The sequence below is a fragment of the Vipera ursinii genome (genome assembly GCF_947247035.1).
Source record: "Vipera ursinii genome assembly, chromosome: 13".
Lineage (NCBI taxonomy): Eukaryota > Metazoa > Chordata > Lepidosauria > Squamata > Viperidae > Vipera > Vipera ursinii.
In genome coordinates this window covers 3,523,713-3,667,891 of record NC_139526.1, presented here as the reverse complement: position 1 = coordinate 3,667,891, position 144,179 = coordinate 3,523,713, and the positions used below count along the sequence as shown (strand labels likewise).

The window sequence follows — 144,179 nt, the reverse complement described above, 5'->3', positions numbered from 1 at the left end:
GCCTTCAGAAGTTGTAGGTGCTTCATCCCTGGAGGTTTTTAAGAAAAGACTGGACAATCACCCATCTGAAATGGTACAGGGTCTCCTGCTTGAGCATGGGGTTGGACTAGACGACCTCCACAATCCCTTCCAGCTCTATTCTGACCTACTATATGGGCATTACAGGAGGTGGATGGTAAGAAAGAAGTACCTGTAACTGAAGGAGGGTCTCCACTATTGAAAGCACCATATAGGATATACGCTGTGTAAAAATACAGGGTTTTTTTCTCCATGGAAGGGCAAATGGGAGGGTGAAAGACATGTAAAAGCTCATATATGGGGTGGTGGTGGTGATGCAATAAGATAACGCCTGCATCTCTGTGATCGGAGAGCTTAAGCAAAGTTGCACCACATGGGCCACTGTGATAGCATTCCCCCACCCACCCACCTTTTAATTAATTTTTAACATCACTTGTCTCTTTTTAAATTTTAAATAGTTTTTTATTTTAATATTTTACTTGTATGCTGCCCAGAGTCCCTCTGTGAAACAGATGGGCAATTTTAAAATGTGATATAAATAAAAGTGAACACTTGACTTCAGTGTGATGAAGCTGTTCAACAGGCAAATGGAGTGTTAGGCTGCATTAATAGAAGCATCCTTCCCAATACATTCAGCTTCACTCAGATTGGAGAAACTGGAACAGCTGCCGAAAAGGAGAATCAAAAGATAAGATTCTTACAAGGGGTGTCTGAGGAGAGAAATGAGAAGGTTTTAACCTCAAGAAAAGACAATTGAGGAAGGAAATTATAGCATTTGTCCAGAACGATGGGGTTACATAGAACACCAAGGTATCATCTGGGATGTCCCCCCCAAGTGGGGATCTAATGAGAGAGGAAGACAAATTCTGGTTCAGTTTGAGGACAAACTTCCAGGTGTAAGTTTAGCACTTGTTCAGGCAAAGGCTGAAATGCCTCAGTTCAAGTATTTTATTTTGGATTTTTCTCCACTTATTGACTGTATTTCCACTTCCAGCCATGACATTTTCTTTTCTCTTTTTTTGTGATTTCATTACTATCGAGTAAAACAGTAATGAAAAGGAGGACTAGGAGTGACATGATAACGGTGTTCCATTATTTCAGGGTCTGCCACAAAGAAAGGGGGGGACTTATTTTCCAAAGCACCAAAAGGCAAGATAAGAAACAATGGATGGAAAATAACCAAGGAGAGAAGCAACCTAGAACTAAGGAGAAATTTCCTAATGGTTGAGAGCAATTAACCAGTGGAACGACTTGCCTTCTGAAGTTGTGGGTGCTCCATCATTGGAGGTTTTAAAGAAGAGATTGGACAACCACTTGTTTGTAATGGTATAGGGTCTCCTGCTTGAGCAGGGGGTTGGACTAGAAGACCTCCAAGGTCCCTTCCAACTCTGTTATACTGTCTGTTATTCAGATGGTTGGTAAATGATCATTTGTAAATTGAGGACTATGTTTATCATGAATTTGCCATCATTCTGATTCCCAAGGATGTCTCTGCACCCACCGGAAGCCATGAAGTATTCTTAGGAAATAAAATGGCACATGACTACACCCTAAACCATGTCATCTTTGTTTTTGTTTTTTACACCCCTGCCCCTCTAAAGCATAAAATCTGCCTCAAAAGAAGATCAAGTATGAGGGTGAAGGTTTGTTCTTTGAGCTTGTGGGTTGATTTCTGAATGTTTTGTTACCAGGCTAGGTAACATCTTCAGCAGAGTTTGGGGGATGTCAGTGTTCTTCTGTTCATAAGGGCTGCAGGTGTGGGGGTGCCAAGTGAGGGTCTATGATGGGTCTTGTGATGGGTCATTCTACACTTGAGTTACAGATATTTGCCATTATTGCAAGATCAAGTATGCTGAGAAGTGATGGATGGAGTCCTTGAAGCTATAAGGGTAGTGATCAGCCTTACTAATTTACCTTCTGATCTTTTGTAACTGATCTTGGCCATGGGGGAAATGTTCAAATTCTCATCCCTCGCAGCCATTTTGCAAGAACTACACAGCAGGATCCCAAAGACCTGGGATTGTGTCTCTATTGCAATGCTGGAAATAGTTGTGAGCCTAGTAGCACCTATTTATAAGTTCACCCCGCTGAGGATTGCAGAGTGGGATAACTCACCACAGTCAACTCTGCACAGCCAATTCACCATGGCCAGCTCACCACGGGCCAACTCGCCACGGGACAATTTGCTGCAAGACAATTCAACAATTCAATTTAATTATTTTAAATTATATTAAGAATTTAATTATTATTTTATTCCACTATTTCTTTGATATTAGTGTAACTCTTGTCCTGCAGTGGGTTTTCCCACAGCTAGTTGGCCATGCGGAGTTGATTTGGTGAGTTGGTTGTGGCAAGTTGGTTGTGGCGAGTTGTCATAGACCTCCCACCCCCCAAGCAGCTCTGTGGCTGCAGTCCATGGAAAAGCACCATTTAAAGAGCCAATGGGCCACCTCTCCTACTTTAGCCTTGGGCCGGAGTTCCTTCTATGGCTGGCTTAATTAGGTGGCCATTGAAGATAATATAGATGTCTGATTCCTCACTGTAGATGGCGTTCTCCCGCTCCCGCTTGAACATTCGTACCCAAACCTCGTCTCCTTCCAGGAGGTCCAGCATGAGACTTTGGCTCTGCATGATGCTCCGCTCGCTGGGCTGAGAATAGAGGATCGCCACTTGGTCTTCATTCTTCATGATGTGCAGGTAAGTCTCCTTGTAGTTCCAGGTGTGGACGTTCAGGTTGAAGAAGTAGATCCCGGGGACATAGCAGAAGAAGCTGCCAGTAAACATGTTGAAATGCTTGTAGAGGTTGACAAACTCCCTGTCAAAAGTCACCCGCTGGTAGTAATCCAAACTGTGGAGAGGTTTGCTGCGGCCGATTGAAAAGGCAGCATAATGCTGCTTGCAGGAGTGGCCAGGGGGTCCCACTTGACCCTTTTGTCCTTTCTGGCCACTAGATCCCTGCAGGCCTGGCTCACCTGATTTGCCTTCCATCCCTGCAAGTCCTTGTTCCCCCATCTCACCTTTTTCTCCTATGAAGACAAGAAAGAATAAGGGGTCACAAATTTAGATGGTGTGAGATGGCCTTTTCCAGTTCTCTTTTCCTGCAAAAGAGGGCACCGTGGGAGTAGGGATTTTGATTTTATTTGCTGGATTATTTTGGGCTGAGTGAAGAGCTGGACATAATAGAGGAGAAGGTTCCCATAGATCTAGAGGGCTGGAAAGGTGCTCAGTGGTCTTGTGGTCTCAACGCCCTGCTGAGAAAAAGCCCCACTGGAGGACTTTCTCCCTGGTATCTTTCCTGAATGAAAGGATGCGAAGTTAGGGAGACTACAGACTGTCAAGAGATGTTCAAACAGGTAGTCCTTGACTTACAACCATAATGGAGCCTACACATTATGGGTGTGACAGTTGTAAAGCAGGACATCATGTAACTGACCCAGCTTAGAAACTAGGAAGCGCCAAAGAGAACATATTCACAAAAGTAAGAAAATGAGAGAATTGTGATATTCACCTAATCTCATTAGTAGGGATTTTTAAAAATTATTGATCTGTGCATACTTCATTGCAATCCGTAATGCTATTGAGAATGGCCTTGGGAGACCAGGTGAAGAGACACTGCTCAGAGAATGTTCAGATAAGAAATGGGAGAATGGGTGGGGCAAGAGAAAGGACTGTTAATGGGCTCTAAAAGTGGGTGGGTGGGAGAATTGTACTTTCAGACTGGCATGATTCTGTAATGTAACTTTACCATAAAGTGGACGTAGTATCAGACCCTCATTTATTATATGCTTTTTCTTTCTCACTTCGGGTCTGCCATTCTGTTGGGAGAGGGGAAGGGGATGCTGTGCTATTCTGCTGGGAGGGGGTAGCTTGGTATGTGCTTTGATGCATCGGGGGTGTAAATGGAATAAGGAATATGCTTTGGGCCATCTGCCTTATCTCCGTGCCAAGAGGAAACTGAAACCCTGAGAATGGTGCCTGGGAACTGCGCTTATCAGTTTGGTTCCTATAACAACTTCACACCTGAGGATTGGGTGAAATCAAACTGGACATTTGGCCATTGGGGAGGGGGTCTGTAAGGGATGCTTTAATGTAACGTTTTGTGTGGGAAAATACTAGAACTTGCTTAATGAAAGGTCTTGCATTACATGTAGCTTGTATGGCTGTGTGTAGGAGATGATGAAGCTGAGGGAGTGGTCAAACGTGTCATTAGTCATGAGTCCCTTCGTGCCCAGAAGTGAGATATGTCCAGCCCACCTTGAATTCCATTGACTCTTATCTGCCACCAATTTGCTTTGACAGTAGTTCAGATTCTTGCAGAGAGCTTAAGCTTGCAGTAAATTCTTATATACATTTGAACTGTCTGGTTTCCTGTTTCCCATGCTTGACACTGTGTTTCCTATCCAATCTACCTGATAAGGCTGACACAAAAGGACATACTGATCCAACCCTTGCAGAAAGGGGGAAAATATCAGAAGAGATTGCTTGCCTTTTAAGATGTGGATATCAATGCTGGGCTGAATCTTAGGGAGCGCATAAAGGGAGTCGCTGGTCATCCGTGTGAATCGGGAAGCAGTAATGGAGACGGGCTGCTGGTCCTGCCTGCAACATCGTACACATGATGGAGCCCTCCTCCTCTTTGGGGGCGCCTTTTCACCCGGAAGACCGCTGGCATGTAGAAAATACACCAAGAGCAGGAGAAAGGTGGGATGCATCTTTAACTGGCCAAAGAAAAAAGGGTAAGTGATTTTAAAAAGGAAAGGTTAATAAAGCAAAGGAGATCACTGTTGATTTTAGAAAGAGCCGGCATAGTCATACTCCACTTTGTATCACCAGGCTTTCCCAAATTCTTTAGAAAGGGCTAAATCTGGCTCCATTGCTAGGAGGTACTCATGAGTGGACCTGGTAGCAAAGAATAGTCCCTATTGTGTCTCGATTGCAAAAAGAGGGAATTTTTACTTGCTTTCTGTCATTTCTGCATCAGCCCAGAAGCCAACCTGCTTCTCTCAACTCTCCTACCTCAACTAAGAATTCTGGGGGGGGAGAAAGTGTTCAGAATGTTATCATTTCTGTCATTTAATTCTCACTGGCTTGTCTTTTGTCTACTCACCATAGACTTTTTTTTCCTTTGTTGTTGAAGTTTTCAGGAATTTTTCTACTCAGGATTTTTTTTTAATTGAAAACCTCTGTTTCTTAATTTCATTTCCCTTCTCCTGAGTTCCGTCAGTCATCCCACTGCTGACACCACTGCAAGAGCAGCAGCCGTTTTGAAGAAATGAAGAGAAGAGGCAGCCCCTCCTTCAGTGTCTTCCTGACACACACAGACCCAGAAGCTAAATGTGCAACCCACAATATCCTGTTTTATCTCATCTGAGCAAGGGTCACAATTATTCTAGGAAGCATTTGGCTTTTGGGAAGGTTTCTTAATTAACCACCACAATGGGGCTTGTCCACACAAAAATCAAATCACAAAACATTATAACAAACAAAGTGGTGAGATTGCTTATTTCTAAGATGCCTTTGTTTAAAGCAGATATTTAAAAAACTAAGCCGAACTCTAGACATTTATTTATGCGTTCTTGTGATGTGATTTGTCAAAACTCTCGGCATGCATTTCTCTTCTAAGTAGACCCTCAAGATGAAGGTTTTATTTTTTCTTTGCTGAATATTTAAAGATGATGTCTGATATTGTGTTATCAATTCAAATTCTAGGCCTTGTTTCTGCACAGTTTGGTTTGGCCTCTTGTTTTCCTTTCTGCGGTCCAAGGTTGTTGCCGCACATTCTTGCGCAACCAGAACAAATGTTATTTAATTTCCATAACATTTAAACCTACTTAATTCCTGTGTGCTGCTATTATAATCAAAACACAGATTGTTCAGAGGTGAAGGGAGAAGCTCTACTCATCCCATATAATCTGATTCAAATAGGTTTTGTTTTTAATAAACTTTATAAAATTGTATTATGGTATGATTTATATTATATTGCTAAACAGAACTGAGATGTTTGATTCTTTTTGCCATTTCTTAAAATGAATTCATAAAAAAGAAAGAAAGAAAATGCATATTTATACAGGTAAAATCTCTTATTCAATAGCTTTGCTTTGTTCTGCGTCAATTTATTAATTTCTTATGCAGTCATTTTCTATCAGCCTGAAAAAATGGGGCGGGGAGAGGAGAGAATTAGATGTTAGAAAAATTCTTCTGTATGTTTCTCCTACTTGTTTTCACTCAGCTTAATGGAATAGAACAGGAAGTTTACTTTGATTTCCGAAGATATTTTTTTTAATTGTCCTGGGCAGAATAGGGTGCTCTTATTTAGGGACAACCCTATACCATTTCAGACAAATGATTGTCCAATCTCTTCTTGAAAGCCTTCAGTGATGGAGCACCCACAACTTCTGTCAGCAAGCTGTTCCACTGTTTGATTGTTCTAACTGTCAGGAAATTTCTCCTTAATTCCAGGTTGCTTCTCTCCTTGATTAATTTCCATCCATTGTTTCTTGTCTTGCCTTCAGGTGCTTTGGAGAATAAGTTGACCAACCTCTTCTTTATATATTTATATTTATTAAATTTTTATACCGCCCTTCTCCCGAAGGACTCAGGGCGGTGTACAGGGCAATAAATATTAAAAACGAAGTACAAAAGTTTAAAAACAATTAAATATTATGCCCAATATAAATAGTAATTAAAACCATGTTAAAACCCAGCCCTTAACCCATCAAACCAGGCCGGATTGCTCAAATAAATGAGTTTTTAGATCCCGCCGGAAGGAACGAAGGTCGGGGGCCATCCGGAGCTCGACCGGCAAGCGGTTCCACAGGTCTGGCACACCCACAGAGAACGCCCTCCCCCCTAGGGGCCACCAATCGACATTCTCTGATCGGAGGCACCCTGAGGAGGCCCTCTCTGTGGGAGCACACTGGACGGAGGGAGGTTGACACCGGCCGCAGGTGTTGCCGTAGGTAATCCGGACCCATGCCATGTAGGGCTTTGTAAGTCATTACCAACACCTTGAATCTCACTCGGAGGACAACCGGCAGCCAATGCAGCTCGCGGAGCAAAGGTGTAACATGGGAGTATCGGGAAACTCCCAACACAACTCGCGCGGCTGCATTCTGCACCAGTTGGAGCCTCCGAGTGGTCTTCAAGGGCATCCCCATGTAGAGAGCATTACAGTAGTCCAGACCAGAGGTCACGAGGTGCTATCCTGTCACCCCTAGTCCTTCTTTTTCCTAGATTTTTCTACCCAGTTCCTGCAACTCTTCTTCATGTTTTAGTCTCCAGGTCTTTAACCATCTTAGTTGCTCTTCTTTGTACTTTTTCAAGTCTCAACATCTTTTTTGTAATGTGGTGACCAAAACTGGATGCAGTATTCCAGATGTGGCCTTACTAAATATCTTTATAAATACCACTGTTAACTTTGAATAGTCACTAAACAAATGGCTATAAGTCAAGGACAACCCATAAACATGTAATAGGTTCAAATGGACTCAAGTTTAGACTTAAAAGCAAGAGTTTGGGGACAGATGAGTTTTGTAAGGCAGATGTGGGTTTGACAGTACACACAGTACTGTACTGACAGCATCAAGGACCACAAAACTGGCTGGCAAGGATAATAATAATAATAATAATAATAATAATAATAATAATAATAATAATAATAATAATAATAATAATAATAATAATAATAATAATAATAAGAAGAAGAAGAAGAAGAAGAAGAAGAAGAAGAAGAAGAAGAAGAAGAAGAAGAAAATGAAAATGCCTTGGCATTGGTCTCCCAGCCACAAAATAGCCCCAGGCAATTTCACTTGTAGAGGAAGACTCTTAGAAGCTTGAAATCATTTTAGATTTTGTTTACTATATTGGATTTTTGATCAATGACTGCAATTAGATTGAAGTCATTCTCGGTAGTAGCGGAGGTAAAAAAAAAAAGGTAATTCAAGATGATCACAGCAACATAATAAATGACTTTTAGAAGTTTCTCCTTTTCGTGGCCCTTGCAAAAAAAGGCCAGTTTGACCATGCTGATCCCAGAGATAGACAGGGGTACGTTTGCAATTCAGTTCAGAGGGCGAAGTCAATTTTGAAGGACCAAACCTAGGGGCAGGTGACCTTTCTAGAAGAAAAGAGCACATCCAGCTTTGGAATATTAACCAAGGACAGAAGAATTAGTAACCAAGGACAGTAGCAACCTAGAACTAAAGAGAAATTTCCTGTGACAGGGAGAGCAATTAACCAGTGGAACAGCTTGCCTTCAGAAGTTGTGGGTGCTCCATCACTGGAGGTTTTTAAGAAGAGACTGGACAATCACCTGTCTGAGATGGTATAGGTTTTCCTGCTTGAGCAGGGGGTTGGACTAGAAGATCTCCAAGGTCCCTTCCAACTCTGTTAGTCTGAATAAACTGAGGGCTGCATTGGGGGAAAAACAAAAAAATACAGATAGTCCTCAACTAACACCAGTCTTTTAATGGCCATTCAAACTTACCATGGACTTCAAAAAGGCTTCTTGCAATTGGTATCCAACGTTATTACTGGAAAAAATAGGAGCATTGAACACTGACCCCCATCAAAGGTCAAAGTGTCTGTTTTATTTTGCCTAAAGATTGGGCCAGCCCTGACCCAATCGTGAAATTCCCTCCTGCTTGACTTTTCCTGCTTGATTCATTTCAGCTCTTTGAAAGCAGATCTTTAAAAGGTCTTCCTGCCTTTCCTATATCGATGCTCTCCTTTCAAATTGTATATGGACTAATAGTGGTTACTGTGGGTTGCTAATGCATAGAACATAAAAGCTGAAAGCAAAGCAGAAATATCTTTCTCTGCGTTCTTTCTAAGCCAGTCCTCATTCAGTTTTCTTTCTTTCTTTCTTTTCAAAGGAAAAGACATTTTCAGGGAAATTACTCTGGGGACAGTATGATGTATTGGCTCTGAGTGAATTGCTCACCGGCCAAGGGAAGCCGACAGATGTCCTGCCCTTAACCAGAGAAACATTTATCCGGTGATATGGAGTCCCTGGCTGCCCACGGTTTCACAGGAAGAAGTTAGTTAGTTGTTTGTTTGGTTAGTCAGTCAGTCAGTTAACTAAGATATGTAGGAAGCAAATCACAATAGTAAGGGGGGGCTTTAATTACCCCGACATCAACTGGGAGAGAAACTCTGCAGCAAGTGGAAGATAAACAGACTCTATTCTATTCTAGTTAGTGTTAACTTAAACTCTAAAGTTTTTCTGCTACTCAGAATAATAGAAAAATGTGCTACTAGAAATATTAACAGCAGCATAGGTAGTCCTCGATTAACAGTTGACCCCAAAATTTATGTAGCTAAGTGAAACATTTTTTAAGTGAGTTTTGCCCCGTTTTACAACTTTTCTTGCCACAGTTATTAAGTGAATTACTGCATTTGTTAAGTTAGTAACACAGCTGTTACCTAGTGAATCTGCCCTCCCCCGCCCCCGACTGACTTTGCTTGTCAGGAGGTCTCACAAGGGGATTGCATGACCCCAGGATGCTGCGACCGTCATAAATACGAGTCAGTTGTGAAGCGTCTGAATTTTGATCATGTGGCCATGGGGATGCTGCCATGGTCAGGAGTGTGAAAAATGGTCATAAGTCAATGCCATTGTAACTTTGAACATTCATTAAATGAACTGTGGTAAGTCGAGGACTTACCTTTAGTCCCATAGGTGCTTTTATCAAGAGGCAACTGGATTTTGAAGAGGTTTCCTTTCTTATCCAAGAAGCTTCTTCAGCTCTGACTGAATGGTGGGGAATAGAAGGATTTATACTTCTTGCAGAAAGTCGATCGTTTGAATTCTTTTAGTGAGTCATTAAAGCTACCTGGAGGCTTATCTGTGTCCTCAGGTAGCTTTAACGACTCACTAAAAGAATGCAAATGAACAGCTGCCTGCAGGAGTATAAATGGATGGCCGAGAATCTCCATAGATAATTCAGTTCCAGTAGTTTTGTAAGTGATTTAAGTGTCTATGGAGATTCTCATTTCTGAAGAAGCTTCTTGGATGAGAAGCGAAATGTCTTCAAAGAGAAAACAAGAGAATCCAGCTGCCTTTTGAAAAAGCACCTTTTGGGACAACCACATCCTGGATGACTGAGAATCTCCATAGGCATTAACAGCAATAGATCTCTCCACCACCTGTACTATGAAACAAGTCTAAAAGTCCAACCTAAGAGGAATCTGAAAGAAATTCTCGACCAGCCTGAGAATAAAGTAGAAAAGCAGAAGCCATTTCAGAGCGGAAGAAAAAGTCTGAGGCAGATTTTAAAACAACATTAAACATTAATGTTTAAACAAATGCGCCACTGTTACCTGGCTTTGATGGATGTTCAGGAAGACCTTTTGATGGATGGATGGAAGGAGGACATTGAGCCCCACAAGAGGAATGCTTGTTTGCCTCAGTCTGTCTTTTGGGCAGCTTTTTTCATGGGCCACAACAGACACCCAGGAAAAAAAATCTCAGGACACTCTGAGTTTTAATGAAAGCTTGAAAGCTCTTCTGTCTAGGAAAAGACAGAGATTTCTCCAAAGAAGCCCAGAGGCTGGAGAGGAGGAGGAGAGAAGGAGGAGGAACAGCTGCAAAAACAGCCACGTCACAGAGAGCAATTTCTTTGACTCTCTTTCTGGACCAGTCTGTTGTTGCTCTGTCCTTCTCCTCTATCTTCAGGAGATTTCCATTGCAGCCAAAACAGAAGGTGGTTCAAGGATGTTGAGTCTGAGGGCCAAGCTGGAAATCAGCCATAGATTTGTGAGGAGGGGGGCAAACTGGTGAGACACGACATCTCTCACAATCCTCCGTTCCTTTGAGAAATCAAAATATACACAGAGCCCTGCACCCATTTATTTGGGAAAAGTGCATCCAGAAACATAAAACATGCTTCCAAAAATCGAATGGAAAAATGCTTGCATTTGGTGTGTTTATATTTTTTTAGAAGGCATTTTTAAAAGGAACTTTGCAGAAATTTATGCTCATTTTTTTTAAAAAAAGAGTATCTTAAGGAAATATAGAAGAGGAACTATTTATGTGTTTAGGAAAGAGTTCTGCCAGTTAGGGAATATCCAGAAATAACAAACCTGCCTTTTTTTTCCAGTAGATTGAAAGAATAAATGATTTTACAACATTAAAGGTAAAGGTAAAGGTTCCCCCACACATGCGTGCTAGTCGTTTCCGACTCTAGGGGCTGGTGCTCATCTCCGTTTCAAAGCTGAAGAGCCAGCGCTTGTCCGAGGACGTCTCCGTGGTCATGTGGCTGGCATGACTACACGCCAAAGCACGGAACGCTGTTACTTTCCCACCGTAGTGGTCCCTATTTTTCTACTTGCATGTTTACATGCTTTTGAACTGCTAGGTTGGCAGAAGCTGGGACGAGTAACAGGTGCTCACTCTGCTACGCGGCACTCGGGATTCGACCTGCCAAACTGCCGACCTTCTGATCGACAAGCTCAGTGTCCTAACCCACTGAGCCACCACATCCCTTTTTTTTTACATTACAATCACTGAAAACCTGAAACACCAGCACAATTCCGGTTTATACAAGTTGCACAGCTGGTTATTTATTGCTCAATGTGTTATCAACGATTCTCTGTAAAATTAGTGCTGCCCAGGGAGGCCACAAAAAGGGAAGGGAGGAATGTAAGTATTAGTCCTGTAAAAAGGATCAGCTTGCTCATTCTTCACTGTCAGTCCAAAGCTGAGGCTGACGTTTCATCTTCCTTGGCTTTTGACTCTTCAGTTGTAGTTGTGGAAAGAAAGGTCCGAAGACAAAAAAAATCCAGGTTAGAAAAACTAAATGCATACAAATATAATAGAAATAGAAACTTAAAATAGATAGAAATGCACAGGTATAGAATAGGTGGTTTAATAGTAGTAACTGTGAGAGGGATCTTGGAGTCCTAGTGGACAATCCCTTAAATAGGAGCCGGCAGTGTGTTGCAGCAGCCAAAAAAGCCAATGCACTCCTAGGCTGCATTAACAGAGGGATAGAATCAAGATCTCGTGAAGAGCTAATACTGCTTTATAATGCCTTGGTATGATCACAGTTGGAATCTTGCATCCAATGCTGGTCGCCACAGTATAAAAAAGATGTTGAGACTCTAGATAGAGTGCAAAGAAGAGCAACAAAGATGATCAGGGGACTGGAGACTAAAACATATGAAGAACAGTTGCAGGAATTCAGTATCTCTAGTCGAGTGAAAAGAAGAACTAGCGGGTGACATAATAGCTATGTTTCAATATTTGAGGGGCTACCACAAAGAAGAGGGGGGGGGTTCAACCTATTTTCCAAAGCATCTAAAGGCAAGACAAAAAACATTGGATGGAAACTAATCAAGGAGAGAAGCAGCCTAGAACTAAGGAGAAATTTCCTAATGGTGAGAGCAATCAAGCAATGGAATAACTTGCCACCAGAAGTTGTGGGTGCTCCAACGCTGGAAGTTTTTAAGAAGAGATTGGACAACCATTTGTCTGAAATGGTATAGGCTGTCCTATTTAAGCAGGGGGTTGGTCTAGAAGACCTCCAAGGTTCTTTCCAACTTCTATTATTCTGGAACCAAGGAGGATGGATCCTCTGGCACTCGTGTTAGCTCACCCCAGGAGCCCTGAGCCCCTGCCTGCAAATGTCACTTCTGAACATAGTTGCTAATGGACCAGAAAGAAGCCTATGTTTGTGACGGGTATGCTTTGATTACAGAAACTGGACTGCTAGCCTTTTTAGAGAGCTGCTCCTGAGGTAACACCACTTAACATCCCACAAAGAGAAACTAATGTCTAAATCATGTTTCTCAACCATGGCAAAATTAAGATATATGGACTGCAACTCCCAGAATTCCCCAGCCAGCAGGGGGTGCTGGGGCGGGCTGGCTGGGGAATTCTGGGAGTTGCAGGTTTCTCAACCCTGGCAAAATTAAGATATCTGGACTGCAACTCCCAAAATTCCCCAGCCAGCAGGGGGTGCTGGGGCGGGCTGGCTGGGGAATTCTGGGAGTTGCAGACCACATATCTTAATTTTGCCAGGGTTGAGAAACCCCGGGGTGGAGAAAGAAAAACAATCTCTCTTGCTAAAGATTTAGCTTTTCACACCATTGCCTCAGAGGAAAGAATGAATTATAATGAAAAGGAGGAGAAAGCTTTTCTTTTCACTTCTGGAGAAAAGCTTCATCCACTGAATTTCTGCCTCTTGCTGGAGAAGTAGGGCCTCTGCCAAAGGACAGGCTGGCAAATCCCAAAGTTGACTTGGGCTATGAAAGAGGGTTGAATCATAATTTGGATGTGATCACAGCTCTTTCTGTGGCAGCTGTATTGGCAAGAGGAATCGCCGGCTTGACTGCCTAGTTCAGGACAAATATTTCCCTACAACTGGATCTTTCTCTGTAAGTGGGTCAGATGCAAAGGAGGAGATTTCTTTGTATCTGCTGGAGGAAGCTGCGAGTTGAGCAAGAAGAATAAAAGTTTCCTCATGGCCAAAGCAGCTCTTGGTTTGGATTCTTTCCTCAGAAACCCCAAAACCAGGAGTGCATCTAGAGGAGAGGTCTTCAAACTTGGCCCTTTTATGACTTGTGGACTTCAACTCCCAGAATTCCTTAGCCAGGCACACCAGGGCCAAGTTTGAAGATCCCTGATCTACAGGAAGTTTTTCTGGTGTGCATGCAATCTCCTCTCTCACACTCTTTTATGCAGTGCCCCTAAGCCCTCCAAAATGACTCTGCCAAAGTTTGCTTCACATAATACCCAACGTTGCAGTTTTGCACAAGGAAATTTTACATCCTTGTCACCTTTTTGCCAGCAGTGGTTTGCTGCGGCCTTATTCCAGAGTTACTTTGTTTGTGTGTTTTGTACTTCCCGGTCCAGGCTACTGTCTTGGGAGTTCAGTTTCCCAAAACGATTGGTTTCCCACCCAGTAATTATACAGTTCTAACCCTGTATTTTTTTCCCAAGAGTAAAATTCCACAAAGTAAATTTTGAAGGGAAAAAATAATAAAAGCATGCATTAAGTTTCTATTTAAAAAGCCCCTCCAGGCTACAAATTCTGGTCCTGCCCTTAGCAAAGTAGCATCACTGCATGGAAGGAAGGAAGGAAGGAAGGAAGGAAGGAAGGAAGGAAGGAAGGAAGGAAGGAAGGAAGGAAGGAAGGAAGGAAGGAAGGAAAGGAGGAGAAGAAACAGCAGAAGCAGCAGCAGCAGCAGCAGAAGAAGAAGAAGAAGAAGAAGAAGAAGAAGAAGAAGAAGAAGAAGAAGAAGAAGAAGAAGAAGAAGAAGAAGAAGAAGAAGAAGAAGAAGAAGAAGAAGAAGAAAATGCCTTGGCATTGGTCTCCCAGCCACAAAATAGCCCCAGGCAATTTCACTTGTAGAGGAAGACTCTTAGAAGCTTGAAATCATTTTAGATTTTGTTTACTATATTGGATTTTTGATCAATGACTGCAATTAGATTGAAGTCATTCTCGGTAGTAGCGGAGGTTAAAAAAAGGTAATTCAAGATGATCACAGCAACATAATAAATGACTTTTAGAAGTTTCTCCTTTTTGTGGAAGAAAAGGAGGAGGAGGAGGAGGTGGTGGTGGAGGAGGAGATATTACTCAAATCCATGTCTCAGTTTTGCAAATCCATTAGATTCAGTTCTTTAGTTTGGCAGGCTGAATTGCTTTCTGAAGCACCATACTAACATTTCTTTGCTGTTTGCTGTACCTTTGTGCAACTATATGCAACTTTTCCCAACATGCTATTTTTGCCAACCATTTCCCTTGATAAGACATAATGGACTGTTTTTTTATCTACAGAGCCAGGCTTTTTCCTAATAATAAGCTTCACTGTGGTCAATGATGCTGCTACTCTAGTTTCTATAACTGTTATGGCTATTAGTGAACTATTGCTAAATTCAAAAAAAAGGCAAAGTTAGAATAACAAGAATTTCAGTACAAGTAGTGATTCTACAGTATGAAGCTTGTGCTCAAATGCAAAGTAAACAAATTTCTCTGCACTCTTATCACCCCAAAAGCATCTTTTTCAAGAAGTCAGACAAGGCAACTGTAATGTATTGGGCTTTGTCTTGTTAAGGGAACATCACGTGGGTTAATTGCTGGTAGGTTGTTTAAGCAGGGAAGCTGGCTAATGGCTCCCAGCTCCTCAGACAACCCATCTCCAGCGCCGCCATTGGCTGCCTCTAGGGCAGCAATAAGTTACTTTAAACCTATAGGCCGCCGCCTAGAGGCCAGGGTATAAATTGCTGCATTCACAGCCCTGTTTCTCAGTTCAGTTCCTGCAAGCAATAAACAATGATCTTTGCTGAACTCACTCGCCTTGTCTCGTCATTGAAGTCACAAACCCAGTATCTAACTCTGGTGACGAAGGTGGGATCCTGCTCCACCAACTGAGCTGAAGAATCACTAGGGGAGAGGCTGAGCACGCCTGGCTGGAAAAGCAATTCCCCCGCCCTACGGTTGGCCTAGCACAGCCATGCTAGCGACCACGCGCCCAGAGGAACAGTCCCTGGGCAACGGAGGAGCAGGCTGTGAAGACATCGAGCCCCAGCCGCGAAGACCAGCAGAAATGGCCAAAGTCGGAAAGCTGGAAGAATTCGACATAACTCACCCAGAAGATGGTCCTCGTATCTATCCAGGGTCAAGAACTATCTTTGCGCAAATCAAGTTGCCGAGGACGGCCTGAAGGCCGCCACGCTCCTGTGTGTGTGCGGCCCAGCCACGTTCGACATTGCGGAGAACCTGTTCATGCCAACGCCATTGGAGTCCGTAAAGTTCACGGACTTAAAGAAGAAGCTTGGAGACCACTTTCAACCCAAGCTGTCAGTAATCGCTTGGCGCCATACATTCGAGCAGAGAATTCAGCAGCCAGGTGAAACAGCGTCCAAATTCATCACAGCCTTGAGGCAGGCCACACGCCTGTGCCAGTTCTCCGACATCGAGGAGAGGCTATGAGACCGGCTTGTCTGCGGTCTCTGGAATCAAGAGTTACAGCAAAAACTCTTCGCTAAAGAGACTCTGTCATTCCCAGACGTGCTGAAAGAAATCATGGCAGACGAAGCCACTGGCAGGGCCGTACGAGCCATGCGGCCCACCAAAACAGCTCAACTCACAGAAGCCATCCACCACGAGGACGCCAAACACACAGAAGCCCCCGATGATGACACAGAAGTCGACAAACTACAAAGACACAAAGACAAACAGCGTCACAGCTAGAAGCAACAAGGGGCAACTTACAAGGCAGATCCCTTCCTTAGGTGTCCAGGGTGTGGCGGCTACCACCAACGCTTGGACTGTAGGTTCCGGACAGCCACGTGCTGGGCCTGCAGAAAGACTGGCCACATCGCATCTGTCTGCAGAGATCGCCAGAGGGACCAGCCATCAAATCGCCAGTCGTACATCCTGACCAGGAGAGGTACCGGGGCCCTGGGACAGTATAGCATGGGGTTTTGCTCCAGCCACAGAAGCATTTGCTGTACAGGAGCTCACTGCCCCATTAAGCTGAAGTTTAGACTTCATGTGGAGTTGCAAGTGGTCCCCTGCAAGATGGAGCTGGACACGGGCTCCGCCGTAACTATTATTTCACTATAGACATTTAATTTCATCTGTAATCGCAGTAAGAGATGGGCCAAGCTGAGGCCTTCTGACATTATACTAAATGCCAGAGTCACAGTCAAGGGTAAGGCCACACTAGCCATTAAATTTAAGGGGTTTTCTGGGCACCTGGACATTGTCATAGTAGGGGGTCAGCGAAGGAGCCTGATCGGGCTCGATTGGTTTGATGCATTAGGCATCCAAGTAACCAGAATCAACCAGATGCAAGTCACGAGTCTAGTGACAATATGCGAGGAATTCGCAGATGTGTTTGATTCAGTTCTGGGGACATACACAGGCCCGCCAATAACATTTAAACCACGACCACTCATTTCAAGGAATCAATGCCAGTATGCCTAGCATGTGACATGTCTCCATATGGGGTGGGGGCAGTCCTAAGTCACTTAGAGAGAGATGGAACTCAAGTTCCAATTGCTTTTTATTCCAGGACACTGTCCTCCGCTGAGCGTAATTACACTCAAAGAGGCACTGGCTATAGTAGCTGGAGTAAAAAAATTCCACAACTACTTATACGGCAGGGACTTCACGGTCTTCACAGATCATAAACCGCTATTGGGGTTATTCACTACAGACAGGCACCCCACATATTATCCCCTAGGATGCTAAGATGGTCCGTTTTTTTATCGGCTTACAGCTTTAAACTAATTCACAAACCCAACAAGGATATGGGCCATGCAGATGGGCTGAGCAGGCTTCCACTGCTGCAAATTGAACCAGATCCAGCCCCAGTGGCCCGTGTTTTGTCCATTCAGGACTTGCCAGAGTTTCCCCTCCACGTGGGGGACATAGCTGTTGAAACAGCAGCAGATAAGAATCTAAGCAGAATGCTATCTTGGGTACACACGCGGTGGCTAGATAAAAGCCCAGGTCCTGAGTTTCAGAGCTATTTCACAAGGAGACATGAGCTCTCAGCTCATAAGGGTTGTATTCTTTGTGGGAACAGGGTCATAGTTCCCACCTCATTAAGGGACAGGGTTTTGCAATTGCTTCATGAAGGTCATCTGGGTATTGTTCGCATGAAAGTTTTGGCAAGAAGCTATTTATGGTGGCCAGGATTAGATAAAGCCATTGAGGCTCAAGTGCATGGGAGTTATACATGCCAGCAATCGAGGCCTGAAATGCCGCATGCTCCCGTTCACAAGTGGGAGGAGACACACACTCCCTGGTCGAGGATTCATATAGACTTCGCTGGGCCCTTTCAGGGACAGCTTTTCCACTCTAAATGGCTGGAAGTTATACCAATTGCAAAAATGACTACTGCTAGGACCATCCAGGTGCTTAGGAAACTCTTTGCAATGCACGGGCTGCTGGATGTCGCAGTGTCTGATAACGGGGCCCAATTTACTGCGGCAGAATTTCAGGCATTCCTGAGGGCAAACCTCATTAGGCATGCGACATCGGCTCCATTTCACCCATCTAGTAATGATCAAGCCGAATGTATGATACGCACCACAAAAGAGTCATTGAGGCGCATAGTGACTGGGGACTGGCACCACAGACTGGCCGACTTTTTGCTCTGCCAACATTCCACGCCATGCACGGCAACGGGGAAAAGCCCAGCAGAGGTGCGCTGGAGGAGGCGCCTAATCACAAAACTGGATAGGTTGTACCCAGACCAGGTGGCAGCTGAGGCCTCTCACCCAAAACCCCCCAAGGGGGCTGCAAGTGGGCGACGGGGTGTGGGCCAGGAACTATGGGCATGGGAACTTGTGGGTGCCAGGGAAAATCACCAAAACGTCGGGCCCTCTCTCATACGAAGTGGGCCTAGAGGGCGGGCGAGTCGTCGGTCGCCATATCAATCAACTTAGAAAGCATTTCCCAGAACGGTCACAAAGTGAGGACTTCGTCTACACAGCCCGGAGGGCAAGCTGGTAGGCCATGAAGTGCATTCCACGAGGGTTCGCAAGCCTCCTGCATATTTACAAGATTTTGTTCTGAAATAACTGAGCTATGCTGTTGTCTGTATCATTATTGTGCTGCTAGCTAGGACACCCTCTGTATTAGTCAGTATGGAAAACATGTATATTGCACATTACTGTTGCACCTCTGTAAACTCGTATTGCTGTAATTATTCTCATTGTTGTTATGTTTGTACATTCTAAGGGGGAAGGGTGTAATATATTGGGCTTTGTCTTGTTAAGGGAACATCACATGGGTTAATTACTGGGAGGTTGTTTAAGCAGGGAAGCTGGCTCCCAGCTCCTCAGATAACCCATCTCCAGCGCCGCCATTGGCTGCCTCTAGGGCGGCAATAGGTTGCTTTAAACCTATTGGCCACCACCTAAAGGCCAGGGTATAAATTGCTGCATTCGCAGCCCTGTTTCTCAGTTCAGAGACTGCAAGCAATAAACAATGATCTTTGCTGAACTCACTCGCCTTGTCTTGTCCTTGAAGTCACGAACCCAGTATCTAACAGCAACATTTATGATGTTTATTTAGCACAATGCAGGTAGTCCTCCATTTACCAAAACAGCTTAGCCAAAAATTTCTGTTGCTAACTTAACAACTGCAACGATTCACTTAAGAACTGTGGCAAGAAAGGTTATAAAATGGGGTAAAACTTAATAACTGTCTCGCTTAGTGATGGAAATTTTGGGCTCAATTGTGGTCATAAGTAGAGGACTACCTGTAATTATTTAAAATTGTTTTAAACATTATTTTTGTCATTCACGTTTCATTCTGTCCCTCCTTTTGCATCCTTTCTTTAATGATTCTGTTCCACCATTTCTTCAATATGAGTTTCCCACAATTCTTGTCTCACAATGATTTGGCTGTGACCCACTTTCTTTGCAGCTTAGAAGCCCCTTTTTCCTCTCCTTCCTTTCTGCCCTTTCATGAGCTTGATGATCCAAGAACTTTCTGGTCCAGTCAGGGATCTGAGCCCTGCTACTGAGAAAACATTTTTCTAGTCTCCAAAAAAAAAAAAAAACACAACATTGGGTGTCACAACTCAGCTGCCAGTCACACAGAGAGACTTTCCTGGAGTGTGCTGGTACTCATCTGAAAGTCATTCCTTGCTGGTTTTGGCTCTGAAGAAGTGATAGAAGAAACCAGTGTCAATTTACCAGATGGTGTAAAGGGTGGAAAGATCTTGGAGCTCCTTCTGGAAAAATTCAGATTTGTCTGAATCCAAACCCTATTCTGTGCTGGTTCAGCACGTCATCATGAGCAAAGTTTCCACAAGAATTCTCAAAAGTCTACAGCTGTTTACCTGGGAGTGGTCTTGCCAGCCACCGGCAAAATTTGGATTCTTGAGTGGACATTGACTCAAAGAGGGATTCAGAGTAGAGCAATTGGAGTAGGTGATCTCTCCCAGCTAGATTCCATTTTGCAGGATCCAATCTGGTACCAGAGGTTTAGTCTGTCGAGTTTTCAGACTTGGGCTGGAGCCCATTCTCAGGGAACTTCTGGTGAGAGTCTGAAAGCTCAGAAGGCTGAATCTCTGGCCCTGGTGAACAACCCAGATTGGCTCCTCAACATTGTCTTGGGACACATATATTTGCCTTCGTTCATGAGATTCCTTTCTCGTGAAATCTCAAAAGCAGGACAAGATGGTTTTTTGTTTGCAGAGGTTCTGAGCACCACCAGTTTGTGGGGGGTTTTTCAAGGCCCCAGGAGCATTTTGGCCACAAGGATCATCTGAATACTTCACAGGCAGAAAATAGCCCAGAAAGGGGACAATGTGGGAAAATCTGGAATAGAAAAATAATTCTTACTCTTTTATTTGATTGGATTAGATTTGCTACCATGACTGGAAAACACTAAATTAGTACTAGATTATATTTTGGATGGGTGCCTTCATTTTAAGGGGATCCCTTATTATCTTTTTAAAAGACCGTGCCAGGTTGCGTTCATCTGCCTTGGAGAATGGCTTGCCTTCAGAAGTTGTGGGTGCTCCATCACTGGAGGCTTTCAAGAAGAGATTGGACAGCCATTTGACTGAAATGGTATGGGGTCTCTTGCTCGAGCAAGGGGTTGGACTAGAAGACCTCCAAGGTCCCTTCCAACTCTGTTATTCTATATTCTAACCACTGGAACAGAGGAACCAAGGAAAGGTCCTCCATGCAACATAATCCATCAATGAAACCTAAACAAACAATGACTAAGACAGTCAAAGCATCTTAAAGTCAACATTTACTCTCCTTGGTGGCTTCAAGGTGGCCTGACTGCAACAGAGAAGTGGTTTCATCTCTAAAACCTATTTGCTTGAGCACATCCATCACATGCACACAGTCGTTAGTACATATGGCATTAAGGACATGCCCTTTATCACTTGTGATGTGGTTGCATTTTCCCTGAATGACCAGATAAGCAGTCTGAGGCTTTACCTGGACTTATGGCTCTAGCTTAGAGCAATGGGTGGAGGACAGGAGCAGGAGAGCCTTTGACCAGCTTTATCCTGGGCAAAGAAAGTGACTTAGGAAATCATCTCCCAAATAGACTGCTGCAATTCATTCTACTTGGGACAGTCCTTGAAGACAACCTGCAAGGTACAGCTGTCAGAATGCAGCTTGTCATCTACTAGCTGGTGCTAGACAGTTTAACAGTGGGTGCTGAATGGTTGCCCACAAGCTTACAAGCCCAGTTCAAGGTCCTTACCTGTACAGCCTTTTATGACTCAGCTCCTCCCCATCATCAGGAAAATCTTGTCCAGGTGGTATCTCCCCATTCACTGTGTGCCAGCTTGGGACTGTCCTAAAGGCACCCACCCCATGAGAGATTGTGGGCAGCGGTCCAAATATAGTCTTCTCAGTAGCCTTCTCCTCTTCCCTCTGGATCCCTTTGGTCTCTGAGGTTAAGAGAGCCCCAACCCGATTAAGATTGAAGAAGAGTTTTCTTCTGCAGGGTCTTTGGTCCAATGTGTTGTGATTCAGCGTCAGCCTGTGGTTTCGGCAGCTGAATCGGACAATTCTGAGGAGGAGGAGGAGGGGTTTGGAGAGCCTTTGGTTGCAGATGCATTGCAGAGCTCTCAGCCAGGCCCCTCCCATCTTGTTCCTCCTCAGACCCAGCTGTGTGAGCCTGAAAGATTAGACAAAGACGATCCACAGCTGGCTTTGTTCAAGGACGCTCGAAGCAGGGGGCAGACAAGCAGAAGTGAACAAATAAAAGCAATGAGGCACCTCGGGAGGAGGCAAAGAGAAGCCACGCCCTGAGACTGTTGTTTAAAAGGGGAATGTGTGGGAGGTGCTGGTTGCTGAAGGCAACCGTTTGAAGAGCTTTTGATATAGTCTCGGTCTGTATTTGTTTTACTCTGTTTTGAACTGTTTCGTTTAGTTTTTGCAAATAAATTTGGTTGGCTTAATTCCAGCCTATTGAATATAACAAAGGTGTTGTCCCTGACATTTCTGCAGTGCCGGTTGTAGGCTGGAAGAGAACACAATGAAAGTCTCAGACCAAATCAAGGAACTCCCTCCCCAGGAAGGCTACAACTTTACTTTAATGAGTTAGGCTATAGAAACAGACTCTTGCAAACCTGTTTGTCTTGGACTGTCCCTTCTCCCATTGAGTTAGGGAGAATACAGACCCAGCTCTTCTTGATCTGATCTCCTAGCGAGCCTTAAGAAATTTTCATTTTCATTCGTTTCTCTAAAAGCTTCTGAATATTCCCCTAAAAGCTACCTCCATGGCCCTTCACACAGACAATTAGTCATAGTTTTCGTATTTCTAAGCTGCCTAGCACCATGCAAAGAGTGGCATACTATACAGATGAATCCTATGTTTGTTTGTTTGCCCACACACATACTTCTATGAAAAGTTGTCATGCATTCTTCCCCTCCTGGTGCACAATGCTTATCGTTTCATTTGAGTTCTTAGTTGGTGATAGTACCTTGCCAAAAAGTCTTCTGATCAGAGGTTGAAATTACATCCCTGTGCATGGGGAGGGGGAACTGCACCTGGATGAAGGAAGGTTAAACAAGGTGAATCCTCAGATGAGGATTAATCCCAGAGCTGTAGATTACGTTAAGTAGATGAAAAACATTCAGGGAAGATGGCAATGATGTCACTAGAAATTGAATTCAAGTCAACAATACCATTGCAGTTGTTTTTTTAAAAAAAATCTCTGTACAACATTTGCACAACATTGGAGAGGTGCTGTTAGTCAAGGTGGAAAAGATGGGGTCAAAACAGCAGTCATGTCTATGGAGATTCTCTGTCATCCAGGTCATGGTTGTCCCAAGGGTGCTTTTTCAAGAGGCAACTGGACTTTCCTGTTTTTCTTTAAAGACATTTTTTTTCTCATCCAAGAAGCTTCTTCAGCTCTTACTGGATAATGGGGAATGGAAAAAATTTTGTTCCTTGCTGACAGCTGGTCATTTGCATTCTTTTAGAGAGTCCTTGAGGCCATTTGGAGGTTTATCTGTGTCCTCAGGGTCACCTGAGCAGTGCAAATGTGTGCGGAGGGACACAGGGCAGAAATCCTGCAGCCAAGAAGGCTCCACACCCATTTGTACTACTCAGATGACCTTGAGGACACAGTTAAACCTCCTAGTGACCTCAATGACCCTCTAAAAGAATGCAAATGACCAGCTGTCGGCAAGGAACATAAATCTTTCCATTCCCCACCATCCAAGCAGAGATGAAGAAGCTTCTTGGATAAGAAGCGGAACATCTTCAAAGAAAAACAAGAAAGTCCAGTTGCTTCCTGAAAGAACACCTTTGGGATAACAGCAGTCATGGTTTGCTCTTCCACATCTTTGGATCTCCTGTCTTCATGCCATACCCTGATTCCAGACTTTTTCTGTTCTGAAAGCTGATACAGTATCTGCTGTAGAGAGAGCTCTCATGTTATACATGTTTTAAAAGACAGGCAGAATGACAGTTTGTCATGACTACCATAGCAGTTTCCAGACGAGGACAATTTATTGGAAATGCACCAAAGGTAATTGCATAGGTTTATGATCTATTTGAGGAGCTGTGTGGTTTGGCAGGGGAGAATTTGAAGAGGATTTGCAGAGCTTTACTGACTTCTACAGCCAGGTGCAGATTAATGGTTTCCCTCTTGCAGGTGACCGGTGCTGCTCAATATATTTGTTGGAGATTTTGAAACAAAGTCCTATCATCATCAAAGACATGCAGGTCATAAGCAGAAGATCTGAAATCATGGCACACTTTGAAGAAATGTTTGATTCCTGTCTGATTCCGAAAAGCTAAGTGCAAAACCAGATTATTATTTTAAGAGTAGGTTCCCTCAATGTTCTATTATTTATTATTATTTTATGTATTAGATTTTTATCCCACCTTTATTGCTCTATAAGTAATTCAAGCTGGTGAGCAACTCTATGTCAGAACTAAACAATCCACATTCTGATTTAGTCCTAATACACCTGGCCACAGATTGATTACATTCCACATTTCAGAATATGTCAGTTTGCTTGTGGTGCACTTTTAAGCAACTGAATTTACTCTTCCTGGACCGTTTGCATTACAGGTAGTCCTTCACTTATGCCCAAAAATGAGCCCAAAATTTCTGTTAATTGAGACGTTTGTTAAGTGAGTTTTGCTCCATTTTATGACCTTTCTTGCCACAGTTGTTAAATAAATCACTGCAGTTGTTAAGCTAGTAACAAAGTTGTAAAGTGAATCTGGCTGTCCCATGGACTTTGCTTGTCAGAAGGTTGCAAAGAGTGATCACCTGACTTGGGACACCACAACGGTCATAAATATGAAGCAGTTGTCAAAGATTTGAATTTTGATCACATGATCAAGGGGATGTGTTGTGATTCAGGGTCAGCCTGTGGGTTCGGCAGTTGGGTCGGACGACTCAGAGGAGGAGGAGGGGGTGTTGAAGAGCTTGCTGATGATGGCCTTGAGGCTCCGCAGAGCCCTCAGCCGGGCCCCTCCCACCTGGTCACGATGGAGACCCAGCTGTGTGAGCCTGACAGCGTGGATGAAGATGACCCACAGCTGGCCCTGTTCAAGGACGCCTGACGCAGGAGGCAGTCAATCAGGAGTAAACAGAGGAAGGCAATGGGGCACCTCGGAAGGAGGCAGAGAGAGGCCACGCCCTGAACTGTATTTAAGGGGAATGTGTGGGAGGGCTGGTTTGCTGAACGCAACTGCTTGGATAGTTCCTGTTTCATAGCTCCTGTTTCATGGTTGGTGTCTTGTCTTGCTCTGTTTTATGTTAATAAATTTGGCAGGCTTTATTCCAGCCTCTTCCCTTTTGTAAAGGGGTTGTCCCTGCTTTTGCTGCAGGGCCGGTAGCAGGCTGGTACAGAACAGGATGCTGCAAAGGTCGTAACTGTAAAAAATAGTCATGTCACTTTTTTCAGTGCCGCTGTAACTTTGAACAGTCACTAAATGAACTGTTGTAAGTCGAGGGCCACCTGTATTTGTGTGGCTTTTTTGTGTTAGATATATATCTAACTTCATCTTCAGAAACACAAGGTGCTTTCAGAGGAACCTCTTTCATTTTATCCCTACCGCAAAAACCCTAAAGGGAAGGCTGGGTTGAGAGAGGGTGGCAGTCCAGTGTCACCCAGCCAATCCCCAGGGCTGAACCTGGATCTGATAGTAAAGCTATTTCTATTTGAATGCACATTTTTTGAGTGTCCAAGAGTGAGGTGAAGATGTAGAATTATGAATTAAATTCTCAGCTGGGCCTGAGAAAGTAAGAGACACTGAAAGTCCTGTCAGTTGTTTGGGGCTATTATACACTGGGTTAGTTGCTTGATTGATGAGACGAGGCGAGTGAGTTCAGCAAGAATCATTCTTTATTTATTTATTTATTATTTATTTATTATTTAAATTTGTATCCCACCCTATTCCCGTAGGACTCAGGGCGGTTTACAGGGAAAAATTAAAAATATATAACATACAAAGTTAAAATCGATTAAAACTAAGATTAAATTAAGTCCCTGAATTTAAACTAAAACCCCATTAATAAATAATTAAAACCCCTCAGTCTGGGCCAGACAGCTCAAAAAACCAGGTTTTCAAGTCCGTGTGAAATGAGCAAAGGTCGGGGGCAGTCCTAAGGTCCGTGGGAAGTTGGCTCCAAAGGGCCGGCGCACCCACGGAGAACGCCCTTCCCCTGGGAATAACCCGCCGGCATTCCTCGACCGGCGGTACCCTAAGAAGGCCCTCCCTGTGGGAGCGCAAAGGACGATGGGAAGTTGATGCCGGCAGCAGGTGTTCCCTTAGATAATCCGGACCCAAGCCATTTTTTATTTGCTTACAGGAACTGAACTGGGAAACAGGGCTGCGAATGCAGCTATTTATACCCTGGCCTCTAGGTGGTGGCCAATAGGTTTAAAGCAACCTATTGCCACCCTATAAGCAGCCAATGGTGGCACTGGAGACGGGTTGTCTGAGGAGCTGGGAGCCGTTAGCCAGCTTCCCTGCTTAAACAACCTTCCAGCAATTAATTCCACGTGATACTCTTTATTGAGACAAAACCCAATACATTACACCCCTCTCCCCTAGAATGTACACACATTATAATAACAAAAGGAATGATTACAGCAATTACAAGTTTTACAGAGATACAAAAAGAACTATGCAAAAGTACACCTTTTCCGTATTTGCTAACACAGAGGCTCTCCTGGCTAGCAGCAATTCAATAACACATAAAACATTATAGCTCAGTTATTTTGGAACAAAATCTTGTAAATACACAGGAGGCTTGTAAATACACAGGAGGCCACACTGGCCGTCATATTTAAGGGGTTTTCTGGGCACCTGGATGTTTTCATAGTAGGGGGTCAGTGAAGGAGCCTGATCGGGCTCAATTGGTTTGATGCACTAGGCATCAGCATATCCCCTGGCATTTTTCAAGGCATTATGGAGCTAACGCTCAAGGGCATTCAGGAGGTTTGCCCCTATTTCTCTGACATGCTCATCACCAGTGAGTCCACTGAGGTGCTGGCAAGGAGGCTTACAGCTGTCCTCCAAAGGCTGCACGAAGCAGGCCTTAAGCTTAAGAAGAATAAGTGTAGTATTGGAGTCCCTTCAACTGAGTTCTTAGGTTTCTGTATCAATGCCGATGGCATCCACCCTGCTGAGTCAAAAGTGAAAGCCATTCAGATGGCACCCAGCCCCCAAACAAAAGGAGAGCTTCAGGCATTCTTAGGCCTCCTAAATTTTTACCATGCATTCCTTCCTAACAAGGCTGCAGTGGCAGAGCCACTACACAGGCTCTTGGACAAAAATACTGCATGGAACTGGACTAGTGTTCACGAAAGCAGTTTTCAGGCATTGAAGGCTCTACTATCCATCACTTTGACAATCACTCACTTTAAGGAATCGATGCAGGTATGCCTTTTGTGTGACTCATCCCCATACGGGGTGGCGGATGTCCTAAGTCACTTGGAGAGCAATGGGACTCAAGTCCCAATTTCTTTTTATTCCAGGACACTGTCCTCCGCTGAGCGTAATTACGCACAAATTGATAAGGAGGCATTGGCCATAGTAGCTGGAGTAAAAAAATTCCACGACTACTTGTATGGCAGGGACTTCATGGTCTTCACAGACCATAAACCGCTATTGGGGTTATTCACTACAGACAGACAGACACCCCACATCTTATCCCCTAGAATGTTAAGATGGTCCATTTTTTTATCGGCTTGCAGCTTTAAGCTAATTCACAAACCCGGCAAGGATATGGGCCATGCAGATAGCCTGAGCAGGCTTCCACTGCCTCATATCAAACCAGATCTGGCCCCAGCAACCCACATTTTGTCCATTCAGGACTTGCTGGAGTTTCTCCTCCACGCGGGGGACATAGCTGTAGAAACGGCGGCAGACAAGACTCTAAGCAGAGTGCTGTCTTGGGTCCACATGGAATGGCTAGAAAAAGCCCTGGACCTGAGTTCCAGAGCTACTTCACAAGGAGACATGAGCTCTCAGCTCATAAGAGTTGTATTCTAGGGGGGAACAGGGTCATTGTTCCCACCTCATTAAGGTACAGGGTATTGCAATCGCTTCATGAAGGTCATCTGGGTATTGTTTGCATGAAAGCTTTGGCACAAAGCTATTTATGGTGGCCAGGATTAGATAAAGCCATTGAAGCTCAAGTACATGGGTGTTACACGTATCAGCAGTCTAGGCCTGAAATGCCACATGCTCCTGTCCATAGATGGGAGGAGACACCCACCCCCCTGGTCAAGGATTCATACAGACTTCGCTGGGCCCTTTCAGGGACAGTTATTTCTTATAGTGGTCAACAGCCACTCTAAATGGCTGGAAGTTATGCCAATCGCAAATATGACTACTGCTAGGACCATCCAGGTGCTTAGGAAAGTCTTTGCAATGCACGGGCTACCGGACGTTGTAGTGTCTGATAATGGGGCCCAATTTACTGTGGCAGAATTTCTGGCATTCCTGAGGGCAAACTTTATTAGGCATGCGACATCGGCTCCATTTCATCCATCTAGTAATGGACAAGCCGAATGAATGGTGCGCACCATGAAAGAATCACTGAAGTGCATAAGTGACTGGGGACTGGCACCACAGACTGGCTGACTTTTTGCTCTGCCAACATTCCACACTGTGCACAGCTACGGGCAAAAGCCCATCAGAGCTGCTAATCACGAAGTTGGACAGGTTGCACCCAGACTGGGTGGCAGCAGAGGTCTCTCGCCCAAGACCCCCGAGGGGGTTGCAAGTGGGTGACGGGGTGTGGGTCTGGAACTATGGGGATGGGAACTTGTGGGTGCCAGGGAAAATCACTAAAATGTTGGGCCCTCTGTCATACGAAGTGGGCCTAGAGGGTGGGTGAGTCGTCCGTCGCCATACTGATCAGCTTAGGAAGTGTTTTCCAGAACGGCTACAAAGCGAGGACTTCATCCCAGGTCCCATCCATGGACCTCAAACTGACAGCCAGGTTGATCAATCCACATGCTCTGAGGTCCCAAGCAGTCAGAGCAATGGGGAGGTGGTCATAGAGGGGCAAAGCCCAGGAGTGCAACATGGGGCCCCTGACAGAGAAGGTCAACCAGAACACTACAGCCGCTGTGCTAACTCTGCGAAAGGATTAGACTCTGGGGTGGGCTGACCTGGAATGGCCAGCCAGAGATTTCCGAGTCAGCTAGACTCGCTTGAACTTATGGACCCTGGTCTACCCAGCCCAGTGGGCAAGCTGGTAGACCTGGGAGTGCCCGGCTCTCCCAGGTGTTCCACGATATAATGGATACGGCTGAGCCCATGTCCAGCTCCATCTTGCAAGGGACCCCTTGCAGCTCCACCTGAAGTCTAAACTTCGGCTTAATGATCGTTAGGGAGACCTTATGTCCGCGGGAGACCACCGTTCCTCAGATAGTCGGGTGTGAGTCTCTCTTTATGAGATTTGGCTCTGGGGCGCAGTTGGGCTTGCTGCTCGTGTACATTTCGCCTAGTCGCGTAGCGGCAGCCCTGCCCGAGCTGCTCGATGTCCTCTCAGGGTTGGTGGTTGAGTTCCCCAAACTTATAGTTTTGGGAGACGTCAACCTACCATCCCTGGGAGGTTCATCTGAGCTTGCTCGGGAGTTCATGGCTTCCATGACGGCCATGGACCTGACGCAGGTAATTTCTGAGCCAACTCATGAGGGAGGCCACACCCTTGACCTGATTTTCTTATCTGGACGGTGGTTGGATGATCTTGGTGGGGGCTTTCCACTTACTATGCCCCTGTCATGGACCGATCATCACCTCCTGCGGCTGGTCTTCCATTTTGCCACCCCTCGCCGTGGAGGTACGGAGCCAACTAGATGGTACCGCCCCAGACGCCTAATGGATCCTGAGAGATTCCAAGCGGCGCTGGGGTCTCCACCTGCCTCCATTGCTCACAGCTCGGCGGATGCCTTAGTGGAAGCCTGGGAAAGGGCAGCCACTGAGGCACTCGACCGGGTTGTACCCTTGCGCCCCCTGACCCGGCGCAGATCCCAGCGAGCTCCATGGTTCTCCGCGGAGCTCCGGGAGATGAAGCGGCGGAAACGGGGCCTAGAGAGCTGCTGGAGGTCCAGCCGATCTGAACCCGACCGATTGCGGTTAAGAACCTACATTAGGTCTTATCTCGCTGCGATGAGGGAGGCGAGGTGTCATTACTTCTCTACCCTCATCGCGTCCGCAGACAATCGCCCGGCCGCCTTGTTTAGGGTGACTCGCTCCCTTCTTAATCAGGAGGTGAGGGAGGATCCCTTGCAGGGTCGTGCCGAGGAGTTTGGTCAACATCTGTCGGATAAAATCGCTCGGATTCGGACCGGTTTGGACTCCAGCTGGGCAGAGTCTGACGATCAGGACACGGGCGGTCTTGTCAATGTTATCTGGGAGGAGTTCGATTCTGTGACCCCTGATGAAGTGGACAGGATTATGGGGAAGCTGAGTTCCACCACATGCTTATTGGACCCGTGCCCTTCTTGGCTGGTTTACGCAGCTAGGGAGAGGACACGAGGCTGGCTCCAGGCGGTTATATCTGCTTCTTTGAGTGAGGGTAGTTTCCCCACCGTCTTGAAGGAGGCAGTGGTGAGACCTCTCCTCAAGAAGCCTGCCTTGGACCCAGCTGTATTGAACAACTTCCGTCCAGTCTCCAACCTTCGCTTTCTTGCGAAGGTTGTTGAGAGTGTGGTGGCGCATCAGCTCCCTCTGGTCCTGGATGAAGCGGATTATCTGGACCCTTACCAATCGGGTTTCAGGCCCGGGCACAGCACGGAGACGGCATTGGTCGCTCTGGTGAATGATCTCTGGAGGGCTCGGGATAGGGGGTATTCCTCTGTCCTAGTCCTATTAGACCTCTCGGCGGCTTTTGATACCATCGACCATGGTATCCTGCTGCAGCGTCTCAGGGGATTGGGAGTGGGAGGCACGGTTTTTCAGTGGTTCTCCTCCTATCTCCTGGGACGCTCGCAGTCGGTGTTGGCAGGGGGGCAGAGGTCGACCCCTAGGACTCTCGCTTGTGGAGTTCCTCAGGGGTCGGTCCTCTCGCCTCTCCTGTTCAACATCTATATGAAGCCGCTGGGTGAGATCATTCGTGGTTTTGGAGTTGGGTATCATCAATATGCTGATGATACCCAACTTTTTATTTCGACCCCAAACCACCCCAGTGATGCCCTCGCTGTGATGTCCCGTTGCCTGGAGGCGGTTCGGGTCTGGATGGGGAGGAACAGACTTCAACTCAACCCTGACAAGACTGAGTGGCTGTACATTCCGGCTTCCCGAGACACCTGGGATGTTCCACCTCTTTCTATGGGGGGTGAGCTTTTACCCCCTGTGGATAGGGCTCGCAACTTGGGAGTCCTCCTAGATTCACGACTCACTTTGGAGGATCACATAGTGGCCGTGACTAGGGGGGCTTTTGCCCAGGTTCGCCTGGTGCGCCAGTTGCGGCCCTATCTGGATCGGGAGGCCTTGTGTACGGTCACTCATGCGCTCGTGACCTCTCGCCTAGACTACTGTAATGCTCTCTACATGGGACTTCCCTTGAAGACTACTCGGAGGCTCCAACTGGTACAGAATGCGGCCGCGAGAGTTGTCTTGGGAGCTTCCCGGTACTCCCATGTTACACCTTTGCTGCGTGAGCTGCATTGGTTGCCAGTTGTCTTCCGGGTAAGGTTCAAGGTTTTGGTTATGATCTTTAAGTCCCTACATGGCATGGGTCCGCGATACCTCGAGGACCACCTGCTGCCGGCGTCGACTCCCCTCCGCCCTGTGCGCGCCCACAGAGAGGGCCTCCTCAGGGTGCCTCCTGTCAAGGAATGTCGACTGGTGGCCCCCAGGGGGAGGGCCTTCTCTGTGGGTGCTCCGGCGTTATGGAATCAACTGCCGGTCGAGCTCCGGATGGCATCAGACCTCCGATCCTTCCGTCACGGGTTGAAGACCCATTTATTTGAACTAGCGGGTCTGGCCTGATGGGGGTACTTGGGTTTTTTATTGGTTTGTTTTAGTATTCTGGTTTTAACTTGGGCATTAATTTAATTATTTTTTAATGTTTGTATCGGTGTTTATATTTATGCCCTGTGAACCGCCCTGAGTCCCTTTGGGAGAAGGGCGGTATAAAAATCTCAATAAATTAAATTTAATTAATTAATAGGGCGGTGAGCTCCCATGTGGCAAATGCTTCTGCGGCTGGAGCAAACCCCTACGCTATACTGCCCCAGGGCCCCGGTACCTCTCCTAATTGGAATGTCTGACTAGCAATTCGATTGCCGGTCCCTCTGGCGACCTCTGCAGATGGACGTGATGTGGCCAGTCTTCCTGCAGGCCCAGCACGTGGCTATCCAGAACCTACAGTCCATGCATTCGTGGTGGCCACCACACCCTGGGCACCTAAGGAACGGATCTGCCTTGTAAGTCACCCCTTGTTGCTTGTCGCTGTGACATTGTTGGTCGTTGTGTCTTTGTAGCTTGTCAACTTCCGTGTTGTCTTCGGGGTCTTCTGCATATTTGGCATCCTCGTGGTGGACGGCTTCCTTGTGCTGTGCTTTTTTGGGTGGGCCACATGGCTCGTACAGCCCCGCTGGCAGCTTCATCTGCCATGATCTCTTTCAGGGCGTCTGGGAATGACAGAGTCTCTTTCGCGAAAAGTTTTTGCTGTAACTCGATTTCAGAGACCACAGACAAGCCAGTCTCGGAGCCTCTCCTCTACATCGGAGAACTGGCACAGGTGTGCGGCCTGCCTCAACGCCGCAATGAATTCAGATGCCATTTCACCTTGTTGCTGAACCCTCTGTTCGCATGCGTGGCGCCAAGCAATTACCGACAGCTTGGGCTGGAAATGGTCGCCGAGCCATTTCTTCAAGTCCGCAAATGTTACGGACTCCAATGGCATTGGTGCAAACAAGTTCTCCGTGATGTCAAACATGGCTGGGCCGTGCACACACAGGAGTGTAGCGGCCTTCAGGCCGTCCTCGGCAACTTGATTCGCGCAGAGATAGTTCTCGACCCTAGATAGGTACGAAGACCATCTTTCTGTGTGAGCTATATCAAATTCTTCCAGTTTTCCGACCTTTGCTATTTCTGCTGGTCTTCATGGCTGGGGCTCATCGTCTTCTTATCCTGCTCCTCCATATGCCCAGGGACTGGTCCTCTGGGCGCATGATCGCTAGCATGGCTGTGCTAGGCCGACTGTGCTAGGGGCGGGGAAATGCTTTTCCCACCAGGCGTGTTCAGCCTCTCCCCTAGTGACTCTCAGCTCTGTTGGAGAAGCAGGATCCCACCTTTGTCGCCAGTATTATATACTGGGTTTGTTGCTTGATTGACGAGACGAGGCGAGTGAGTTCAGCAAGAATCATTCTTTATTTGCTTACAGGAACTGAACTGGGAAACAGGGCTGCGAATGCAGCTATTTATACCCTAGCCCAGGGGTCGGCAACCTTGGCTCTTTTATGACTCGTGTGCTGGCTCAGGAATTCTGGGAGTTGAAGTCCACGAGTCATAAAAGAGCCGAGGTTGCCGACCCCTGCCCTAGCCTCTAGGTGGTGGCCAATAGGTTTAAAGCAATAAATAAACAAAGAAACAAGCAAGCAAGTAAACAAACAAACAAACAAGCTAGGCTGATGTTTCTCATATTTAACAATTTTAACATTTGTGGCTTTTGGAAATATATAACTTATCTGCCCTGGAAAAGGCAGTATTTTCTACTGATCGCAGGATGTTCTTTTTTGGTACAGATTTTATGGTATTTTACAATAATATTTTGTATCTGATTATGTCCTTGCATTATATGGTATTGTTAGTAATGTTATCTTAATTGTTTATTTCTCTGTTTTCTTTTTAATCATTTTTAGCTTTACAGATTGTTTAGTTTAATTTTGCTATTGTAGTGCATTTTGGCATTTTGCCTATATTTTGTACTCTTCTAAAATAAAATAAAAATTACCTGTAAGAGAAAGGCTTTTTTCTATGCCTACCAAGTGGAAGAATGCTGTTATTGTTCCTTTATACATAGTGAAAAGTAGCGAGTGCGGAAGAATAAAAAAAACTAGAGGTGAATTAGTTTATTAAGATGATATATAGCTCCTATTAGCATAAACTATATTATTGATACAGTCTATTTAACATTCAAGCAAGAAGCTATGGAAATCACTATGGAATTAAAATATCAAATTAAATTTATTTTTAATGAGACAAACAAAGCTACATTATTATGTAAAACAAGGTTGGAGATATTAATCTGCATGGGAAAAAACTGTTCTCTATAGAGTATGTGATTATTCTTATTATGTAATCAAAAATTTAAAAGTTACAGAAAGAAATGGGAGGTGCAACTGATAATTTCTGGGAAGATTTAAGAGTTATTTTTAGACTAAAATTCAAAATTTATTGAAAATAGAGTCTTTAATCTTCCAGTTGAAGGTTTGCAAAACCACTGCAGACTTTCACATTTTGAAAACTACTTATCAGGCAAAATGGAAGAAGACAAAATATGCCTCATTTTCAAACCATATTTGCACTCTCTCAGAGGAGAGAAGAGACATGGAAAATAGCTTTTATCAGGCAAAAGACCTTGTTAGCTTCTGATAAGAGAAGTAAGTCCTCTGCTGTACATGACTGGGAGCACATGAATATGTAGCATTTTCCAACTTTTTCCCTGGTGTATTCCTGTGCTTAGTCTTCCTGAATAAATTCATTTCAGTATCCATTGTGCAAGCTGCAGACTGCCTCATAAAACTGAAAAATCTCACCGGACAAAGTTGTCAATCAATCAGAATAGAATTGGAAGGGACCCTAGAGATCTTCTAGTCCAACCCTGTGCTCAAGCAGGAGACCCTATACCATTTCAGATAGGTGGCTGTTTAGTCTTCTTAAAAACCTCCAGTGATGGAGCACCCAAAACTTCTGACAGCAAGCCGTTCCCCCGGTTAATTGTTCTCACTGTGAGGAAATTTCTCCTTAGTTCTAAGTTGTTTCTTTCCTTGATTAGTTTCCATCCATTTGTTCTTGTCCTAGCTTCAGGTGCTTTGGAAAATAAGTTGCCCCCTCTTCTTTGTGGCAGCCCTCAAATAATGGAACACTGCCATCATGTCTCCCCTAGTCCTTCTTTTCTCTAGATTGGTCATATCCCACACCGTTTGTTATGTATTGATGTAAATTACTTGGAAACCGTTAGTAATAGTTAACTGCTCTGTCTGTTTAAACTCCAGGCTGCCTGTCTGCAGAATTGTTAGTTTTGTTTTAAGTGGGAAATACTGCTTTAATTCTATTGGCTGCCGCCTAGTGGTGATCTGTATAAATAGAAGTTAAGTGGCAGTTAGTGCTGGTTCTGTGTTAACCTAATAAATGTGTTGCTGTTTATACCAATTGCCTTGTCAATGCCTCACTGATCCCGAAACATAACAGTGGCAACGAAGGTGGGATGTGCTGCTAAGGGAGAGAGAGCCAGAAGTCATTAGGGGTAAGACCAGGCATCAGTACCCTGGTAGGAACCACGTTCCCCCCTCCGCCTGCTAGCAAGACACGCTGGAGGCACCCACTGTTATGTATTAATGTTAAAGTGTTAAAGTTATGAGTTCATGTTGACCACATTGCGTGAGGTAAATAACCATGACAGGAATACACGCGGCAGCTTTTGACAGCTGTCAAAAGCTGCCGCCAGCGAATGCGCAGGCGCAGCAGCTGACAGCTCTCAGCTGTCAGCATGGCCGCCTACTATGCAAGTGCAGCCGCCACGAGGATTCCAAGCTGTCAAATCCAGTCGCAGCCAATTGGACCAGCTTTTCAGGCGGGAGAAGGACGACCGACTGATTGGTCCAGTCAGCCGGTGGCTAGATATAAAAGAGCTGAAGCCGGCCAGGTGATTGTCCGGTGCCTCAATAAACAGTCAACTTAAGCCTGCTGTCTCCGTATGATCCTTACGGTCAAGCCACTTCACTGGCGACGAAGGTGGGATCTGCTTCGCCGAGCTGAAGTCACCAGCCGAGGAAAGGGAACTTTCCGGCGGCCCAAAGCGAGTCACGACTGAAGTTTTGACACTTCCCAGGATCGGGCGGCTTCAGAACTCCGCCATTCAGCGCGGCAGTGCTACCGGAAATTGATGCAGAGCTAGACAATCTGGTGCAACAAGGTGTGTTGCAGCCAGAAGATAGCAGTGTGTGGGAAACCCCCATAGTTACACCACTTAAGACCAACTGTGAGGTGTGCATTTGTGCAGATTATAAGTGGACTGTAAATAGAGCACTTCAACAACATGCATATCCAGTGCCTGTAGTCAGCCACATCTTGGTGTCACTACAGGGAGGTCACGTATTCGCTAAGTTGGATTTGGCACAAGTACCAGCAACTGCCCATGGATGATGCCACGGCAGAAGCGCAGACCATTGTAACCCAGAGGGGGGCATTCAGGGTGCGGCAACTACAGTTTGGGGTCAGTGTGGCCCCAGGGCTCTTCCAAAGCATAATGAGCACACACTCAAAAACATTCCAGGTGTGTGTCCTTATTTCGATGATGTCCTCATAGCTGGGGAATCAGTAGAAGTATTGGCAGCTGAGTCTGATGATTCTGAAGAGGAGGAGGAGGAGGGGTTTGGAGAGCGTTTGGTGTCAGAGGGAGGCTCTGATGCACTGCAGGACTCTCAGCCTGGCCCCTCCCATCATGTTCCTCATCAGACTCAGCTGTGTGAGCACAAGGTATTGGACGTAGATGATTCACAGCTGGATCTATTCAGGGATGCTAGGAGCAGGAGGCAATCCAGCAGAGTAGAACAGAGAAAGGCAATGAGGCAACTTGGTGAGAGAAGAAGAAGGCAATGAAAAGCCATGCTTTGGGACTGCTGATAAAAGGGGAAGGTGTGGGAGGTGCTGGTTGCTGAAGACAACCGTTTGAAGATCTTCTGCTAGAGTCCTGGTCTGTTATTTCTGTTTAACTCTTGTTTGAACTTTTGGTTTAACTCTTGTTTGAACTTTTGATTTCTTTGTAAATAGATTTGGTTGGGTTTTTCCAGCCTGTTGACTATAAAAAGGGGTTGTCCCTGGCATTCAAACAGGGCTGGTCGTAGGCTGGAACAGAACACTGGAACTCAGCCAACTGATTCTTATTCATGTCCTATGAGGTTTCTATAGATCATCTCAGGGACATCCATGGAGTTGATGGAGATTAAGAAAGTCAAAATGGTGTCCCCCGTTGCATAATCCATGCCGTATCATGCATATGACACATGTAAAAAGGGAGTACAGCATTGCCACAAGATCACAGATACCATCTTGATCCTCTTCACCCATGGAACTTTAGATAACCAGATCCTTGATGACCATGGTCATGGAGAGAAAGTGGCTACGTTCTCATGGTGCACCTAACTAAGCTCTGCTTACTGGAGCTTTTCTCATTGGCTACAGTTGATTGAGTCTGGACATCAAGTGGAATCCTGAACTATGGTTGGCAAATTGCAGCGGTTGATAAAAATAAACAAAAAATAAACAAAAGCCCAATCATATTTTGTAGGCAATTTTAAATACAGGAACAATGTTTTAGAACTAAGAACAGTGCCCAATTGCCATATTATTACTATCATCATATAGATAGTCCTTGATTTACGATCATAATGGAGTCTGCTCATCATGGTTGTAAATCATGACACTCGTAAGCCAGGTCACTCATGTGACCAATCCAATTTTATAACTTTTTTGTGGCAATCGTTAAACAAACACCACAGTTGTTAATGGTTCACTATGGGCCGGTTTTGCAAAAACCCGGAAGTAAACAAAATTGTCATAAAATGCAGTCATGTGACACTGGGACACTATAAACAAGTGTAATTATGGCCTGGTTGCCAGGGGCCCACAATGCAGTCACATGCTCATGGGGGGAGGAGCAGCAGCTGTCAGAACTTTGAATCGGGGTCATAAGTACCCTCGGAAGTAGGCCATAACTTCAAATGGTTGTTAAGTGATCAGTCACATGTCAAGGATTATCTGTTATAAATCTAGTTTATTCATTTTTGTTTTAATTTTTAAGATGGGGGAGGGAGCAAGAAGCCTGGGAACCTTCCAAGGAAAAGCCTGCAGGTCACTGGACTCTCGGTCTACCAGATCTGGTTTGCAAAATTATGGATCTTTATCTGTTGGCAGGAAAACAAAATCAGAAAACTTTTTAGCCACCTTCTAATAGTCAGTTTTGGCAGCCCTAGGAGGCTATATACTGAAGATCAAGCATAAAGCTCAAAGAACTCTGCTGCATCTCTAGAAGAATTTGAGCAACCCTCCATGAATAAAACCAATCATTTAATTTGGATTGGACAAAAAAAATAAGGACACTCTTTAAAATTAGTTTTAACCTGTTTATCACAATCACTCAAATGCTGCTTGTTGGCAACGGCTCAGTATGCAAGCAAATGAGAGAAAAAGTTACAGCAAATGTTGATTTGTTCACTCAGTGTTTGGGCAAGCCTGACCAGATCAGAAAAGAAATGATCCCTCTCCCCTTTTAAGTTGCTGTCCATCCCTCCAAGGTCTCCAGACCTTCAGATTTGAGATTCGCTTCCTTAAGATAAACATAGAACAACTCGATAAACATAAAGAAGTTAGCCAAGGTAGATTTGCACATGCATACATAGAGCTCTTGAAAAAAAATCTGGAGTTCTTCCAGCTTATGTGTGTGTCCTTAATAAACCTTGTCTTGTTTTTAAATATGAAAAACTTGATTTTGCTAGGGTGTGGATATCTGCAGTTCCTGCCAAAGCATCTGTGAAAGACATCACTGATGGACCAGCCACTTAGACAAACTCTTCAGAAAATTGTTCTCTCCTACACCTGCTGATGCAAAGGATCTATAAAAATGTCAGCCAGACAAGAGAACATCCTCTTTCTTTATCCAAGATGCCTCTGGCTTAACCCACCTCACTCAGTTTTTCCTGTCTCTTTGTTTTGCATGAGAAGTGGAATCATGGTCACACGGCACTCTTCCCCAATTTGACTCTTCCAAAATAGTAAGTGATCATTTATAAAGATGATTAAGTGCCAATAGAAATAGAAACAGCAAATAAGATAAAGCAGTAATGGTTAAATCGACTGCTCTATTCTAAGAGGAGAATATATTTATGTTTTTCATTTCATTTCACTTCTGGATTATGTGCTTGTGATGAAAAAAAATGAAACTTTGACTTTTGGTTTTGCCAATTTGATAGATTTGTCGTTATAGAAATGGCTAGTTGCCTACTACTACGGCGGTCCTCATTGTTTCCAGCCTGGCAACTCACCTGGTGCACGTGAAGCTCCAGTCCACAAGCACCCTTCGCTTGTGTGGTGAGCTTCATGTGCATGTGCTTACCCATCTCTCCTGCGGCCTGGTTTCCAATAGGCCGTGGCCCGGTAATAGGCTGCAGCCCGGCAGTTGGAGACCCCTGTACTAATATGTAAAAGTAAAAAGTTGAGGTTGTATGATAAAAGTAGTCAGAAGTCAATGCCTTTTTCTTTCTTCCCTTGCATCCTCCTATTTTCTTTTCCCCTTTTTTCTTCCCTTAATTTCCTATTTTTATTTTACTTTGTATTTTATACACTGATAAAACAATAAAGGTTATATAAGATTGTGAGGACATGCAAAAAAATGTTTTGATTGGAGGTACAGTGGTGACTTGAAATATAATAATATAATAATAATAATAAAGTTGGAAGGAACCTTGGAGGTCATCTAGTCCAACCTCCAGCCCAGGCAGCAAACCCTATACCATTTCAGGCAAATGGCTGTCCAGTCTCTTCTTAAAAACTTCCAGTGTTAGAGCATTCACCACTTCTGGAGGCGAGGATTTCCACTGGTTAACGGTTCTAACTCTCAGGAAGTTTCTCCTTAGTTCCAGGTTGCTTCTCTCCTTCATTAGTTTCCATCCATTGCTTCTTGTCCTGCCTTTGGGCGCTCTGGAGAATAGCCTGACTCCCTCCTCTTTGTTGGGTCAGATGACTTCCTGTCTACTGAGGGAGCAGAGGCAGTGCAGATCAAGTCAGCTGAGGAGCATCAGAAACGCATCCACAGCCTGGAAACTGAAATATTACTGTCTTGCAGGGACCTTCAAATGTAGCACAGGATGTCTGATGCAATTTTAATTGGAGAAAAGCCAATTTTATGCCTGTGGAGATCTATGAAACTGCCAATACTGTACTTCCTTTGAGGATCAATCTGATTTTTTTAAAAAAAATTCTTTTAATTTTAAAATAAAATTTGGAAGGGAGCTGTCCAGTGCAAAGCAAAGTAAAGTTCCAAACAATCCAATATTTCCCATAATGCTTATATACCTTATCGTGGTTTATCAGAGAATAAAAATATCAAATGGCCTTGTTAGGAAGGAGTACCTCTGCCCAAAATGGAAGGTGAGAGAGGTGTCGATCAATGTGGAACATTGTTCAGTGAGAGACTGTGGGAAGGCATGGCTTAGGGCGGGGTATTAGCAGGACCGCTTTCCCCCATTGTTTCTCCTCAGCACTCCAGATCTGGCAGAGGAGGCGTGCTCCAGGCCCCCTTCAACAATCAGTGTCATATTTTTTTTTTTTATTAAATTTATTATTTAAAAACATTGGACACAGTACCAGCGAGCTGACAAACCTTTTTGTCTACAATGTTTAAATATATATATATATACATGTATATATGTACATCAAAAATACACTTAAATACACTTAGATTACAAATCGGTGAAATACCACAATATTTAAAACAGTGAGCTAGTCTGTAAAACCTAATAGAGACCTTTCTTTTTATCCATCCAAAGATACAATTTGTTCCAAATTCTATAATAGTCTGATTGATCTTTATTCTTTAATTCCAAAGTTAATCTGTCCATTTCAGCGCAATCCCAAATTTTCCTAATAACCTCTTTTTGTCCTGGGATCTCATTCTTTTTCCATTTTTGCGCAAATGATATTCTAGCTGCTGTGATAATATGGATCGTTAAGTATAGCACATCTTTAGGATATTTCTCTTTCGTGATTCCCAACAAGAAAAGTTCTGGACTAAACTCCAGATCTTGTTTCAATATTTCTTTCAGCCAAATCCAAATCATTCTCCAAAATTTTTGTGTTTTACTGCAAGACCACCACGTGTGGAAGTATGTGCCTATCTCTTCAGAACACTTCCAACATTTGGGAGATACTGTTGTGTACATTTTTGCTAAGCGGGCTGGGGGGAGATGCCATCGGTAAAACATTTTAAATAAATTTTCTTTATACGATGAGGCCAGTGTTATCCTTTTATTCCTATCCCAAATTGTTTGCCAAGTATCTAGGTCGATGTTATGTCCTAAATTGTTAGCCCAGATCAACATGGGGTCTTTCACTTGCTCTTCAAACAGCTTATATCCCAAAAGTAATTTATAAAAATTCCTTATTTGTTTAGAGTCCGGTCCCAATAATATTTTGTCCAATGCTGTTTCAGAGGTATATATCCCCCATTCATTTTTATCCTTCCTAAATCTCGATTGGATTTGTAAGTAGGCCCACCAATCGAGTTTTATACCTTGTAATTCTAGTTCATTCCTAAGTTTCAATTCCCCCTCCTCATTCAGAATATCCTTGTATGAGATTATGTTGCCCAAATCAAACAGATTTGGGTAAACTATCGCTTCAAGGGTGGATAGCCAGACCGGTATTTTGGTGTAATTGTGAGATCTAATTTTTTTCCAAGTATTGAGTAGCGCTTGCCTGATCCGGTGTCTTTGAAAATGCGAGAAAAGACCTTGTTTCTCCGTCCATAGGAAAGCATGCCAGCCATATTGCAAATCGTGACCCTCTAAAGTTAATAGTCTTCTATTTCTCAAGATTACCCATTCTCTAATCCAGCTCAGGGCCGCGGCGTGGTAATATAATTCCCAGTCTGGCAATCCAAAACCCCCATTTTCCTTCGTGTCTTGTAAATATTTCAATTTAATTCTTGGTTTTTTCCCCTGCCAAATAAAATTTAATGATAATTTATCCAAATTTCGAAAAAATTTAGAGTCGAGTTGAATTGGGATATTCTGAAACAGAAACAGGATTTTAGGCAGAATATTCATCTTAATGACAGCGATTCTTCCCAATAATGAGAGTTTTAGGTTTCCCCATCTTTCCAGGTCACCTTTTATTTGATTCACTACACTATCATAATTATCCTTTTTGAGTGAAGTGCATCTAGCCGTAATGTTAATCCCTAAATATTTTATTTTCTTGACTATTTCTATATCCGTGATTTCGGCCAGATTACCTTTTTGTTTATTGGTCATATTTTTAACAATCATCTTGGTCTTATTTCTATTTATTCGCAGTCCGGCAACCTCACCATATTTAGATAATTCTTCCAATAGCTTTGGTCCCGTCTGACATGGATCCTCCATAATAAAAACTAGATCGTCCGCGAAAGCTTGCAATTTAAAGGTTTCCTTTTTAATGGTTAATCCTTTTATCTTTGGGTCGTTTCTTATAGTTCTCGTTAATACTTCAAGAGTCAATATAAACAGCAACGGTGATAAGGGGCAGCCTTGCCGTGTTCCCTTTTGAATTTGAAACTTGCTAGATGCTTCCCCATTAATAATTATTTTTGCTTCCTGATTGTCATAAATTGCCCTAATTATATTTATAAATTTTTCACCCATATTCATAAAGCTAAGCTGTTGGCACAAAAAAGACCATTTAACATTGTCAAATGCCTTTTGGGCGTCTAAGAAAAGTAATGCCATCTGTTGTTCGCTATGTAATTCATAGTACTCCAATGTATCTAATATTATTCTAATGTTGTGCTTAGTGTGTCTCTTAGCGAGAAAACCATTTTGATCTGCGTGTATGAAATCATTCAGAAATCGTTTCAATCGTTCCGCTATAATTGATGTAAATATCTTGTAGTCCGAGTTAAGAAGTGATATGGGTCTGTAATTTTGGATTAATGTATGGTCTGTGTTATCTTTCGGAATAAGGGTTATGTTTGCCTCTAGCCAAGATTTAGGCGTCCTTGCGCCTTCTAATACTGCGTTAAATACCTCCACTAGGGGTTGAGCTAGGATATTTTGTAATTCTTTATAAATCTCTGATGGAAGACCGTCGGGTCCCGATGCTTTATTATTCTTTTGTGCATTAATAGCTTTTATCACCTCAGATAGTCGAATTTCCTCGTTTAACATATTTCTGGTATCTTCTGTGACCTTAGGTAGTTTGGCTCTTTGAAAATATTCCTCCATTTTCTCCACACTTGCCTGGCTATCTTCTTTATATAAACGTTCATAAAATTCCTGGGCTATAATTTTTTTTTTTTCCTCCTGGTGGAATATTCTCCCTTCCTCATCTCGTAGTTCGTGAATCCAGTTTTTCCCCTTTTGTTTTCCCAATTTGTATGCGAGCCACCGGCCCGGTTTATTTGCATTTTCAAAAAAATTTTGTTTCGTGTTTCTCAATTGTTGTGCCAATTTCTCTTTGTCTAGAATGTTAAGTTTGTGTTTAATCAGATCCATAGATTGCTTGATATTCTCTTTTTGTGGATCTTGTTGGAGTGTAACTTCTAAGCTCTTATATTCCTCTTCTAATCTTTCCCGTTGTTGTCTTTTCCCCTTATTTTTATATACCATATATGCCCTCGCTACCCCTCTCATCACAGCCTTAGCTGTATCCCAATTGTTTTGTACTGAGGTGTCTATAGCTTTATTTTCCTTAAAGAAAAAACTTAGTTCTCTCTCCATCTTAGATTTGAATTCGTCTTCTTTTAAAATTGCTCTTTGAAGCGTCCATCTGGATATTTTTTTGGAACCTTTCCAGATAAGTTTAATAGGATTGTGATCTGCCCAAGTACCTGTCGCTATATGTACCTCATCTATTTCTGAACTAATTTCTTTCGTCATCCACACCATGTCTATTCTAGACCATGAGTTATGTCGGTTGGAGTAATATGTATATTGTCTAGCCTTACGATTTCTTTCCCTCCAGACATCTTGGATATTTAGTTCCTCAGCCAAGTTAAGAAAAGATCTCGGTAGAGTTCTTCTCTTCTTTTTCCTAAGCGTCTTTCCCATATAATCCAAATTTATATCTAGGATAGCATTAAAATCTCCTATTAAACAAATCTCCTCATAATCAATGCTACATATCTTATTGTGAAGTGTTTTGAAAAATTGTTCTTGGTTATGGTTTGGGGCATATATCTCTACCATCATGACCTTCCTGTGATTTATTATAACCTCGACTATCAGTATTCTACCCTCTTTATCGTTATAAATTAGTTTTGCAGTCAATTTTGGGTTTACATATAGTGCCACTCCTCTCTTTTTCTTGTGTCGGTCTAAGGAAACGAATAGGTTCCCTATTCTTGGTTGTACTAACAAATATTTTTGTTGTTCCTTTATATGGACTTCTTGTATTGCCACGATATCCAATTGTTGGTGAATAAGCCTATTAAAAAATTTCCGCCTTTTCACTGGCGAATTCAATCCATTAATATTCACAGACATAATACTACACTCACCTCCCTTCATCTTACTTATTTCTGGTTTTTGTGGATCTCGTGATTCGGGGCTCTCTCTCTTCCTTGTCTCTAGTTCCATGTTTCTCTGTTAACTCACCGGATTTGTTCCTTCTATCCTCTGTAGCTAAGATCTTCCCATCCATTGCCACACGTATTGTATCTCTTTCTCTTACCTCCCTTCCATCTTGATCTTCTAAATCTACTTCCTCTTGGCTATGGAAGTGGCGTTTGTAAAAATCTTCTGCCTTCTCTATCGTGTCCAGTCTATGCCTTCTATCCTGCCACGTAACAAGAATACCCTCTGGAGTTAGCCATCTAAAGTTTACATTTTCTCTTATTAGTTTGGATGTTAAGAATTGATAGCCGCGTCTCAGATCCCTCATCCTTTTAGGTATCTGTTTAAGGATGGTGATTGGTTGGCCCCGAAATTCTAATGGTTCCTCTCTAGATCTATGCAGAAGCTCATCCCGAATTGATTTTTTAACTAACCTTACATGTACTTCTTTTGGGAGGTTGTGCCTTCTCGCATAATTAGTTTGGACCCTGTATGTTTCATCAATTTCCGCCAGCATTTCCTCCTTCCCTACACCGAGTGCCAATCAGTGTCATATTGTTGGACAAGGCATGGTGGCTCAGTGGCTTAATGACACTGAGATGGTTTCTGCTCCAATGGTTCGAGTCCTAGCACTGTGTGTCGGGGTGAGCTCCCATCACTCAGTTCAGCTTCTGTCCACCTAGCAGTTTGAATGCGAATAGAAACAGAGGTACCACTTCGGTGGGGAGATGGGTTGGTGCTCCATGCAGTCGGTCAGATTCCTGCCCTCTGAACTTTCTTGGTCGCGGTACCCGTTTGTGAGGCAGCTCTGGAGTGGGAGGGGCCCTTGGGTGACACTGCAGGAAGAGCTGCTCATCTTTCTCTCTGGTGCAAAGTCAGCTCACCCTCTTGTGGTACATCTTGGGAAGCAAATGTGTACTATAACAGGGCTGGTACTTTGGCAAGCCAAACTATTAATCTGCAACAGCACTGTGATCTCCTGTCTACCGTAACAATGCCATACACTAATAACAATAGCAACAGAGTCAGGCTGTTGCCCCCAACAATCTGGCTCCTCATTTTACCGACCTCAGAAGGATGGAAAGCTGAGTTAACCTTGAGCCGGTGAGGCTTATCATCATCATCGTCATCATCATTATCATTATTATCATCATCATCATCACCACCACCACCACATCTTGTTGGATCTTCTCAAGTCATGCCTTCACAGTCTCCATGCTGGTCCTGCTTGTCTCAGCAGCCTTGTGGGAGTTTGAATGACCCCCAACCTGATAGCCTTTCACGAGACTCTGAAAATTCACCCATTTTTTCCCCCAGGGATTCAGACTAGAAGGTTGAGTGAGCTCTGCTGGAGATGTCATCTTTATGATTTGGACTTTACAGTTTTAATCTTGAGCATCATGATTTATATGTTGTAGTTATTGTTTTAATCCTTTTTCTCCACCCAGAATCACTGGTGGGAGATCAGCAGCCATATAAATTGTTTATATAGTTAAACAAATAGACATATGTACTTTATAGGAACACCCCAGTGTGTTCCCCAAATCCATGTGCTCCAGTTGTAGCTGGGGGGAGGATGGGGTATTAATTGCATGCCCACAATTGAAGCCTTTTTCATGTTTGCTATATAAATGAGACCTCTTTACTGGCAATCAAATTACCCAGCTGCAACCAGATTTTGCTGGGGAGAGAGAGAGATTGAAGAAAAGTGTAAGATCAGCCCAGAAAGTTCAGGCCAAGGTCCATCTCAGTCCAACATTTTGTTTCTCACAAGGTTTCCTCAGATGCCTTTTAGATGCTCACCAACAGAAGATGGAGTCTCGTTGATATTTTTAGAATTAGAATAACAGAGTAGGAAGGGACCTTGAGGGCATCTTGTCCAACTGCCCACCCAAGGTGGAGAGCCTACACCATATATGACAGATGGCAGTCCAGTCACTTCTTGAAAGCTTCCAGTGATGTTCCATTACAACTAGAAGTCATCTGCCCCCAGCTCAGGGGTGACAATGGTCTCCAAGACCTGAGGTCTCCAAACCTGGCAACTTTAAGACTTGTGGACTTCAATTCCCAGAATTCCCCAGGTAGCATGTCCAAAACCATTTGTTATTCATAAACCCATCCTCCATGAATTTATTCCAATATCGTTTAATAAGAACCTACAAGACTCTACTGGATCAAGCTGATGTCCATCTTGATCTGATGCACAGTTTCTCACAGCAGCCAACTGGATACCTCTGGTATCTTCTCCTGTGGATGGAGACCTATTCTTTGTGTCCTATGGTTCTCATGCTCTGGATACTTGGAGACATTTGCCCCCAATCCAGAGCAAATATTAGACCTGTTGCCCATGAATGTTTCCAAGCCCCTTTGAATGCTCTCATCCAAGTCAAGACTTGGTTAAAATAATCACAATCTCATGTTTAGGCAATAGTCTTTCCTCTTGTTGATACTCCAAAGCAATTCTCCACCCACTTTTCATGCATGATGCCACATCACAGACGTTAAGCTGATTCTGGATTGCCAAACTGACTCCATTTTTTTCTTGGAAAAGTCGTTATCTTCCTTGAAAGAAATTGCTATGGTCCTAATTACTTCTGATCTCATATTTCCGATGCTCATTTTTCAATCTCGGCAACTACCTCCAAATTGTATTGCAAGAGTTTTTTTTTCTCTTTTCCATAGAGTTATTGAATATTAAATGGTGGCACTGCTCCTAGACTGCAAATAAGGTGTGATTCAACATGCATACATTAGCTACACCCAGCCTGGCTGAGGTCAACTGTTCCATGATCCTCATACAAAAGTGCATTTTGGAAATAAATTGGATCTGACCATGGCAACTGATCTGTCTATCTTGAATAAATGCAAAGGCAATAGTGAAGAGAACTACAAATCCCTCACAGCAAGGCATGATTAGCACAGCAAGAATTCCAGAGACCTCAGTAAGAGGTTTTAATGCAAGGATTAGGAGTAAAATGCAGAATCCAGGACCCTATGCTGGGAGCATGCGGCTCTCTCTTATTATGAAAGTCTCCCAGCAGGCTATTTGCATTATGTTACCCATAGCCAAATATAGCATTTTTTTCCTGCTGCTAGATTCAACTGTCTCTCATCAATGAAGGCAAATATACATATCTCAGGATAATGTTGCAGGATATAATCAGGATCAGTCATTGGGACCACACATTCAGCGTTCTCAATTTTTGGAGTCATGTTGAAGCCCATCTTCAGGGAAATTCTCTCTACTAGAATGTGTGCTTTTGGTTATTCTATGCATAATATTTAAGTGGTGCCTGGTTGTGTGTGGCTTTTTAGTTGTTGAGTGGGGTGTTCATGGCTGGCTATTAAGTCGTTGGCTGTTGTTTCCTTGTGCTGCCAAGTCATAGGCTCCTGAGCACCTGATAAGCTGGCGGTAAATCAGCACTCCTGTTGACTGACAAGGCACCCATTTCCCAGGCTTCAATCATTTTCCTGGCTATTTTTGTACCTGCTTGGCCAACAATCTTAGTAGCTGCAAAATTGAATGTATGTCCTTGTTCATTGTAATGTGAGGCTACCAAAGAGTTTGGGTCTCCTTGTCTGACAGCTTGCTTGTGTTCTTGAAATCTGGTGCTTAGCTTCCTCCCTGTCTCTCCTACATAGTCACCGGGGTGATTTATGGAGGGGATCCCGTATGTTTCTACACAAGCGGTCACTGGAAGCCATTGAAGATAATCCACCTGGAACTGTGAGTATAGGGATCATTGGATCCATTGAATATAGGGCATTGAAATCTACTCTTTATGATAGCATTAGTAATAAATTTATAGGTCTTTTACGGATATTCCCAGGTAGGATAAAAGAGTACATGTTTATTTATTTTATTTATTTTATTAGTTTTATATACCGCCCTTTCCCGAAGGACTCAGGGCGGTTTACAGGGTATTTAAAACCAAACCAGTACAAAAGTTAAAAACAATTTTAAAAAGATTAAATCATCCCTAAAAATAAAAACCCCAGTTAAAAATTCTCAGCCTGTGCCGGAGAGCTCAAAGAGCCAGGTCTTCAGGTCCCGGCGGAAAGAACAAAGGTCAGGGGCAGTCCTAAGCTCCATGGGCAGCTGGTTCCAGAGGGAAGGCGCACTCACTGAGAAGGCCCTATCCCTGGGTGTCGCCCGCCGGCAATCTCTTACCGGTGGCACCCTGAGAAGACCCTCCCTGTGGGAGCGCACTGGATGAAGGGAGCTTGATGCTGGCAGCAGGTGTTCCCTCAGATATCCCAGACCCAAGCCATTTAGGGCTTTATAGGTCATCACCAGCACCTTGAATCTCACCCGGAGGGCAACTGGAAGCCAATGCAGCTCGCGGAGTAGAGGTGTTACATGGGAGTATCGGGAAACCCCCATCACAACTCGCGCAACAGCATTCTGCACCAGCTGAAGCCTCCGAGTGGTCCTCAAGGGCAGCCCCATGTAGAGAGCGTTGCAGTAGCCTAGACGGGAGGTCACGAGCGCATGAGTGACTGTGCGTAGGGCATCTCAGTCCAGATAGGGTCGCAACTGGCGCACCAGGCGAACCTGGGCAAAAGCCCCCCTGGTCACAGCTCCTATATGATCTTCAAAATTGAGCCGTGAATCCAGGAGGACACCCAAGTTGCGAGCCCTATCAATGGGGGGTAACATCTCACCCCCCATTGTTAAAGGTGGAATAATCTGGTTAACCCAAGATGCCGGTATGCACAGCCACTCAGTCTTGGCAGGATTGAGACGAAGCCTGTTTCTCCCAATCCAGACCTGGACCGCCTCCAGGCAATGGGACATCACGGCGAGGGAATCGCTGGGTTGGTTCGGGGTGGAGAAAAACAGTTGGGTATCATCAGCGTACTGATAATACCCCGCCCCAAAACCAAGAATGATCTCACCCAGCGGCTTCATTAGATGTTGAACAGGAGGGGCGAGAGAACCGACCCCTGAGGAACTCCACAAACGAGAGGCCTCGGGGTGGATCTCTGCCCTCCAGTCAACACTGACTGCGAGCGGCCCAGGAGATAGGAGAACCACCGTAAAACGGTGCCTCCCACTCCCAGTCCCCTGAGACACCGCAGTAGGATACCATGGTCGATGGTATCGAAAGCCGCTGAGAGATCTAATAGGACTAGGACAGAGGAGCAACCCCTGTCCCAAGCCCGCCAGAGATCATTCACCAGCGCAACCAATGCCATCTCCGTGCTGTGCCCGGCCTGAAACCCGATTGGTACAGGTCCAGATAATCAGTTTCCTCCAGGAACAGAGAAAGCTGATGCGCCACCACGCTTTCAACAACCTTCGCCAGAAAGCGAAGGTTGGAGACTGGATGATAGTTATTTAAAACAGCTGGGTCCAGGGCAGGCTTTTTGAGGAGGGGTCTGACCACCGCCTCCTTCAAGGCGGCGGGGAAGACACCCTCCTTCAAAGAAGCAGTTATTATTGCCTGGAACCAGCCTCGTGTCCCCTCCCGGGCCGCATAAACCAGCCAGGAGGGGCATGGATCCAACAAACAGGTGGTGGAGCTCAGCCTCCCCATGATCCTGTCCACATCATCAGAGGAAACAGGATCAAACTCAGTCCAGATAACATGCTCAAGACCGTCCGATTCCTCCGCGTCAGACTCCGCCCAGTCAGAGTCCAAGCTGGCCTGGATCTGAGTGATTTTGTCCATCAGATGGTGACTAAACTCCTCATCCCTGCAAGGGATCCCCCCTCACCTCCTGATTAACAAGGGAGCGGGTCACCCTAAACAGGGCAGCCGGGCGATTATCTGCGGACGCGATGAGGGCAGTGAAGTAATTAGCCCTCACTGTCCTCATCGCAGCAAGATAAGACCTTATAAAGGTTCTTAGCTGCAATCGGTCAGATTTGGAACGGCTGGACCTCCAACCGCTCTCTAGACCCCGTCTCCGACGCTTCATCTCCTGGAGCTCCGCAGAAAACCATGGAGCCCAGCGGGATCTGCACCGGGTCAGAGGTCGCAAGGGTACGACACAGTTGAGTGCCTCAGTGGCCGCCTTTTCCCAGGCATCCACCAAGGCATCAACTGGGCTGTGAGTGAGGGTGATAGGTATAGACCCAAGCGCCATCTGGAACCGTTCAGGGTCCATTAGGCGCCTGGGGTGGAACCATCTAGTTGGTTCCGCCACCCAGTGGCAGGGGGTGGCATAATGGAAGACCAGCCGCAGGAGATGATGGTTGGACCATGACAGGGGAGTAACGACCGGTAAACCCCCTCCCAAATCATCCAACCACTGTCCAGATAGGAACACCAGGTCGAGAGTGTGACCCCCCACATGAGTTGGGCCTTGAATTACCTGGGTCAGGTCCATGGCCGTCATGGAAGCCATGAACTCCCAGGCTAACTCCAATGACCCTCCCAGGGAAGGCAGGTTGAAGTCACCCAGCACTATGAGCCTGGGGAACTCCACTGCCAACCCTGAGAGGGTGTCGAGCAGCTTGGGCAGAGCTGTTGCCACACAGCTGGGTATCAGGTATGTAAGCAACAAGCTCATCTGAACCCGAGAACCACATCTCAGGAGGAGGGACTCACTCCCGCCAATCTGGACAATGGTGGTCTCCCGCGGACATAAAGTCTCCCTGATAAACACCACCAGGTTTCCGTAATGCATGCCAGATCCGCGCATTCCTCCTCGATCAAGTCACGAACTAGGGGAGCCTTATTAACAACGGATCTGGCATTAAGGTAAACCAGCCTGAGCTCAGGGGCCTGATCACGATCACCCCCGGGCAAAAGGGTGCTAACCGGAGGGTCGGAGCGCGTCACCGCTCTCAAGCAGCGGGGGCGCGATCCCAGATGTTGATACAGCCCTCTGTGCACACACCTGCTGCCATTCGCTATCATTGTGGGAATTTGAAGCCCCACCCCCACAGATCCAGAACCAGCCGCCTCTGACCCAAACCTCGTCCCGCCGGGACCCCAAACCAATCCAGACTGAGTGCCAGTTAATAATTCCCTCCCCTCCCTCACCCTCCCTAACCTATTAAAATAACCGGCTAAAAAGTGAATTAGAGGCCTCTTAATACATCTCCGCTCGAGGCCCCTATCTAAGCCCAACCACCTCTCGGGGTCCCAACAATTGGGCCCGTCATTAAGGGGAGTGCAGGAAAGGGCAGCAGGTCGAACCCAGGAGGGAGAAACCCCCCTGATGGCATACAAGTCGGCTCCAGAGTAGTGCAAGGGAACCATACAATAATGAAAAATGTTCGCATAGGGCTGATGTTAATAATGGGTGGATCGATTGTATTGATAGCATAAAGTCCGGTAGATGTATCACAGTCCAATTAGTCCAACTCAGCTCTCACCTGGGTGGAACTCAGAAAAAGAAACCCCAACCATCCTCTCACTACGGCTGAGGCACCTAGCCTGTCATGGACAAAGTGAGGAATCCCGGGGTAAACCTACCCCAACTGGTCTCTCACACCAGTGGGGCGGTTGATGAACAATCCAAGACCGTCCTCCCACCACGGTCCAGTCCCAGGTCCAATCTGGAATATTAATGGAAAGCACTAGCCCACAACTGGGCATTAAAGCATAATCCTGGCCGATCTTCGGGCCACAGTAATGCCTGGCAGCCAGCATAAAGAGAAGGGCCAAGCCCCGGCCGATCTTCAGGCCGCCAGCCATTACCGCCATTCCGGGGAGGGGGGGGCAAAGACATCCCCCCTACAAACACAGTACAACGGCAGAAGGCATTTCCGTCCCCAAATCCAAGCATTTACCAGCAAATCCAGCAAATCCATGGCGGTAGGATAAAACCACGGCCAATTTCCAGGCCAGGAAGCCACCACCGCCATTCGGGGGAGAGGGAGGGCTCCGCGCCGCCGAAACAGCACCAGCCAGCTGATATAATTCCCAGCTCCAAACCGAGTCCCGGATCGCTCGATCATCGCCGCTGCTCCTCCGACGGGGGGGGGGGGTGTCCACGGCGAAAAGATAGTAGAAGGAGCCTGTAGAACAAGCCCTGGCAGATTTCCAAGCCAGGAAGCCGCCACTGCCACTCGGGGGGAGAGGGAAGGCTCCACGCCGCCAAAAGCAGCGCCCGCCAGCTAATATGAATCCCAGCTCCAGCCCGAGTCCTCGGATCACTTGATCGTCGCTGCCGCTCCTCTGACAATGTTCCATTTCTTCTTTCTCATTTTGACAAGGTAGTAAACATATATGCAGCTAAGTATTTTGCTGCCCTTTACACATTTAAAGTGAATTAATTGATACAGGTAGTTCTCAAGTTACAAACACAACTGGGACCAGAATTTCCGATGCTAAGCAAAGCGGTTGTTAAGTGAATCATGTCTGCTTTTATGATGTTGTTTGCCACAGCTTGTATGCAAATCACTGCAGTTATTAAGTAAATCATGTGATCATTAGGCAAATCCAGCTTTCTCTGTTGATTTTGCTTGTTGGAAGTCTCAAATGACAACCATCAAAAATACATCGCAGTTGAAAAATGCCCGAATTTTGATCACATGATCATGCAGTGAGGACAAGAATGAGGACTTTTCGTAAGTCACTTTTTTCAATGCTGTTGTAGTTGCAAACAATCCCTAAATGAATGGTTGTTAAGTCAAACTACCTCTAATAAGCTTTACTAAAGTATTTTTCAAAATGGTAGTTTTAAGATGTGTGGACTTCAACTCCCAGAATTCCTCAGCCAGCATGCTAGCTGGGGAATTCTGGGAGTTGAAGTCCACATATGTGAAAGTTGCTATTTGGGGCTGATACTTCATATGGTTCAGTCTCTTTGGGTTTTAGTCTCTATGAAAGGCTTGTAGGCCAAAATTTAATAAAATTAATGAATATTAATTCATGAAGGATGAGTCTCTGCAAATATACCAGCTCTTTTCTTCCTGACTAAACTGCAATTTCTATATGAGCTACTAATAAGCTCCTCTACCATCTCACCACTGTTTTTTTCTAGAGTTCCTCCCCTTTCTTCATCAGACTACCCCCAACTTTTCATGCTGCCAAGATGGTACCCTCCTGCTGGAGCTTGATGCCATCAAGATCACGAGAAGTGATACTTGTTGTGATTCAGAGTCAGCCTGTGGGTTCGGCAGTTGGGTCGGACGACTCAGAGGAGGAGGGGGTGTTGAAGAGCTTGCTGAGGGGGTTGGAGAGCTTGCTGATGAGAGCCCTCAGCCAGGCCCCTCCCACCTGGTCACGACGCAGACCCAGCTGTGTGAGCCTGACAGCGTGGATGAAGATGACCCACAGCTGGCCCTGTTCAAGGACGCCCGACGCAGGAGGCAGTCAATCAGGAGTAAACAGAGGAAGGCAATGGGGCACCTCGGAAGGAGGCAGAGAGAAGCCTTGCCCTGAACTGTATAAAAGGGGAATGCGTGGGAGGGCTGGTTTGCTGAAGGCAACTGCTTGAATAGCTCCTGTTTCATGGTGCGTGTCTTGTTCTGTTTGCTTTTGCATCCATAAATTTGGCAGGCTTAGTTCCAGCCTCTTGCCTTCTTGTAAAAGGGGTTGTCCCTGCCTTTTCTGCAGGGCCGGTAGCAGGCTGGTACAGAACAATACTATTGCTTTATAATGCCTTGGACTACTGCATCCAGTTCTGGTCACCACAATATAAAAATATGTTGAGACTCTGGAAAGAGTGCAGAAAAGAGCAACAAAGATAATTAGGGGGCTGGAGACTGAAAGAGGAACTGGATATGTTTAGCCTAACAAAGAGAAGGACTATGGAGTGACAGGATAGCAGTCTTCCAATATCAAAGAGGCTGCCAGAAAGAAGAAGTGGGCAACCTATTTTCCAAAGCACCAGAAGGCAAGACAAGAAACAATGGATAGAAACTGAACAAAGAGAGAAGCAACCTAGAAATAAGGAGTGAAAACAATCAACCAGTGGAACAGCTTGCCTCCAGAAGTTGTGGGTGCTCCATCACTGGAGGCTTTCAAGAAGACTGAACAGCCATTTGTATGGAATGGTCTAGGGAATGGGTAGGCAACCTTGGCTCTTTTATGACTCGTGGACTTCAACTCCCAGAATTCCTGAGCCAACCATGTTTATTCTGCCTGCCTGCTATTCATCACAATATAATCAATTGCTTTCTCACTAGGCATTCCTTCTCATCTTACGGGCAACTAGGAAAGGGGATGGGAAAGGGAGGAATGAAACTCTCCGGAATCTGGTTTGTTTCTCCGAATGAAGTGTGAGGGGTGTATGGAAATGATCCTGCTGCAACCTCTCCTCTCCCACGATGGGCTTACCACCTGGAGCTTGGCTGATCCGGAACTGACCGAATGAACTGTGGGGTGGGGTTTGCTTGGGGACACTTTAAAAATGTCGATCTCCTGAGGGGATTCCACAGATCCTGTCTATTATGCCTGCTATTTCTTAGTAAAAGTTCCTGCTTGGAAAACCTTGTCTCCAAGAGTCCTACTTTCTTAAGGGCTGAGGTGGGTTCTGACATTAGACAGGATTAAGAGTCAACCTGGAAGGAAGAACCTTACCGGGGGACTTTGCAAAAAATACAATGTCTAACGATGAGGCAGGGAAGGAAGGAAGCCCCATGGGAAGGGAGCTTTCCCCCTGACTGAAATCCCACCAACCATCAGGAGCCGAAGCATCATATTCCTCCGGGGAAGAGGTGGTAGAGATGTGCAACCACAAACTCTCCTCTCCCACGATGGGCTTACCACCTGGAGCTTGGCTGATCTGGAACTGACCGAATGAGCTATGGGGTGGGGTTTGCTTGGGGACACTTTAAAAATATCAATCTGTGAAGGGATTCCTCAGATCCTGTCTATTATGTCTGCTATCTCCTATTTCTTAGTAAAAGTTCCTGCTTGCAAAATCTTGTCTCCAAGAGTCCTTCTTTCTTAAGATGTGGGCTGAGGTGGGTTCTGACAGCCAGCATATTAATTCCTGAGCCAGGTTGAAGTCCATCAGCTGTAAAGTTGCCACAGTTGCCCATCCCTGCTTTTAATGGTCTGTAGAAGTATCAAGAACTTTAAAGGGAAGGAGGCTTTGGGAGAAATTCAGATGTGCCAAATGAGGAAGATAAAGTTTAACTCACAAAAATATTTTAAAGCTTGTCCCAAAGATGCTTTTTCAAAAGGCAACTGGACTTTTTTCCCCTTGAAGATGGATGACTGAGAATCTCCATAGTTATTTTAAAAGGTTGAGGGGTCCTTGGTGCTCTCTGAGCTTGCTTGTTTTCTTGCAGACGTTTCATTACCCAAACTAGGTAACATAGAACAGAACAGAACAGAACAGAATAGAGCTGGAAGGGACCTTGGAGGTCTTCTAGTCCAGCCCCCTGCTCAAGCAGGAAAACCTATACCACCTCAGACAGGTGGTTGTCTAGTCTTAAAAATCTCCAGTGATGGGAGTGCCCATGATTTCTGGAGGCAATCTGTTCCATTGGTTGATTGTCCTCACTGTCAGGAAGTTTCTCCTTAATTCCAGGTTGCTTCTCTCTTCGGTCAGTTTCTAACCATTCTTTCTCGTCCTTCCCTCTTGTGCTCTGTTGAACAAAGTGACCCCTTCTTTCTTGTGGCAGCCCCTCAGATACTGGAAGACTGCTATCATGTCTCCCCTATTTCTTCTTTTCTTCAGACTAGCCAAACCCAAGTCCCGCAGCTGTTTTTCATTTTAGTTTTAGTCTCCAGGCCTTTGTAAGGAGTGTTGAAGATGGCACCTCTTAATAGCGTCTCCAAAAGGACCAGACATTGCATTTCAACCCTGAGCTATAAATATTCTCCTTTATTTTTAAAGGGTATCTGAATGTCTTTGATCTTGAACTAAATTCAAAATGATGGCCCTTCCTCAGGTTGACTCCACTATCATCTGACAAATTGCCCCTTTAAATCAAGCAGAAAGTCAGCATCAGCTCTGCCGTCCTCATTCCTTTTTCTTCCTTTTTCAAAAGTTGTCTTTCTGCTTTGGCATTAACCTTTTGCAAAGCCACCTCTGCATGTTGTGGCTTGCCAGCTGCCTGGAAGGACTCTAATCGCATCAAACCCCATTTTTCTAGGAAGCAGCATAAGCGGGGGAGGGGGGAACCCTGCTAGGAACTGAGGTGATTAATAAAATTGATGAGAAGCTGCTTTCCAACATTTGCAGGTAATATTTTCCCCCAAAGTGCACCGAGAGTGAGCATGAAAGGCCTGCTGGAAAGTGATCTATTTGCATTTATTTATGATATGCAGATTAACCCAGTTGCCATGGCCAAAGCCAATGAATTAAAGCTAGAAAGGGAAGGTTTCCATTATTTGGGCAGAGGTGGGGGTGAAGTATTTTGAGAATCCCAGAGATTGCTTCTTTCTGACCTGCATTTTTGATTCATGGGTGGCCACCAAAGGGAGAACTGGAGCCAGACGCATGCAGTTAATCCCTCCCACTTTTTATAAGTTTGATCACACAGCCATGGCTGCCATCTTGACTTTTGTGACTCTCCCTGCAGACAACATAAATTCCTGTTCTGTCGTACATGTATTTCTGCAGCATGAAATTCTGCAGTGGATCTAGCCAATGTTTTCCAACCATGTCAACTTTAAGACTTCAACTCCCAGAATTCCGCCTTAAAGTTGCCAAGGTTGGGAAACACTGGTTGAAATATTAGCAAATGGGCAAACCAAACCTTTTGAACCAGACACAAGGACTTGCTGTACTTATTTCAGATCAGTTGAGATTCCCATCCAGGGTCTCTGCATGCCAGTAGCTTGTGATACTATATAGATAGTCCCCAACTTAAGACCACAACTGAGCCCAAAATTTTTGCTGCTCAGTGAGACATTTATTAAGTGGGGTTTGCCACATTTGAATGACCCTTCTTGTTGCAATTGTTAAGTTAGTCACCCGATGGTTAAGTGAATCTGGCTTCCTGTTAAGGTAATGATTTAAAAGCTAACCAGCTGATGTAATGTATGATGTAATGTTGGAAATGACTCAGCAGGGTCTGTGTCTCTTTAAGAGCCTTTGTATAAAAGGGAAAACTCTGCTGCTGTGTTCTCTCTCTTCTTTTTCCTGCTGTAACTGCTGTGTGTTGGAGCCGGCTATATTAACACATGTATGTATATTGTTCCTGGTGTATGATATTATATATAGTGTAAGATAAACCACCATTCAATATAGATCACTATTTACGGTATTTACTCCTGGGTTATCTCAGTGCAATAAGACTGTACATACTCTTGACACTTCCCCATGGACTTTGCTTATCAGAAAGTCGCCAAAGGTGATCACATGACCCTGGGAAATCCCTCGGAGTCTGGCCACACAAGCTTTCCAAAATGTCAGAAGGCAAGACAAGAAACAATGGATGGGAGCTGATCAAAGAGAGAACTAACCTAGAACTAAGGAGAAATTTCTTGCCAGTGTGAACAATTTATCAGTGGAATGGGTTCACTCCAGAAGTTATGGATGCTTCATCACTTTGGGCTTTTAAGAAGAGATTGGACATCCATCTGTCTGAAATGGTATAGGGTTTCCTGCTTGAGCAGGGGGTTGGACTAGATGACCTCCAAGGTCCTTTCCAATTCTGTTATTCTATATTCTGTGTTCTAAGCTGAAAGGAGACCTTAAGTATCAGCAAAGATCACAGTGGATAATAAGAGCCAGTTTGACCTAGTGGTGAAAATGCTGGCCTAGAAACCAGGAGATGGTGAATTCTTTGTTGTTGTTAGCTGCAAAGTTGTGTCCGACCCATCGCGACCCTATGGACAATGTTCCTCCAGGCCTTCCTGTCCTCTACCATCTTCTGGAGTCCATTTAAGCCCTGAATTCTAGTCAGGCATAAAAAACATGGCTGGGTGATCTTGGGCCAGCATTCTCAGCCCCACCTGCCCACCACACAAGGTGGTTGTTGTAGAGGGGACAATAGGCTAAGGAAGGAGTATTAGATATGTGCGCTGCCTTGAATTATTTATGAAAAATAATAAAGGTGGGATTAAAAAAATCAAATAAATAAAAATAAGCCCTACAAAGCACCGAAACCCTCTGCATTATTTATATGCTTCTCCCCACTGTTACATTTGGATGCAAATGTGTTTCTGTGAACTGTGAATATTTATCTGCTTTTTTATATTTCACAAGCATTTCAGAAGATTCCTTATTCTTTTGGGAGAGGAGAAGCAAGTCTATGGGGGTTTTTTTTCTTCTGCAAATACACAACATGTTTTAAAGGAAAAAAATTGAAGATGGCACCTCTTAATAGCGTCTCCAAAAGGACCAGACATTGTTTAAATCAAAAGTAAGTAACCTGATACCTTCCAAGAGTTTGGGAATTCTGTTCTCACAAGGGATGTCCATGGCATTATATGCCAAAAGAGTCAAGATGGCAGCGGGGATGGTGCAATTGACACTCCGCCCATTTTTCATGGGCATTAGACACAGCTTGGACTACACTGTGTCTGGGTGTGATTTATTCATGTTAACAAAATGTTGTGTTAAAGGCAAGCCACATAGTGGTGGTCTGTTGGTCTGATTCACTTTGAAAAGAACAATTCCTCTCCCTTAAGCACCCAGGGAAGTTCTTAACCAAAAAAAGTTGAGATATGATCCGCCAACACAGAGAATCCTGTTTTGGAAGAAGATGGAAGAGACAAGAATGAAACCTCAGAGGAGATAAATTGTTTTCTTTTGCTTCCTACAGATCTTTTAAGACAACCACACACTTGCAGAGATTCTCATTCCAGCTGGTTAACCATCAACTTTTCAGGGAAGGGGGTAATTCTCATGGCGCAGACATTCAATTTTGAGGGAAGACAGTTGATGCTTGCAGGTTGCAGGTTCAGCGAATCACCACAGGACAATAATTAATTGCCTCCTTAGTGGATCACTCCCCTCTTGACTGACAGGCATCACAGTGGCTTCCTGGAGGGAGCTCCTAATGTTTAGCTTATGTTCCCAAAATGTATGTGCATGCATACTTTGCAAGAAAAACATGTCCTTTTGCCAGATGCTGTGCACAACTGAAAAATGAGTTGGAAGGGAGAAATACAAAGTTGGGGGAGGGGGAGGGGAGAGACAGAAACAAGATCAACACCCAGAAGGTATAGAACTTGCATGGCAAGGTTCCAGGTTTGTGGCCAAGAGCTAGACCCATGGTGGCGAACCTATGGCATGCAGGTGACACGCAGAGCCCTCTCTGTGGGCACGCACGCTGTCGCCCCAGTCCTGGGCCTTCAGCTGGGTTTTTAAAAACCTTTTCGCTTTAGGCCTCCGCCATGTGCAAAAAAAAAAGGTTCAATCAATCCAATTTCAGCTTCTCGCAGGAAAAAAAAGATCTCGCAAAGTTGGAATTGATTGAAATTTTTAGTCCCACCCAGTCTGCTGTTACCACCGCAGCTATGCCCACCCAATGAGCCACGCCCACCCAATGGGTCACGGCCACCCAATGGGCCATGCCCACCCGGCACCCAACGATACACGTGGGTTTTGGGTTGCAGTTTGGGCACTCAGTCTCTAAAAGATTCACCATCACTAAACTAGACCCAATTAAACATTGTTTTAAGCCCACTCAGACTCCAAGTCCCAGAGGGCAGGTGACAGAGTAGGAAAAAAACTTCTCTTTCAGAGCAGCATGTGCAAAAAGAGTGGATTTGCAAGGACCAGAAACTCAACACAGGAATGGGGGGGGGGCAGGGAAGCGTCTCTGAGTGCCGCTTTGGCATGCAAAAACTAGGAATGCAAAAATGGGCCACCCTGCTGCAAGGCGCAAAAATGGCTGCCACCACACCATGGGGTGCAGATACAAGGCGCTGCACCATGCAAGAACAGGGCAGGGCTAGTTAGTATCATGCAGGCACTAGCCCCACCACATTTGCAGCCTCTCCCTTTTCTTCCAGTCCACCAATGGACAATGGTTGGTGACCTCTGCTCTACCACCTCTACTCGAGCTTGCTAATCGGCCACTTCGCCTCCTTTGTGCTGAATGGGGCTCCTGCTCCAGGCAGCGGTGGCAGCCTGATGGACCTGCTGCTGATGGCGGTGGCACACGTGCCAACAGAGAGGGCTCTGAGTGTGGCCTCTGGCACACGTGCCATAGGTTCGCCACCACTGGTATAGAGTCTCGTTCTCAAACAGGTGGGTTAACTAGAAGACCTCCAAGGTCCCTTCCAACTTTTATTCTGTTATACTGAGCAGTCAAATTTCTTTTCTGTGACAAAGAGGAAAATGTCAAGATGGCCATGCAATCACAGAATCCACCCTTTTTTCATCTGTATCCTGAGAGCTGCCATCTGTAGATATCCCTGCTGACTGTTGACTTAGGGCAAGATTGGTTGACCTAATTGATTGTCAACTGTTTATCTTTGTCTTCTTTGACATTTGCTAGCAACTGCTATAACTGGGGGGAGGGGGCATTTGGGAATGGAAGAGTGCTAGAGGTATGAAGGAATCTTGTGGGAAATTGGGGAATATGAACACTGACAGGAACCAGAGGTGCTAACTGAGTCATCTTCCTGCCTTCAAGGACACCAGCCCTGGGAAAGGAATTTGCTGTGGTGCCAGAGGCACCATGTTCCCAAAACATCAGAATGGGACTTTATTGGACTTGTCAGGACCCACCCCAATCCACAGCTGCCAAATTTGTGTGATGGCTAAGAGGCTGCAAGGGAAATCGCCAGGACTGTTACAACCAGTGGCGAACCCCTCAGCCCCATGGAAAGAAATAGCCATGGATTTTATAGTGGAATTACCAGAAAGCAATGGTAACACTATAGTTTGGATGGTCACAGACTTGTTTTCCAAACAAGTGCACTTCATCCCTTGCCAAAAGATCCCCACTGCAAAAGCCTTAGCGAAACTTTTCATGCAGCATATTTACAGATTACATGGGGCACCACAATGCATCATATCTGATAGGGGGGTGCAATTTACATCAGCATTTTGGAAAGAATTTTTATCACTTTTAGGAAACCACCCAAGGACTGTCATCCAGTCATCATCCTCAGACGGATGGAACGGCTGAACGTTTGAACTCAATACTTGAGCAATATTTAAGATGCTTTATCAATTTCCAGCAAACAAATTGGACGGACCTACTACCTTTCGCAGAAGTGGCATATAATAATGCAGTCCACTCCAGCACAGGTTACACTCCTTTTCAAATAGCTACCGGCCAGAACTAACCCCAAACAAACCAGTAATCCCATCACTGAAGGAATGGATTGCACAATTACAAAACACCTGGCCAATCATTAGGAAAGCTTTAGACGAAGCTAGACAAGCATACAAGACACAGGCAGACAAAAAAAGAGTTGATCCCAAACCATTCAGGGTGGGAGAGATGGTATATTTATCCACAAAATACCTTAAATCACTACAACCCTGTAAAAACCTCGGACCAAAATATATTGGACCTTTTCCAATTAAAAGAATCATAAACCCAGTAACAGTAGAATTAGGACTACCCAAAAATCTTAGGCAGATACACCCAATTTTTCACTGCAGTTTTCTAAAAAAAAAAAAGAACAACAGTCACCCCTACGAACAAAAACCCCACCACCACCACCTCCCATCATGGTGGAAGGAGAACAACACTTCGAGGTGAAGGAAATCCTGGACTCTAGGAAACACCATGGAGCAATTCAATATCTAGTAGCTTGGAAACATCTCCCCTCCTCAGAAAATGAGTGGGTCAATAAACACCACATTAGAGCACCAAAGTTGCTTAAGAAGTTTCATACAGAATATCCTAACAAACCGGGTTAACATTTATATTTTATTTCCTCTACAGATGGACCTATCTTTCTTTTAAGGGGAGCAGATTGTCAGAATCCATTTATATTCCATTCCTAAACCCCTATCTGTGCAAACCTAAGTCTCACCCCTTACTTGGATTCTGCCATTGTCAAGGAGGGGAAGAGAAGATGATAATTGGCCATCCCTATCCATTAGATGCAAGGTTGTTTATTCAGCCTGCCTGTAGGCCATCATCAAAGACCAGGGAAAGAACCTTTGAACTGAGAAGAACAAAGAAAGAGGGGGGTATTCTGGTTTGTATCTCCGATTGGAATTTGAAGGGGAGGAAGCAAATGTTGTAAATGCATGGAAGTTCCCTTTTCTACTCTCCCAGCAGGGGAGGGTTTTGGACATTGGGGATTGCTTTCAATATATGATTTTTGACTTGGTTTTTCTTCAGAGCTTGCCTCCCTCACGCTGCACCCAACATCTCTAGTAAAAATGCTTTTTCTCTAACACTGATAGAGACAAGAATCGTTCTTTCCTAAGGAGCGAATTGGGCCAGTCTGACACTTATTTTCATTTATATAACAGACTGATTCAGTTACTACAGTGTAAATGTAGTGGATCCAGGAATGAGACTGAAGACACCTCAGCCAATGTTTCCCCCAGCCCCACCCAAAGATTAGCCTTGGTGCTCAGCTGTGCTCTTCTGTACAAATCACTCAAAGGTTGGATTGTATTTAAAACCTTTTGAGAGCTGTTATCTATAATTATATAATTGGTTCCTTTAATAATGGTTGATAGGATTTTGTTTGTTTGTTTTTTTAAAAAAGCAGGTCACAGCTACCTCTCTAGCTTTTACCCTCACATGCTGTTCCCCACTGAGCTAACGAGATTCACAATAAAAGCCAATCCATTTTGTTAGCATGAGTAGGACAGACAGGGGGTAACATCTGATTAAGCCACCCAGGGAAGCTGGCATTGGCTTCTCAAGTCTAAGTGCACCAAAGATATGGTGGCTTTGCTAACCTGGACAATTAAATAAAGGAATGAGAGCAGCCCGTCTCTCGGTTGCACAGTATCATGTTACAATTCATGTTTGTCAAACCATGAAGAAAGCTATCTTTAGATAAAGCAGGAGTCTCCAATATTTGGGAAGCTTGAGTCCATTTAGAATATTGGGAGCATTTTAGGCATAAGTGAAACCTTCTGATTGGCCTTGTAGAGTCCAACAGAACCTTAAATGGCAGATTCAAACGTGGCTAGCATTTGGAAATGTTGTGGCAGACCTCCAAAGTCTAGGCTTTAGACTAAACTGTGAAGATGAAAAAAGAATAAAACCATCCTTCCAATCCAAGGGGAGAGAGAGATGATAGTTAGAGATGATGGATGGATGATAGATATTAGATAGATAGATAGATAGATAGATAGATAGATAGATAGATAGATAGATAGATAGATAGATAGATGGTAGAGAGGATGGATGGACAGATGGATACAAGATAGAGATGATGGATGGATGGATGGATGGATGGATGGATGGATGGATAGATAGATAGATAGATAGATAGATAGATAGATAGATAGATAGATAGATAGATAGATAGAGATCTAATCAATTTCATTTCAAAGAATCTTATGAAATGGGGCTGGGAGCCTGGGGGCCCAAAGTAAATGGCCATTGGCTCAAATCAGGGACATTTTGTGGTTGTTCTTTGTTGTGAACTTGCCGTGATCTCATGATGGCATTTCACAGAGTCCCACAGAAGAACTTCTAAGGAGTTTACAAAGTGAAATAGTGGAGGGTTCAGAAGGAAAAATATGGCAAGTGATGCAGACCTGGACAGTCTGTTTATCTCCTGTTTATCTCCCTTTTCTGAGCTGTTAATGCGATAGGCCTTTACGGAGCTCTGCATCTCAAATGGATGCAGCTGAAACCATCTCCCACTAACCATCTCCACCTCCCCATAAATTCTGCATAGAGAAGTTGAACTGGCAAATCACTCTGTTCACTGAGTTCAAACTGATGGTGGCACATCATCCTGCATAATTTCTAAGCAAGCAACTTTATAGGCGGAGCAGAACCCTTCTAGCAGAACAGAAGGAGCACAAAGGTTTTTCCTCCTCTCTGAATCACCTGCGGCTGAGAAGTTGCCCCAATCTGTCAAACACTATAGCAGGAGTAGCCTTGGGAAGAACAGGGGGGTTACAACAGCTGCTTGGGAAGGGCTTCAGCCCAAGTCAAGCACTGGAAATTTCCCCTGAGATCCAGATTCCGTCCCTGGTGGTGACAGGAGCACCATCAACATCTGCCTTTTTTAAACAGACCTAAGGATGGAAATCCTGTGATAAAGTCTTACACCAAGCTGGACAAAGGTCTTACACCAGCCATGGAAATGGCAGGAGACGTGAACAGTTGAGTAATCAAATGGCATTGGCCTGTTTTATCACGGAAATTATCCTCTTTTTACCCAGACTCTGATGGATGCTGAACTTGATTGCCCCAAAGGTGCTTTTTCAGGAGGCAACTGGACTTTCTTGTTTTTCTTTGAAGACATTTTGCTTCTCATCCAAGAAGCTTCTTTCAGGTCTGACTGCCTGGGGGCGGGGGGGGGGGAATGGCAGGATTTATACTCCTTGCAGACAGCTGATCATTTGCCTTCTTTTATAGAGTCATTGAGGCCACTTGGAGGTTTGGACAGAGAGGACCACTGATTTGAAAGAAGGGTCAATGTGATCATCTATGTTAAAATTGAACAGCCCTCTCTCGACAGGCCAGGAGAAGAAGAAATGATGTTACTGTTACAGCTTTCTTTTTCCAAGAGATGGTCCACCTGGAAGAAGGTAAAGGTAAAGGTTGCCCTGCCAGGCAGGTCCAACTCTAGGGCATGGTGCTCATCTCCGTTTCTTGGCCAAGGATGCCAGCATTGTCCGAAGGCAATTTCCATGGTCATGTGGCCAACATGGCTATACCAAAGGTGCACAGAATGCTGTTCCTTCCCACTGAAGTGGTACCTATTTATCTACTGGCATTTGCATGCTTTCAAATGATTAGGTTGGCAGGAGCTGGAGCAAGTAACAGGAGCTCACCCCATTGCTCAGAGGCTGGGTTGAGAATCTGGGCTGCTCAGCATCTTTAACCGCTGAGCCATCACACCCGCTTCCTTTATAATCTGAGCATGGGCGTGACTTCCTGGGCTGACTGTTCCCTCCCATGCCATCCTTAGGTCACCTGAGATAATTGCCTAGGTCAGCAGAGATACGTTTCAAGAAGAGCTAACTCTGAGAGGTTTCCATTTTAAAAGTTGCACTGGGGAGTTGGGGATTTTAAAAAAAAGTGAAAAGGAAATGGTTGGTATGCTGCAAAGTTATTGTGAAGTTCACATCACGACCTACATAAATAAGTGTAGTATGTCTAGAAAGCCTTTTGCGGTATATGGTACAGAAATATATGAGGATATAAATTTCAAAAGCATGTATAATTTTAAAAAAAACACATGAGTAGAGAAAAGCCATCATACTAAGGTGTTGTCTTTCTAATGCAAACAATAAATTACTTCACATGTTAGCAGTCTGCAGATCTCTGGGGAAGTTGAAATTTCTTGGGTCACAGACCAAAAATGACAGTGGAAGGTGTTTGGAGGTTTATTGTTGCGATAATTGTGTTTTCCTTGGAAAAGCTTAATGTCTTCTGAGGTTAGTACCTTGCTTTTTTATTAGCCAATGAATTGAGAAGATTGTGCATTCCAGCTTAGGCTGCACTTCATTAATTCTGCTTCAACATCTGGCATGCTTATATTTTATGCATCATTTTACCAACTGTGCTTTGTTTTGCTGAGCATGTTGGCAGCCTGGAAAGTGAACCGAGTGAAGGTTGGGGTACCTGTGAGAAGATACTCCTGTTGATTATCCGAAAAAGGAGAAAGAGCAGCCTCTCTGACTCTTAATCTAATCTTTCCCCAAACAAGGAATGTGGGGTTTCCTTCTAAAAGTGTCTGTGGCTAATACTAGTGATTGGCCCATTAATAGATAACAGAATAACAGAATTGGAAGGGCCTGGGAGATCTTCTAGTCCAACCTCCTGCACAAGTAGGAGACTCTATGCCATTCCAGACAAATGGCTGTCCATCTCTTCTTTGGAAGCCTCCAGTGTTGGAGCATTCACAATTTTTGGAAGCAAGTTGTTCCACTAATTAATTGTTCTCACTGTTAGGAAATTTCTCCTTAATTCCAGGTTGCTTCTCTTCTTGATTAGTTTCCATCCGTTGCTTCTTGTCCTGCCTTCTGGTGCTTTGAAAAACAGGTCGATCCCCTCTTCTTTGTGGCAGCCCCCCCAAATATTGGAACACTGATATTGGCTATGTTCACAAACTGCACAAGACTTCATTCATGCTAAGCTATAAACCCTACATAACAAATCACGATGGCTAGGTTTACACAATGTGAACAGGCATATGCTTGGGTTCTCTAATGGGTGAGCTCAGTTTGCCATGAGGTGGGAGTAAGACTCTGAGTTGAGTGGGGAAGAAGGAGAGGGATGGTTTCAGAAAAGCAAGGCAAGGGTGATGGCACAAGGTAACTAGTGGTTGAGTGTGTTTTGTGTGAACCCGACGGACGATGAAGGCTTCTTTGCATCAAGCTCAAGTTGTACTGATGCACTGGCACTTGCACAACATCTGTCCAACAACTTTAACACTGATTCCCAATGGAAAGTCAAATGGGTCACTGAATGCCCAGACACAGGAAGACATATAAATGACCGCACAAAAATGGTGCCAGGGTTTGAACTACCACATCAACAATGGACAATCCTGAACAGGATTCGCACCTCACATGGCGTCTGCCAGGAATCTCTGTATAAATGAATCAAAATCAGAATCAGAATAACAGAGCTGGAAGGGACCTTGTAGGTCATCTAGTCCAAGCAGGAGACCCTACACCATTTTTGACAGATGGCAGTCCAGTCTCTTGATGTCAAGGTTAGGTGCTTTTCTGAACCAACATCCCAAATTCAGAAACACACACTGGAAGAAATTTCAGTTGGATAACAATATTTTTTGTTGAAATTCAAAACGAATGTACTTGCACTGCTGTCCTTATTACCCCTTTCTGTGCGTTTTTTGCACTATTGATTACACTGTGTTTATTGTCGTGCCGTCTTCTACAATCTGTGAGGATGATGGATGGTTGTAGAAAATTGTTTCTGAACAAACAAAAAGAGCGTAAATCTTAAATATTCATAACAAGGAGCAGCCTAGTGTTAAATTAGCTGTAGGACTTTGGAAGCTCTGAAAACAAATTGGCTGATTCTATTTCCCTAAAGTTACTTAGAAAAGTGAATGCAGAGAAGACTTAATTAGGCTCACTTTCAGTTTTTATTTCTTCCCCACATTCTTTAGACACTTCAATAAGATAGTTATTGAACCCTAAGGCAAGACTGTAACATTTTTTCAAAAAGATGGACGTTCCTGTCAATATTTTGTTTGCATGAATACAAGTCTAACCATTGAAGTTAGAAACTTGATTACCTTCATCAGCTTTGCTGAATCAGAAATCCTCCAAAGACATTGCATTTCTCTAATGCTTCAGCTGTCTAAATTGAACAAAAATTGCCTAGATTTTAATATGGAGAGAATAAAGGACTGTATTTAAAGCAGTATTTCCATCCTGCTATTCTGCCCACAAGACCTGAGGGGCCTCACATGATCAGCAAACCTGAACTAAATTGAACTACAGGTAGTTCTCGACTTACAACCGCAACAAAGCACAAAATTTTGGTTGCTCAGCAAGACATTTATTAAGTGGGTTTTGCTGCATTTTAACGACCCTTCTTGTTGCAGTTGTTAAGTTACCCAGTTGTTAAGGGAACCTGGCTTCTCCATGGACTTTGCTTGTCAGAAAGCCGCCAAAGGTGATCACGTGACCCTGGGAATTCCCTCGGTGTCTGGCCACACAAGCTTTCCAAAGTACCAGAAGGCAAAACAAGAAGCAATGGATGGGAGTTGATCAAAGAGAGAACCAACCTAGAACTAAGGAGAAACGTCTTGCCAGTGAGAACAATTCATCATTTGTTAAGTGAGTTTTGCAAAATTGGGAATTGAAGTCCACACCTCAGAAAACAGTCCAGGTTGAGAAACACTGCATTAAATAAATAAATAAATACAATTTGCACCAACCAGACTTTCGGTTTCCTGCTACGGCCACTGAGGACGTTCAGAAGGCGAGCTCCGTCTTCCACATCCGCTGGGGGACCCTGGAAAGGGTCGAAAGTCACCCTGTAGGAGCAACCAGCAAGGAGGGGATCCCCGCTTGATCGTGGGAGGTTAGTAGCCCTTCCGATCAATCTGGGTCAGCCCTCCAAACCGGCGGACAAAAGACCAGCCATAGAAATATGGCTCGTCACTAAGCTGCAGACAGCCGAAGTCAAACTTACCACCAGGCGCCTATAAAGCAGCGCGGATGAGACGGGGTGAGATCTACCTCTCTTCCATCCTAACTATTTTTTCCCACCTGTATAAACTGCCCAAAGTATTTTCGCCCCTGAGTGGGAATTCTATCCCTCTCTCTAAAAACAGCAGCGACTGACTATCCAGGGGAGTTTAAAACACTGCAGAAATAACCTGATTCTAACTGGATCTTTATTTTTCTAAAAGATTTCTTATTCTTATTGAACATTTGAGTTTTTACTTACAATAAAGAAGTAAAATTGGAAAAAGGACTATAAAAAAAATTGATTTAAAAAAAAAACCTTAAAAATTTGCACCAACCAGTTATCTTCCACAACAATTCTATATTTTAATTCATCCCAGAAGGGTTAAGAAGACTAAAGAAGGGCACCTTCAGCCACAAACATTTTTAGGAAAATAGAGCTTTTAGAGACCAAAACTGGTAGTTCACTTCACTTCCAGCGACAACGTCTTACTGATAGCCTGCCAGTTTCAGGATAGTGGGGTATCGGGTACGGTGGGCCATGCATTTCTGCCGGTCGATAAAAAGGCTGTTGGTTTTCACAGCGATCTCCTTCTCCAGATGCATCCGGCTGTCCTCCAGATTCCGGAGGCTTTGCTCAGATTCCAGCAGTTTCTTTTTGAGAGATTCAATAGATTCGGTCAGTTCTTCCACTTCACTGATGAGCCTGAATGGAGGACAAAAGAGGAGAGCATGTTGACGGTGCGGATTGAGATCTCCCCGTAGAGAATGAGAAACTGGGGATGAAACTGGCCTGGAGATAACATTTTCTAGGAAATGTTCACCAATACATCTAAAACAGGAATGCAGGTCTAGCTAAGCCATCTTAGCAAATGGATCTGTCTCACAGTGGTCTCAATAATTAAGAATAAGAGAATAAGAGAATTCTTTATTGGCCGTGTGATTGGACACACAAGGAATTTGTCTCTCAGGGTACATATAAGCAGCAAATGATAAATCATAATCATAAAATACAATCATCATAAATCATAAGATACAACACTCAGTGATAGTCATAGGATACTAAATAAGCAATCAACATAAATCATAATAGGATACTAAATAAACACAATCAACATAAATCACAAGATACAAACAACAAGTGATAGTCATAAGAAGCTAAGGAAATAGGTAATAGGGAAATTGAGAAGGATAATAGCGTTTTCAATTTACAGAGAAAATTTCTGGCTGATTATAGGAGTAGTAAGCCTGCTGCCTTCAGAACAATTGATTTTATCCAGAGAAAATGCAGATTAGAAAACTGCACCTAATTAAAAAACTTAATTGGGGTGATTCAGTAACAGTTTTGTTCCTTACAGTATCAACTTTGCAAACTCTCAAGCTTCCTCTTTCCACTATGTATTCAAGATGGACAGTGATTAATATTTATATGTATTCATATGCAAGGGTATAGGTATATGCATATGACATATATATGTCGTATAGCATGTCCATATGTGTGTTGTGTGTAAACTTTTGACGCAACAGAATTTCATTTTTAATGTGTGCCACTGTGCCCACAGTAAAAAATGACAATAAAGGTTATCTTTCTATCTAATGAACATTATGAATAGAATAGAATAGAATAGAATAGAATAGAATAGAATAGAATAGAATAGAATAGAATAGAATAGAATAGAATAGAATTGGAAGGGACCTTGGAAGTTCCTATACCATTACATGCAAATGGTTGTCCAATCTCTTCTTAAAAACTTCCAGTGTTGGAGCATTCACAACTTCTGGGAGGCAGGTCGTTACACTAATTGTTTTCACTGTCAGGAAATTTCTCCTTAGTTTTGGTTGCTTCTCTCCTTGATTAGTTTCCATCCGTTGCCTTCAGGGGCTTTGGAGAATAGCTTTACTCCCTCTTCTTTGGGGCAACCCCCTGAGATATTGGAATACTGCTATTGTGTCACCCCTGGTCCTTCTCTTCATTAAACTAGACATATCCAATTCCAGCAACCTTTCCTTGTAAGCTTTAGCCTCCAGTCCCTAATCATCTTTGTTGCTCTTTTCTGTACTCTTTCTAGAGTCTCAACATCTGTTTTACATCGTAGTGACCAAAACTGTATGCAGTATTCCAGGTGTGGCCTTACCAAGGCCTTGTAAAGTGGTATTAACACTTCACGTGGTCTTGATTCTATCCCTCTGTTAATGCAGCCTAGCACTGTGTTGGCTTTTTTATTTATTTTATTTATTTATTTATTTTATTAAATTTCTATACAGCCCTTCTCCCGAAGTACTCAGAGCAGTGTACAGGGCAATAAAATGCAACATACAAAAGTTAAAAAGAAAATTAAATTAATTAGCCCTAGCAATAAATAGTTAAAATAAACCCAAACCCTTAGTCCAGGCCGGCCTGTTCTAACAACCAAGTCTTCAGGGAAGAGAGAAGGTCGGGAGCCATCCGGAGCTCAACAGGCAGCAGATTCCAAAGGGCTGGCGTGCCCACAGAGAATGCTCTCCCCCTGGGGGCCGCCAGCCGGCAATCCCTGACCGACGGCACCCTGAGGAGGCCTTCTCTGTGGGAGTGCACAAGACGAAGGGAAGTTGATGCCGGCAGCAGGTGTTCCCTCAAATATCCCGGACCCAAGCCATTTAGGGCTTTATAGGTCATCAGCAGCACCTTGAATCTCACCCGGAGGGCAACCGGAAGCCAATGCAGCTCGCGGAGGAGAGGTTTAAATGGGAGTATCAGGAAACCCCTATCACAACTCGCATGGCCGCATTCTGCACCAGTTGAAGCCTCTGAGTGGTCCTCAAGGACAGCCCCAAGTAGAGAGCATTGCAGTAGTCTATCCAAGAGGTCACAAGCACATGAGTGACTGTACGCAGGGCATCCTGGTCCAGATAGGGCCGCAACTGGGGCACCAGGCGAACCTGGGCAAAAGCCCCCCTGGCCACAGCTCCTACATGGTCTTCCAAACTGAGCTGTGAGTCAAGGAGGATACCCAAGTTGCAAGCCCTATCTACGGGGGGTAACACCTCACCCCCCATAGTTAAAGATGGAATGAACTGAATTTCCCGAGATGCCGGTACGTACAACCATTCAGTCTTGTTGGGATTAAGCTGAAGCCTGTTCCTCCCCATCCAGACCTGGACCGCCTCCAGGCAATGGGACATCACGGAGAGGGTATCACTGGGGTGGTTTGGGGTAGAGATAAAAAGCTGGGTATCATCAGCATATTGATGATACCCCACTCCAAAACCACGAATGATCTCGCCCAGCGGCTTCATATAGATGTTGAACAGGAGAGGCGAGAGGACCGACCCCCTGAGGAACTCCACAAACAAGAGGCCTCGAGGCCGATCTCTGCCCTCCTGCCAACACCGACTGCGAATGACCCAGGAGGTAGGAGGAGAACCACTGTAAAACAGTGCCCCCCACTCCCAACCCCCTGAGGTGCCGCAGTAAGATACCATGGTCGATGGTATAAAAAGCCGCTGAGAGATCTAATAGGACTAGGACAGAGGAACAACCCCTGTCCTGAGCCCGCCAGAGATCATTCACCAGCGCGACCAATGCCGTCTCCGTGCTGTACCCGGGCCTAAAGCCCGATTGGTACAGGTCCAGGTAATCAGCTTCCTCCAGGAACAGAGGGAGCTGATGCACCACCACGCTCTCAACAACCTTTGCAAGAAAGCAAAGGTTGTAGACCAGACGGTAGTTGTTCAAAATAGCTGGGTCCATGGCAGGATTCTTGAGGAGGGGCCTCACCACCGCCTCCTTCAAGGCGGCAGGAAAGCTACCCTCCCTCAAAGAAGCAGTTATTAGTGCCTGGAGCCAGCCTCGTGTCCCCTCCCAAGCCGCATACACCAGCCAGGAGAGGCACAGGTCCAATAAACATGTGGTGGAGCTCAGCCTCCCCATGATCCTGACCACATCTTCTGGAGTCACAGGGTCGAACTCTTCCCAGATAAGATCACCAAGACCGCTTGTGTCTCCTCCGTCAGACTCCGTCCAGACCGGCCCGAATCCGAGCGATTTTGTCCACCAGATGTTGGCTAAACTCCTCAGCACGACCCTGCAAGGGATCCCCCCTCACCTCCTGATTAAGGAGGGAGTGGGTCACCCTAAACAGGGCGGCCGGGTGATTATCTGCAGACGCGATGAGGGCAGCGAAGTGGTTAGACTTCGCCGTCCTCATCACCGCAAGATAAGACCTGGTGAAGGTTCTTAATCGCGATCGGTCAGATTCAGACCGGCTGGATCTCCAACAGCTCTCTAGGCCCCATCTCTGACGCTTCATCTCCCGGAGCTCTGCGGAAAACCACGGAGCCCACTGGGATCTGCACCGGGTCAGGGGCCACATGGGCACAATGCAGTCAAGTGCCTCCGTGGCTGCCCTTTCCCAGGCTTCCACCAAAGCATCGGCCGGGCTGTGAGCGAAGGCGGCAGGCGGGGACCCAAGCGCCACCTGAAACCGCTCTGGGTCCATTAGGCGCCTAGGGCAATTGAGGAAACCAGCAACATTTGATGAGTGAAATGTCAAATGTCTCCAATTCACCTGGCAAAACTTCCTTTCTCTAGACATTTAAGAGAAGAATTAACCTGAGTTGCCAGAACACACAACTTAATGACTGTTTTTATAACATAAAGAGGTAAGATTCAGAAATTCTGGCACTCTAAAGAATTTCCACTTGCATCTGAAAGACTGGAAGAATGATTATGTCCGCTCCTTGGATTAATTTCAGTCCTTTGATTTTATGGTATTGTGGAGGAGAAACACGTACACCCAAAGGCATTCAACAAAAACTAATCAAGGAAGGAAGCAACCTAGAAATAAGGAGAAATTTCCTAGTGGTGAGAACAATCAACCAGTGGAACAGTTTGCCACCAGAAGCTGTGAATATTCCAACACTGGAGGCTTTCAAGAAGAGCCTGGACAATTATTTATCTGAAATGGTATAGGGTTTCCTGCCTGAGCAGGGGGTGGGACTAGAAGATCTCCAAGGTCTCTTTCAACTCTGATATTCTGTTAATCATCATCATCATCAATTAAATTAATCTAGTGCCCAACGACTTACCTGAACTGGGCAGCATCTCTGCACAGATCCACGTTGGGCCTAAAGGAGCGATCATAAAGCCTAGTCTGGGCTACTTTGAGGGGTGTTTCTTTGTCCTTAATGGCTTGCTTCAACGCCTGAATGTTGTGCTCTTGGTGCCCAATCTCCTGGAGGGTCTGTTCAAAGAGGATATTAAAGATAGCAGTTTTTTGAAATAAATAAATAATCAGTAACTGACCACCAATGGTGCATGGACTGACAAATATTTGCAAAGAATTGAATCAAGGTATGTGGAGACTGAGACTCAACTCTTTCCAAGAAGATATCCTAGAAAATAAGGTGCGCCGTGATGTTTCAGAGAAAACGGTAGCAGGCTTCTGAAGTAGCAAAAGGCTGCTATTGATGCAGGCTAAATTTTGCGTCAGATGAGAATAATTCTAGACCATGCAAAACAACTTTGTTTTTCCATGAAGAAATTTCTCTTCTGACCCAAGGAGACATTCCGCTTCTGATCATTGAAGGCATTTCGCTTCTGATCATTCTCAGAACTGAGGAAGCTTCTTGGATGAGAAGCAAAACGTCTTCAAAGAAAAACAAGAAAGTACAGTTGCCTCTTGAAAAAGCACCTTTGGGAAAACAACTTGATGTCATAATGACAAATATGTTTTTTTAAGCCAATAGCAGAAGTTTGAATTTGCTCTTAACAGTAAGCCAAACAGCTCTGGACACTTTTACTGTAACCCCTCTGAAGTATTATACCAAAAATTGCACTAATGCCACCACTAAAAACAAGATCCTTCTGGTGCCAGAGTCTCCTGCTCAAGCAAGGGGTTGGACTAGAAGACCTCCAAGGTCCCTTCCAACTCATTTATTCTATGTTCTATATAAATTTTACAGAGTTGGCAGTCTCAAAATGTAGTGAGGGATGATCTCTGTTTTAAAAGGATATTTTAAAATAATGGTGTATCAGCTGTCCTCAAAGATGAAGGCAAAATGGCTTCCCTGTCTGAAAGCAGCCTCCTTCTAAAGCCCGCAGCTGAAGGTCAACTGCATTTGCTGTACAAAGGAGGATCAAGGTCAACAAGACCACTCTCCTTGGTTTGATCCTCCATGACTACTTCTCAAAGCACATGATACATGTCTGCAATTTTCCCACTCCTTCCCCCCCCCCAAAAATGCTTATGGGCTTCACCCACACTCTCCTTCCCATTCTTTAAAAGCTGCTCCCACGTCAACACTGCAGTCTGTGGGGAGAAGCAGAGGAGGTGGCCCCTACTTTTCGTAAGCTGTGCTCCAGCTTGTGCTTGGCATCCTCCAGCTCCTCACAGCGCTTGGCAAAGGCCTGGTTCACCACATCAAACTGCAGGCGCAGGTCCTCGGCTGTGTCATGGAGGATGTTGTCAACCAGTGCACGGAGGTTGACAGATGCCAACCGTTCTCGCTCAGCCCGATAGATGTTGTCATGACTGTGCTTGGCCCACGTCTCTGGGGTGGAAGCACTGCAGGGAAGATGCAGGTGGGGGCGGGGGGGAGGACATAAATCATATGGCCAGAATTTTAATGCTGTAAGCTAAATTTACAGGACAGTCTTCATTTCTATAGAACACATCTCAAAAGAAATGTAGAAAGATGGCAGTAGAATGGAATGATATAGGGTTGAAGATCTCCAAGGTCCCTTCCAACTCTGCTATTCCATTCCATTCCATTCCATTCCATTCCATTCCATTCCATTCCATTTTCTATTCTATTCTGTTCTGTTCTGTTCTGTTCTGTTCTGTTCTGTTCCGTTCCGTTCCGTTCCGTTCCGTTCCATTTTCTATTCTATTCTATTCTATTCTATTCTATTCTATTCTATTCTATTCTATTCTATTCTATTCTATTCTATTCTATTCTATTCTATTCTATTCTATTCTATTCCATTCCATTCCATTCCACTCCACTCTGTTCATATTTGACAAGAGTATGGAAAGGTGGTCCTTTCAGGAGAATCAGGGGTCAAACCCACTTCGTCATGAAGGTCACTGGTCAGACCCCCCCCCCACGCATATCTTGATGAATTGATTATGTGCCATCAAGTCTTTTCAACTCCAACCACATAGATGGATTCTCCTCTCTCTTAGCTATACTATTAAGGATTGTTTCCCTGATGCCAAAAGAAGGAGAGAATCACGATAACGTCTGAAGCTACCCAGAGTGATGATGGGAATGTCAAGATGGACTTACAGAATATATTGTTCAAGGTGATAAAGAGCACCACTCCCTTTCTTGGGTTGAGTTCAAATCTGGAAGTGGCCACACCCTTCTCTTTTTGAAATTATTATTTCCACTCTGGCCTATAATCTGAAATGTCTTGAACTCTTACCTCAGAACTAGCCATGTCTAGTCTGGCTTAGTTTCTGAATCACGTGAGGTTGGCTTGGTGCTACCAGCTGTTAAGTTAAACCACCACCAAAGGTGACAGATACCAGGGAAATGTGCAAAAACCCAGATAGGCAAAGGAGTCCAGGCCCTAATCAAACACAATCACAACAGTCAAGCGAAAAAGCACCTTGGGGAAAAGGCAAAATATCGACACAAAGAGTAAGAGTAAGAAGAGGACTAGTACAGTAACAATTTGAAGCTGGAAAAGAGGCAGAAAAGAGGTTCTGAAATTGCAGCATCATTAATGAAGAAAAATAAGAATTTTGGGCTACTGGGTTTTGTTTTGTTTTTTCTTCATTTAGCAAAGCAACAGAGAAAATGTCAGGTCTTGGTGGCAGAAAGAACAAATCTATCAAATCTATGTATGTCCTATGCTTCATAGAAGGGGCTAGGATTAAAAATTGGTACATGGTGAGAAAGATCTGGGAGTCTTGGTAGACCAGAGAGATTCAGGGTGAGCTAGCAGTGTGCTGCAATTGCCAAAAAAGCCAATGCAGTTTTGGACTGCATCAATTAGACTAGAGAATTTTGCCCCAACAATGCTTCCTTGGGGACCCTGGTTCATCCCCAACAAGGACCTGCTCTTACCTGTCCTCAAACTTGGAGGAGCTGGGATGGAACTGAATGTTGGTGCTCTGGTTGCTGTACCGCCCACATTTCTCGTCAATGTTGTAGGTTTCGACCTTGTCAGACCAATCCATCTCACAGACCTGCTTGTGGTCCCGATTTAACCTGGAGGGGGGAGTACCGCAAAGTTTAGTGCCCAGTACTGGTTGAAAGTGAGGTGGACCCCCAGCCTGCTGGCCTTCCATGAAGGTGTAAAAACGTGCCTCCCTAGCTGTACTTGGGGCGCACAGAGGAACACGTAGCAATGGAGCTAGTTGGTGCCCTGAAAGCCCCAGCACCACCATTTGTTTGTTTACTTGTTTAGCAGTAGCAATAGCACTTAGACTTATATGCCACTTCACAGTGCCTTATAGTCTTCACTAAGCAGTATACAGAGACAGCCTGTTGCCCCCCAACAATCTGGGTCCTCCTTTTACCGACCTCGAAAGGACAGAAGGCTGAATCAACCTTGAGCTGGTGAGGATCGAACTCCTGGCAGTAGGCAGTGAATTAGCCTGCATTGCTGCATTCTTGCCACTGCACCACCAGGGCTAGCTAGCTAGCTAGCTATGTATGTATGTATGTATGTATGTATGTATGTATGTATGTATGTAATATCTATGCCTCCCATTTTGCTGATACAGTGAGTATGGGTGATTTATACAGGGCTTTTCAACCGGTGGTATGCGTACCACTCATGGTACTTTGCCACATGGCAGGTGTTACGTGATTGCTAGCAAAGTGTAGCAGGGGAGGGCAATGAGCCGAAGCGAGCCAAGCCTAAGGGAGAGGGAGAGGCAGCTGCAGCTGCAGGACTGTCTGGGCTGGCAGAAGCCCCAGGAGCTGGCAGGGCTCCAGCTGATTGGCTCCAGCTGACTGGCGCTTCCAGAAGCAGCTCAGAGCTGGAGGTGAAGAAAAAGCAGGGGGGGGGGAGAGGAGAGGCTATAAAAGAACTGGTTTGGGTGGGGGAAGGGGAAAACAGACAACAGGAAAGGTTTAATACCTTTAAACAAATGTAATTAGTTTTATCCCATTTAATTGAGTGTCTGTGGCTTTTAGAAAGTTTTCTTTGAAGGTAAACTGGCTTAATTTAAAGCTAAATCTTTTTGCAATCACTGGAGCCTTTCTGTCTTTGATTGCAACATTGTGACACGTGACATGCCTGAGGCAGCTTGAAGAGAAAAAAAACTGGAGTTCTTTATTTTCTTGCTTTGCACTTGATTACTGTGTCTTTAAGGGTACAGAGAAGGAATTGGGGGGTGCATTCTTACTACACTGTGGAAGAGCTCAGAAGGGCCAACCAGCTAGCTCAGGAGTCTACAAACTTAGAAACTTTGGGCTCAGCCCATGAGGGCTGAGGAATTCTGGGAGTTGAAGTCCACAAGTCTTAAAAGTGCCAAGTTTGAAGCCCCCTGAACTAGCTGGTAGTGGTGCATTTTAATAAACATGAATACATTTATTATACATTTGTCAGTGCAAAGGGAAAGTGATTCAGCGAAGGAACAGCCACCAAAGAAATTAAAATTGGCACTTTTTTCTTTTTTTCTACAGTTTCTAATAGTTTATTAGCTTAGATACAAAAATACAAAAGCAACTAGTAGGACACAGTGGGGAGGAAAAAGGGGGGGGGAAAGTCAGTGGAAGAAGGGAAAAAAGAACAGAGTTCCTCTGTTGCAGGAGAAGGAAGCATTAACATTGAACCTCAACTTTTTACTTTTCCATAATATTACAAGATAGCCATTTCTATAACAACAAATGAATCTAATCAGTAAAACCCAAAATCCTTTTTTTGTTTTAGTCATCAGGTTTTTGACACCTTGCTAAACACTGGTGGTACTCAAATATTGTCATGTCCTAAAAGTGGTACAATCTGGGAAAAGGTTGAAGAGCCCTGACTTACAATATAATAAAAGGTTTAAAAGTGCTAAAACAATTACAATTTGTACTAAAGAGTTAAAAATTAAAAACCAAGATGATGGGCATCCTGGGGGTGAGAATCTTCCCTATCCCGTCAGCCATCCCAGGGTAGGGGGAGCCTCTCAGGGACCCAGGCCCAGCAGCAGAGCCACGTTTTTTGGCTCTTCCAGACGGCCGGGGGGGGGATCTCACCTCCAACGGGAGAATATTCCAGAGGGTGGGGGCCCCAGCAGAAAAGGCTCTTTTCCTGGACCCCACCAGCCATTAGTCAATTTCTAACATTCCTTGCCTCTTTTAAATGTTACAAACAGGTAGCTCTCAAGTTACCACCACAGCTGAGCCCAAAATTTCTGTTGCTAAGTGAGTCATTTGTTAAGTGAAATTTGTACCATTTTTAATCCCCCTAAATACAGGTAATACTGCAGTTAGTTAATTAGTCAGTCAGTCAGTTAGTTTTAACTTTCTGCAACTCAGAATAATAGAAAAATGTGTTACTGGACATAGTAACAGCAGCACAGGCAGTCCTCAAGTTACAACCAAAATTGAGCTCACGTTTTTTGCTGCTAAATGAAATGTTTATTAAGTGAATTTTGCCCCCTTTTACGACCTTTTGTGCCACAGTTGCTAAGTGAATCATTGCCATTAAGTAACATGGTTGTATGGGAAGTCAGCTCCCCAGAGAAGGAAATATTAAAAGGGCAGAATATTATATTTCCTCAAAGGATATTAAAGAGGCAGAAAAGCATGCCCAGTTTTTTCTTAATAGCCCCAAGTCTCTCTTCCCCCAAGCAGAAACCAGCTCTGTAGAAATGCAGAGGTAATAATCCATTCAGGAAGGTTGGAGCCCTCCAGCTAGAAGCTTAGAAAGACAAAGAGACCTAAAACCTACATACCCCACCCAAACTCTAAGATGGGACATAACCCACAGACGCCAAAGGGCACACCCAGACTCAGGTCAGAATACATGACACAGGAAATACAAAGCCTCAAACAGGAACAGGAAACAACTCCAAACAAAAGGCTCCAGAGGGTATAAAAACCCACTCCCTACTATATGTGCTCTCACTCTTTTCTTCCAGAGCCATCTTCCTGTCTGGCTCTCCTCTTCACTAAACTGTAACCTACTTTCTAAAGCAGTCGCCATGTTGTTTATTCCTGGCTTGGACTGAACCACGATGAAGACTTTTCCTTCAACAATTGTTAAGCGAATCTGGCTTCCCCCTTGGCTTTGCTTGTCGGAGGGGCGCAAAAGGGGATCACGTGAGCCCAGGGACAGTGCGACCGTCCTAAATACAAGTGGCTGAATTTTGATCACGTGACCAAGGGGGATGCTTCAACAGTCTTAAGTGTGAAAAATGGTCATAAGTCACTTATTTTAATCCTTTTCATTAGGATTAGGGTGACCCTCATATAGCCAAGGAAGTAACCCTGGGGACTCTTGATCCATCATTCTCTCTCAGCTCAACCTACCCCACAGGATTGTTGTCTGGAAAAATGGAAATCTTGTATAGTACTGCACTGCATAGAAGCAGATACCAAATAAAAATGTTAGAATACTAATACTAATACTAATACTAATAATGATACGATTTCTGGAAATTAGTTTTGTTTTCATAGGACACATTTGAAAACTGAAAACGTTCATAAACCTGACTTTCCATTAATTTCAGAATAGCTCTCCATGTTGTTGTTTTTAACATATTTTGTATTTCCAAAGCACCACCAGTTTTCAAACAGGGACATGATGAAATACTTCTTCTACATGTCACCTGGTGGCAATTTAAACTGAAAAATAAGAAAGCTTGAAGGGATGTAATGACATGTTAGGAACATCTCAAGAGTGCTACTGAAAGTAATTGCAATATAATTTGAGGGATCATCTCTCTCCGATCATTCCAAGTACATGATAATCACCTGTAAGAATTAAACAGTTATGAATTTTGTAAAGAATTTAAGAGCTGCCAGGCAGTGCAAGCGCAGACCAGGAAATATTGTAAGGGACTTAGAAGACAGTTATTTTGTTTGTTGCACAATTACGTATTATTTTTTTAAAATCTGTAATTTACAAAAATACAGATCCATAAAATAACACAGAATCCAAGAATGCAGGAAACATTAAGTTTGTGATTCAAGGCTTTTGCCTGTCTTTTGTTATTCATAATCCTAAATAATTTAATCTGCATTCAGATCTACAGACTCTTTTTGTTTTTCCTGTATTTGGCTAGAAAAATAAAACACAGGGGACATTAAAAACAACATCAACAAACACAGGCTCTACTCTTTGATTACCGTATTCTGACTACAAACAATTTTTTGAAAGTCAGCCCAATTTATTCTGTAACTTCGGCAACATGCGTGCCTGTCTTCTAGTTTCCTATATTATACCACCATCTGGTGGAAGAACAGGAAATGAACCCCAAAAAATCGCTATCTTTTTCTTGAGTAAAAAACGAAAATTAGTAAGTTGTTTCTCAACCCTGTTGTCTTCCTGGCAAGAGATTTCTTTCTTCCCCCTCCCCTCCCAAGCATGCTGGCCTATTGTTGTTGTTAGTATTTCTAAGTTGGCTTTCTTGGAGGTAGTAAATGAGATAACCACTGGTGGTTTTATTTTTTTTTAAAAAGCCTTACAGGTAGTCCTGGACTTACGAACACAACTGAGTCCAAAATTTCTGTTACGGCGTTTTGCCCCATTTTACGACTTTTCTTGCCACCGTTAAGTGAGTCGCTGCATTTGATAAGTTAGTAATAGGTTGTAAAGGGAGTGTGACATGGCTTGTTAAACCGTGCAGCCAAGGTTTTTGCAATCTAGGCCAGCCAGTTTGTTTCATTTTGACACTGGCATAATAGCAACCATGACAATCTAAAGTATGGATTTATTTATTTATTTATTTATTTAGTTATATTTATATACCGCCCTATTCCCTGAGGACTCAGGGCGGTTTACAGGAAATTAAAAAATCCAAAATACAAAAATTAAGAACCAAATTAAAAAATATTAAATTAACCCTGTAGTCAATTAAAAAGAACCCCAAATTAAAAATTCCTCCTCAGTCTGGGCCCGAGAGCTCGAAGAGCCAGGTCTTCAGGCCCCGGCGGAATGATCGAAGGTCGGGGGCAGTTCTCAGCTCCACCGGCAGCTGGTTCCAGAGGGCAGGCGCTCCCACCGAGAAGGCCCTATCCCTGGGTGTCACCCGCCGGCAGTCTCTTACCGGCGGGACCCTGAGCAGACCCTCCCTGTGGGAGCGCACTGGGCGAAGGGCATTTGATGCCGGCAGCAGGTGTTCCCTCAGATATCCCGGACCCAGGCCATGTAGGGCTTTATAGGTGATAACCAGCACCTTGAATTTCACCCGGAGGGCAACCGGAAGCCAATGCAGCTCGCGGAGTAGAGGTGTTACATGGGAGTATCGGGAAACCCCCATTACAACTCGCGCGGCCGCATTCTGCACCAGTTGAAGCCTCCGAGTGGTCTTCAAGGGCAGCCCCATGTAGAGAGCGTTACAGTAGTCCAAACGGGAGGTCACAAGCGCATGAGTAACTGTGCGTAGGGCGTCTCGGTCCAGATAGGGACGCAACTGGCGCACCAGGCGAACCTGGGCAAAAGCCCCCCTGGTCACGGCTCCTATATGGTCTTCAAAATTGAGCCGTGAATCCAGGAGGACGCCCAAGTTGCGAGCCCTATCGACGGGGGGTAACACCTCACCCCCCATCATTAAGGATGGAATAACTTGGTTAACCCGAGATGCCGATATGCACAGCCACTCAGTCTTGGCGGGATTGAGACGAAGCCTGTTTCTCCCCATCCAGACCTGAACCGCCTCCAGGCACCGGGACATCACGGAGAGGGCATCACTGGGTTGGTTCGGGGTGGAAAGAAAAAGTTGGGTATCATCAGCGTACTGATGATACCCCACCCCAAAACCACGAATGATCTCGCCCAGCGGCTTCATATAGATGTTGAACAGGAGAGGCGAGAGAACCGACCCCTGAGGGACTCCACAAATGAGAGACCTCGGGGCGGATCTCTGCCCTCCTGTCAACACCGACTGCGAGCGGCCCTGGAGGTAGGAGGAGAACCACCGTAAAACAGTGCCTCCCACTCCCAGCCCCCTGAGACGCCGCAGTAAGATACCATGGTCGATGGTATCGAACGCCGCTGAGAGATCTAATAGGACCAGGACAGAGGAGCAACCCCTGTCCCTAGCCCTCCAGAGATCATTCACCAGCGCGACCAATGCCGTCTCCGTGCTGTGTCCGGGCCTGAAGCCCGATTGGTACGGGTCCAGATAATCAGTTTCCTCCAGGAACAGAGGGAGCTGATGCGCCACCACACTCTCAACAACCTTCGCCAGAAAGCGAAGGTTGGAGACTGGACGGTAGTTGTTTAAAACAGCCGGGTCCAAAGCAGGCTTCTTGAGAAGGGGTCTCACCACCGCCTCCTTCAAGGCGGCAGGAAAGACACCCTCCTTCAAGGAAGCAGTTATTACTGCATGGAACCAGCCTCGTGTTCCTTCCCGAGCCGCATAAGCTAGCCAGGAGGGGCACGGATCCAACAAACAGGTGGTGGTGCTCAGTCTCCCCATGATCCTGTCCACATCATCAGGGGAAACAGGGTCGAACTCAGTCCAGATAACGTGCTCAAGACCGCCTGATTCCTCCACATTAGACTCTGCCCAGTCAGAGTCCAAGCCGGTCCGGATCCGAGCGATTTTGTCCGCCAGATGATGACTAAACTCCTCGGCTCGTCCCTGCAAGGGATCCTCTCTCACCTCCTGATTAAGGAGGGAGCGAGTCACCCTAAACAGGGCGGCCGGGCGATTATCTGCGGACGCGATAAGGGCGGCAAAGTAGTTAGACTTCGCCGTCCTTATCGCCGCAAGATAAGACCTTATAAAGGTTCTTAACTGCAATCGGTCGGATTCGGACCGGCTGGATCTCCAACCACTCTCTAGACCTCGTCTCCGCCGCTTCATCTCCCGGAGCTCCACAGAGAACCATGGGGCCCAACGGGATCTGCGTCGGGTCAGAGGTCGCATGGGTACAACGCAGTCGAGTGCCCCGGTGGCTGCCGTTTCCCAGGCCTCCACCAGGGCATCGACTGGGCTGTGGGTAAGGGTGATAGGTATAGGCCCAAGCGCCCTCTGGAACCGATCTGGGTCCATTAGGCGCCTGGGGCGGAACCACCTGGTCGGCTCCGCCGCCCAGCGGCGGGGGATGGCATGACGGAAAACTAGCCTCAGGAGGTAATGGTCTGACCATGACAGAGGGGTGATGGACGGAGAACCCCCTCCCAGATCATCCAACCACTGTCCAGACAGAAACACCAGGTCAAGAGTGTGACCCCCCTCATGAGTCGGGCCCTCAATAACCTGGGTCAGGCCCATGGCTGTCATGGAAGCCATGAACTCCCGAGCTAACTCCGACGACCCTCCCAGTGATGGCAGGTTGAAGTCACCCAGGACTACGAGCCTGGGGAACTCCACCGCCAACCCTGAGAGGGTGTCGAGCAGCTCGGGCAGGGCTGTTGCCACACAGCTGGGCGCCAGGTATGTAAGCAACAAGCCCAACTGAACCCGAGGACCACACCTCAAGAGGAGGGTCTCACTCCCGGCCATCTGGACAATGGTGGCCTCCCGGGGACACAATGTCTCCCGAATAACCACTGCCACCCCACCACCCCTGCCCTGAGCCCGTGGCTGGTGCAGCACCCGGAAACCCGGCGGGCATAACTCGGTGAGAGGCACCCCTCCCTCCGAGCCCAGCCAAGTTTCCGTGATGCACGCTAGATCCGCACATTCCTCCTCAATCCGATCACGGATGAGGGGAGCTTTATTAACTACGGATCTAGCGTTAAAATAGACCAGCCTGAGCTCAGGGGCCTGATCACCCTCATCCCCGGGTAAGAGGGTGCTAACCGGAGGGTCGGAGCGCGCCACCGCTCGAAGATAGCGGGGGCGCGATCCCAGATGTTGATATGACCCTCCTCGCAAACACCTGCTGCCATACCCTATCGCCGTGGGGATTCGATACCCCACCCCCACATTCCCAGCGCCAGCAGCCACCTCCCCCAACCCCGTCCCACCAGGACCTCTAACAGGACCAGACTGAGTGCCGGTTACAAGTTCCCTCCCCATCCCCCCCTCCCTCCCCCTCCCTAACCTCCTAAAATAACCGGCTAAAAATCTGATCAGGGGCCTCTTAGCGCGTCTTAACTCGAGGCCCCTATCCAAGCCCAACCACCTCTCGGAGTCCCAAGGCTTGGGCCCGTCATTAAGGGGAGTATGAAAACAGGCGACAGGTCGCGCCCATGAGGCAGGAACCGCCCTAAGGGCATACAAGTCCGCTAAACAGGATTTATGATCATTCCTTTAACAACCATTTGAGGTTATGACAATACTGAAAAAAGTGGCTTATGCCCCTTCCACATACATAAAAGAGTCGTAGTGGCACAGTTGATAGAATGCAGTATTGCAGGCTAACTCTGCCAACTGCCAGTAGTTCAATCCTGACCGACTCAGGGTTGACTCAGCCTTCCATCTGTCCAAGGTTGGTAAAATGACAATCACCCCCAGATTGTTGGGAGTGATACACTGAATCTGTAAACTGCTTAGAGAGAGCTGTAAAGCACTATGAAGTGGTATATTTCTGATTGCTATTGCTATTCTATTCTATTACCAATAGTGGTGCAGTGGTCAGAATGCAGCACTGCAGGCTAACTCACTACCCACCGCCAGTAGTTCAATCCTGACGGGCTCAAGGTTGATTCAGCCTTCCATCCTTCAAAGGCCAGTAAAAGGAGGACCCAGATTGTTGGAGGCAATTGTTGTGACTCAGGGCCAGCCTGTGGGCCCGACAGCCGTGTCCGATGTATCGGAGGACTCAGATGTGGGGGAGGAGGGAAACGAACCGGCTGATGATGATTTGGAGACTTTGCAGAGTCCTCAGCCGGGAACCTCTTCTCAGCTGTGTGAGCCCGAGAGTGCGGAGGATGATGACCCACAGCTGGCCCTGTTCAAGGACGCCCGACGCAGGAGGCAGACGAGCAGGGACAAACAAAGGAAGGCTATGGGACTCCTCGGGAGGAGGCACAGGGAGACCACGCCCTGAGCTCTCTATAAAAGAAGTGTTTGGGGAGGGGCTAGTTGCTGAAAGCAACTTTTTCTTTGAGAAGTCAAGCTCTTGTATTTTTGTAACAGTGTAATTAAAACTTGGCAGAAGCCTTTTGATCTTGGACGCTTTCCAGACTCTTCCTTTGATTAGGGGTGCGAGAAGAGGGCTGGTTTAGAACAGTTTGCTTTCAGCCACCCACCCCTTAATACTACGATGGAGCAGCTTCTTGCCGAGAATGTCCAGCTCAACCAGCAACTCACCTTGCTGGCCACTCAGGTGGCACAACTGCAGGCTCAGGTACATGCTGCCCCCCCACCCAGGAGGAAATGTCAGATAGCTATGCCGGATAAATTCGCTGGTAATCCAGAACTGTTTCCTGCCTTCCTGGGACAATGCCAGCTTTATATCAGCGTGAAAGCAGCTGATTTCCCCACTGACCGAGATAAGGTGGGATTCGTGTTGAGCCTTCTGTCGGGAGATGCAGCTCGTTGGGGCACGCCTCTGTTGGCACAGCCTAGCCCTTTGTTGGATAACTTTGGGGGGTTTTGTGACCATATGCGCCTCATGTACGAGGACCCGATTAAGGCACAGACGGCCACCCGACGCCTGAAAGCTTTGAGGCAGGGTCAGCGCCCTCTACAGGCCTATATCAGCGATTTCCGGCTGCTTAGCCAGGATTCCGCCTGGAATGAGGCTGCGCTCGTGGATGCCTTTCAGGATGGCTTGTCAGAGGAGATGTTGGATGAGCTGGCCCGCGTGGACATTCCCTCAGACCTGAATGGGCTGATCCATCTTTGTCTGCGGATCGATGCCCGGCTGCAGCAGCGTAAGAGTCGCCGTGCCACCCCACAGACCCCAGCCGCCCCTGTTGTGCGTGAGCCCCCGGTCCAGAGGGAGGAGCCAATGGAGCTGGGTGCCGCCAGGTCCCGTCTATCGGTGACGGAAATGGACAGACGACGATCGGAGGGGTTGTGTTTTTACTGTGGGGACCCTGGACATTTGGCTGCTTCTTGCCCGAAGAAGCGTCAGCGGGCGTCAGTGACCAAGCCTGCCCCGAGAAAGTCCCCTGCTTTGTTATCGGGAAACGGCCCGAGCCCGATCTAGACGGTGTGAAAGATCGGGCGACCCACAACATCCACACCGAGCGACGCCGTTCCGACGGTGCCTGTGAACCTCCACGGCATTTGATTTTGGAGGCACGTCTGATCCTCCCTGGCAAGTCAGAGGGGATTCCAGTCCATGCCTTAATTGACTCTGGGGCTACCACTAACTTTATGGATTCGGCCTTTGTGGCCAAATGGGCTGTTCCCCAGTGTCCAGTGGATCCGCCCATGCTTGTGGAGACCATCGATGGTCGAGTGCTCCTGTCCGGGCCTATCACGGCCGCCACGCAACCCGTGTGTATGGCCATCAGTACCCATGTGGAGGCCATTCAGTTCTACGTCACTTCGGATCTGCACTTCCCCGTGGTCTTGGGACTGGCGTGGCTCCGGGCGCATGATCCACAGATCTATTGGTCTCAGAACTTGGTCACCTTCCCAAGTTTGCAGTGCGTGGACCACACCCGCCATATCTGTGCCGGCCAGGTGGAGGGTTCCTCAGGGGTTTCCTTGCCTCCCGAACTGTCCGACTTTGCTGACGTGTTCAGCGAGTCAGAGGCGGACCAATTACCCCCGCACAGGCCCTACGACTGCTCCATTGACCTAGTCCCTGATGCGCCTCTCCCAGTGGGGCGTTTGTACTCCATGTCGGAGCCCGAGTTGGCTGCATTGCGGGACTTCCTGACGAAGAACTTGGCTCGTGGTTTCATCCGGCCCTCGTCCTCGCCAGTGTCTGCGCCCGTGCTCTTCGTCAAAAAGAAGTCGGGCGAGTTACGGCTTTGCTGTGACTACCGGAAACTCAACGCTATCACGGTGCGTAACCGCTACCCGCTGCCCCTCATCCCCGAGCTCTTGGACCGACTCCGGGAGGCTAAGATCTTCACGAAACTGGACCTGCGTGGAGCTTACAACCTCGTCAGGGTTCGGCCGGGTGATGAGTGGAAGACGGCGTTTGGTACTCGCTATGGACATTTCGAGTACACGGTGATGCCGTTTGGCCTGACCAACGCCCCCGCTGTGTTTCAGCATTTTATGAATGACGTCTTTCGGGATCTGTTGGACCAGTTTGTTGTGATTTACCTGGACGACATCCTGATTTACTCCCCGTCGCGTGAAGCGCATCATCAGCATCTCCGTCAGGTCCTGCAGCGCCTCCGGAATCATCGGCTGTTTGCCAAGTTGGAGAAGTGCCAGTTCTACCAGGTGACCATTGATTTCCTGGGTCACCGCATTTCTCCTGAGGGCATCGCCATGGAACCGAGTAAAGTTGAGTCATTGCAGAGTTGGCAACCCCCGCGTCGCGTGAAGGATATTCAGCGACTTCTTGGATTTGCCAACTACTATCGGACATTCATCCCTGGCTTTGCTGCCTTGACAGCCCCCCTCACCCGGCTCCTGCAGAAGAAGACTCGGTTCCAGTGGAACGCCCCCGAACAACAGGCGTTCCAAGCTCTGAAGGACGCCTTCATGAAGGAGCCCATCTTGAAGCATCCTGACCCGCAACGGCCGTTTGTCGTGGAGGCGGACGCCTCCGACATTGCCATTGGGGCCGTGTTACTTCAGGCAGCGACGCCCAACGGTACCCTTTTCCCTTGCGCGTATCACTCACGGAAATTGAATCCCTCGGAGCGCAACTATACCATCTGGGAGAAGGAGCTGCTGGCCATCAAGGCGGCGTTCGAGGCTTGGAGGCATCATCTGGAGGGGGCGCGGCATCAAATCGAGGTCCGGACGGACCACAAGAATCTGGAAAGCCTGCAGACCGCTCGGAATTTGAACCAACGCCAGATCCGGTGGTCCCTCTTCTTTGCGAGGTTTGACTTCCGGGTGCGGTACATACCAAGCGGGCACAACCAGAGAGCGGATGCTCTGTCCAGGAAGCCCGAGTACACCCGAGTGGAAGACAAGCTTCCGCCCAGGACCGTGATCCCCGTCGAGTCTTTTGCTGCGGTGCGGGAGCCGGTGGATATACGGGCTCGGATCCGGGAGGCGCAGCAGCAGGAGGCGTGGGTGGCTCAGCGGAAGGAAGAGGTGGGGCCAGATTCGCCTTGGTCGGTCACGGATGGACTCCTGTATTATCGTGACCGGCTCTATGTTCCAGGAGGGCCACTCAGGGGACTCGTCCTCAGCCAATGTCATGATAACCCGGCTGCGGGGCATTTTGGCCTGTTCAAGACTCTGAACCTGGTCTCCCGTACATTCTGGTGGCCCCGAGTCCGACACGATGTCCAGTCTTATGTCACCTCCTGCGTCCCATGCAGGCAGGCCAAGTCAGCGACAGGGGCCCCGCCTGGTTTACTGCAGCCTTTGCCAACGCCCAAGAGACCCTGGGGGGCTGTGTCCATGGACTTTCTGACGGATCTACCCCCATCCTCCGGCTTCACGACAGTGTTTGTGGTGGTGGACATGTTGACCAAGATGGCGCACTTCATCCCCTGTCGCGGCTTACCGTCAGCTCGCGCCACTAGTCGCATGTTCATCCAACAGGTGTTCCGGCTGCACGGCCTTCCCGATAGAGTCGTCTCCGATAGGGGGGCCCAGTTTACAGCCCGCTTCTGGCAGGAGTTGATGCGGGCGTTGGACATTAAGGTTTGCCTCTCGTCCGCGCATCATCCTCAGACCGACGGGGGTACCGAGAAGGTCATCGGCATTTTGGAGCAGTATCTGCGCTGCTACGTTAACCTGCAGCAGGACAATTGGGTGGACTATTTGGCCATAGCCGAGTTTGCCTTTAACAACTCGCAGCACACCTCCACGCAGATGACACCGTTCTTGGCCAATGTGGGTTATCACCCTCGGTTTTTCCCCCTTTCTCCCGTGGACTCACCGGAGCCGGCAGCGAACGAATTCATGGCGGAGTTACAGGCGATCCATCGGTTGGTGCGACGGCAGCTGGAGAAGGCCAAGGCCGACTACAAGAGGTTCGCCGATCGGTCGAGAAGGGATACGCCTCCATTATCGGTGGGGGATCGGGTCTGGCTGTCCACCAGGAACCTACCATCCACTCGGCCGGCGAGGAAGCTGGACCACCGTTACCTTGGACCGTTCCCAGTCGAGGCCGTCATCAACCCGGTCGCCTATCGTTTAACTCTGCCACGTTCCCTGCGCGTGCACCCCGTCTTCCATCGGTCCTTGTTGGTCCCCGAACAACCGGCTTGTCCACTTCGCCAAGCGGAACCTCCCCCATCAGGACCTCGTGATGGCGACAGCACCCCCGAGTACGAGGTCGCCAGCATCAGGGATTCCCGCTGGCTGAAAGGTCGCTTCCAGTACCTGATCGAGTGGAAAGGGTACGGGCCGGAGGACTTCACATGGGAAGACGCGACCGCCGTTCATGCCCCTGCGTTGGTGACTGCTTTTCACGAACAGTTCCCATCCCGACCGCATCCGGATCGGCAGACCCGGGGGAAGGGCCCTGCGGTGCGGGATAGTGTTGTGACTCAGGGCCAGCCTGTGGGCCCGACAGCCGTGTCCGATGTATCGGAGGACTCAGATGTGGGGGAGGAGGGAAACGAACCGGCTGATGATGATTTGGAGACTTTGCAGAGTCCTCAGCCGGGAACCTCTTCTCAGCTGTGTGAGCCCGAGAGTGCGGAGGATGATGACCCACAGCTGGCCCTGTTCAAGGACGCCCGACGCAGGAGGCAGACGAGCAGGGACAAACAAAGGAAGGCTATGGGACTCCTCGGGAGGAGGCACAGGGAGACCACGCCCTGAGCTCTCTATAAAAGAAGTGTTTGGGGAGGGGCTAGTTGCTGAAAGCAACTTTTTCTTTGAGAAGTCAAGCTCTTGTATTTTTGTAACAGTGTAATTAAAACTTGGCAGAAGCCTTTTGATCTTGGACGCTTTCCAGACTCTTCCTTTGATTAGGGGTGCGAGAAGAGGGCTGGTTTAGAACAGCAATATGCTGGCTGTAAGCTGCTTAGAGAGGGCTGTAAAGCACTGTGAAGTGGTATATAAGTCTACGTGCTATTGTTATTGCTAAAAGTGTCGCCCTATACCCATGGCCACATAATCAAAATTTGGGCTCTTGGCAACTGGCATTTATATACAAAGGTTTCAGAATCCCAGAATCATATCATCACCATCTATGACCTTCCCAACTGGTATCCAACAAGCAAACTCAATAAGGGATGCAGGATTCGTTTAACAACTGCATGACCATGGCATTACTTAACAACCGTGGTGGTTTACTTAAAGACTGCTGCAAAAAATGAAAATGTAAAATTGTAAAATGAATGACTGCCTCCCTCAGCAATGCAAGTTCCAATCCCAATTATGATTGTAAATTGAGATTACCTGTATTTTCAATCACATTTTTTAAAAAAACAAGAGCTTGGCAATGGGTGGCAAGACCAGAACTTCATCCAAGCAAAATCAGACACAGCCTTGTCTAGTTGTGCAAAGCTGTGCAAAGAGGTTGGGAACCAGGGAGTCAAAGATGCAGAAGGTGAGCTGCATCTGTGTACTTCATTTGAGAAAGAGGACCCTCAGGTCAGTTTAGGGCATGTGGCACCCCACCAAAACTAAGAAGCTGGTCATCCCCAAGTACTGAAAAGAGGCCTTACTGCATCTGATTAATAGCTTGCTTCACTGTTCTTTTCAGGAGCTCTTGGATATTTCGGATGAGCTCAGTCTCCTAAATGCAAATGGTAAAAACATTAGTATCAGGAACTGCATGTAAAGGCAAGGAAGGGCAGCCTTTAAAAATGATGGGCCCACTTTCCACTTGTTCAGAACTGTCTGTCTGCTGTGGGTTTCAAAGCAGAAGCAAAATACATCACTAGGCAGAGCATTTTGTTTAAAAAGGTCCATTTTTAAAAATTTCAGAGGCAAGTTCCTAGCCCTCATGGTTGCAAACCTACTGGCAGTCAGGATCTAACAGCAAAATCTCCTGACTGGTGCAGGTTAGAATGTTTGTGCACTTCTTCCTCATTTTGGGGTTGGGAAGGGTCAAGTTGAAATGGGAGGGTTATCTTTTGTAGAGATACTCAGCATCCCTTTAAAAAGACAACGCTAAAAAAGGGTACTTATTTTTTCCCATCTTGGAGAACAAGAACAAAGAACCAAAGAGATGCCTCCCCAAATCCCCAAAGGAGGGTAAAACAGAACCCCCCTCTGTGAGAAAGGGGTGGGGGGAGATGGGAAGGGAAGCTGCATCTGTTGCACCATTGGCTGATCTGTGCAGCAGCAAGCAAGGAGGGAGAGCTCTCCCATGACGGACAAGGCCATCCAAGGGAAGGGCCAGACAGGCAGCTGTCAATCTACAGCTCGCACCAAGTCCTTCAGCCACCTAACCAGGAGCCTCCACAAGACATGATCAAAAAAGTCAACATGGCAGTCATGACAGCGCAATCAAAGCACTGCAGATAAAATGATAGGCCAGATGGGCGGCATATTAGATAGATAGATAGATAGATAGATAGATAGATAGATAGATAGATAGATAGATAGATAGATAGATAGATAATGGATGGGTGGATGGATGGGTGGATGGATGAATGGATGATAGATAGATAGATAGATAGATAGATAGATAGATAGATAGATAGATAGATAGATAGATAATGGATGGGTAGATAGATATGGATGGGTGGCTGGATGATGGATACTGGGTGGAGTTTAAAATGCATTGTCATGGCCACCATTTTGATTGTTTTGACCACGCTCTGTGGACCTACCTGCGTCAGGTGTTTGGTGCTCAGAACCCAGCTACCTTCTCTGCAAAGGTTTCCTGCAGAGAGATCTCACAAGAACACCTGGCAGTTCTCCTTCCCCGGTCCAAAGGCCATTTGGAAGTTCAAAGGTGACTCTCTCACCTCTTTGAACCACTTCTGACTTGTCTTATTCATGGTGGGTGGAGTTTCCAGAGGGAGAACTCCTGGTTTGATCATGCCAACTTTATCCTATCCCCAAGAGAAGCAGGCTGGCTCTTTCCCCAAAGCTCCAGTCCAGCAAAGGAGCAGCTACGTTTTGATTATGAGGGTGGATATAAGCTGCCCCCACCACACAGTGAGTCCCTAGGCCTTTTTTTTTAAATGCACACATGTAAAAATGCACAGGTTTCCTAGCTAATTTTTACCCGCAAGGTGGAAAACAGGATGTATTCACAAATGATCTCGCCCAAGAGCATCAAGCCATTTTCTTGGATGGAGTCATTTGTGAATGCATCCTGTAGCAAGTCCACTTCTAACTTTTACTTCCACATGGATAAATATGGTGCAAAGCAAATGAGGTATTTGGTTATGCTGTGTTGAGTCCATCTAGGTCAACGTTGCTTATTCCACCTGGATGCATCGTGCTAGGTGACACTGGCTTTGACCACCACTTGTTGCACAGGCCCCATCTGCCCTGACTTCACACCATCCTCCAAGCCATAATGTGATCGCAGGGTAGCTTTTTTGTGCGAACCTGACTGTGGGCTGGTTTGGGCTCTCCAGGGTTTCAGGCAAATGAACTAGTTTGACTGGAGATGGCAGAGTAGAAACTGGGGACTTTTTGTGCTGCCAAAGAGAACCTCCAGTCTCAGCTCAAGTTCTTCCCTGACTCTGAGAGCGTGCAAACAGCCCTGTACCTGGGCACCATTTATGCAGGAAATGCCCTACCTTGAGCAGCTCTACCTCCACCTGGTCCCTCACCAGGTCAGGATGTTGCCGGCGCTCCCGGCACTGCAGGTTGTCTGTGGCAATGCTGTAGGGGAGCTCGGTGGCATCAATGGCTCGCTCCAGCCGCAGCTTCTGAGCTGCCAGCTGGTCAGTCTCAGCCACCAGGTCCTCAATCTCTCTCTGGAGTTCCGACTTCCAGAAGTGGATGTCCTGGAGCCTCTGGCCCACCTTAGCCGTGGAGTCCTCCTGGGTGCGCTGGGCCAAGTCAGCCGTGTAATTGGCCAGGTTCTGGGACTCATGGCGGCAGCGCTCAGAATGGTCGCGGTCGGCAAAGGCCTCGTGGTATCGGATGTAGTTATTCTGGTGCCATTCTTCAGGCAGGAACTTGGCTGTGCGGAAGCCAGCTGTGGCCAAGCCGCTGGATGAATCAGGACCGGTGTTCAGAGCCGGCTCGTAAACCTTCATGGGGAGCTCAGAGACAGGGACGCTCTGCGGAGCAGGCTCCTTGGTGAGAAGCACGGCAGGCTGAGACATGACTTTGGTGGCAGCTTTGCCAGGCCAGGAAATTCTGCGGCTTGCTCAGGGGCCTCGGGGATGCTCAGCTGCCACAAAAGTTGCCCTGATCAGCGTCTTCCTGTTGCTACAGGCAACACTCCTGGCCAATGAGCAAGCTGATCTCTGCTGAAAGGAAACGGACCAGCCTCTGAACTTTGGTGTTCTCTTGTTGCCCGGGCAACAGGCCAATGAACCACAGGGGAAGTCACAACACAGGTGACGTAATCCCTCATCACCCAGAGAGATGGAAGGGACAAAGAGCTGGGAGTGCACAAGAGTGCACACACACACACTCACACTAAGCCCCCAAGGGGTGCGGCAAGAAACTGGGGCACTAGGGCAACCAAGCTGTGCCTTGTCATGATAAAAATAATTGCACAGTGATAAAGTAAATGTAGACATCGACCTGATTGTACTGAAAACTAAAGAAGGATAACAAGGGCATCCTTCATCCACACTGCCATTTAAAGGGAATGTAATATTATTACAATAATAATATACACTGAAGGCTAGAACTGAAAAATCATCACATGATTCAAAGTTCAGATTGTGCAAAAAAGCAGAAGAAACTCAGCTCATGCAAGAAGATTGCACAAATTGATGATAAACAAAGACATCACCTGGTCATCAAAATGGTTCACTGGAACATCTGCAAAAATTATCATGTGCCAGTAATCCTACAGTTAAAATACTGTAGGATTTCCAAATTCAAACTGATAAAATGTCTTGGTTCATAACGCACCAGATTTACTACGGTTGGAAAGACGAAAGCATGGATAATTCAAGTGGCAGTACCAGGGCGTAATAGAATAGAAGGCAAAGAACTGGAGAAGATTAGAAAGTGTTAAGATCTGAAAATCAAAGTTGAAAGTTTATAAATTATAAATCAAAATTTATGGTGATCCCAGTGGTTATTGGTACATTGACTGAAACATAGGAGATGGAAATTTCCATCTGTCAACTGCGACCGGGCGATATGGCAGGAATAACGCAAGAAAGAAGAATAGCAAAAGGCAAGGATCCACACATATCCTATGACCTATGCCAACACATTACGAAATCCTAAGTTCTTAGGAAGAACTCGGTGTGTACGAAGATCAACGGCAGATATAAAGAACTGGCAGTTGTGATTTCACATTGTTGTCAACAGATACAATCTCCACTTTTACAGTTTGCCTATTAGGTTTCTAGACAAGCCAACGTCCTCCAAGCAACAGTGTAAAACAGCCTTGTCCAAGAGGCTAATTGCAAGGCCGAGATAGTTGCAGATATTTAGACATTTCATTCGCTGGCAATTTCCTGTAAAATCAATACAGCTATAGAGAAGCAGATTTCCTTAGGTTCAGCCTAGAAATGTGAGTGCCTAAGAATAATGCTTGTTCTTACTAATAAACAGATGGTAAAATAAGAAATAGCATTAAATATTATTGAAAGTAGGTGTTAATTAAATTTATGTAAGCCATCTTTAAAAGCTATCTTCCTAAAATAAGTCACCATAATCTACGTACAGGTAGTCCTTTTCTCCCAACAGTTCGTTTAGTGACCATTCAAAGTTACACTGGTACTAAAAAAAAGTGACTTATGTGTCAGAATCCAGTTATATTTCATTTCTATCTATCTTCCCTGATTTTAAAAAAACAATCATTACGGTTTCCTGGATTCTGTCACACTAAAAAAGGGGAGAGGGGGTATGTATGGGGAGTTTACTACTTTCACCTCCTGTCTCCACTACAAAGTAACTTTTTGTGGATTCACGTGGGATCTGTTAACAAAACAATGCAGCCATCTCCCTTTCATCCCATGCTTCTCTGAAGCTCTTCTCTTTACCGACAGTGGGGAAAGATGCAACACTTGGAGTCAGGGCAATAAGAGAATTGGACGATCATGCCGAGGGAGCCGGACTGATATTATTTTTCCTGAAGTTAACACCTAGCAATCTGCCGGTTTGGATCACCCAGAACTGTGCGTGGGGTGGGGGCTGCTTGGGAACACTTTAAAACATTGAATGGTGGGGAGGGTTCCCCAGATCCTGTCTAGCATGCCTGCAATCAATTTCTCTTAATAAAGACTCCTGTTGGAAGAAACCACTTCCAAGGGTTCTGTTTTCTTAAGATGTAGATTGAAGTGGGTCCTTACATTATGGCTGTTTTTCACATTACAACTGTTGCAACATCCCCATGGTCACGTGATCAAAATTCAATGCTTGGCAACCGATTTGTATTTATGAGGGTTGCAGCGTCCCAGGGTCACGTGATCCCCTTTGGCAAACTTCTTGGTGGAGCAGTGGGCTAATGCCTCCTTAAGTAACACCAGCTGCCTGCAATTAGTGCAGGTTCGCATCCCACCAGGCTCAAGGTTGACTCAGCCTTCCATCCTTCCCAGGTAGGTAAAATGAGGACCCAGATTGTTGGGGGCAATTAAGCTGACTTTGTAATAATGCCGCTTGGGGTGTGTGTGAAAGCCCTAATAAGCAGGCATATACATAGAATGAAGGCTATTGCTAAGCACATAGATTTGTGCTTAGATTGTAAGCCGCCCTGAGTCTTCGGAGAAGGGCGGGATATAAATGGGATTAAAAAAAAAACACCTTCTGACAAGCAAAGTTAATGGGGAAGCCAGATTCACTTAATCGTATTACTGACTTAACTGCAGTGATTCACTTAACTGTAGCAAGAAAGGTTGTAAAAGGAAGCAAAATTCACTTAACAAATGTCTCGCTTAGCAACAAAAATTTTAGTCTCAGTTGTGGTTGGAAGTGGAGGATTAGCTGTAGAAAGACAACCTTAAGAGCCCTGGTGGTGCAGTGGTTAGTATGTAGTATTACAGGCTGACTCTGCCTGTAGCCAGTTCGATCCTGACCAACTCAAGGTTGATTCAGTCTTCTGAGGTCAGTAAAATGAGGACCCAGATTGTTGGGGGGCAAAATGCTGACTGTGTAAACCGCTTAGAGAGGGCTGTAAAAGCACTGTGAAGCGGTAGGTAAGTCTAAGTGCTGTTGCTATTGCTAAAGAAAACCCCGCAAATGTTGAGGACATGTTAAGAGAAGCCACACACAAAAGTTGTCTTAGTATTTTTATCTGTGTGATTTGCAGCTGCTTGTAAAGGGCTCAGCAGGGAGCACTTAGTTTTCCCGAAAAGGTTGAGAACAGATTGTTCCAAGAGGTCCCAGTAAGATGTCATCTTCTCCACCCTCATTCAACTGTCTCCTGAACGTCTTGGGTTTCCATCTTCAGCTCCCGGTGATTGTTTTATGCCTGGCTCCAAAGACCTGTGAATATGTCTCTATTTATGTATGTGCATAAAATATACATCCTATGCAGGATCTCTCTCCCTGGAGCAGTGTTTCACAACTGTGGCAACTGTAAGATATGGGGACTTCAATTCCCAGAGTTCCCCAGCCAGCATGCCGTTCACTTACAAGCTCCCACCATGCTTAGCTCCTGGAGGTCTGCAAGGATCACAATCACAATACTAGCAATTGTCATAACAAACCCATTTGATATGGCTCACCTTCCCACCTTCAGAGGCTACCTTTACATTGCCCACAAGTGAGGGTCACTGTGAAACGATTGCTCTTTCAAAAAGCTGAGTTCACATCCGTGCAAGTCCTGGAAACTGCCCAAATGCACTGAAGGTGGGCATCGTGCTTCCATTTCCGAAGGTTTTCTAGCTCTTATTGCTACCTAGCTTATAATGCAATTTACCCAGTACTGTATGCGAAAACCAGAGCTGTGATATTCAACCCCTTTTAAAATCTCGATCCTGGATGGTTGCTGGAATCCTGGGCTAGGCCAAAATCGTTCCTAGAACACACAAAGATTACCTCTCACAGCAGCTCCTTCTGCTCCATCCAGAGGCCTATGTGGGACCCCAAGGCTCCCATCATACAGCTAGTAGTAGTCCAGGTAGTAGTCCTGGACTTACAGCCACAATTGAGCCCAAAATTTCTGTTGCTAAGCCAGACATTTGTTAAATGAATTTGGCCCCATTTTATGACTTGTGGCTTCTCCCGTTGACTTTAACTGTCAGAAGATTGCCAAAAGATTATCAATCATGTGACCCCGGGACACTGCAACCCGTCGTAAATGAGTCAGTTGCCAAGCATCTGAATTTTGATCACGTGACCACGGGGGGTGCTTCAATGGATGTGTGAAAAAGGTCATCAAGTCACTTCTTTCAGTGCCGTTGTAACTTTGAACTGTCACTAAACGAACCGTTGTTAAGTCAAGGACTACCTGTACTCCAGACAGAGATTTGCAGGCTGCCAAAGTTGAAATTTTTTTTAAAAGATGCATTCCAACTGGATTTCCCCCCAGAATCAAGTTGGCAATTGATCTGCCACCCAATAAAAGCTATCACCCCACCAACCCAGGAACAGCCACTGCCCCCAAATATTACACACAGATCTCAAATGACCATCCACTCTGACTAGCTCATGGGTAGGCAACCTCGGCTCTTTTATGACTCATGGACTTCAACTCCCATAGCTGACTCAGGAATTCTGGGAGTTGAAGTCCATGAGTCATAAAAGAGCCGAGGTTGCCTACCCCTAGACTAGCGCAACAGTAAAGAAAGTAAACAAGCAGGCAAGTGTCGATTTATTTTATTTCATTTTATTACGGTTTTAAAAAGGTATCTATTTCTCCAGCAGAGCAAAGGTCACATTTGAAGATTTGCAGGAATTCCATTTCAAACAAAGGAGGGTGGAGGGAGGGGGAGAATCAGCTTTGCATTACTTCACTATAGCTCAAGTGTTTTAATATTTAAAATTGAATTTTAGTAATATGCAAGCCAAGCTCAGCTTCAATGCAGGATACACTATATGTAAAATCTGCCCCACATTCATGTTAAGTTTGGTTTACAGGGAAAAACAGAATGAGACAAGTATGTTTTATAAGAGTTATAGTCTTCCCAAAGTCACAATCAAGGAGTGACCTATGGGACTATTCCATGGCCGAGCTTTAAAGAAATTTGCTTGTGACACAACCCACTACTCCAACGAGGGCCATCATGCAATCGAGAGTATGATTATTTTGGCAGGAGAGTGAACATTTTGACGGCAAATATTTTTTTTTAAAAACCAGGAAAGTAAAAGTTTAAGCTTTACAAGCACACAGACTATAAGGACAGCTGGCTTATCCAAGCCTGTATTTCTCTTTACCAAAACAAAAAGATGGCACCAAAAATTTTAAAATCCTGAAATAATTTTGTTCGGAGGAGCTAGACTGAAAGCAAAGCTTCAAAGCACAGAAGAATTACTCTAGTCTAATTGGTAAGAGGGAAGGGGGGGATAAATTCCACACACGGAGAGCTACATGCTCCGTTCTTTTTCAGTCTAACTGGGAAGCAATCTTAACCTCCTCATCTAGCATTTTGGGCTGGGCTCGTAACTACTTTGGAGAAACCACGGACCAAAAGCCTCAGCAAAGCTCCATACTCATTCAGTGCACCAATGCTTTATAAATCAAGGAGTCTGTGCGTTCATCCGTGGCCCAAGTCCTTATTTCCTATTTCTCCATTCCAGGCCAATTCCTTCTCTCTGAGTATTAGACGGCTCTGCTCACTAGTTGAGTTTTCCAGTTACAATTTCATTTGAAGTACTACTTTGTGTTTGTTTGTTTTTTGGCAGAATATTTTATCATTTTGCAACAGTCTTAATCCTGCACCCACAAACATTAAGTGCTTAATTCTCCAAAGAGAAATGCTTGTTTAAACCAGAAAGAACCATGCATGCCACACAGACAATCTGCAGTCTGGATTCTCATTAAGTCAATAAGCCATCCATGAGCTGCACTCGACATTGGCAATCTTTAAAAAAAGAACATCTAAAAGATAATGCAACCTGAGACTTGAGGCCAGAATTAATGTTAAATTCTCATCGTTTCATGACAGGTCATTTTCAGCTGTTTAAGATGCAATTTGCGGTGTTTTTAAAAAGCTCCACAAAGTAAATGAGGATATGCTTCTCCCAGAGAATATCTGTGGCCTTTTAAATTGAAGTATGCTTCACATTGCATTTTTCAAAGGCAAAAAACAAGGGTGCACAATTCAAAAGGCCCCTTACTGCTGCCTGAATCCCTCCTGAATTAGCCCCACCCACCCACCCACCCCCAAATTGCAAGGACTTCTGCTGCTTAGATGGATTTGACACAACCACTCCCAAATTAACAGAAACAGGACGCCTCAGGAGAGAGGAGAGATCTGGGGGAAACATCTGACTGGTGGGGCATGAAGAGGCTCTAAACTAAGGATCCTACAGTGTATTTTGCTGCCCAATCAAGCAACACTCAACTGGAATCTGGTTCCAAGGCTATTTTGAAACACTGCAACTGCCCTTCTGCAGTCAAGGCAGACTAGCGATCCAATCATCCTCAGCCAGAAACTCCACAGAAGGCAAGGGATAAAGGGGCTTGTGGGCACCAGAACAGGGAAGACCACCCTACCACTTTCAAAGCCCCCACCGCTGGTGAGTTATTACTATCCTTTTCATTGATAATGACAGATCTCTGGGGCTACAGAAAGAAGGGGTTGTGTGTTGAGATTTTTGGGGAGGGGAGCAGGGAGGAGAGGGGAATTTGGACCCCAGGTGGAGCAGCCCTCGTCTGCGGACCCCATTCCTTTTACCCCTTTCCCAGAGGGGGCTCAGTAGGCAGGTATGTCACATACCTGACTCGAAAATGGTGGGCACCTTTTTGCTGCACCATCACCCTCTGCTGATGACTCAACGCTTGGCCAGCTCAACCACCATGCTGGGGGCCGGCCTGGCTTTGCAGCCCTTGGCACCGAGGCCACCCAGAAGGGATTTCCCCCTGAGAGGACAAGAGGCTGACCATCTCACCCGAGTGACCAAGGGAATAATTGTGCCTGAGACACTGGTGGTCCTGCCTTCAAACCTCACCCCCATCACAATGAGGCCAAAACCATTAAAAAAATACATTTCCTACCCACCCAGTTTTCTCCCTGCACACTGAGGAAGTGTAAGATACATACCTGTATAAATAAAAATTACACGTCCTCCCCGTGGCAAAACACATTCCTCTGACAATCAAGATACACTGCTGGGTGACTTAAGCAATCGATTCAAAACCTTCCAAGCAGAAATTCCTGGGACGGGGGGGGGGGGGGGGGGAGAGGAGAGTGGAGGGGCAGCTGCTTTAGAGCTCACACACACAACCCCAACAAACAGCCTTTTTGTAACGACTTAGTCTCTGCTGCATCATCACCAGGGAAACCTGTTTACATTGCCTCACGACTTTGTAATTTTTTTTAAAAAAATGGACACAGGCCAATGCTTACAATGTGCACACTTATTTAAATAGAAAATTATGTGTCTAGTAGGCTTTAAAAGGAAAATATTAATATATTTAAGAATATATATATGTGTGTGTATATATATATATATATTCTCTCTAAAGGAAGCTTTGGGTCTTACTTGCCAAGTCATGGTGCTGACACTGTTGTCAAAAGTGGCAATACTGTTGAAGCAAATATTTAAACACGTCAAGAAATAAAGGACAAAAAGCAATCTATAATCAAATAAATGTCTGATATTTCCTTTCTTCCCTTTAAGAGTACATGTAAGGTCACTTTTAGCCTTGGAATGGATGTGTGATCTACCTGCGATGAGCTTGCTAGCTACTACACGACGTTGGAAATCCTCTGCTAAAGAATCTACTCTGAAGAAAGCCATAGAGGTTTGAGAGGAGTGTTACCCTCAGGATGTGTTCTTTCTTTTTCTTTTTTTATGGCAATTTTTGTGCGACTCGAGAAGAGAGCGCCTCAAATTGGGTTTTCCCAGTGGGCGGGTGAGCACCAGTGGGCTTTTGAGCAAAGGGGCGGGGAAGAGGGGAGGGTGGAAACAAGGTTGCCATTTAGATCATACGGTTGCGTTTATGGGTCGGGGAGTCCGTAATGCCATCACCGCACTGGGCTGAGGTACGCTTTCTAGTTCCACCATTGTCCAAGTGGAGCGCCATTTCTTCAGATATGAAAGTGTTCAAGTCAACATCATGGAGTCCGTTTCTCCTTCGACTCCCGGTGGAGCCGCTGCTCACGTGAGTGGGGGAGCCCGGGGTGCTCGAGCGAACGCTGATGCTGGCCATCGCACCGCTGAGACCTACAGGAGGAGAAGGAAAGAAGGAAGGTATTCAGACGGTTTGGGAGCCACAAAGCCGGAGGGGCGTGCCGAGGGGCCAAGAAAGGAAAGGCGCCCGTTTGCCCTCCGCATCTATACTAACGTGAATCCACAAGCTGCCCTGGGCTACATGATGGGCGACTCCTTTACAGTTTGGGATCCTTACAAAAGTCGCAGCTCTTCCTACTGGAGGCAACCTGAGCACAAACGGCAGGTCTGAACCCCTCGCGAGAGAACACCGGGCTTACTCGGAGCTCTTGGGTGCCGAGCGCTCAACTGCGGGCATCCTCATTAGAGTTTAGGAACACGGCTGCAGAGAGTTATGGAAGTGCCCCATAGATTCCTTGGGGATCTGTTCAGAAAGGCCCTCCTCTCACCATCAAGCCAACCTTCTCTAGCAGAAAGATACAGGTAGTCCTCGGCTTACGACCACAACTGAGCACAAACGTTCTGTCGCTCAGCGACAGCTGTTCAGTGAATTTTGCCCCATTTTACAACCTTTCTTGCCACGGTTGTTAAGTGGATCACTGCAGTTGTTAAGTTAGTAACATGGTCATTCAATGAATCTGGCTTCTCCACTGACTGTGCTTGTCAGAAGGTCACAAAAGGGGATCACATGATAAATACGAGTCAGCAGCCAGGCATCTGAATTTTGATCACCTGAACCATGGGGATGCTGCAATGGTCGTAAGTGTGAAAAACAGTCATAAGCCACTTTTTTCACTGCCGTTGTAACTTTGAATGGTCACTAAATGAACTTTTGTAAGTCGAGGACTGCCTGTACTTCAAAATATGACCACAAAAGGATTAAATCATAGAAGTCATCCTTGTCAATGCCTTTTTTTCCCCCAGCTTTCCCATTCAGTAAGCCAGTTCTGGGAAAACTGGGAGAAAAGGCAGTTCCTCTACCTCTTGGCTATGTAGGATACTGAGAATTGAAGTATATTTCACTAGTTTTGCTCAAACATACAGATCTAAATGCACATGTGGAAAGGGGTGGTGGTGGTTCACGTTTTATCACCCTTCTTAGCAAACTTTGTCATCCAGTTAACTGGACATGGTTATACAATCTGTGATACCTAAAAAACAGAATTTATCCAGACTTAGGTTCCATATCAGCTGTGTTCTGCTCACCCAGAGGCTAAAGGATTGGCTTTGCTCTGGAAATACCTTTACCCCAGCCTCCCCCATCCCATCCCAAGGCTTAGCAAAGGTACACGAATAAAACCAGATGCTTCAGGATTTCTTTCCATCTCCAAGTAAGCTCAACCTCTCCAAGAAATTTGCCAGATAGCCCTTCAGAAGTCACTTTTTTCCAAAAGGCAACTGGACTTTTTTTTTAATGTTTCGCTTCTCATCCAAGAAGTTTCTTCAGTTCTTGGATAGAGAAGCAAAAAGTCCAGTTGCCTTTTGGGAGGGGAAAGCACCTTTGGGACAACCATGACCTGGATGACTGAGAATCTCCACAGACATTTAGATCTCTTACAAGGGCAAACAAAACTACTAGAACCAACTCCTTGCAGATTGCTTTCAAGAAGTCCCAGTTGTGGAATGGGAAGCTCTTGACACACTCAGGTTTTCTATACCATTTGGGAACCAAGTAAGAGGGTTGCATAACTAGAGCAGAATTCCAGCAAATAGCCCAAATCTGCAACGACGGAGTCAGGAAATCTAACGCTCAGAATGAACTGAGAAATACAAGAAACAACAAAAAATAAAGTTTCTTTCAACATGTAAGGAACAAGAAAAAGTCAAAGATATGACCGGTCCACTAATGGGAGACGATGGTAAGGTGGTGAGAGGCAGAATTTCTTCTTTGCATCTGTCTTCAGGCAAACAGAAAATTAGCCCAACCTACCAAAAGCAGCACAGTGGGAGACAGAACAGGAATGCAGGTCAAAATAGGCAAGAAATAGGTAACAATAGGTAACACATATCCACTCTAGATGAGTTCAAATACCAGAACCACAAGGATTACACCCCAGAGTTCTGAAAGAGTTGGCAGACGTGATCTCGGAACCACTGAACAGAATCTTTCAAAGCTCCTGGAACACAAGAGAACTGCCAGAGGACTGGAAAAGAACTGATGTGGTTCCAATCTAGACAAGAAGGGGGAAAAGTGGATTCAAGAAATGCAGAGCAATCAGCTTCACATCAATACCTGGGAAAATCCCAGAAAAGATTATCAAGCCATGGGTTTGTGAGAGCACCTAGAAATGAACAAAGCAATTACAAGAAGCTAGCATATGTTTGTTATAAACAGATCATCGCCAGACAACCCTTACTGCCTTCTTTGATAAAGTGAGTAAATTAGTGGATCAGGATAATAAATAATAATAATAATAATAATAATAATAATAATAATAATAATAATAATAATAATAATAATAATTTTATTTGTATACCGCCCTTCACCCAAAGGACTCAGGGCAGTGAACAGGGCAACATAATGCCCTGGTCATAGAATACTTGACTTCAGTAAGGAATTTGAAAGTACACCACACTCTGCTTCTTGGTAAGATAGAGCTATGTGGGATATACAGTGGCACCACCAGATGAATTCACAACTGACTGACCAACCGCATTCAGTCCTTAATGGAACTGTGTCTAAATCAGAGGAAGCATGCAGTGAGGGACCTCAAAGTTCTGTTTTGGGGCTAGTGCTCTTTAATCTCTCTCTAAATGATCTAGATCTAGATGAGGGGTAGAGGAATTCATCAATTTTGTAGATGACACAAAGTTTGGGGAAACTGCTAACATTTTTTTTGGAGAATAGACTCAAGATTCAGAAGGTTCTTGACAGACTTGTGCACTGGTCCCTATCCAACAAGATGCAGCTCAATGGTGAGAAAAATAAGGTCCTACACCTAGACAGGAAAAATCAAATGCACAGATATAGAATAGGTGGTACCTGGCTCAACAGTAACTAACTGTGAGAGGGATCTAGGAGTCCTTGTGGACAACCACTGAAGTATGACCCAGCAGAGTGCTGCAGCTCCCAAAAAACCCAATACCAGCATCAACAGATGGATAGCACCAAGATCACGAGAAGTGATAATACTACTTTATACTGCACTAGTAAGGCCACAGGTGGAATACGACGTCCAATTCTGGTCACCATGATACAAAAAAAGATGCCTAGAAAGAGTGCAAAGAACACTAAGATGATAAGATATCTGCAGGATGATTTATACAAGGTATAGTTAAAGGAACTAGATAGGAACTAGCCTGCTGGAGAAGACTCCTGCGAGTCCCTTGGACTGCAAGGCAATCAAACCGGTCAGTCCTAGAGGAGATCAACCCTGACTGCTCTTTAGAAAGCCAGATCCTGAAGTTGAAATTCAAATACTCTGGCTCCAAGATCACCGCAGATGGGGACTACAGCCAAGAAATTAAAAGACGCTTGCTCCTGGGGAGGAAAGCAATGGCAAAACTAGACAGCACACTAAAAAGCAGAGACGTCAACGAAAGTGCGTATAGTCAAGGCTATGGTCTTCCCAGTTGCAATGTATGGCAGTGAAAGTTGGACCATAAGAAAGGCTGAGCGCCAAAGAATTGAGGCCTTTGAACTGTGGTGCTGGAGAAGACTCCTGCGAGTCCCTTGGACTGCAAGGCGATCAAACCGGTCAGTCCTAGAGGAGATGAACCCTGACTGCTCTTTAGAAGGCCAGATCCTGAAGCTAAAACTCAAATACTTTGGCCACCTAATGAGAAGGAAGGACTCACTGGAGAAGAGCCTAATGCTGGGAAAGATTGAGGGCAATAGAAGAATGGGACAACAGAGAATGAGGTGGCTGGACGGAGTCACTGAAGCAGTCGGCGTGAGCGTAAATGGACTCCAGAAGATGGTAGAGGACAGGAAGGCCTGGAGGAACATTGTCCATGGGGTCGCGATGGGTTGGACACAGCTTCGCAACTAACAACAAAAGAAGAGAAGAATTAGGAATAACATGACAGCCATCTTCCAGTACTTGAGGGGCTGTCCCAAAGGTGCTTTTTCAGGAGGCAACTGGACTTTCTTGTTTTTTTATTCTCATCCAAGAAGCTTCTTCAACTCTGACTGGATGGTGGGGAATGAAAAAGCACTTTTGAAACAATCATGACATGGATGATTGAGAATCTCCAGATATTTGAGGGGCTGTCACAAAGAAGAGAGGGTTAACTTACTCTTCAAAGCAGCTAAGGGTAGGACAAGAAGCAACAGGTAGAAGCTCGTTAAAGAGACATCTAACATGGAACTAAGGAGAAATTTCCTTCCAGTGACAGGAATTAACCAATGGAAAAGGTTGCCTCCTAGAGTTGTGGATCACTGGAGATTTTTCAGAAAAAACTGGATAACCATTTGTCCAGGATGATAGAGGGTCTCCTGCCATGGACAGGGGATTAAACTAAAAAACCTCCAAAATTCTTTCCTGTCCTATGATTCGATTCCAGTCTAACAGTTCCATCTGCATCACCTAATGCTGGTGCAGCAATTAAATATAAAAGCAGGCTGGAGCAGTGTACTGGCTGCCAAAGATGATGACTGAGAGAGGGAAGATAAAAACTGGTAAAGCGCATGTGTGGGGCAAAACAAGGCCTTTTGCCAAGCTGTTTGAAAGGAGGTAAAAGATTCTAAGCCAGAGGTTCCCAACCTTTTCTATACCCCACATCCCTAGAAGGCTTCTGATATATTCTCGCACCCCTTAAAAAAGTTCGAAATGACAGCAACAAATTATGCATATACCCTATAATTTTGAAAACCCAATTTTTTTGCAGCCCCTGGAATATCGTCTCACACCCCCAGGGGGTGCAAGCTACAAGGAGTAAACAAGAGACTGTGGGCATTGACTGGTTAATGCATGTAGCAAGCAAGAGCATCTGGTACATTTCTTCAGTCAAAGGTGACAGAAGACTCTGTTGCTAGAGACTAAGGCTACCTCCCTTCTGGATTTCAACCCAAGCTCAGGATTTATCAAGAGCAACTTTCAAGCCATTCTTGATTCAAAGCACACTTAGCCATCAGGAGTTCGACCTCACAATGGAGTTTGTGTGAATAGGATTCTAATCATATGATTAGGATTCTGTTTGCAAGGATGTTTCTTTTTCAACTTTTCTCACAGGAAAGCAAAGTATGGGGAATATTGAAAAAAAAATTCTGAAGCATTACCTGACAAAATTGCAACATACTTTGAGACAGAGAAGCCACAAAGAACAAGAAACCACATTAGAGCAACGAGTTCATCTCTTCTAATATTGTACCCTCACGACTAGGTCAGCAATGCTCAGCCCTGGAAACTCTTTTTAAGATATCTTTCTATCCCCAAGATTCAAGCATATTGATACCGTTACAAAATTTAATTTAGCAATTTAACTTAGCAAATACACTGCTTCATCCTTAATACAGTGAGTTGGTGAGATCTGTTCCATTTTGAATGCATACCTGCTTATTATAATATTTGTGCTTCCTCTTTTCTACCTCTGCATGTGTCAGAGGCCAGGAACATCAGGACATCCAGACAGCTCAGATGGGTATAAAGGTTTTTGCAAGTTTAAGCTCTCTACAAGAATCTGAACTACTAACGGACAAGGGAAATTAGTGGGAGGTAAGAGTAGAAGGAATTCAAGGTGGGCTGCACTTTTGTGGGCGCACAGGAACTCCTGACTTATGACATATTTGATCCCTCCCTCGGGCCCAGCCTGCTCATCCCTCGGGCCCAGCCTACTCATCTCCTACAACCTGGCCACTTGGCTGGCACCAGCGTGCACTGCCCCACTCAACGCAGGCATCGCCACGAGCGTCATGGGTGTTTACAGCTCCACTCACTCAATAGGTGTTTGTGCACGCATTCAGCCCCACACACAAAACCAAGCCTTCTTTCCCCCTTCCCCCCCACCAACCCTGAAAAGTTGGGGAACTTTGTCCTACAGCATGCTTTCTATTATGAAGTAAATTTGCAATGACTTCTTCTACTATAAAGCCTCAAAAGTATTAAGAAAAAAAACCTAATTCAGATTCAGAAAATGAGGCTGATTAGAAAGTTTTACATGTGCCAGGTAAGGCGAGGTACTATCATCTGATGGACATGCCCTAAAGCAAAAAGGTTTTGGGTTAAGATACATACATGGTTGGAAAAGATGACTAAAAGACAGACAGAATTTAAGCCAGAATTGTTTTTGTTAGGAATATTAGGATCTAATTATGAGAAGGAGAATGAATATTTAATACTGCATGTACTGACAGCAGCGAGAATAGCATTTGCCCAAAACTGGAAAAATGAAAACTTACCAACTGAAGAGGTTTTAATTAAGAAAATCTTAGAATGTGCAGAAATGGATAGACTGATATTAGACATTGAAGAGAAAGAAGATTCAGTATTATAGAACATGGGATAATTTTTACCAATGGTTAGGAAAATGAACTACTGAGAAATGAATACATTTTGAATATATATTAGTAAGAAGACTGATATGTATTGACTGACATTGTTTTTGATTATCATTTATTACATTCTCTACAGTTCTCTATTACTATATTAACTACTGTTAATTGAACATATGTACCCGGACAATAGCCTGTTTGCTAAAGAATGAAAGTGTTGTTGGCGAAGGGGCTTGCGTAATTCAATGAAGCTATGAGCTATGCCGTGCAGGGCCACCCAAGACAGAAAGGTCATAGCAGAGAGTTCTGACAAAACGTGATCCACTGGAGAAGGAAATGACAACCCACTCCAGTATCTTTGCCATGAAAACCCCATGGACAGTACCAAAAGGCAAAAAGATATGATGCTGGAAGATGAGCCCCTCAGGTCGGAAGGCGTCCAATATGCTACTGGGGAAGAGCAGAGGGCTAGTACTAGTAGCACCAGAAAGAATGAAGCGACTGGGCCAAAGCCGAAAGGACGCTCAGCTGTGGATATGTCTGGTGGTGAAAGGAAAGTCCGATGCTGTAAAGATTTTTTTCTCCATAGGAACCTGGAATGTAAGATCCATGAATCAAGGAAAGCTGGACGTGGTCAAACAAGAGATGACAAGAGTGAACATCGACATCTTAGGTATCAGCGAACTAAAATGGACAGGAATGGGTGAATTTAATTCAGATGACCATCAGGTATACTACTGCAGGCAAGAATCCCTCAGAAGAAATGGAGTAGCCTTCATAGTCAATAAAAGAATAGGAAAAGCAATACTGGGATACAATCCTCAAAATGACAGAATGACCTCAGTTTGAATCCAAAGGAAACCATTCAATATCACAGTAGTCCAAGTCTATGCCCCAACCACCAGTGCTGAAGAGGATGAAATTGACCGGTTCTATGAAGCCCTACAGCACCTTACAGAACTAACACCAAAAAATGATGTCCTTATCATCATGGGGGATTGGAATGCTAAAGTAGGAAGCCAAAAGATAACCGGAATAACAGGCAAGTTTGGCCTTAAGAGTGCAAAATGAAGCAGGGCACAGGCTGATAGAATTCTGTCAAGAGAATACGATGGTCATAGCAAACGCTCTTTCCCAACAACCCAAGAGACGGCTCTACACATGGACATCACCAGACGGTCAACACAGAAATCAGATTGACTATGTGCTCTGCAGCCAAAGATGGAGAAGCTCTATACAGTCAGTAAAAACAAGACCAGCAGCTGACTGTGGCTCAGACCATGAGCTTCTCATTGCAAAGTTTAGGCTTAAACTGAAGAAAGTAGGGAAAAGCACTAGGCCACTCAGGTATGAATTAAATCATATCCCTGTTGAATATACAGTAGAGGTGACAAATAGATTTAAGGAATTAGATCTGATAGACAGAGTGCCTGAAGAACTATGGACAGAGGTTCGCAACATTGTACAAGAGGTAGCAACCAAAACCATCCCAAAGAAAAAGAAATGCAAGAAAGCAAAATGGCTGCCTGAGGAAGCTTTGCAAATAGGTGAGGAAAGAAGGGAAGCGAAAGGCAAGGGAGAAAAAGAAAGATACGCCCAATTGAATGCAGAATTCCAGAGAATAGCTAGAAGAGATAAGAATGCCTTCTTAAATAACCTTGGTGGAGCAGTGGGCTAATGCCTCCTTAAGTAACACCAGCTGCTTGCAATTAGTGCAGGTTCGCATCCCACCAGGCTCAAGGTTGACTCAGCCTTCCATCCTTCCGAGGTAGGTAAAATGAGGACCCAGATTGTTGGGGGCAATTAAGCTGACTTTGTAATAATGCCGCTTAGGGGGGGTGTGAAAGCCCTAATAAGCAGGCATATACATAGAATGAAGGCTACTGCTAAGCTTGTAAGCCGCCCTGAGTCTTCGGAGAAGGGCGGGATATAAATGGAATTAAAATAAAAATAAAAAAAAATAAATGAACAGTGCAAAGAAATAGAAGAAAACAATAGAATAGGGAGGACCAGAGATCTTTTCAAGAAAATTGGAGAGATGAAGGGAACGTTTCATGCAAAAATGGGCATGATAAAGGACCGAAATGGCAGGGACCTAACAGAGGCAGAAGAGATTAAGAGGTGGCAAAATTACACAGAGGAACTATACAAGAATGAGATTAATGTCCCTGATAATCACAATGAGGTGGTCACTGACCTCGAGCCAGACATCCTAGAATGTGAAGTGAAGTGGGCCTTAGAAAAGTTGAGCAACAACAAAGCTAGTGGAGGTCACAGTATTCCAGCTGAGCTATTCAAAATCTTAAAAGACGATGCAGTAAAAGTGCTACACTCAATTTGCCAGCAAATTTGGAAAACTCAACAGTGGCCACAGGATTGGAAAAAATCAGTTTACATTCCAATTCCAAAGAAAGGCAGTGCCAAGGAATGTTCAAACATTGCACTCATTTCTCATGCTAGTAAAGTCATGCTTAAAATCCTACAAGCTAGACTCCAGCAGTATGTGGATCGAGAACTACCAGAAGTACAGGCAGGATTTCGAAAAGGCAGAGGAACTAGAGATCAAATTGCTAACATACGCTGGATCATGGAGAAAGCTAGGGAGTTCCAGAAAAACATCTACTTCTGCTTCATTGACTATGCTAAAGCCTTTGATTGTGTGGATCATAACAAACTGTAGCAAGTTCTTAAAGAGATGGGAGTACCAGACCATCTTATTTGTCTTTTGAGAAACCTGTATGTGGGCCAAGAAGCAACAGTGAGAACTGGACACGGAACCACTGATTGGTTCAAAATTGGGAAAGGAGTCCGGCAAGGCTGTATACTGTCGCCTTGCCTATTTAACTTATATGCAGAGCACATCATGAGAAAGGCAGGGCTAGATGAATCAAAAGCTGGAATTAAGATTGCTGGAAGAAATATCAACAACCTAAGATATGCAGATGATACCACTCTAATGGCAGAAAGTGAAGAACTGAAGAGCCTCTTGTTGCGGATGAAGGAGAGTGCAAAAGTTGGGTTGAAACTTAACATTAAGAAAACCAAGATCATGGCATCCGGCCCTCTCAATTCCTGGCAAATAGATGGGGAAGAAATGGAGGTAGTGACAGATTTTATTTTCCTGGGCTCCAAGATCACTGCAGATGGGGACTGTAGCCAAGAAATTAAAAGATGCTTGCTCCTGGGGAGGAAAGCCATGACAAATCTAGACAGCACACTAAAAAGCAGAGACATCACCCTGTCAACAAAAGTATGTATAGTCAAGGCTATGGTCTTCCCAGTTGCAATGTATGGCAGTGAAAGCTGGACCATAAGAAAGGCTGAGCGCCAAAGAATTGAAGCCTTTGAACTATGGTGCTGGAGAAGACTCCTGCAAGTCCCTTGGACTGCAAGGCGATCAAACCGGTCAGTCCTAGAGGAGATCAACCCTGACTGCTCTTTAGAAGGCCAGATCCTGAAGCTAAAACTCAAATACTTTGGCCACCTAATGAGAAGGAAGAACTCACTGGAGAAGAGCCTAATGCTGGGAAAGGTTGAGGGCAAGAGAAGAGGGGGACGACAGAGAATGAGGTGGCTAGATGGAGTCACTGAAGCAGTAGGCATGACCTTAAATGGACTCCAGAAGAAGGTAGAGGACAGGAAGGCCTGGAGGAACGTTGTCCATAGGGTCGCGATGGGTCGGACAAGACTTCGCAGCTAACAACAAAAAACTGATTCATTGGAGGATGAAGTCGAAACTATATTTTTATTACATACACCTGGTGGTTGCTTCCATTTCACAAATTACCTTTTTGCCTACTTACGTTTCCAGACAAAAATGAAGATACGGTATATTCCTTAATACTCAGAAACATATAACTTCATTTTGAGTAACTGAATTATTTTAAATTAAAATCAATAAGTGTATCATTAAAATGTCACCCAAAAGACCTCTTCCCTACTGCTTCAAAAGATTGAAAACCTTGCACTTTTATCCAAATTAAATATCTCTGCTTTTTAAGGCTTACTATGTAATAAATTGGAATTACTAAACAATAAGTCTAATTGTGAAAAATTAGAACATATCAGCAAATATGCATAGAAATGTATTAATTTAAAAAAACTTATTTTTTTCCAAATTCAAGAAGTGCAAGGCAGTTCACTTGCCCACAAATTATTCTCACATTCTTGACACGAGCAAACCTGCCAAAAAGTTTAGCTTCCAATGCCTCCCATTAACACCTCTGTCTACAAAAATTATTTATAGACAAAAAAAGGCATTTCACTTGTCAGACACAAACCATGTTCATTTGGAACATCTTACTACATTTAGCTAATTAACTTTTTTTTCTTTGATAGCCTGAGAGATCTAAGCTTGAAGCAACCTTGTCAGATGTCAGTTACTTAGAGCAGCCATTTCTGCATTTCAAAAATCCTATTTCTTTAGTTCTAGCAAACTTAAAAGAGAGAAATATAACTGAGGGCAATCTCAGATAGGCAACCTCAGACCTCAGGATGCAAGAAGTTCAGAAAACATCACTTTGAAGAGGACAACCCACAATGAGATCCTAAAACAGGCTGAATGTTTTTAAGATAAACTAGTACTTCCCCCCCCTCAGCACACGCGCACGCGCACACACACACACACACACACAGACAAAACCTTCAAAATCAGGACATTGTTATCCTACCTACTGAGGCTCTTATCCATCCAAAAATATGAAAAGCCCCATTTCTGCCCACCAGAAAGTTTCCTGGCCTTATATTTGCCACAGGAAACCAAGTCACACTCTCCTCTTCTAAGCCAAGAGGTTCAATCCCACAAAAACATTATACTAAATCCAAAGAAGATGAGCGACTGCTTGGACTTAGCATCTCTCACTGACTAAAAACTACAACAGGCACCATCAGGTTTTCCTACCAGGTCCTTTGGAAAGCCCTAGCCCAGGGGTAGGCCACCTCGGCTCTTTTATGACTCGTGGACTTCAACTCCCAGAATTCCTGAGCCAGCATGGCTCAGCTTGGAAACCTCTCCCTTTCCCTTCAGCGTGGCTGGCTCAGGAATTCTGGGAGTTGAAGTCCACGAGTCATAAAACAGCCAAGGTTGCCTACCCCTGCCCTAGGCAGACAGGTTTGTTGCAGCCCTTGACTGCTCTAGAATCTGGCACTGCAAGGCAAACCAACTCTGCAAAACGAGACCACGTCGAGCAATCAGTATTATCCTGCTGCCAAGAGTTGTGGTTGCAAATTCTGTAACATTGGTTAAGCACTTAGGGAAATTCTTCCTTTTATTGACCTGGAATACTATTTAACTTCAGCAATGAGGCCCAGCACTTATCTGCCAGGAAATATCTTCACCTTCTTGAAAAATATCCGATGTGATGTGATATAATACAGAGGCCCCCAACCCTTTGGCACCAGGGACCAGTTCTATGGAGAAAGGTTTTTTTGTGGATCGGAGGGGGGGTGGTTTTGCGTGCTGCCTGCATCCCCCAGATGGGGCTTTGCTTTCTTGCTTGTGCAGACTGGTTTCTGGCATGCTGCCTCCCGCTGCCAGTCCACAGACGGGGGTTGGGGACCCCTTATGTAATATTCTATTCTATTCTCTCTTCTTTATTCCTCTTTCTTCTTTATTCCTCTATCCTACTTTACTTTACTCTCCAGTTTAGTATCAAAAAATTGGTGGCATACACAGAGATTAAGAATTGGACTTTGATGAAGAGAATCCAAAAGCCTTCATTTCACTGGCTGAACACTTTTTTTCTATCTTCAAGGTGAAAACAACTTTTTCTTGATATATGAAGATACTGGTGATTTCATTACATTCTCATAAACAGGCTGAAATTCACACCTAATCTATAAAATGTCAAAGTCATTTGAAAAAGCTTCTTTACATTGAGCTTATAGAAAGACAAACCTCTGGCATCTCCCTAGCTAAAGGTTTCACAGAGGCTAAAGGACATCCTAAACAATTTCAAATTCCAGTTCTGTGCATTTGTCAGGCATTAAGAAGGTAACATTCACATCCAGAAATCAAAGCTAGGTGGTCATGGCTGGACTGCAGACTTTATGGGCAGCACCTGAATCAAAGTGTCTAGTTGCCACAACCAATGTTAGAGCAATACAGATATATAGCTGTTGGCCCGATATGCAGTGACCCTCTATTCGTCCACTGAAAATCCTGACACACAGGAGCATCCACGTCAACGCTGTAAACATCTTGTTACTTTAACTCCCTCGCCCCATGACAGGCAAGCAGACTTGTAAAACTTGAAAACTAAGCCAATACCAGCCTGCTCTGGATCACCCCAACCAGTCACCTGCCTAGCAAAAGTACCACCTTTCCTGCCTCACAGCAAGTCCCAAGAATCAGCGCCAGGCTTTGGCACTTTGACAAGTATGGATGTGGAAACTCAAGCATATGCCTTGTGAAGCTGGAGTACAAATCACACCTCTCTCCTCTGGCAGCTTCCCTGGCAAGAAGGGAGCAGAAACCTGAAGAGAACCAGGATATCCTCAGCCATTTTGATTACTTCCAATAGCAAAGCAATGTTCAAACCATTGGGGGCAAAATGCCATCTTGGCACTTAGAATAGATTTGTCCACCGAGCTAACAAGAGGAAAACAATCAGGGTTTTTGCACATGAGACAGTTTTCTAATCCCAATATGAGTTACATGCTTACCCACAGATTTAAACCAATTAAAAAGGTATCCAATTGCAATTTAAATTACTCCTGCTGCAGCATCGCTAGCTCACTGAGCAGGATTTAAAACCAGCAACTTATTGCGTTACAAATGAAATCTCCACCACAGGTTTGCTTGCAACACGGCAGGAGCAGCGTTAAAAAGGCTTCTACTTCACTTCCAGAGATCTGTGTCAGAAAATGCTACCTGACGATTTGGGGAATTCCCGGACACGTGACAGAAGGTGTATCTATGGGAGTGAGTTTGGATATGTTTTCCTATAAGGAATTACTTAGACTGGAAGGGAATAATTGGCAACTTAAATCATTAGATGAGTTAAAACAAGAAAACATAAGTTACTCTTGGTTTCAATACACCCAACTGAAAGCTAGGTGGAAGCTGGATCAGAAGGTTGGCATCACAATTACAGATGAAAACTTAGTAAAACAAATTAGAGATTTAAATTGTGCGCATATAAAGAGGATATATAATGTTTTAATTGAATTGGACTCGGAAACGGAATTAGTTAAAGATTGTATGATAAAGTGGGCACAAAACATACAGGAACCAGTTCCGTTGGATACTTGGGAGGTAATCTGGGTCAGAAGGTTGACTCAGCCTTCCATCCTTCCGAGGTAGGTAAAATGAGGACCCAGATTGTTGGGGGCAATAAGCTGACTTTGTAATAATGCCACTTGGGGGGGGCGAAAGCCCTAATAAGCAGGCATATACATAGAATGAAGGCTACTGCTAAGCACATTGGTTTGTGCTTAAATTGTAAGCTGCCCTGAGTCTTCGGACAAGGGCGGGATATAAATGGGATTAAAATAAAAAAATAAAAATAAAAAAATGTTAAATTTACTCAGGCTCAAAATTTAAGAGAAAATTTTTATAAAATGTTTTATAGATGGCATCTGGATCCCAAGAAGTTATCTAACATGTATCCTAATTTACAGTCTAAATGCTGGAGATATGGTAGTTTAGATGCCACCTATTTTCATATGTGGTGGACTTGTAGAAATATAAAAGCTTTTTGGATTAAAATTTGGTGGAACATTCAAAAGATTTTTAAGAGAAAGATAAAGTTTTCTCCACAATTGTTTTTATTGGGTATTGTTGTAGATTGTGATACTAAAGAAATCAATTTGATGCTGAACTTGATAAGAGCAGCACGGTTACTGGTGGGACAATATTGGAAGAAGGATAGTTTGCCTACTATAGAAGAATGGGTACTTAAGGTATCGAATCTTGCAGAAATGTCTAAGATTTCTGCTTATTTGAAGGATCACTCACAAGAAAGATATATTTCAGTTTGGAGGAGATGGATAGATTATATTCAGAATATGGGACTAAAAAGTTCCATTTAGCTTATGAGTAGATTTTAGATTGTTATTAATCTTAGTATTAGTATTTATATTTTTAAGTTATTATTATGTTTGTAATAATTTGAATGTATCTATGTTAAAGGGGAATTAAAGCACATTATGAATTTGGTTAATTTTATAATAGATAATCTTAGTTAGAATATGATTATTATATCTATAACCCTGTATTCAGCTCTGGGAAGGGGGGGGGAAGGGGGGTGGTTTGGGGTGGGTGGGTTTTGGGGATATGTATTGTAAAAAAATACCTGACATGCTTCTTCAGCAGCCTTCATCACAGCCATGGTCAAGAATTCTGAAACTTACAGTGCAGCAAAAGCTGCACTATACAAATAATGTTTCTTCCTAAAATTCTGTATTTTGTATTATCCATCAGTTCTGCATAATTTCCAAGCCAGATATTTAAATTCAGTATAGAGGTGGTCTTACAATTACCACTGAGACCAGAATCCCCACTGCTTGCAAGGCTAGGAGTCAAGCCCAATTTTACTTTTTATTGCCCCTGTTGTTAAGCAAACCACTTCAGCTGTGAAGAGAATCTGGCTTCCCCCATTGATTAAACAATAATAAAAACATCCACAAATTATGCACCCACTCTTTCAATTGCACCAGACTATCTTCTCAGTCTGGGTAGCTCCATCCAACTGCTGTGTTTTGAAAAGGAAATATCCAATTGAATATCTTGTTGCTTCAGAACAGAGGTGGAGAACTATGGCCCCTTTATGACTTGTGGACTTGAATTCCTGAGTCAGCACGGGCAGTTCATAAAATCATAAAGGGGCCATAGTTCCCTCACCCCTGCTTTATAAGAATGAAACGGTACCCCCTCAGCCAGAAAAAAAAATATTTTTCTTCTACCTGAAGGATTTTCTGAAGCAACCAAACAACTAATTGCCAACCTGGAGCAGTCTACAGTCATGTAAGCCATAAAGGCTCACAGATCACATTACCAAACAAACATGCCTGCTGCTTCCATGCTACATACAGCAAGATCAGCCTCCGAACACAATCTTATCAAACTACAGCTATTTCTCTTCCCCTCCAAAAAAAACCCTCCCTCTTTGGTAAAAACCCAAATGAAAGAAGACTGAAACCCGACCTAGAGGGCCACAGAAGCTGTGCTGTTCCACCAAACTTTCTTAAGCCCTCTTTCCAAGGTCCGGAAAGTTCAGCCCTAAAAGGTAGACCAGCTCAAGAAAGCAGCTCCCCAAGAAGTCTCTAGCTGTATGTTAGGCTAGGACTAGGTTAACCAACTGCTGCAAGTCTGTATGCATTTTACTTTCCCTCTCTCCCTCTGAGTCTGGGAGAAGCCAGACTCAGCTTCCTAATAGGTACGATGGCCTTTCCCAGGTCTTAAGCAATGTGTTGGCCCTTGTTTCCATAGCAGCGTCTGAAAATTCCCTTCAAGGCTCTCTCCACCACCCAGCTTTCTCCATCAAAACACTCGAGATAAACTGCTTTTCCTTCTGACTTAACCATGTTTCATTCGCCCTAGCCTATTATGCTCTATGAAACATCTGGTTTTTCAGAGCATTTGAGGTCACAAGAGGAAGGAACAACCCTGAGTCACCCCTGCAAGAAATGCACATCTGCAAGGAGTTCCCAGGCCTGGAAAGGAGAATCCATGAGCCCCACCTCAGTCACTAACATACCGAGAACCAGTTTGATGTTTTACTGTTTGTTCTCACTGGCCGTAAAAACATGAGCTATGAAATGGTCCTGAGATAGGCACGTGCTTCTTTTAAATATTTTTTTTAAAAAATGTGGCGGGGGGGAGGGGGGAGAGGGAGAACCATTACCATGAAGAGCTATGGCTTCCCGGAAGGGCTGCAAGTCCGTCTCGACCGAAGAACTAGTTTCTGTTGACGTCGCCCGGTTAGGGGATACTACAGACAGTCTTGGGGGAGGTCTAGAGTTCCGTGGAGGAGGCGCTTTCCCACACAGGAAACTGATTAAGTCTTCTCTGCGAATAGTTCTTCTGCGCTTTTTAACCCAAGCCAAGACATCCTTATTACGACGCTGATAGCCAATATGGATTCCTACATCAAAACTCCGTTGATGAGCATCCACACTTTCTGGAAGAAAAGAAATATGTGTTAGGAGTTGGCCCAAACACAGACAGCAGCAAGTTCAGATACAACTGGTCTTCTAGAAACAAAGGCAACTGCACTGCTGAGCTTCCCCCTGTGGACAGCGTGAATTAATGGAAGATAAATTAAAAACTGATTTATGAATTGCAATTATTTCTACCCTGTCTTCACCACTTGGGGGGGGGGAGAGAAAAGGGAAGGGAACCACACAAATTCTACCCAACAATCATAAATAAAAACACAATAAATGCATTTGCCAGCCCTATCTAAACTCAGATTGGAGCCATCTGCTAATATCAGATACCAGCTGTTATGACTACAGGTGGTCCTTAATTTATAACAATTGAGCCCAAAATTTCTGTTAAGGGAGACATTTGTTAAATGAGTTTGCATATGTAAGTATGTGCAAAATGGTGCATTTTTGAAAGCTGAATGCAACAAAATTTCCTTTTAATATATGCTGATTAGTGTACATTTCAAGTGACAATAAAGTTTTTATTCTATTCTATCCCACTTTTGCAACATGTTTTAAGTCTTTGGGGGGGAATGACAGGACATCCAGCACTGACTGAAAAGTTTCATGTGTCCACCTTCGATCATTTCGCCGAGACCTGAAGACCTGGCTCTTCGAGCTTTCCGGCCCAGGCTGAGTTTTAATTGGGGTTTTATATTTTTTCAGGGATTTAATTTAATCTTTTTAAATTGTTCTTAATTTTTGTATCGATGTTTTATATACCCTGTAAACCGCCCTGAGTCCTACGGGAAAGGGCAGTATATAAATTCAATAAAATTCAAATTCCATTTAGGTTGAATTCTTACACTTAGGTTGTAAAATGGGGAACAACTCACTAAACAACTGTCTTGATTAGCAACAGAAAATATGGGCTCAATTGTGGTCATAGATCAAGGGCTACCTTTATTTGATCAAGGTCAAAAGAGGTATGTTATCTTTAGTGACCCTTAATGCAGAGGTCCCCGACCTTTTGGACACCAGGGACCGGTTCCATGGAGAGAGGTTTTTCCATGGACGAAAGTGTGTGTGGTTTTGTGTGCTGCCTGCATCCCACGGATGGGGCTTTGCTTGTTTATGCAGACCGGTGGCTGGCATGCCACGGCCCAGTACCAGTCCACAGACCGGGGGTTGGAGACCACTGCCTTAATGGACTTTTGCTGATAAGGTTTTCAGGATTTGTTTATTAATAAGAGGCAGGATATGGGAAGAAGAGATTGCCTCTTATCTGCCATTTGCACACAATGGCCGGCCTGAACACAGACAAAATGTTCTGCCCACAAAGGGACAGTTTTGTGTTGATCATGTCACAAGTTCCAAGCATCAGTGCCTTGAGGATGGGAGAGGAGATCACCAGATGAGCAGATCTAGGGAAACAAAGTACAGATAGCCCTCAACCTACAACAATTCATATGGTGACCATTCCAAATTGCACTGAAAAAAATAACTTATGACTGGTTTTCACACTTACGACCATTGTAGCATCCCCATGATCATGTGATCAAAATTTAGATGCTTGGCAATTGACTCATACTTGTGACCATTGCGGTGTCCTAAGGTCATATGATCACCTTTTGCAACTTTTGACAAGCAAAGTCAATGGGGAAGCCAGATTCACTTAACAACCATGTTACTAACTTATCAATTGCAGTGATTCATTTAACAACTGTGGCAAGAAAGGTTTTAAAGTGGGGCAAAACTCACTTAACAAATGTCTCACTTAACAACAGAAAATTTAGGCTCAATTGTGGTCATAAGTCAAGGACTAACTGTACTGGAGAGATCTGGCACACAACCCATGTGGGTAAACCTTGCCCAATGCCCTGTAACACCATTCTCGATTTTATTTTGGCAAAAACTCAGAATATCCACTTTCAATCCTGCTAAATTACAATCCACCCAAATAGTTTGCTGAATTTACTGTATTTTTCCTACATTAGCCACATACCTATTTGTTTTTCTGCAAACACACTAATCTTTTGCATTTATTTTTGCCTTATGCCATGTAACAAAATTAATGTTGACTACGTTGAAATTTCTGGGAAAGCAGAACGTAACTGTCTCTCTCAGCCCAACTCACCTCAGGAGGAGGAGGGGGGAGTATTGTGTGGGAAGGAGCATTGTGTGTCTTTGCCACCTTGAGTTATTTATTAAAAAATAATAAAGGTGGGATATAAATAAATAAATGGGCTGTATGGCGGCTCAGTAGACACTGAGCTCCCATCCTCGCCCCAGCTCCTGCCCATCTAGCAGTTCAAAAGCATGCAAATGCAAGTAGATAAATAAGTACCACTTCGGTGGGGAGGAAATAGCACTGTGACATCATGCTGGCCACTTGACTACAGAAATGTCTTTGGACAGCACTGGATCAATGGCCTTGAAACAGATGAACGCCCAAGTTGGAAACAATTAGTGGAATAAAATCTGCAGGGGGACTCCTATAAATGAAGAAACAAAGCAACCTCCCCCAGCTTCAACCTGCCTAGATTTCCTGTGCTGGACAACTCTGACTACTTCCATCCACCAATGGGATGGCCAAGGACCCCAACCTTCTCTTGAAGAGATCTGCTCAAGCTGCCAAATGACAATGGCAGCATCAGATTTAAAAGAACTAGTCAAGCAATTCTTTAGTTCTTCAGTTCTTTGATTTGCCAAGAGGTTTGGGTGTAGGCAATACAGGTCCTGATGGGGGTGCGGGCAATACAAGAGGTAGGTGGAATAAGAGAAAAATATTTGCCCAACAAACGTGGCATTACACATTTCCCATACATTTTTTTAAAGATACTTTCTTTTAAATGCAATACCTATTGACATCAGCCATTCATAGCGACAACTTCACAAGTGACCAAATCTTACTCTAATGCTATCTTTCTATCAATGCTACAGGGACTGGTTCAACTCCCAAAAACTTGCAACATATAACAGACATCAAAAATGAAAAGGGAGAGAAGGGGAGACAAAAGCAGAGCACCGTTATTACTTCAGCTGGACATACTTAGCCAGAATACTATCTACCTTAAGAACCAAGTGGGTTTTCCAAGATGGTCTGCATCTGGAGGGAACAGGCGGGTGGCCTAGAGGCATTTCCATGCAAGGAAAGGAACACGGATGATGGCACAGCAACATGAGGAACCAAGCCAAGGACAGCGCTGAAAACAAGGCCAAGCTTGCTCAGAATCCAGAAGTGGAGTGTATGGCCATGCAAGTCAGTGGCACCTGACTTGCAAGGTTCTGGATGAGCATGAAGAAACAGCAACAATGTGAGAGGTTAGCAGGGAATGGATTGGAAGATCGGCTTTATTCTCTTTTATTAAGGGGTTTTTTTTGGTCCCACCTTATTTTTACGAATAACTCAAACATGCCAATTAATCCAGAATGGCCAATGGAGCTGCAGAGCCTTGCTAAGTGGGGAGGGAAGGTAGAGAACAACAGTGCTCTTTGACAAGAAATTATGAAAGGAAAAACAAGCCAGCAGGATTAAGAGTTATGACATATGGGGAGTGCAATCAAATGGATTTAAAATGGTAGAAAGGAAAACTGAATAAAGACTTTAGATCGGGCTGTTAACTCAAGGGAAGTTTCAGTGAAGTGAAGGTGATCAAAAATAGAGTCAGAAATTAGACTGCAATGAATTTAGAAGACAGTAGAATTGTTCCTCTTCCGGGTGGAAAAGTAGGATAAATTAATTAATCCACTTTTAGGTGAGGCAGCCATTTCTCAAGAGTATGGGAACTTTAATTCAAGTATTTGGCTACATAAGGCTGGTGAGGTTAACAACCTCATTTCTATTGCTGAATTAGACAATCAAGTCCAACAAAGCCCCAAATCTCCCTAAAGTAATATTTCTATCCAGCTTTATTCATCAGAAACAATCTATTCTACTGCCGATGCACAGCTATTAATACTTACACATCACATATTTGTACTGGACATCAGTATTTTTTCAACAAAAGATTGCACAAAGCAATTTTCTGTAGAACCTTGAAACTATAATCCACATGTTCAAACTGTACTTTCTATAACTACTCACCAACACTTTGTGCTCAAGAATGTCCTCTACACTGCAGCCTTAGCTGGTGGGAGTGAGCTAGCTTCCAAAATAGATTCTTGAGAATATGATACCACATTCCACAACATTAAGCGCAAGTAAAACTTACACTATTACGACAGTCAAATTATCACATGTTGCTTTGAACTGAAAACAAGTCTTTGACTTTGTTTTCAACAGACATTACTGAGACATTATGTAAATGAAGACTCAATCATCCAGGCCAATAGTATCTAAAAAGGTTAAATCATGGCAACTGGACCAAACCTTCAAACTTTAATACAGTTGCCATGATTTAATCATTTTAGATACTGGGATAATACCTAACCATGGGCATCTCCCTTTGACTGGGCTTACCCACCTATGCACAAATTATGTGACAACTCCTTCAGCTAATGCTATGCTTATAAAGAGAACATCTGTAATAAATGGTCAAATTGCATAATTTTGCAACAAATAGAAATTGGCCCAATTAAAAATGTTGCCAATCAGTTTTAGATCCTTAGTGTGCCAAGACCTACAACGCATTCCAAGTTCAAAAATTATAACAACCATTATTTTATCAAAGCGAGTTACAACATTATTAACTAATATAGTTGGTTGTAGATGTTCCTATTGTGATGAGCTAATAGTCATGTCCTTAGTTTGGTCCACAGTGGAACTCTTCTCCATAGGTGTTACTCAACTAGCTTCCCCTAGGCCTCAGTGAATCATTCTGATCCTCATGGGAGCTAAGTCAGACCAAGAAAGCAAACTGTTTAATTTAAAAAGCTCCAGGCCAAAACTTCAGTTCCTGAATACTTTTATCCAAGGACAGGATTGTTAAGAATTCATAAAGGTTGACAATTCTCATATGACTCTCATTATGTTACTATATAATGTGTATTGTATATACATAGTTAGCAGAAACATCTGTAACAAAACACAACCCTGCCATGAAACAAACTTACTGGCAGTTAATTTGATATTGTTCTGACTCTTAATTCATCTTTACAATGGTGATTTTTCTTTATTCAAGAACTTCAATTCTGATAGGGTGAAAGCAGACTTTTTGCCACAAATGCTGTTTGAAGTTCCACTGGAACATAAACCATCTTAGTGAGTCAACAGTAAATCCAGATCCAAAACCATTAAAGATAGATACCTTGCAAGCAGATCCACCTCACAGCTCATCCAACAAAAACTAAGAACAGTATCTCAAACATATGACTTTGGCTGTTCAGTTTTAGGCAGGTTATAGGAAGGAGCCAATAATGTAGTTTGAATTAAACAAGGATTGGGGAAACCCAAGTTCTGCTATCCAAGCTTTTGGGATGATTTTCAACCAGCCATCCTTTCAGCTAAACAAGCCATTATTAGGGGAGGAGGGAGCACTATATGGTTGCATCTTTCCCAGATGTAAGGTGGGATTGAAACTTAAGAGGGTGCCATAATAATTTCATCACTGCAAACATAATATTTGATCATCCATATCAGTTCACAGAAACAGGATCTACCAGTATCAGGACATTCACAATGTGGCATGTGGATTCTCAAAATTAAGTTAAAATTATATATACACACATATTCAAGTATACAGAAACCAAAAACAAGATAAGACATTTAGAAAAGAACATATTTGCTTTGATGCTCGTTCCTGGAGCGGGAGTCAATCTCATCCATGTAAGCTCTTTGGAATACTTACATTGCTCCATAAATTCTTCTCAAAATATATGTAAAGGTCAACTCTTTTTAAAGGTGAGAGAGCTTGGAGTGGAAGCTTTTAAAGCCTTCCACTGAAATGATTGCTATTGTAGAGATCACACAAGCTTTTTTTACACCTAAAAAAGTGAAGGTGACACAACTTTAAGCTAAGAAGCCTATTCCTTCTTTGCTAAGCGTAGTGCTGCCACATAAACACCTGAACAACACGCTCAAGTAAGACCAAAAGCCCACTGCGAGGGCCACATTCTGGTCCCACAAGGGCCAGTTAGATGACAACAGGGAGCATGTGCAATCTCTCATACCCATTGTTGCAGCAGCTAGGTTCACATGTCACATTAAGTCATAGACTATACAACCACTGTTCTTAAATTGGACTAAAATGACTCATTTCATATAATATGCCAATCTTCAAACAAGCCAATTACCACTTAGTTTGATGTATCAATCCATCGAGTTAAGTCCTTTTTACCTACCCTGACTTTGTCTCTCATAGAGAGACTTCTCCCATCACTAGATTCTAAGACCAAGGGAAGAAAAAAACTAATCTATACACTTTGATATCAGGACTGTACTAGCTATAGAGCAATTTATGCCCCAATGTCTCGCACAGTGGAATTTTCTAATTTTGCAGTTCTAAAATGTATTATAAATATAGGTAAGGTTGGAATACGCAGAAGACTCTGATTCTCCTCTTTACTTTCACAAGATTATAAAATGCAGCATCAGGAGACAGCATCCCTTGTGCTCCTTGCAAAACTAGATTACCAGTACATTCTTTCCCAGCTAATTCCATGCACTGCTTGGATTTCTAGCAAGAGGCACATGCACAGGGTGCTCACAACCCATCTGGCTTTGACCCAGCAACTGCCAAGCGATAAGCCACCAAAATGGCAGCTGGCACCAATTAGAGAAAGAGAGCTGACTAATACTATTGGCTGAGCTGGCAAATACCTCCCTCGATGACTAAAAGGTGGCTGTTTTCAGCACTACATTCCATTTGGCCACTTCAGATGGCATCATCTAATTACATCAACTGCTTGCTCTAAAGTAAGTTATTCACATGATATAGAAATGGTGAAGTCCAACAAAATATTACCTTTATTTACTGGGTCACCAAACTTGTTATCAAGGCAACACAGGCTTTAGCTGAGCTAGCATTTGCCAGTTAGTGCTGGTGTAGTTATTATGAGTAACTGGAAGCACTTTAGGATATCTAAGGTCAAGCCAGTAACATATTCTTGAGTCGGCTCTTTTCCTCCATGAGCTGAAAGGAATTTCTGAGCGCTCGTGGAGTTTTTAAAAGTGTGAACCACCTAAGAATAGTCCTTTTCCAGATACTTATGAATTAGTATAGAACTATAATATTTATAGAGCTGACAGTCTTTTCCTAGGCCATCAAAAATATTTTAATAGTTAAAGGACAGAAAAAAATGATTGATTGAAAGTTAACACAACATTTAAATCCAACAAATTTTCTCTCTCTCTACTCCAGAGTTAGAAATAAGTAGATTAGAAATAACAAGACATGAAGTAGGTAATGAAGTAGGTTCATTACCACTGGGGGGGAGGAAGAGGAGAGGAATGTTGGTTTATAGAGAAGGGATGCGTTGCAAATGGACAATTGGACAACTGGGCAGCCACTTGTCTGAAATGGTATAGGGCAGTGATGGCGAACCTTTTAGAGACCGATTGCCCAACTGCAACCCAAAACCAACTTATGTATCATTGGGTGCCGGGTGGGCATGGCCCACTGGGTGGGCGTGGCTGCAGTGGTAACCGCAGACTGGGTGGGAGTAAAAAGTTCAATCAATCAATTCCAACTTTGTGAGATCTTTTTTTCCCGCGAGAAGTTGAAATTGATTGATTGAACCTTTCTTATTGCACACGGTGGTGGAGGCCTAAAGCAAAAAGTTTTTATAAAACCCAGCTGAAGACATAGGACTGGGGCGACGGCGCATGTGCCCACAGAGAGGGCTCTGCGTGCCACCTGTTGCCATAGGTTCGCCACCATGGGTATAGGGTCTCCTGCTTGAGCAGGAGGTTGGACTAGAAGACCTCCCAAGGCCCCTTCCGGTTCTATTCTGAAAGATCTAACCTTATCTAAAAGTCAGCATAAATAGTACAAAGTCAGTATAAAAAGGTATCTCTAATATCAAACCATGCACAGCCAAACAATGAAGACAACCATTTTATTCCCTGAAAAACTACATTTTCCCCATGAAAAGCTAATTAAGCTTACCTAGAATTTCCTGAATATCCCAAAAATTCACCATTAAGATATTGATCAACTATTTTGTAGTATACAATGATACATGACATAGCACAATGAACTATAAATGTGGTTAATATTGCATGCTATGCACATAGGAGTAGAATCCATCAATTTAAATGTTACTTGAATATCCGAACCCCACACAAAATAGAAGTCCCAGCCTGAACCTGCCTTATTAAAGGTAGTTCATTCTAAGCTGCTTGACTGGCAGAAAAGGTGCTCTTGGTCCACCACAAAGGTTCTACAATTTTCTGCCAACTCTCAATTTCCAGAGACATCTCATAAAAGATTACTGAGGACCCTTAAGTGATCTTAATCCTTTCAGTGCCAGAAGTGCCCAGCGGCACTTGGCCTCGGGTGACTGAAGCCACGTGCAGATGTTGAAGTCTGCTGGCACCAAGCACGTCCAGTCTGGAGGAAGGCCAGGAAGGTCCCAAGCATCAAAACAGCCCTGACCGGTCCTTCCTCTCTCAGCAGCCGGCGGCACCCCAACATTCAGGCACCGGAGGCTGCCAAGGAGACACGGAAGGGTCACCTTCAAGAGCCGCTGGACCCTTCAGGGCAAGGGCCAGAGGGCAGCTTCCTTAGAAGCCCCTTCTAGGTGTTTCCTGGGACTCCCAGAATCCCCCCGAAGCAGTGGGCCGGGCTTCCCTGGGGGCTCCCCCCGCCCTGCTCCACCGGCAGCCCCAGGGCCAGGGCCCTCGGCCGAGCCTATTAGGAGCGGCAGCCGGGAAGAGCCACGAACTGCACCCCCCTCCAAGACCCAGGGGGCCCCTGCGGAGACGCCCGAGGCCTTCAGGGGACTCCTCAGACACGCCCAGGCCGCGCCCCCACCCCGGGTTCCCCCCCGGCCCCGCTCACCTTTGTAGAGGTTGGTGACGGCGGTGGCCGCGTTCTGGAAGGGCACCCAGAGGGAGAGGCCGGGCTGCTGGCACACGCGGTCTGCGGGGGGGAAGAGAGCAAAGGGGAGAAGTGAGCCTCGCGGTGGCCGCCCGTCCCCGTCCCCCCCCCCGAGGACCGGCCATGTTGCGCTTCGCCATTTTGTTCACCCGCCGCCGCCGGGACGGAAGCGCAGGAAATGGGAGGGCGGGGGGGGGAAGGGGCCAAGCGGGACGGAAGCCGCCTGGAAGCGCCCAAGTCGGCAGGGGTAGGGGGGGAAGGGAGCGGAATCCACCACTTGCCCCAATGGGTGGGGGGAGGGAGAGGAAGAAAGAGCCTTTAAAGGGGGACTCCGCGTCCCGCTCGTCGCCCCCCCCACCCGCCATTTTGTTGGTGGGAGGGGCCGAGGGCCCGGGCGAGCCCACCCTCCCTTACGGTCGGACGGAGGGGGGGCGGGCGAATCCATTCTGCCCCCCCCGGCAGCCGCTTCCTTCACCGACGGGGAGCGAAGAAAGAGAAGCGGCGGCGAAGATGCGGCCTTCCGCCATCTTGCGCGGGCGCCGGCGGGGGCACCGGGCCCGGCCTCGGACGACCACTCCCAAGATGGGTGGGGGGGGCGAGAGCCCCTTCCGCGGGGCCTCGCGCCCGGCGCGGACACGTGTCCGGGCATCCACACGTGCGGGCCCCTCCGCTCACCCTTGTAGAGCTGCGCCACGGCGGTGGCCGAGTTCTGGAAGAGGTGCCAGAGCTTCTGCTGCTTGGGCTCCGGCTGCGGGGTGGCGGCGGCGGCCGCCTCGTCGTCGTCCTGCAGTTCGGGCGGCAGCGGGCCGCCCCCGCCGCCGCCCAGGCCGCTGCCGTCGTCCCGCTCGGCCTCGGCCAGGCACTGCCGCTCCCACTGGCTGAACCAGTGCTCGGGCCCGTGCAGCTCCTGGATCTCGGCCTCGCCTTCCTCCTGCGCCGCTTGATCCTCCATCGCTCGCTCGCTCGCCCGCCCGCCCGTCCGGGCCGCCTCGCCGCGGCTCCGGCTACCTCCGTCCGGCCGCGCCCGGCAGCTGCGGCGACGCCATCAGGAAGAGCCGCTGCCGCCGCCGCATCCCCGGCCGCTGCCGCCGCCCACACTGAGCCCGAGACGCCGCCCCGAGCGCCCCAAAATGCCTCACCCGAACATGCTAGGGGGAGGGTACAGAAAACGACAACCCCACCCCGGCAGAGCCCGCCCCTTTTCCTTCGCCGGCGCCGCTGTCCAGCGATTCTTCGGCGCTTGCCGCACGCCCATTGGGCGGCTGACGCGCCCATCAATGTCATAAAGGAGGAGGCGGTGAGACGAGGCCATCAAGGTTGGTTACGCTAGCAAAATGGAAAGGAGGAAGACAGGTTGGGAACCGGGGGGGGGGGACGAGGGAAGAACCCTTCCGCGCAAGCGCAGGCGAGGAGACGGAGGGGGAAGGTGTGCGCGCGCATATCAGCCTCGCTGCGCCTCCGCGCACGCGCAGTTTCGCCTCCGTGTTCCTGATGTTGAGTTCGCCGGGCGTGGCTCAGCCTCACCGCTGTGGCCGCAATAAAACCCGGTTTGCAACGGTGGGTTGATGCAGCGGGTCAACCGGAGCCTGAAGAGGCCTCGGTGCTCCGTAGCGTCATGCGTGCGCCGCTTACATTCGTGTAGGAGACCATAGTTTAACCATGATGCGTAGATTAAACCATACAATGCAGGCTGTGCCATGTATGCTAAACTCTCCAGAAGCTAAAATCTGAATTTTGGTTTCGTCGACCCCCGGCCTGCTTTCTCAGCTCTGCTGACCCAGCAGTAAATGTCACGGCAGCGCTGCATGCCTGACTCCGTCGCGGTGCACTTTGACAAGGGGAAAGCCGACCAAGGATGGCCTGTACAGGTGGTCCTCGACTTACGACCACAGTAAGACATTTGCTAAGTGACTTTTGCCCTGTTTCACGACCCTTCTTGCCACAGTTGTTAAGTGAATCAAGGCAATTGTTACATTAGTGATATGGTTGTTAAGTGAATCAAGGCAATTGTTACATTAGTAACACAGTTGTTAAGTGAATCTGGCTTCCCCATTGACATAGTCCAGACATGTCAAACACAAGGCCCGGATCCGGCCCGTGAAGCCATCCTGGAAACAGTGAGGGAACGGCCCCCGCTGCCTTGGCCCTGGCCCAGAGACCCTCCTCCTGCCAGAGACCCTCAGATCTGTCCCGCTCCTGCCCAGGCCCCCATAGGCACCCTTGATGCCAACGATGTAGAGCTGGCCACGCCCACTCAGTAGGCCATATGCACTCTAGCCACGCCTGCCCAGTAGGCCACGCCCACCCAGGCCACACCCACCCGGCCCCCTGAGGGCAACCGCAATGCTGAAATTGAGTTTGACAGCCCTGACATAGTCAGAAGATTGCAAAAGGTGGTCACATGCAGAGCTGAAGGACATACCAGCAGTTTTTCCTTTTTTAAAAAATATATTCTTACAGCTATAAGGGACGTGGTGGCTCAGTGGGTTAGGACACTGAGCTTGTCGATCAGATGGTCAGCAGTTTGGCGGGTTGAATCCCAAGTGCCGCGTAACAGAGTGAATGCCCGTTACTCGTCCCAGCTTCTGCCAACCTAGCAGTTCAAAAGCACGTAAAAATGCAAGTAGAAAAATAGGGACCACTCCGGTGGGAAGGTAACAGCGTTCCGTGCGCCTTTGGCGTCTAGTCATGCCGGCCACATGACCACGGAGACGTCCTCGGACAAGCGCTGGCTCTTCGGCTTTGAAACGGAGATGAGCACCGGCCCCTAGAGCTGGAAACGACTAGCACGCATGTGCGGGGGAACCTTTACTTTTACTATTCTTACAGCTAGTTCTCAACTTACAATAGTTCATTTAGTGACTGTTCTAATGGCACTGAAAAAAGTGACTTATGACTGGTAGCATCCCCATGATCACACGATCAAAATTCGGAGGGTAAGGCAGCTGACTCATATTTATGACGGTTGCAGTGTCCCAGTGTCATGTGATCAACTTTTGCAAACCTCTGGAAAGTCAGTGGGGAAACCAGATTCACTTAACAACTGTGTTACTAAATTAACAACTGCAGTGATTCACTTAACTGGCAAGAAAATTCACAAAATAGGGCAAAACTCACTTAAGTGTCTCACATAGCAACAGAAATTTTGGGCTTGATTGTGGTTGTAAGTTGTGGACTAGTTGTGTTTTGTTTTATCAACAAGAACTAAATACAAAACAATGAACAGTAAAATATACATCCAACACTAACAAAAAAAATGTACAAAAAAGGGAAAAAATGACCCGAATTTCAAATCTAACACTAAATGTATATCACCCCACCACATGCTGGATCTGAAAGGAAAAAAAACTGATAAGATTCTGCTCCCCTTACATGACAGATCTACAAATAGTTATAAGCTGTCCCATTCTTAATGAAAATTACTATATTACCATAAATAAACAATTATCCCAGATGGGAAAACCTCTGTCTACTAATCAAGTCAACTCAACATCTGATCATAATATATATTTGAAGAATAGGAAAAAAAGCAATTAACAGGTATACCCAAACATTACACTAATCTTCAAATCTCCGTTAACCATCTGTTACTGCATCTAACATGTAAAAGGTCCACAAATAGTATTTTTCCCTTTAAGATTAAAGAATCCGAAAGAATACAGTGAATTTTGTTAATATAAGTGGTGATAGTTTATAAGTGCAAACAGCAATATATATTATTTCCACAGCAAGGAAGTTAAAGCAGAAATGGTTAAACTGATAGCTTTATTCAAAAAGGAAAATATATTTATTTTTTAATTTGAATATCACTTCTGGATTTTGTGCTTGTGATGAAAAAAAATTGAACTTTGATTTGGTTTTGCCGATTTGATAGATTTGTTGTTATAGAAATGGCTGGTTATAATATTGTTGAGGCTGTAATATTGTTATCTTGTACTGTGCTAAAAAAGAATCAGAAATCAACACTTTTTTCTTTCTTCCCTTGTACCTTATATTTTCTTTCCCCCTCTTTTTCCTTCCCTTAGTTTCCTATTTTTATTTTTCTTTGCATTTTATTTTATAAAACAATAAAAATCATGAATTTTCCCCTGCCTCCCCAAAAAACTCCACAAATGGCTTTGAGTCTTTTATAAAGTTGTCCATGCCGGCAGTTATTTGTGAAACAGAGCGAAACTGGTAAAGGTGGTTCTCGAATTACAACCTTCATTGAGTCCAAAAATTTCTGTTGTTAAGTGAGACATTTGTTAAGTGAGATGTGTCCCATTTTACGACCTTTTTGGCCACAGGTTGTTGTGACTCAGGGCCAGCCTGTGGGTCCGACAGCCGGCTCCGATGTATCGGATGACTCAGATGAGGGGGAGGAGGGAGACGAACCGGCTGATGATGGTTTGGAGGCTTGGCAGAGCTCCCAGCCGGGGCCCTCTTCTCAGCTGCGTGAGCCCGAGAGTGCGGAGGATGATGACCCACAGCTGGTCCTGTTCAAGGACGCCCGACGCAGGAGGCAGTCGAGCAGGACCAAGCAGAGAAAGGCTGCGGATCTCCTCGGGAGGAGGCACAGGGAGACCACGCCCTGAGCTCTAAATAAAAGGAGTGTTTGGGGAAGGGCTGGTTGCTGAAAGCAACCCTTCCGCTTGAGGATTCAAGTTCCTGTGTTTTTGTTTCTTGTTCTGTTAATTGACTATTAAATCTTGGCAAACGCTTTTCAGCCTTGGACGCTCTCCAGTCTCTACTGTTTGAATAGGGGTTTGCCTTATTGCAAGGCCGGTAGTTGGCTGGTTCAGAACAGTTTGCTTTCAGCCACCCACCCCTTATTACTACGATGGAGCAGCTTCGTGCCGAGAATGCTCAGCTCACCCAGCAACTCACTTTGCTGGCAGCTCAGGTGGCTCAACTGCAAGCTCAGGTACATGCTGCACCCCCACCCAGGAGGAAATGTCAGATAGCTATGCCGGATAAATTTGCTGGTAATCCAGAACTGTTTCCTGCCTTCCTGGGACAATGCCAGCTTTTTATCAGCGTGAGAGCAGCTGATTTCCCCACTGACCGGGATAAGGTGGGGTTTGTGTTGAGTCTTCTGTCGGGGGATGCAGCTCGTTGGGGCACGCCTTTGCTGGCACAGCCTAGCCCTTTGTTGGATAACTTTGGGGGGTTTTGTGACCATATGCGCCTCATGTACGAGGACCCAATTAAGGCGCAGACCGCCACCCGACGCCTGAAAGCTTTGAGGCAGGGTCAGCGCCCCCTACAGGCCTATATCAGTGATTTCCGGCTGCTTAGCCAGGATTCCGCCTGGAATGAGGCTGCGCTCGTGGATGCCTTCCAGGATGGCTTGTCGGAGGAGGTGTTGGATGAGCTGGCCTGCGTGGACATTCCCTCAGACCTGAATGGGCTGATCCATCTTTGTCTGCGGATCGATGCCCGGCTGCAGCAGCGAAAGAGTCGCCGTGCCACCCCACAGACCCCTGCCGCTTCTGTTGTGCGTGAGCCCCCAGTCCAGAGGGAGGAGCCAATGGAGCTGGGTGCCGCCAGGTCCCGTCTCTCGGTGACGGAAATGGACAGACGACGATCGGGGGGGTTGTGTTTTTTCTGTGGGGACCCTGGACATTTGGCTGCTTCTTGCCCGAAGAAGCGTCAGCGGGCATCAGTGACCAAGCCTGCCCCGAGAAAGTCTTCTACTTTGCTGTCGGGAAACGGCCCGAGCCCGATCTAGACGGTGTGATAGATCGGGCGACCCACAACGACCACGCCGAGTGACACCGTTCTGACGGTGCCTGTGAACCTCCACGGCATTTGATTTTGGAGGCACGTCTGATCCTTCCTGGCAAGCCAGAGGGGATTCCGGTCCATGCCTTAATTGACTCTGGGGCTACCACTAACTTTATGGACTCGGCCTTCGTGGCCAAATGGGCTGTTCCCCAGTGTCCGGTGGATCCGCCCATGCTTGTGGAGACCATCGATGGTCGAGTGCTCCTGTCCGGGCCTATTACGGCCGCCACGCAACCCGTGTGTATGGCCATCAGTTCTCATGTGGAGGCCATCCAGTTCTACATCACTTCGGAACTGCACTTCCCCGTGGTCTTGGGTCTGGCGTGGCTCCGGCCGCATGATCCACAGATCTATTGGTCTCAGAACTTGGTCACCTTCCCAAGTTTGCAGTGCGTGGACCACACCCGCCATATCTGTGCCGGCCAGGTGGAGGGTTCCCCAGGGGTTTCCTTGCCTCCCGAACTGTCCGACTTTGCTGACGTGTTCAGCGAGTCAGAGGCGGACCAATTGCCCCCGCACAGGCCCTACGACTGCTCCATTGATCTAGTCCCTGATGCGCCTCTCCCAGTGGGGCGTTTGTACTCCATGTCGGAGCCCGAGTTGGCTGCATTGCGGGACTTCCTGACAAAGAATTTGGCTCGTGGTTTCATCCGGCCCTCGTCCTCGCCAGTGTCTGCGCCCGTGCTCTTCGTCAAAAAGAAGTCGGGCGAGTTACGGCTTTGCTGTGACTACCGGAAACTCAACGCCATCACGGTGCGTAACCGCTACCCGCTGCCCCTCATCCCCGAGCTCTTGGACCGACTCCGGGAGGCTAAGATTTTCACGAAACTGGACCTGCGTGGAGCTTACAACCTCGTCAGGGTTCGGCCGGGTGATGAGTGGAAGACAGCGTTTGGTACTCGCTATGGACATTTCGAGTACACGGTGATGCCGTTTGGCCTGACCAACGCCCCCGCTGTGTTTCAGCATTTTATGAACGACATCTTTCGAGATCTGTTGGACCAGTTTGTCGTGATTTACCTGGACGACATCCTGATTTACTCCCCGTCGCGTGAAGTGCATCATCAGCATCTCCGTCAGGTCCTGCAGCGCCTCCGGAAACATCGGCTGTTTGCCAAGTTGGAGAAGTGCCAGTTCTACCAGGTGACCATCGATTTCTTGGGTCACCGCATTTCTCCTGAGGGCATCGCCATGGAACCGAGTAAAGTTGAGTCGTTGCAGAGTTGGCAACCCCCGCGTCGCGTGAAGGATGTTCAGCGACTTCTTGGATTTGCCAACTACTATCGAACATTCATCCCTGGCTTTGCTGCCTTGACAGCCCCCCTCACCCGGCTCCTGCAGAAGAAGACTCGGTTCCAGTGGAACGCCCCCGAACAACAGGCGTTCCAAGCTTTGAAGGACGCCTTCATGAAGGAGCCCATCTTGAAGCATCCTGACCCGCAACGGCCGTTTGTCGTGGAGGCGGACGCCTCCGACATTGCCATTGGGGCCGTGTTACTCCAGGCAGCGACGCCCAACGGTACCCTTTTCCCTTGCGCGTATCACTCTCGGAAATTGAATCCCTCGGAGCGCAACTATACCATCTGGGAGAAGGAGCTGCTGGCCATCAAGGCGGCGTTCGAGGCTTGGAGGCATCATCTGGAGGGGGCGCGGCATCAAATCGAGGTCCGGACGGACCACAAGAATCTGGAAAGCCTGCAGACCGCTCGGAATTTGAACCAACGCCAGATCCGGTGGTCCCTCTTCTTTGCGAGGTTTGACTTCCGGGTGCGGTACATACCAAGCGGGCACAATCAGAGAGCGGATGCTCTGTCCAGGAAGCCCGAGTACACCCGAGTGGAAGACAAGCTTCCGCCCAGGACAGTGATCCCCATCGAGTCTTTTGCTGCGGTGCGGGAGCCGGTGGATATACGGGCTCGGATCCGGGAGGCGCAGCAGCAGGAGGCGTGGGTGGCTCAGCGGAAGGAAGAGGTGGGGCCAGATTCGCCTTGGTCGGTCACGGATGGACTCCTGTATTATCGTGACCGGCTCTATGTTCCAGGAGGGCCACTCAGGGGACTCGTCCTCAGCCAGTGTCATGATAACCCGGCTGCGGGGCATTTTGGCCTGTTCAAGACTCTGAACCTGGTCTCCCGTACCTTCTGGTGGCCCCGAGTCCGACACGATGTCCAGACTTATGTCACCTCCTGCATCCCATGCAGGCAGGCCAAGTCAGCGACAGGGGCCCCGCCTGGTTTACTGCAGCCTTTGCCAACACCCAAGAGACCCTGGGGGGCTGTGTCCATGGACTTTCTGACGGATCTACCCCCATCCTCCGGCTTCACGACAGTGTTTGTGGTGGTGGACATGTTGACCAAGATGGCGCACTTCATCCCCTGTCGCGGCTTACCATCAGCTCGCGCCACTAGTCGCATGTTCATCCAACAGGTGTTCCGGCTGCACGGCCTTCCCGATAGAGTCGTCTCCGATAGGGGGGCCCAGTTTACAGCCCGCTTCTGGCAGGAGTTGATGCGGGCGTTGGACATTAAGGTTTGCCTCTCGTCCGCACATCATCCTCAGACCGACGGGGGTACCGAGAAGGTCATCGGCATCTTAGAGCAGTATCTGCGCTGCTACGTTAACCTGCAGCAGGACAATTGGGTGGACTATTTGGCCATAGCCGAGTTTGCTTTTAACAACTCGCAGCACACCTCCACGCAGATGACACCGTTCTTGGCCAACGTGGGTTATCACCCCCGGTTTTTCCCCCTTTCTCCCGTGGACTCACCGGAGCCGGCAGCGAACGAATTCATGGCGGAGCTACAGGTGATCCATCGGTTGGTGCGACGGCAGCTGGAGAAGGCCAAGGCCGACTACAAGAGGTTCGCCGATCGGTCGAGAAGGGATACGCCTCCACTATCGGTGGGGGATCGGGTCTGGCTGTCCACCCGGAACCTACCATCCACTCGGCCGGCGAGAAAGCTGGACAACCGTTACCTTGGACCGTTCCCAGTCGAGGCCGTCATCAACCCGGTCGCCTATCGTTTAACTCTGCCACGTTCCCTGCACGTGCACCCCGTCTTCCATCGGTCCTTGTTGGTCCCCGAACAACCGGCTTGTCCACTTCGCCAAGCGGAACCTCCCCCATCAGGACCTCGTGATGGTGGCAGCACCCCCGAGTACGAGGTCGCCAGCATCCGGGATTCCCGCTGGCTGAAAGGTCGCTTCCAGTACCTAATCGAGTGGAAAGGGTACGGACCGGAGGACTTCACATGGGAAGACGCGACCGCCGTTCATGCCCTTGCGTTGGTGACTGCTTTTCACGAGCAATTCCCATCCCGACCGCATCCGGATCGGCAGCCCCGGGGGAAGGGCCCTGTGGTGCGGGATAGTGTTGTGACTCAGGGCCAGCCTGTGGGTCCGACAGCCGGCTCCGATGTATCGGATGACTCAGATGAGGGGGAGGAGGGAGACGAACCGGCTGATGATGGTTTGGAGGCTTGGCAGAGTTCCCAGCCGGGGCCCTCTTCTCAGCTGCGTGAGCCCGATAGTGCGGAGGATGATGACCCACAGCTGGTCCTGTTCAAGGACGCCCGACGCAGGAGGCAGTCGAGCAGGACCAAGCAGAGAAAGGCTGCGGGTCTCCTCGGGAGGAGGCACAGGGAGACCACGCCCTGAGCTCTAAATAAAAGGAGTGTTTGGGGAAGGGCTGGTTGCTGAAAGCAACCCTTCCACTTGAGGATTCAAGTTCCTGTGTTTTTGTTTCTTGTTCTGTTAATTGACTATTAAATCTTGGCAAACGCTTTTCAGCCTTGGACGCTCTCCAGTCTCTTCTGTTTGAATAGGGGTTTGCCTTACTACAAGGCCGGAAGAGGGCTGGTTCAGAACACAGGTGTTAAGTAAAATCACAGCAGTTGATAAGTTAGTAAGCCGGTTGTTAAGTGAATCTGGCTTCCCCCGTTGACTTTGCTTGTCAGAAGGTCGCAAAAGAGGATGATGTGACCCCCGGGACGCTGCAACTGCCATAAATATGAACCAGTTGCCAAGGATCTGAATTCTGATCACGTGACCAAGGGGATGCTGCAAAGGTGGTAAGGGTGAAAAACAGCCAGAAGCCACATTTTTCAGTGCCGCTGTAACTTTGAATGGTCGCTAAATAAACTGTTATAAGTCAAGGACTACCTGTAATTTGAGCAGCAGAGGCTGGGGATACCGGGGGAGGGGGGGCAGAAGGAGGGGGAAATGTGAGGAATACTCAGTCCCCACACCTGGTGGGATTCTGATCCTCAAGGCAACCTGGCCCGGCTTTTGCCCATCCAGCTTAGCTGACAGTCACCTTCCTCCACACATCCTAGGCAACGCCAGTTGGGAACGGCCGTGGCAGAGGAAAAGGATGGAGTGGACTTTGTTTGATTTGTATTGAAGTGTGAGTTTATTTATTTTCATGTTTTCAGACCACAGTGCAAATTGAAATACATTTGCCCTTTAAAATCTGGACTTTTTCCCCCCGTTTTTCAATGAAGCTCTCAAATTGAAAACAGTTACCTTCCTGAAGCTTCTATAGTAATTGATATTATGGGGAAGAACTAACAAAATGTGAGTCGGGTAATATATAAATGTAATAAATTATTATAATATTAGTAAAGGGCTCGCAAAAAGGAAAAGAACAGCCCACGTTTTTTGCAATAAATTAGAAGAATTACACATGTAAATTTTAGAATTTTTTAAAAAAATACAAACTAGTAGAAAAGTGGGACAACCTGAATTAAAATGGAACAGAAATGAAGTTGAAGTCAACAGATGTAGCTGTCCTTACCAGGGAATAGAGGTAATCCTCAATTTATGACTGGTTGCTTGGCAACCGTTTGAAGATACAACAATGGGCCTATTTGGAGGCCACATTCCACCCAGATTCAAAGTTATGACAGTCGCCTCTCCCTCTTGCAGTCCCTGCTTGAACTTCAGGATCTTCCCAACTGGTCTGCATTTATGACCGTTTTCAGTCCCGCAGTCGCATGATCCTCCTATCTCCTGGGCCGCTCGCAGTCGGTGTTGATGGGAGGGCAGAGGTCCGCCCCGGATCCTGTTCAAGCAACGCTTCTGTGCTACATCCTGGAAAGGAGGGAGGGAACTGCCAATGATCTTTTCGGCCATCCTCACCACTCTCTGTACCGCCTTCCTGTCTGAAGCAGGGATGCTTCCAAACCAGACTGTGATGCTGTACGACAGGATGCTCTCAATCGTCCCCCTGTAGAAAGTGGTCAGAACAGGGGAAGGAAGATGAGCTTTTCTCATGTGATGCAGAAAGTGCAGGCACTGCTGTGCCCGCTTCACCAGTTTCTCACTGTTGAGCGACCAAGCCAGCCTGCTTGTTAGCTGCACACCCAGGAATTTGATGCTGGTAACCATCTCCACAGGTGAATCATTAATGCACAGAGAAGTGTGGCTGTGCCTGCCTTTTTTGAAATCGACAATGATCTCTTTGTTTTTATTGATATTTAAAACTAGACTGTTTTCTTTACACCAGTTCACCAAGCCCTCAACCTCCTTGTGGTAAGCATCCACATTGTTATCGTGAATAAGACCCCACTACTGTTGTATCATCCGCAAACTTTACAATATGGTTGGTGGCAAACCTAGCACAACAGTCATGGGTCAACAGGGTGAACAGCAGCAGACTTAGGACACAGCCCTGAGGAGAACCTGTGCTCAAGGAAATGGTATTAGAAGTATTTGTTCCAGCTCACACATTTTGGGGCCTGTTGGTAAGAAAATCCAGAATCCAGTTGCACAAAGGGGTGTTTAAAGGCCCAGTTTGTCTATTAGATGCTGGGGAATGATTGTGTTAAATGCCAAACTGAAGTCGACAAACAACAAACGAACATGAGTATTTCTTTCCTCTGAAAACGAGCATTTAGATAACATTTATTGTCATTTTTTTACTGTGAGCATGACAGCACACATCAAAAATGAAATTTAGTTGCCTGCTCCCAAAGTGAAATACATACATGATGTCACATACCTAAACATACTATATATCACTGGTCGGCAACCCACAGCTCCGGAGCCGCATGCGGCTCTTTGAGCCGTCTCCTGCAGCTCCCAGCCGCCCGGTGCGCGCGCACCTCTTCGAACAGGCAGTGGTGCACGCGCACCTCTCCAAATGGAGTGTGGCCCCGCTCGTTCCGAGAGGTGCGCGCGCACCTCTCCAAGCCGCCGCCGTCCCGTCTGGAGACCTGCCGCGTTCGTCAAACATTGACGAACACGGCAGCTGTGCAAACGGGATGGCGGTTTGGAGAGTGCGCGCGCACTCGCCAAACCGTCGCCATCCCGTCCGGAGACCTGCCGCGTTCGTCAAACATTGACGAACACGGCAGCTGTGCAAACGGGATGGCAGCGGTTTGGAGAGTGCGCGCGCACCTCTCCCAAGCCGCCACCGTCCGGAGACCTGCCGCCGTTTGGGGAGGTTTGGGGAGGTGCGCGCGCACCTCCCCAAACCTCCCCAAACGTTGGCAGGTCTCCGTACCTCCACGCGAACGGGCAGCGGCCCCGCTTCTTGCGAAAGCTGCCGCGGTCCGTCTGCAAAGAAGCGGGGCCGCTGCCCGTTCGTGCAGAGGTACGGAGACCTGCCGACGTTTGGAGAGGTTTTGGGAGGTGCGCGCACACCTATGGTCATTCGGAGAGGTGCGCACGCACCTCTCGGAATGGGTAGCGGCGTCGCTTCTTGCAAAAGCTGCCGCGGCCCGTCTGCAAAGCTGCCGCTTTCGGCAGCTTTGTAGACGGGCCGCGGCAGCTTTCCCAAGAAGCGGGGCCGCTGCCCGTTCGCGCGGAGGTACGGAGACCTGCCGACGTTTGGGGAGGTTTGGGGAGGTGCACGCACACCTACAGTCGTTCGGAGAGGTGCGCACGCACCTCTCGGAATGGTAGCGGCGTCGCTTCTTGCAAAAGCTGCCGCGGCCCGTCTGCAAAGCTGCCGCTTTTGGCAGCTTTGCAGACGGGCCGTCGCCGTCGCGCAACTGGGAACCGGTTCCATCACACATTAAAAAAAAGTCAACCGCGCACGTCCGCGCATGCGCAAGAAAAACCCCTTTTGCGCATGCACAAAACATTTTTTGTGCATGCGTGTGCATGGACGCACGCACGCGGCTCCCACTTTTTTTAATGTGTGATGGAACCGGTTCCCAGTGGCTCTTTTCCTTTTTCGGGTTGCCAACCCCTGCTATATACTGTATATTTACTCCCAGCCTGGGGCAAAACCAGGTCAATGGAACCACAGAATATTCCATCGCTAATTATGGGGGGTGAGATATTACCCCCCGTAGATAGGGCTCGTAACTTGGGTGTCCTCCTAGATTCACAGCTCTCCTTGGATGATCATACAGGAGCTGTGACTAGGGGGGCCTTCGCTCAGGTTCGCCTGGTGCGTCAGTTGCGGCCCTATCTAGACCAGGATGCCTTGCGCACAGTCACTCATGCACTCGTGACCTCCCGTTTGGACTACTGCAATGCTCTCTACATGGGGCTGCCCTTGAGGACTACTCGGAGGCTCCAGCTGGTGCAGAATGCAGCCGCGCGAGTGGTGGTGGGGGCTTCCCGATACTCCCATGTAACACCTCTACTCCGTGAGCTGCATTGGCTTCCGGTTGTCCTCCGGGTAAGATTCAAGGTGCTGGTTACGACCTATAAAGCCTTAAATGGCATGGGTCCGGGTTACTTACGGGAGCATCTGCTGCCGGCATCAACTTCCCTTCGTCCAGTGCACTCCCACAGAGAGGGCCTCCTTAGGGTGCCGTCAGTCAAAGAGTGTCGACTGGCGGCCCCCAGAGGGAGGGCGTTCTCTGTGGGCGCGCCAGACCTTTGGAACCGTTTACCGGTGGAGCTCCGGACGGCTCCCAACCTTCGCTCCTTCCGACGTGACCTAAAAACATATTTATTTGAACAAGCCGGCCTGGTCTGATGGGTTTAGGGGTATTTTAACATTTTGTATTAATCTATTTAATTGGGCTACTGTATTTAATATTTCTTTTCATTTTTATATATTGTATTTTATTGTACTGCCCTGAACACCGCCCTGAGTCCTTCGGGAGAACGGCGGTATAAAAATTAAATTATTATTATTATTATTATTATTATTATTATTATTATTATTATTATTATTATTATTATTATTATTATTAAATGCAGCGTTCGCTTTACATTCTCTGTGTGCCCTTAACAACTGCCGCAAAAAAGCCATAAAATTGACTTGGTCACATTACACCATTTTTAGACCATCACAACTATGATGGGCAGTCTCCATTAAGGGTGTTGAGGTCTACAGTCAGTTAAACCTTACATTTTAGTAGGCATCATATATGTTGTGTCAGAAGCAGATGCTAACCAACAATTGAGAATACAGAATGGCCACCCTGAATTCCTAAATCCCTTCTTTATTCAGCCAGTTCACCTTGGCCTCACCTGAGAAGCACAGGGCAGGTGATCCTCCAGGCTCTCAGCTTTCATTCAGGACCAAATCAATCTGCAGATGAAACTGGCAGGAATAGCCAACACCCCAGGATCTAAAAAGATCTTGACAGACTTGAACAATGGGCCCTATCCAACAAAATGAAATTTAAAGTGGAAAAAGCAAGGTTTTACACTAAGGCAGGAAAAACCAAAGGTACAAATACAGATTAGGCAAAACCTGACTCAAAAACTGTACCTTTGAGAGGGACCTTGGAGTCCTAGTGGATGACCACTTAAATATGAGCCCACAGTGTTCAGCTGCAGCCAAAAAAGCTAATACAATCCTTGTTTGTATAAACAAAGGCATAGAATCAAAATCACATGAAATACTAGTATCCCTTTATAAAGCCCTAGTAAGGCCACACTTGGAATACAGTATCCGATTTTGGTCACCATATTACAAAAAAGATGTTGAGACTTTGGAAAAAGTGCAGAGAAAAGAAACTAAGATGATTAAAGGCCTGGAGACTAAGACATATGAAGAAAAAATTTAGGAATTGGGAATGGCCAGTCTAGAGAAAAGGACTAGGGGTGACAAGATAGCAGTGTTCCTGTATTTGAGGGGCTGCCACAAAGAAGGGGGGGTCAACTTATTTTCCAAAGCACCAGAAGGCAAGACAAGAAACAACAGGTGGAAACTAATCAAGGAGAGAAGCAATCTAGAACTAAGGAGAAATTTCCTGACAGGGAGAACAATCAATCAGTGGAAGGGCTTGCCTTCACTCACAAGTTGTAGGTATTTCATCACTGGAGGCTTTTAAGAAGAGACCAGACTGCCATTTGTCTCATATTGTATAGGGTCTCCTGCTTGAACAGTGAATTGGACTAGAAGACCTCCAAGGTCCCTTCCAGCTCTGTTCTGATTGATTGATTGATTGATTGATTGATTGATTGATTGATTGATGATCAATTAGATGATAAACTATGTTCAGGATGGTAGCTTCATTTAGACTAAATCAGCACCCTAAATCTTCAGCCAAGCTTCTCATTAGTTCCAGATATTGGTGGGTCTGTCCTTAGCATTTTCCAAATTTTGAGTTTATTGCACAAACACAATCAAAATGTCTTGTGCTAGCTTCATCCTAAGAGGAATTTTTGCCGAAAATGGAAACAAGTTTCTAAGGAGGATGTTTTGAGTTTGGGAGAACAACACAGTCAGAGGGATTTGAATGCCATTAGCAAGGCCCTACGAACTATAATATGTCAATTCTTAAAATTACTATCCTTTGCTTTGTGCTTGATTTTTCCTATTTTTCTCCCATACTTTTTGCCAGAATGAGAAAGGAGTGGGACCTGAAATATGAGCCCAGCAGAATGCAAAAAAAATTGTGCCTGTTTTCCTGCAGAGTTGGAAAACATAGGGATACAATATAAAGAATTGGAAAGGACCTTGGAGGTCTTCCAGTCCAACCCCCTCCCCAGGAAACACTATACCATTAAACAGGAGACCTTCCAGACAAATGGTTGTCCAGTCCTTTTTTCAAAGCCCTCAGTGATGGAGCACCCACCATTTATGGAGGCAAGCCATTCCACTGGTTAATTGTTCTCACTGACAGGAAATTTGTCCTTAATTCTGGATCTTGGCTCTCTCTCCTTGGTTAAGTTTCTATCCTCAGGAGTACATGGGCTGCAGAAAACCCTAAGCATTTGCTGCCATCTCATGGACATCTGGAGCACTGAATGTGTGACACCAAAATGTTCCTGAACTAGCTTTTTCAACAGCTCCAGCTTGTGTGGCCAAAAGTCAAGACACTTGGTGACTTCCCCACTTTTGCATTCCCATAGCTCCTCAGTGTGCCATCCTGGGACCTTCCAAGCAAAGGTACATAAACCCTGGTGGCACAATTTTCAAAGTGTAGTATTGCAGGCAAACTGTGCCCACAGCCTGGAGTTCAGTGCTGACGGACTCAAGGTTGACTCAGCCTTTCATCCTTCCGAGGTTGGTAAAATGAGGATCCAGATTCTTGGGGGCAATAGGCTGACTCTGTAAAACTGCTTAGAGAGGGTTGTACACTACTGTGGGTCAGTTTATAAGTCTAGATGCTATTGCTATCTATCTGTCTATTTGTCTGTCTGTCTATATTTATTTATTTGTTTGTTTGTTTGTTTGTTTGTTTGTTTTTATATACCACCCTTCTCCCGAGGGACTCGGGGCGGTGTACAGAGCAAGGTAGGTATACAGTTAAACAATAGTAAAAAAACAAATGAAACCCCAAGAGCTATCAGGCCAGGCCGGACTGCTGGAGGAGGTAGGTTTTTAGTTTATAGTTTATAGTTATAGTTTATTTGATTTATATACCGCCCTTCTCCTTGGTGGGACTCAGGGCGGTTCACAGGGCATACATAAGAAACACTATACAAAAATTAAAAAAGAATTAAATCCATGCCCAATTAAAAACAAAAGTACAGATTAAAAACAATTAAAAGCCCATAATCCCCCATCAGGCCAGACCAGCTAATTCGAACAGATGGGTCTTCAGGCCCCGACGGAAAGTTCGAAGGTCGGGGGCCATCCGGATTTCGGTAGGCAAGCAGTTCCAGAGGGTTGGCGCACCCACTGAGAATGCTCTCCCCCTGGGGGCCACCAGCCGGCATTATCTGACCGGTGGCACCCTGAGGAGGCCTTCTCTGTGGGAGCGCACAGGACGGAGGGGTGTTGACGCTGGCAGTAGGTGCTCCCGTAGGTAATCCAGACCCATGCCATGTAGGGCTTTGTATGTCATCACTAGCACCTTGAATTTCACTCGGAAGGCAACTGGAAGCCAGTGCAGCTCACGGAGGAGAGGTGTGATATGGGAGTATCAGGAAGCCCCCAAAAGTGTTCGTGCAGCTGCACTCTGCACCAGCTGAAGCTTCCGAGTGGCTCTCAAGGGCAGCCCCATGTAGAGAACGTTGCAGTAGTCAAGGCGAGAGGTCACAAGTGCATGGGT

At 45.7% G+C, this 144,179-nt stretch overlaps 3 protein-coding genes across 3 annotated transcripts; all 3 read right to left on the bottom strand.

The window, feature by feature from the left end:
* Positions 1–2,478: 2,478 nt before the first annotated feature.
* On the bottom strand, positions 2,479–4,730 carry C1QTNF8 (C1q and TNF related 8; the record flags this gene model as incomplete). The annotated part of the gene is made up of 2 exons (XM_083372424.1): positions 2,479–3,044; positions 4,505–4,730. 2 exons carry the CDS (start codon positions 4,728–4,730, stop codon positions 2,479–2,481), a joined length of 792 nt encoding a protein of 263 aa, XP_083228550.1.
* A 62,305-nt stretch (positions 4,731–67,035) lies between these two features.
* On the bottom strand, positions 67,036–93,564 carry TEKT4 (tektin 4). The gene is made up of 6 exons (XM_083372544.1): positions 92,880–93,564; positions 90,843–90,913; positions 76,130–76,273; positions 74,397–74,619; positions 73,142–73,296; positions 67,036–68,780 (listed from the first exon to the last, which is right to left on the bottom strand). The coding sequence occupies exons 1-6, from the start codon at positions 93,411–93,413 to the stop codon at positions 68,564–68,566; spliced, it is 1,344 nt and encodes a 447-aa protein (XP_083228670.1). The 5' UTR covers positions 93,414–93,564; the 3' UTR covers positions 67,036–68,563.
* Positions 93,565–98,027: 4,463 nt separating this feature from the next.
* On the bottom strand, positions 98,028–128,128 carry HAPSTR1 (HUWE1 associated protein modifying stress responses). The gene is made up of 4 exons (XM_083372491.1): positions 127,675–128,128; positions 126,961–127,041; positions 117,775–118,050; positions 98,028–101,550 (listed from the first exon to the last, which is right to left on the bottom strand). The coding sequence occupies exons 1-4, from the start codon at positions 127,949–127,951 to the stop codon at positions 101,306–101,308; spliced, it is 879 nt and encodes a 292-aa protein (XP_083228617.1). The 5' UTR covers positions 127,952–128,128; the 3' UTR covers positions 98,028–101,305.
* Between the last annotated feature and the right edge of the window lie 16,051 nt (positions 128,129–144,179).

Excerpts from the sequence above, each read along its gene's own strand:
- HAPSTR1 (XM_083372491.1), bottom strand. The coding sequence starts at position 127,951 with ATGGAGGATCAAGCGGCGCAGGAGGAAGGCGAGGCCGAGATCCAGGAG. Across the intron at positions 127,042-127,674 it reads CGTGGCGCAGCTCTACAAGG|ACCGCGTGTGCCAGCAGCCC; the intron begins GTGAGCGGAGGG and ends TCCCCCCCGCAG. Across the intron at positions 101,551-117,774 it reads GGAAGCCATAGCTCTTCATG|GTCTCAGCGGTGCGATGGCC; the intron begins GTAATGGTTCTC and ends CTCCTCCTGTAG.
- TEKT4 (XM_083372544.1), bottom strand. The coding sequence starts at position 93,413 with ATGTCTCAGCCTGCCGTGCTTCTCACCAAGGAGCCTGCTCCGCAGAGC. Across the intron at positions 90,914-92,879 it reads TGGAGGTAGAGCTGCTCAAG|GAGACTGAGCTCATCCGAAA; the intron begins GTAGGGCATTTC and ends ATTTGCATTTAG. Across the intron at positions 76,274-90,842 it reads CAAGCTATTAATCAGATGCA|GTTAAATCGGGACCACAAGC; the intron begins GTAAGGCCTCTT and ends TCCCCCCTCCAG.